Raw genomic sequence first — 144,179 nt, forward strand, 5'->3', positions numbered from 1 at the left:
TTAATTTAAAACATCTTTAATTTTTATCGGGCATCTTATAACCTGCTTTATATACGGTTAATGCATTTTGTTTTGTAAAAGATGCACTTCATTAGAGTTTCGTTTACGTTTCATTACACTGCATGCCAATACTTCTAATGAAACAAATATCTTCCAAACCGTACATCTTGCAGAAACTCGCAGTTTTATTAATTGTATAGAATATTAAGAACATGAACATCACCAGATTACAGCAGTGCAGAACAGATAAAATGAATTGATAATACTGTCGATAATTATTATCCTTCACTAATTATATTTAATTCTATCTACAGATAACATGAACATTAACATAATTAATGTGTTTAAAGAACTTTATGATTATGCATTAGTGAACATCACACCACAACGATTTATTAAAATGCTTGCAGCTGCCCTCACTCTTATCCTATTTGTCAAGTTCTGATCCCCCACGTCTTTTTAATCATGATTGCTCTTCTTGTAAATCTGCAATAAAACAATGACTGCCTTCTGTGGAAGTTTAAAGGTTTCGGATTTATTAAGTCAAATATACTATAAATTGTTTCAATCATTCTGTGTAGTCAACATAATTACAAAAATGGCTTTGATTAAAACAAAAACAAAAAAATCCAACCCAAAAAACAGGTATATATCTAGTTCGCTGGTCGTACCTAACAATGGCAGGTTCATTCAACTTTTTCGATGCGGTAAGCCACTTGAGGAACTCTGCTGAAAAATAAATTTTCTGCTGATAGGTAAACCAATACGCATTCTAACATTCTAAGTAAATTATTTGAATATTTTGACATACCAAAATTGTAAACAACCTAAAGAATCATTTGTCTTATTTCTTTCCATATGTATTTGTTACGCCACAGTCTTCCTCATCTCCTCCGGTAAGGGTAATAAAGTACAGCAATAAAACTACCGTATTTTATTGCCTAAAATTTCTAGAATTTATTAAGTGTTTATTAAACACTATTTTCTAATAATTTCACTTGCACGGGTTAAGACAGGAAAGTGTGCTTTTTGCCATTTCAAGCTTGATTTTGTGTAGACAATATAGAATGTAATTTGATATTGGGTATGATACATTAATGTAAATATTCGTGTGAAGATAATTTCCATTTGTATGCAAAATCATACGCATTTTATTAGAAATAAAGTAACCAGATCTGGCATTTTTGTATAATTTATAACCACGCATCCGCGGTTGCCTAATATATGACATGCCCTAATCGTTGAAAGATGAAAACATTTATTACCTCACATTTGTAATAGGCTGATTTTCAGATCACTCTTTCAGAAAACTGAATCAGCCAGTATTTATAGGGTATTTATAAATCCACAATGTCACAGTGAATGGGTCTCTCTCAACACTCATACATATACCAGTTTTTTGTTAATACAAGATAAATAATTGGATCAATTGAAAACCTGAAGGGTTAACTGTTCATGTCTTCCCTACGTTAAACTTTGTTATAGACGTGTAATACTTTTTTGGCACTATATAGATTGAATTTTTAAAACTGACTCAAAAACTGTGGACCTGATTGCCGTCTTGGGTACCCCATGGAGGACAGCGCTGAAACCTTTACCGTAATAGCGTTTCTAATAAACATATGTATGCAGCTATGTATGTAAGCAAAGAAACACCACTCAGACATCATATGTTCCACATTTAACACATTTATTGCCAGTTAGAAATGGGCATTATTGACTTTAATGTCCCACATGTTCCTTTTAATATTTTTCTGTTTGTCTTTTTAACCATATAAGTGGACTTCACAGAAATAACACTTAAAACGAAAAAATCCTGTAAAACATGGAATAAGAGAGGCTTGTTTCCACTTATCACAGCTCACGTTCTGCTTATGTATAAGCCAATATTATATTTCATAAAGTGGGTAAACATTTAATAAGCACCTTTTTTCTTGAACAAAAGGATACAAAAGACAAATGCGCACACACTTGCAACATTCATTATGCCACCAATAGTTTTAAGTTATCTTTATTACAATAAAGCCATGGATGTGTCAGGAAAGATTTTGGCAACATTTCAATGATACAAGTTTCTACAGCCCCAGTACCATATACACACAGCAGTACCTGTTTACTCCTCTCATTGTAAGCGACAAAGAAATGTCATGCCAGCCACAAAACAGCCTCTCGTGTGCTCTTCTATAAGATGGGCCACAGATCTTGCTGGATCAGAACTCTACAATGCTTCGGTGGCCGGTACTAACACCCTAATGCAGCTGAACGCATACTGTTTATTGGCAAGTATCATTTATCCATAAGATATAATACATTTGCACACTTATTTAAAGAGGGGCATGTTTTATGTATAAAATATTTGCATAATTTGCATGTAATTAACAGTTATATATGTAGGTTATGCTACATGGGCATCCCCATTTTTAAGTACCAATGTACAATTAAATAAGTTACGATAACAACCTAGGAAACAAATGAGTTCTGAAACATTTTAGTTGCATAATAGCATGTTCGTTTGCTTGCAAGCAAACTAAACAAATAACTAAGAAGTTACAGATGAGGAATAACTTGGCAAACTGAATTGAAGGAAAAAACAAGAAAGTAACACACAAGCATGGACAAGTTACAATAAGCCCAAAATATGCAAAATAAAATTAATATGATTTAATCTGCAACATAAAATAAAAAAAAATAAAATAAATGTAAAACACAAGAGATTTAAAACAAAAATCAACTTAGATCCCATTGTTTGCAAACACAAGAAACACAATGGAAAGACACCAAATACTCTATGTGTAGAATTGCTAAATCAGAAAACAAAAAATTCCTTAAGTTATTTTGTAAGGTGCATATCTGAGAAGAACCTGAAAGTAAACCTTTAGTTGAATCGCATCCGGACACCTCTATCAACTGTATCACTTATTTAATATTGGTCATCAATTAAACTAATCAGATTTTTTTTTTCCCTGGAACATATAACATTTCTTGGTCTTTCAGTGGGCATATCCCAGTCTCCCTCAGGAATGATTCACTTTGCTCACAATCACAAGTCTGTGTCTGAGGAATAGCTGACCTGGAACGAAATCCTTCAGTCTCCAACATCTCCATCTCTGTCACCAATTAGCCAAAGAATGTGGAAGCTGATGGCCAGTAAGGCCGTTCCTAAAAGATCTCCCAATGCAGTAAGATAGGGAATGGAAAAACTGTCTGGGTCTTTTCCTTTCCTCCAAATGTGATGCACCATCCAGTCTGCAATCCACAGAAGAGCAAATACCTGCAGTGTTTAAAAAAAATAAAAAATAAATATATGGAACACCAGGTTGTCAATGGCTTGACTATTTTGCTTGTACTACAGAGACAGTGTTCAGAAACAAGGAGCCCGCTGCACAGGCTTACCCTGTGGAAACATCCTGGATTATGTGGGGACAAACGCAGCTCTGTTTGGCAGGGAAAAGGTGAAGGCTCACATGTATGGTAGGATTTGGGCAAGAAGCTGACTGACTTACATTGTGTTAAGAATAACCTTTTTAACTAGTAATAACATACCTTCATACCTTTCAATTTCAGTAAGTAATACATTTCAATCTATATAATCATTCACACTTAGAGAATGCAAGAGAATTCTTTGAAAATATCTATAATTATAAGAAAATACATACACACGCAACATGGAAAAATATATTTTTATATAAATATAAAAAACTATAATATATAATAATAATATTATTATAATATAAAAAACTACAATTTTACAAATTTTTCCGGATCAAAAGATATGCAAATTCTTATGATTTACAGAAAACACCCACATGCATTTCATGTTCATCCCTTAATATAGTGATTTTTCCATAACTGCATTATACACTCAGCTCAGTAATTAATTTATCTACGTCGATTCCCAGTTCATTAATTTGGTACTATTTTTAGGTTTTTTTTTCCCGGCTGACAAAAGCTAGTCTCTTGCAGCTGAGCAAATTCTAATAACTATAACATATTCGTTCTCACATTGAGGGGATTAGAAATTTCTCGACAGAGCTCATGTCCTTTTTTTTATGCCATTTCACAAAATAATTACAGAATATTACAAAAAAAAAAAAAGCACAATGTTCTTCTTATTTAAAAGTCAAACATTTTCCACTAAAGGTGCTATAAACATTCCATGCCTTTAAATAATAGACTGGATAAGTATACTGATTAACATGTACAGTGTGACCAGCTGACAATATTTGGGAGCAATGCATCTTAGTATTTTAAGATGAAAGATTATGAAAGCCTCCTTATTATACTGATGTCAAAAATGAGTGCATTTCCTCAAAACTCACAACATCTGGCAAATCAGGAAAATACCCCATGGGCTTCTTATCGCTAATGCTGCTCATTTAGCAGACCCAATTCTTAAATGTGAGGGTCACATATTTCCATAACAGATAACACTATATATACATATATATATACATATATACACATATATCTACCGTATTTATCGGCGTATAACACGCACTGGTGTATAACACGCACCCCCATTTTTGAACAAAAAAACTGAACAAAAAAAACTTCATCAGAATCACTGCTATCTGGGAAACCACACACACACAGTAAGACACACACACAGTAAGACACACTCACACTCAGACACACACACACACACTAAGACACACACACACACTAAGACATACACACACTAAGACATACACACACACTAAGACACAGACACAGACTCAGAGACACACACAAACAGACTCAGAGACACACACAAACAGACTCAGACACACACACTCAGACACACACACCCTAACCCCCCTTCTCAGGATCTCCCCTCTCTCTCCCTAACCCCACCCCGGTCACTTACCTTCAACTCCTGTGTTGGAAGCGTGAGGCGTTTGTCTCGGGTGCCGGCGCTTCACTGCTGAGCGCCGGCACCCGAGACAAACGCCTCACGCTTCCAACACAGGAGTTGAAGCGCTGAGGCAGGCAGCGGCGGCTGAGGCAGGCGGCAGGCGGCGGCTGAGGCTGCGGCAGGCGGCTGGCGGCGGAGGCTGAGGCAGGCGGCTGAGGCAGGCGGCAGGCGGCTGAGGCTGAGGCAGGCGGCGGCCGCCAGCAGAGGAGTCCTGGATTTCTGTCAGTCAGGGGGGCCCGAGAGTTGCCGAGCGGTCGTCTTCAGCAACCGCTCGGCACCCCTTGGGCCCCCCCTGACTGGCAGAACTCCAGGGCCCGGTCGCAGTTGCGACCCCGGTAGTTCCGCCACTGGCTCTAGGATTTATCGGCGTATAACACGCAGGTAGGGTTTCAGCTTCATATTTTAGTTAAAAAAAGTGCGTGTTATACGCCGATAAATACGGTATATATCATTCGCAAGGGTGAAGATCACTACAATAGGGGGTTAGGTCTATCCCAGATTACCAGATAAAAAGAGTTAATTTTTTCATACAACTCTTATTCCAGAGAAACTAGGCATGGATGACCCTTAAGAAGAATGTCTAATCAGGAGGATTGTGTTTTCTGCTTTCCACTGAATGTATGACTTGCACATACTGTGTTCTCCAGTTATGCAGAATAAAATACAGATATGACATATTGGGATATATTCTAGTTTCTTCTGTATAAGTAACCCAAAAGTTCCATTCTGTTTTTCTTAAATTGACAAATATTTTAGCTGTTTACATGGAAAATAAATATGAGCTACGCAGACACACAAGGTCCCTTCAACAGTTTACCTCAGCTAATTATATAGTTAGGTGTGCTGACTTTGCTCCAAAGACATATTTAAGAGTATGTTTTCTTTGGAAGACCTTTCCCTGGTGGCTGACTCAAGTCTTTATTCTCTTGTGACAAATGAAAGCCTGTGTAGGGGTGTGCTTCATATACCGGCATAAAATAATTTAGGGTCACTGTCTAATGCAGCTGTAACATCACTTTAAAAAGGTGCTTTTCCACCTTCTCTGCTGTATTTAAGACTTTTTAACTAAATGCACCATTAGAAACATCTTCACTAGTACTGCTGAATGTCCAAATCCTTCCCAGAAAGAATTCTCAAGTAAAATTGACCTCATTCACAATCATGTGACACAGAAAGTCACTGATCGGTTGCTGCTATAGAAAGTTGTATTTTTTTATGTGATTAAATCTTCACAGGGAATGGATAAAATCTGTAAACAGCCTAATGTCAATTACGCACTCATATAAAGTGTACATTACATTTACATAGCGCCAGCAGATTCCATAGTGCTTTTATAATCAAAGTTGCTAGGATAAATTTAAAATCACAAACAATAACAAACTGGTACAAAAGGAGAGGAGGGGGCCCTGCTCTTGCGATCTTACAATCTAGTCGGTGGTTGAGGGGGAAGTGAAACAGCAGGAGAGGACTGCTTGGATGGGGATGAGTTGGTTGAGAACTGAGCCCTGAGGAACACCAACAGATAGTGGTAGGAGAAAGGAACAAGCTCCAGTGAAGGAGACACTAAAAGCACGGTCAGAGAGGTAGGATTTGAACCAGGAAGGAGCTATGGCATGGATGCCATACATTTTATGAATCTTTAATACAATTCTAAACTCCAAAAACCTAAAAACCACCATAATCATATATGTAAGTTAATTCACTAGAGCTTGTTGCAGAAGAAGCTCACTGGCGTTGGACCTTTATAATACACAGCGTGGTCAGTGAGTGGACATTGCAACTCTCATCCAAACTCCCACTTCTTTGAATAAATGTATTTATTCAAAATACATTTGACCCAAACTCAGTACAGAACCCAGATTATGAAGTTTAGATTATACAGCAAATATGTACACCGATATGCCCACTGATCAAGTAATTTATGGTGACTGTGCAGGTCTAGTCCAGTCTATGCTTCAGCCACTTTCATTTCTGACAGATTGTGTGCATAGTACAGATTTTTTGCTAAAGCAATGCTTTTGAAAACTTTAATAAGCCTTTTTTCTTATTTTTAAGTATAAACGATTTCTAAACCTTTTTCTGTGCTTAAAATGTTTACTTTTTCAAGGTGAAAGCCCTGCATTAACTTTGAATTAAACCTTCTCTCACCTATAGGAGGACTTCCAGTTGGGATGAAAATAGCCCTTGGGCAAAGGAATTGATGTGGATCAAGTGCATTGTGGGAATGAAGTGCTTAAATCAATCATTTTAAGAATATAAACAAGCTTTGGGCCAACAAACGGAAATCAATATTATCAATCTGAAGCACTAGGTACCTTTGATAATTTGTGAAGGAGATTAGAATGCATTTCAAACCTGTCTCTATGCTTTATCGATACAGTAGATATTTAGAATGCACTACTGATTGATGTGGTACAGCAAATTCTAGTAAATATTACATATAGTGTTAGAAAGTAACAGAATCATGCTTTTATAAACTGTTTTCACAAGGGTTTATATTTAGGTTAAACTATACCTGGAACATTAAGGAATGTGGTTATTGTAATAATTACTTTTTAAGGAAAAACAATAAACCCCTGCATATTACTAGAGGTCTTAAATTCCTGGTCATCTACAGGAGGAGGAGAACAGTCACTTCTCTCCCTCTTAACCAGGCAATCATTTTTGTGTTCTTTGGAGAGGAAAGGGTTTGCCTTTTGATCCTGTAAGCGCAGCGACCCAAATCAATAAACTAAGGACTGCTGTTGTGTTCGGTAAGATTTAATGATTAGCATGCTACACTGCTATACATTTGCTTTCATTCAATAGCACACGCTTTACTGGTAAGTGTTCTGTTGATTAATGTAAGTGTAAAATATGACATAGAAGGGCACCATAAAGATTCTTTTTTAGTGCAGCTCATTCAGTCACCTTATATATATGCTAAAATATGATGGCACAGAATATATCCACATAACATGGCTCCATCATGGCTGAAATATTCTTCTATTTAACATACACACTTGCCTAGATACCCGAACTTGCTCCTGTAGGAAAAAGCTCTAAATTTTCCACGTGTTACCATATGGATACTATGCCTTGATATCTCTTTAAGACATGTAGAGACAACAGGTAGAATTAACATGCCTTAATGCCTCTACCACTAGGCTTTGGTCTTTAATTCCTACTTACATGATTGAGTGATGTCCATGTATCACTTTTTGTCTGCAAAGCAATTCTTTGCTAAGTAAAATGCCAAGTTGCTATTTCTTACTACTAATATGAAAGTAATAAAATAGTTCAGCTGCTAAATACACTGTTACTCCATGCTATTTGCCTGAAGTTTCTTGACACGGGTTCATATTTCACAGTTAATTCTCCAAGAGAACCAACTATATATCTAGGTAGAGCTATCCAAGCACTCCATCTATAAGTGACATGTAACATGAACTGAAGGCATCTATACATGGTTTTCACTAGGCCTGGGATGGATGTCAGCCTTAATTTAATTGTCTTCCTAGTCTTTCAACAGAACAAAGGTATCTTCCTCCATAAACTTCTGCAATTGCCTGCAAAGAAGAGTGTAAGACAATGTGTTTGGATATAGTGATCTCTGTATATGAAAAGTATCATTTTGCTGCTATAGCAGAAAAGCAATATAAGAAATCTCTTAAGGGATAACACTAAGTTTATGTATAAAGGACAAAACTGGTGGGAAATAGAAGCAATCATGTTTCATTTATTGCAATGGCAATTCCATCACTTTGATGACTTTCCACCAGAATGCCACATCTCTAGCTAGTTGTGTGAGATTCTGTTTGGATTTACTCACCCAACTAGTAGTCCAGGGCCCTTAGTATCGCAGATGGTATCAATCAAACCAGCAGAGCCTTTAACTGCCCAGCGTTGAGTTTACATTGTCCATACCTCACCAACATTGTACACACTGCACAAGCCCACAACCTTTCCAGATGGACATCTAATTGCATGGTCCATGCAGGGCCACAGTGCTGCCATAAGGCAAGCAGAGCAACAATCGCGACATGATATCCAGTATTCTAATTTGTTCAAGAAAGCAACCCAATGAATGGCATCAATGATCATTATTAATGTCTGTCCACAAGCTTTCAATGTCACAAGCCATTTGGTAAGTATCTTGCAGATTTATAAAAACATGTTTATTTTAATGCATATTTATAAGGGAATGCGTGGTATAAAGTGCCCCAGTCTTCGTATTTGGCTGCTAGCACAAGTTCTGAGTATCTGTATAAAGAGGTTATTTTAGGTGCTTATTAAAGAGGATGTATAGACCAAAATCCTACAACACTAAATAGATATCAATACCAAATTCTGTGACATTCCGTCAGCCTGGCTGGGTCAGAATTTGCATTTTTACTGTACGGCAGTTATATAGTCATCAAAAGCAGTGCTAAAATGCAGTCAATTTAAGAATAGAGTAAACCCAGTATTTAGCTTTCAAGTCTTATGTCGATCGGCAATTTATAACGCAGCCGAAAGACTGCAGCAAAGTAAACTATTTCCTTCAAACTACCTTCACACAGCTGTGCAACAAGTTTGCTTCTAACCTTTTTGTCAGGTATTTCCCCTTTTATTAACATGTCTACAGTTCATATGGCCTGTAATTGCACAAATGTAATGCTTTTTACACTGGAAAAAAATAAAATAAGCTGAATAAATCGGCTTATTCAGGTTCCCTGCCACAATACAGTGATTGACACCTTTATAATATACAACAGAAATCAGAGTTTTTAAACCACACAATAATTTTGGAGCCTAAAGGTTTTCGTACCAATTCCATTAAGGGGGTATTTCAGCAGTTTTCTGCCAAACACATAATCATGCTCCATTCTTGAAAAGTGAATTTCGACGACGTGCTTAGGAAAACCAACAAACTATGGGAAAGCAGGTACTAGAAGTTGTTTCTTTTCACTGCCTGAGGACTGTTGGGTTCATTTATCACACTGTTAACCTACTTCCACAATGTGAAAAATATATAAATCACGTGTTTTCATTATATTGTTACTATGAGGGGTTTTCTGTCATTTATGCTATCCTTGCTATAACATTTTTGGTCCCTTGCAAAAGTATTCCCTAAACAATTCTTTCATATTAAGTGTTTAGAACATAGTGTCAAATTGAATGAAATTTCAATGTATTGTTGGTAATTCACTAGTACGAGAAAACTGCTAAGGGGGTCTGAATGATTTTGCAAGGTCCTGTATTATTTTACTGCTACATATGCAAAAGCGGATTAAATTATGCTATAGCAAATGGAATATATGGGATCTTGTTATTTTGCTGGGCAAGCATCTTTCTTTTTTATATATGCAATTTTATTACAATATTTTCAAGGTCACTTTGGGATAAAAGTAAACAAATAACACATGTGCTTTTTGTAAAACCACGAGAACAGCACAACTGTTGCCTCAGCAAATACACAGAAGATGAATTCACCTCCTCTACATATAAAATGGAAAGTTACAGTAAGTCAGGGACATCTCTGCTGTAAACTAATGAGTAAGAGGTTATGTAATGGATCAATTCACACAGTGAATGATACATTTCATTCATACATTTTATACAGTCTAATACATCTGATCCAGTTTCATGAATTCTCAATACCACTAAGTCAGAACACCTGATAAGCTACCAGAACACAACTTTAGGTTTTTAAAGGAGTAGAAACCTCCTCTTTTCCACTCCACATATGTTTTTGGAAGATTATGTCCTCGACACTCACAGGATGGCAATTGTCCCCCATGCGGTCCAAAATTGTTCAAGGGCTGGTCCAGGTCAGACTGAGAATGTATGTATAAGTGTTTTTGCGCTAGTGTGGATGTGCACGTGTAAGTGTTTGAATGTTAGCATGATGTCTATGTTTGTTTGTGCGTTATCATGGATATGTATGTGTAAGTGGGGTAAGAGGGAATGTGTTAGTATGAGTATGAGTTAGTGTATGTTAGTGTAGGTCTGTGTAAGCATGTGTGTATGTGTGTAAGCATGAGTTGTGTACATGTGTGCGCCAGTGCTTATGTTGGGGGGGGGCAATGGGCTGATGGGGCCACTTGGCTTTACTTGCCCACCAAGCCAGAAGGTGCTAGCCCTTCCCTGTCCCTGTCCCAGCAGAGAATTGATGTAATGGTCCAGTAAGACATTACGGAGTAGTGATCTAAAGTGTTTATTTGACTCTTGTGTTTTTCCCTCCATTTTGTTTTTAGAATAATATTAATTCTATTATGGAAGGTACCATTACTGAAATTAAGAGTTAACTTACTACTTGGCGCACCATTATTGGATACAGTAATATTGTATTTAGTTATAAAAGTATGATATTCAGATTAGAAGTCCATTTTTAATGAGCAGTGTAGTCACTCATTAACATATCTATGATATTAAAAGTCATCACAACTGTTTTAAGTGGGCATTTTCAACTGTGATTTCTCAACAACAAAAAAAAGTGTCAAAATAAATTAAAGGAAAAGGGTTCCAAACTGGTGTCCCCCAACACCCATTAATGGTGTTATGTATTGAATATGATCTGAAATTGTGATGTTGTATTTGATAAGAAATCTCTATATGACATTTAGAATTCCAACAGACCTTTGGTTTCTTTTTATGGTATGCAGCTCTATATTGTTTACATATATTAAATGTAAAATTATTATGTTTCCCTTCCTACCTGAGGACATATATTGCCGTTGTTGATAGCTGCCCCAAACATGTTTTTGTTTTTGTAATGAACAGCCATTGGGCCACTCTCATCCATACTAATTAGCAATCCAACATATAAGTTCCACATTATTCCTTTTTACAATGGCATTAATTGGACATAATTTTACACTGTGACCAGTCTTGCCAATTATGCAAATAGTGCTTATCATCTTGGCAGAAGTCAGCATTTAGTGAACAGATCCCATGGAGCCAATATAAATATGTCGTATTACACTATATGGAGAACATGAAACAAAATCAGCTTGGGCATTTAAAATCACCAGCAGCATTGTGCAACACAGCAGGTACATTTAAATCCCACGCACCTGTCAACAACACAAAAAAAAGGATAATGTTGAAAGTAAGCAAACAAGAGAGAGCATGTGCACAATAGGGCTCACATTCAGACACCGCTCTGAGCATCCTCAGGGACACCAGAAAAATAGGTGCTATGTGAAATTGCTATTGGGCTTTAAAGATCTTTTCCTATGACATCCAGGTCCTGCTGGGTTTACTGCACATGAAGTCAGTTCAGCTGTAAAACAGGAGTGCCGTTGAAAACAATCCGCTCTCAGCCTATTATTTTGGCCTGCACAGAATCTGCCAAAGTGACGTTCACACCTGCTATTAAACCTGCAGTCATGCTCACAGTATTTCAGTCTCTGTCTGTAAGGTATCCCAACAGAGCCTCGGTGAGAAACTCTGTTCACTTACTTAGCTGGCAGCTCTTACCTGTCAATGGCTCTGGGGCTCTGTGTAAGTGCTTTTTCCACTGCAGCTGAGTTCAGCATATAAAACAGAGATGACATGCATTGCAAGTGGCAGAGCAGCCTGCTAGACAGGCTTGGGTACCAGAAGCAGCAAAGTGGAATGTCTTAGCGTGGGATCCATGTGTATAAAAAAGTGAACATATGAAGGCATACACCGATCATCCATAACATCATGACTACCTGCCTAATATTGCGTAAGTCCCCCTTTTGCTGCCAAAACAGCGCTGACCCGCCGAGGCATGGACTCTACTAGATCTCTGAAGGTATGCAGTGGTATCAAGTTGCGAGGTGGTGCCTGCATGGATCGGACTTGTTTTTCAACACCTTGGAGTCGTTGTTGTGTTCCTCAAACCATTCCTGAACCATTTTTGCTTTGTGGCAGGGCGCATTTTCCTGCGGAAAGAGGCCGATGCCATGTCCATGAAAGGGTTACATGGTCTGCAACAATGCTTAGGTAGATGGTATGTGTCAAAGTAACATTCACGAATGGCAGGACCTGAGGTCTCCCCAGCAGAACATTGCCCAAAGCATCACATTGCCCCTGCCGGCTTGCCTTCTCCCCATAGTGCATCCTGGTGCCATGTGTTCTTCAGGTAACCACGCACACACTACCGGCCATCTGACTTATCAGACCAGGCCATCGTCTGCCATCGCTCTGTGGTCCAGTTCTTATGCTCATGTGCCCATTATAGTGCAGTGGACAGTGGTCAGCATGGCCACCCTGACTGGTCTGCGGCTGTGTGTTCTGAGACCATACTATCAGCAACTTTTTCAGCAATTTGAGCTACAGCAGCTCATCTGTTGGATTTGACAGCACAGGCCAGCCTTTGTCCCCAACCTGCATAGTGAGCCTTGGCTGCCTATAAGCCTTTCGCCGGTTCACAGCTTTTCCTCCACTTTTGGGCCACTTTTTTACTGACCACTGCAGACACAAGAGCTGCAGTTCTGGGGATGATCTCACACAGTCTTCTAGTCATCACAATTTGGCCCTTGTCAAAGTCACTCAGATCCTTACGCTTGTCCATTTTTCCTGCTTCTAACACATCAACTTTGATGATGAAATGTTCACTCGCTGCCTAATATATCCCACCCACTGACAGGTGCCATGATAACAAGAATATCACTGTTATTCACTTCAACTGTCAGTGGTCATAACGTTATGGCTGGTCAGTGTATAGTTGTTCTAATAGTGAGCTCATTAAAGGTATCTGGTAGGGGGTGTTGGACCAGATATCTAAGACTAAAAACCTAAGACATGTTATGTATCATCCTCAACCTGTCTAAATATTTTTACAGATATAGCCATAAACAATACATTAACTACGCTTCTCGCATGCTCACCAACTAAACCATGTCAGCTATGCCATTTTTCTTCCTCACATACCCTTTAAAGGGAGACTTTTTTCCTTTATGGACATAATGTGTTGACCTTTCAATGTAGCATATAAAATTTCTCTAGAGAAATTCAACTAATTTTAGAAAAGCCAAAAAAAGCCGCTGGGCCTGCAATTAAACTAATTAACACTCCAGTGTTCTAATGCACTGTATGATGTCCAGGTTTAATTACACCCTGAAAGAGACACTGTGCTGCTGATATCATTACATTGAAGAAGACAGGGATGTTATGGTGTTACAGTGATTCAGCTGGTAAGTCTTACCTGCAGCAAAGCTGCCAATAAATAAACTGCTATGAAGATAGGAGTCAGGGAAGTGTGTCCGCTCTTCATTAAATAGATGGTGTATAAAAAAATTAAATGTCCCGGAATCACCAGGGAGAGGAGAACTTGAGCCGATTTATGGTTTACGCCTGCAAAAGAAAATATATTTCCAATTAAAGGGCGAGTGTAATGAAATTGTGTTCACTAACTTTTCTCAGCTCTTCAATATCCTATATATGTCACCATCCACTGGTTTGGAATCCACTGACATGCTTTACACACAGCATGAAACAAGGATCCTGAGTCTACATACTAATGGAAACATTCTCAAAAGGCTGCAAACATCAGAAAATAAATGTGAATAAGGAGCATTTTTGCAAAATGAAACTTAAAATTTAAGGTAAAATAGTATGTTGAAAAGAAATGCAGTAAAGTAAAGTAGCAGGCAAGATGCACAGGTTATCAAATGTATCTAGATTGTAACCTTTAAGCCCTCTTTTACTTGTGTGTTGGTAGGGTCCCTACTATGAGATAGGCTATATATTCTGGAATGGAAACTATAGAAAAGCACAATGTACCTGTTCCACAAAAGGTCCTGCATGGATGGTAACATCCTTTGGCATCTTCTGGCAGTTCCCCAGGTATACTGTGTAAATGGAGATAAGTAGAAATCCTGCTTGCCTGAATGGCGACCAAGTTGCCGCCAATCCCTAAAAAAATTAAATGAAAGAATGCGATTACATCCTCCATATTTTAGAGCATTATTACAAACACGTATCTTTAAAAATCAGTATGCAGCTTTATTATTTTTGCCAACGGGGAATGAATTGTAATTTTACAATTAAGCCACAATACAATAGACACAACAAGGGCTTAGAGACGGCAGAAACACACATAAATTAATCTGCTAGATGATCGCTTTTCTACTGGAAAAGCATGATGCAGATAAGGGAGAATAATGGCTATATCTCATACAGCCAGCGTCGATGAAGACAGTCTAAAGTCACAGAACCAATGACACCAATACCACTGCTGCATTGTTAAAACAAACACCAACTAAATGCATTATCATCTTTGATTTATATAGCGCCGACAATTTACGCAGCGCTTCTTACAATACATATATTCAAGGGGACGACACTAGAAGAGATGGACTAAGTCAAACGATACATTAGGTAGAGAGGGCCCTGCTCTCAAGCTTACAATCTAGAGGGAGTTTTAACAGAAGATGGGCACACATTATAAAGGAGAAGAAATTAGCGGATCCTCATATAAAATGGGTGGTTCAGAGACTTATGTGTAATGCAACAAATGCATTTTTCACCGAGAGATGGGTGGAGAAGTTGAATTGTCTCCCAGAAGAAGTCGGAGATTACAAGAAATGGCGAAGGGAATAAGATTGATCATGCAGGGTTGAGATATCATGTACGTGTGGACTGACAGACTTCATATCGAAGGCATATGTAAACACTTAAGAATAAGGTATGCTTAACAAGGCATCCATAAATGATGTAAAAGGCTACCATTAGCCTTTTAAAAATTGACAATTGTTGCAGAAGGGAAAACTGTCTTCCATCAAATCTCTACTAGCGGCTAAGCAGGCCTGTATTGTTTCAACTTTGATAGCATGTTAAATTTAATGTTGTGACATATTCAAGGGTTTTGTTTTATTAAATGCTTTGACAAACTGCTGAGTGATTTTTTTATCTTCAAAATATAAAGTTCCACCAAAAAGGTCCCTGTAGTTTTTTCTCCACACTTCAGAACCTTGGGCTTTGAAGACAAGAAAGCATATGACTGCCTTCCATTCTGGTCAACGAGAATTAGTGTACAGCTGTTTCTTTGCTCATTACGTTCTATATATTGTGTGCTTTCATTTGAAGCACCACTGGTATATTATGAAAGGAGTCAGTAGGCTTCAAGCGTCATCTGAAACGTCTTTCCTTTAATCCACGGCGCAAGGCAGCTTGTTATGTATGTACAGATGATAGCATGTGCCCTCTTTTTGATGCTAAAAGCATCCCTTCTCCCGGTCGTTGTCATTCTAAGCCTTTTATCCGTTTTCATATAGGTCATCTGCTAGTGCTGGGTTTGGATCGCAAGTAGCCAGAATAAATGGCCTGGCAGCCTGCCACGGACCTCGATCGACAGTACTGCCTTTACATGAATCAAGTGGAAAGAAAACAATCATTCAAAAAGCCTAAGACTAGGGGCTACAGACATTGAAATTATTTGTGCTATCGCCGGTATTTCAGGCCATTTTTGCATCAACTGCAATTTCTGAGATAATTTTTTAATCCCTTGCACTAATTAGTTTTGTCTCAGATTTACAAATTAGGGTACCGAAAATCAGTGGGCCAGAAAACCTTATCAACAAATAGTAAATGAAGTGCATGGCTGTGCAGGAACAAAGAGCGGCATAACCAACAGCAGGTGGATTTTAGCTCAGTAAAGACAATTCTGTGAGCAAAAATGTTTGGATGACACATATGTTTCATTTAACAAAATCCATAACCTCAGGAAAACAATAATACAACCATAATGCACCCCACATTTTTTACATTTTATTTATTTATACAATCTGACGTCACCGACATCACCGCATGCTGCTTGGAAGGGTTTTAGGGAAACAAGCCTCTACTCCCATCCGAAAATAAACTCAACGGACTTCAGTTTGCCAGACACTACTGGAACTTCAAATGGGATCAGGTTCTATGGTCAGAAACCAGAAGCGAGTTGGATACCAGAGGCGGGTTTGGTGCAAAGAGAGGTAGCCATATGGCTACTCACAGAGTAGATGTAAACATACGCAAGTGGTAACATATGCTAATTTCCTAATAATGAAAAATACAAACTACTGAACCCGGTCAATGCTACATTGCACACTGTGGTAACATAAGCAGAATTGTTTTATATTAACGTTAAAAAAATGTGATTTGGGTTTTTAATTGGATGCAACGTATTTGCAATGTTGCAATGTTAGTTGAGAGCCGAGGACATGCAGATAGACTGACGTCCAAGGCAGCTAATGGTAACATGTTCTAGTTGGTGGTCCTATGTGTTAAGATATTTATGAAAGTACATTATTAGCAGGTAGAGAAAATAAGCAAGTAATTCATAAAACTACAAACCGAGAAAATGAATCACCGGGCCACATAATCTTTGCTGACCACAGAAATGTTAAAAATGTGATTCTTTTACTCAGCATGTCCAATACCATTTTTCCTTAATTTTTCTTAAATTTCTTAATTTACATCTTTTTACATTATACAAAAGGGTATGGTTACCACGTTAACACACGTTTCAGAAGTAGGTGGCTCTGCTCTCATGAGCCTACATCTTTCAAAATAGATATTTATGCTTACCCACAAAATACAATCTGATGGACGCAGAATAGCATGATTTAGCCAACACCTGTCTAATGGGCCGGTTTCAGCTTCTGCTCTATAAACACTGAAATTTTAAATTTGGCACAGAGAAACCTCCAAACTAAACCAACCTCAATTTCCATGTACAACACATTTATATATTTATAAAATAAATACATTTTGGGATTTCATCATACTGATAATTGTCTATCTTTAGATCAAGCCTGGTTTGTGAATCATGAACATAAGCGTTAAGACCCCCTCCATAAAAATGTATTCCTGTATTACACAGACCTGTGCACCTTTTGACCTTCAAAATTGCTACTCCATAAGTGCCCTCAAAAAAGTATACCTCTTTATTTTCAATACTTCTTTCAGTACATACTTTACGCCAGGGCTTGACAAATTTGTTGTGAATCTAGGCGCCAGCTAAAAAAGTTAGGAGCCAGGATTTTTTTTAAACTAACAGTTGGTTAGGAGTGATCTGATCATCATCAGACCACTTACTAAACTCACAGCATTTAACCTGGAAGCACCCTGGACTTTCAGGTCAGTGCTAGGTTTTTTTTTTTCAATTATTTTTATATATATATATATATATATATATATATATATATATATTTAACTCTTGCAATGCTGATGTTCCATTGGAGCACAGCATTGACTGATATTTAGTCCCCACAAGCTTGTGGGGACAAATGTTAACCCCTGCAATGCTACGAATGTGTCATATACATGTCTTTTAGCAAAATACATACCTAAAATGCAATTCAGCCAACAAAAGAGAAAAGAAAAGCATTCCCGGATGTTACCATCTCATGCCTGGTAGGCAGGAAGGGAAAGCTACAAGAAACTTAATGACTTAACTAAAGCTTTATAAGAGTTACTAAGAAGTCGGGGTCCGGAGACTATTTAATATTCTATTTAGGATCCAGAATGATTTAGAGGTATGTGGAGACTCAATGGCAACTCCAAACACATCTTAAATTAGAATAAAAAGTGAGTAGTGCGCAATAGAATTATATAAATAATATAAGATGCAAATATACAAGCAAAAAAAATGTAATAAATAAATAAATGTGAATGTGCTGCTGGTACACCTCAGAACAAATCCCCACTTTGTTAAAGAAAAACTACAAAAACATATATAGGTGACCGCGCCCCTCACACCAAGTGAGTATAAATAATGCAAATGATACCAATTCAATGTAGCTTCAAGGAAATCCGAGCAGTATGTAAAATTCAATCATAAAACAAAGAGAAAAGAAAAAAACATCATAGTGTAATTCATCAAAATAGTTGTGTGTATATATCTAACAGGCAAAATGGACCCTTACGTTTGGTGGGGCTTATTCAAGCCCATAAACCGCGTAGGGGGGTGAGCGGGAGGGATTGTTCGTCTCCCGAATAAATTTCAGTCTCCACCGTAGAATTATTCAAAACTTCGTGATCTCGGAAGAAGAGCGAGAAATCGAGGTAACTACTCCCAAATTCTTCAAAGCACAGATCCGGAGGCGAGGGTGAGATAAAGATGAATACTTTAATATATAAAATAAATAAATAATCGGACTAGCGGCGGTTTTCAAAATCACGGCGTCCCGCGTTCATCCACTGCTGCACAGCCGAATGTATATCCGCAAATAAAAGTCACGTCCTCCTTCTCCTCTGTCACAACGTGCAACGTACGACGCGTTTCGTGCTATACTTCCTCAGGTACGTTGGTGGATCCCTTTCTGTGCTCCTTTATAGCCGTCTTTAATTGATTAGATCAATGGTAAATTGTCCACATAGATTTGTCAATTGTCCATAATTGGGTTCTTCATTATAGTTAAAGTATATGCATTTAATAAATTAATTAAACAGGATCACAATATAGAATCATATTAAAATAGTCCTTAGATATATTCAAAACAATCCTTAATTATATTTGAAACAGTTCTTAATTGTATTTTAAAATGTAGGTCTTTATCATTAATACTATAAGGGAATAAATTAGTTAGTATACATTATCATAAGTAGTAAATCTATAAGATAACAACTATATAATAGATCATATGTAAATATACAGGATAAGAATATAAATGAATAAATATTTGCGTAATTCCCATGTGTGGTATAAAATTATTATCACCATCCACATTAATTGACCATGTAGTTAGGGGGCTATTTAAACTTCTTGCCTTAAAAATACATTGTCTCCCGAAATGGATTTATAAAAATATAGTAAGAATTCGATAAAGAACGTACTAATATACCGATAAAAAAACGATAAGAAAAAGGCCTCAAAATCATTTATACACTAGATAAAACAATTTTTATAAAATACATTATAAAATATATATATATATATATAAAACCAAAGTATTGATATATATATCATAATAAATAATTAAAAAATAATAATTTAGAGAAAATGACAAAGTTCAAAGTCATTATTCAATCCATTCGGTATAAGAGTTTTTAAATTATAAATCCATTTCATTTCAGCCTTACCTAACTGGCTATTTATTCTTGCAATCCCTAAAAATTCGAGACATTTTGCATCTTTATTATGATGTGTTAAAAAATGTAAGGGTACACTATGGTTTAATGCTCCTTTTTTAATGTTTCTCATATGTTCTTCTATTCGGATGTGTAATTGTCTCGTAGTGCGTCCTACATACTGTAGTCCGCAAGGACATGTTAGCATGTAGATCACATTTTTTGAATGGCAAGTTAATTGTTGTTTGATGCAGTACTGCTTCTTTGTTACAAATGAAGAGAAAACCTTAACTTTGTTTCTACTGCTTTCTTTAATGGTTCTACATGCTAGACAGAGACCGCATTTCTGAAAGGCATTGTCTCCCTCCTGTATTTTTTGGTTTGAGATTTTTAAATAACTTCTAACCAGCTGATTTTTAAGTTTTGGTGCACCTCTAAATACTATTTTTGGATGTTGTCCCAAAAGTTCTTCCAGGTATGGGTCTGTTTTTAGTAAATGCCAGTGCCGATTAATTACCCTTTTTATTTCCATCCCTGCTCCATTATAATTAAGGATTAGAGGGATGTTGGTTGGTGTCTGATTTGTTAGTTTTTTAGTTGCATTTGTCTGTGTGTATATCATATTTAACCGTTCCTTTTCTGCTACTTCTTGTATAGTTTTTTCTAGACTTTCAGGACTGTAACGTTTTTCTTCAAATAAGTTTTTAAGTTGTTTGGCTTGTCTCTCAAATTGTTTTTTTTTCTGTGCAGTTCTTTCTCATCCTTAAAAACTGGCCCTTAGGAATATTTTCCAACCAAGGTAAATAATGACAACTATCTTTTAAAATATAACTATTTACATCCACTGATTTAAAATAAGTTTTCGTTTTTAAGACAGAGTCTTCTATATATATTGTCAAATCCAAAAAATCTTAAATTAATCGTATTATAGGAAATTCTGACGTTATTATAAAGCAGGTTATTGATTGACGTGTTTGTCCAACGTACTGGAAGCCATACGATGTATGTAATTTAGTTCCCTTCAGCCACTTCTTGCTCTATACCGAGCAACCCGTTACCACCACACTCACTTCAGCAGCTACATGTAACTTTATCAGATAGATGTTTCCCTTGCAGAACTGAAAATAAAATACCTCCCAAGGGTCCCTCTTTTGGACCTAAATTGACCCAATACTGCCTGTTCATCTTTCTTTAGCGCTGAGAATGTTTGGTGGGGATGAATATAGCCCAAAAGATGCCTGTCTTTATGAGAAATTGTGCACTTATATATATGTATAGTAAGGAATTCAATAGAAATGTTCACTTGGGTTTTAAACAATTTAATTGGTATACAATACAATCAGGAACTAGTAGAACTCCAAGTAACAAAATAGCACAAGAACCATGTGCTGATCAGTATGTATAGATGTTATAACATATCAATGAATTATTTGTCCATTCTGGCCCTCTTGCTAGGCAGCTGATGGTCACTGTTGTCATTTGGGGTGGCAGTTGGTGAACCGAAACTCCTCTTCTTCCCTTTTTGAATGTTGTTTTCAGGCCCATTCACTTTAACAAAAGTCCCCCCACAGGTAAGCTGATGGTGTGACCACCAACGTTCCCGAGCAGAGGGTGCCCGATTTATTGCCCGCATTATGAAGCCAAACTTTGGCCCCCAAGCTCTGCAGGGACCATTACAGAGCCACCAGTGTTTTCTGCATTCAGCAATCTCTGCATAGAAATTGTGGTGGATGGAAATGTTGGCGCCAGTGATGTTATTTAAGCGCTCCATGTGTTTGCAGAACTCCGGTCCGTGGGCTCCATCTTCTTTGTATTGGCGTGTTACAAACAGGAAAGCGTGAATCATTTCATGGAGAAGGACCTCAACAAGATCTCTCCTTGATCTCAAGCTCAATAGTGGCTTGCTGATATAAATAGTGCACACGTCTTCATTTTCCTTGTAGTAACAAATCCCGGTTTTTAGTATCATCCTGCGGCTCCATTTTACTTCCACCCCCTTCAACTGTCCCTGGAAAAACATGCCATTAAACGACATGAACAATTCCTGGAGATTGGGGTTTGGGTCCAGCACCTCCCAAGCAGGATCGATAACTGATAAGCACTCAGGATCTATATAATCCATCGCACTTGAGAAAGGCTTCCACAGCTAATCAAGTTTATCACCGCAGCAGCTCCCTCTCACAACAATCAAGTAGCAAATGCAATGACAGCAGAAGCTTATGACACTATGATGTCATGGTGAGTTACAGAATGTTTACACCCAGCACTAAGCTACGTACACAAACTGGAGAGATATAAGCCATCATTTAATATGAATATTTAAAAAAAGATAAAATAATTATGAATAAAAATAAATGTTCAATCATACATACCTAATATCAACCCTCTTCTTTTCGAGGATCCAGTGGCATCACTAGAATTACACACGGGGCAGCATAAGCTACCCTGTTCCTGTCCATCTTGTGGTAAGGGTACAGCCTCACACCTATATATACGTACTGTACATATATACATGTACTATACGCTGCCTTTACGCATGCCTGCCCATACATACACACATATACTTCCCTTACACACGCTTGCTCGCACACATACACACACACTGCCCTTACACTTGCCTGCCCATATATATATATATATATATATATATATATATATATATATATATATACACACACACACACACACACACACACACACGTAAACTGCCCTTACATTTGCCTGTTGCTCTCATGGAGCGATCGGGCAGCAGGGGAGGGTTGGGGCTGGTTTCCACACTCATGTGGAGACCGAAGAACCTTCTCCCCTGTCCCTGAGGCTGCCTCTGGCAGCTGGGACGCAATTGCTGGTCTACACCAGCCATTGCAGGGGGGAGTCTCTGATGACTGCTGTAGGCTTCCAAGACTACAGGAGTCATCAAAGGGCTTGTGGGGGCTCGTTTTTGCTGCAGAGCCCCGTACAAAACGGGAATTAACCCCTAAAATGATCGCCGCATTTTAGGGGTTAACGCAGCACTGTTGCTCTCATGGAGCGATCAGGCAGCAGGGGGTGTTGTTTCAATCAATCAACACTCAACCCCCTTCCCTGAAGCTGCCTGTGGCAGCTGAAAACACGATTGCTGGTTTTCCTGCAACCGCGTTTTCAGCCTACAGGATCACTCCGTGGGAGTGATCACAGGCTCGGAGTGGCTGTGCTGGTCTGCCCAGACATCCAATTTTTTGTGGATGTAAGAGGCTGACAAACACCTAGGCGCCAGGACAAAATTCTCTGTCGCCATGGCGACCTGGGATTTGTCGAGCCCTGCTTTACGCTACCTCTCATCAACCCGCATGTCCTACATGAACCTCTGGGAAGAAATATAGCCCCCACTGTCACAAACGGACAGAAAAATAACACCCAATAGTAGAACTCCCATCTAGACTTATGGCGCCAGTTTATGAATAAATTCCCCCTACTGCTCAGGACATCTACAGAAGCTCTCATATAGCTGCACGTTCTCACTTATAAGAGCATCTTTTTATTATCATATATATGACAAAATTCATGGGCAGTTAGAAAGTAAGGGAAGAGAATGTTGGGTTTAATGACAAAATAACCACTTCACCATTGAAAAGAGTTGATTGTTCCTAAAATTGCATTTCCAGCTGTGACATAAACATTATGTTTTTGTCTGAGGGTGTCTCACTCAGAAAGCTGGTGCTTTGGGAAACACACACTGCATTATAGGTACTTTAACAAGCATATAAGTGGCAAGCAGGGAGCACTTTATACGCTTACATGGGATTCATGCATACTTAATCCCCCACACCAGCATCCATTATTGTACACATGAAAGAGGCATCATGATCTGAGATTTACAAGCAAGAAATAATGTGTATGCTTACCATTAATAACTGGAGTATAGACAACAATCCCAACCAGATTCGGATCTGACACTGTTGTGTCTAGTATAAGGCCACCAATGCTGAAGAAAAAAAAACATATTTTATTCACTACATTCAAGAGAATTCACTGGGAACTTCATGATTTATTTAAAATCTTGATTTAAAATGCTACAAGTTCAAATGCTATACTACATCCATTGGGATTCTTACAGCTCCTGTCACTTGCAATGCACTACGATATGAAACTTCCTTTGTTGTATGTCTCCGCAAAGCACTCACTTAGCTCCAGGCATCTGGTTAATTAGCAGCTGAGCAAAGCCAACCGTAAGGGGGAAAAAGTCTAAGCTAGAGAAGTTACAACATAAAAAGTTGCCAAGAAATAAGTGTTCTTCATTGATTTATCAGGTGGTACTAGTGTGAAAAATATCACATCTTTATATTTCCACAGTATATACAAAACCACTGACCCTATGTATTGTATTAACAAATAATTGGACTGCTTGTGTTAGAGATGGTCCATCTATACTTTTTCCCTTATTACTGCAAAAACATTAAGATGCCAAGGTGGCGAGTATGTTGACTGACAGATGTTAGACTTGGTTAGAAGTCACAGAATGTGACCATTGGTGATTATCACAGCCTATATTAGGTTCTTTCATCCACAGATTTGATGAATATATAAAATTCGATAAATAGCAGCTTGTTAGAAAAGTAACAATTTTACCATCCATTATAATTGCCATCCTCAAATCCACTTTGTTTTCCTAACATTGAATATACAGTTTCTACCTTTTTATTTTTTCTTTCAAACCAGAACTTCAAGAGTCCTTAAGAACTAGAGCCAAGAGAGCCAGGCATGACTTTTATTTATAGGTAGTACATGTATTGCAATAATGTCCCCATGTCTCAAAACAGTTTATGAATGTCTCTGGAGTGCCACTACATATTCATCAAGCTGACAGGGTAAACCGAATAGTAATAATAATATACCACACAACCTAAGCAAGTTTAAAAGTATCAGGAAGCTGGTTTTGTAAAACACACTACAGGCATTGGAAGAATTATTATATACATATATTATACATAACAGGTAAACATTATTCCCATAGTTTCCAATGTGTAGCAGGCATTTAAGGAAATAGAGGTTCACTGATGTTGGTGAAAAACTTAATTATGAAGCAGAGTGAACCTGCATCCTGGCATTATGAGTACATTGCATTGGCTGTTGGGTTGAGCAGCACTGGGCAGAGGTCATACCTAGACATTAGTCTTCCCCTAAACAGCCACAGATCCTCAGAGTATGAGCCCTTGAGTTGGTGTGGCCGACGGCACTTTGTTGTGTACTGATTTGTGAAGAGTATCGGGAAGATACAATAAAATATGTTGGAATGAGACAAGGGTCGAGTGAGGATGCATTAAGTCAGCCATGGTCACAGGCAAATGTCAGGGCAGGTAGAGGTTGCACGTGATCAAGCCAATAGCTGGAATAGGTAATACACACTTTATCCCTTAAATGACCCAAGTTCAGAGAGTTCAGCGAATGAGAGGATCATATACAATGGTAAATGGTGTGCAAATGCACACTAGGTGCAGCAACCACATACACAACCATGCCACGAGAATACAACTAGAGCGAACGCTATACTAAGTGATAAGAAAACAGTGCCAACAGTGACCACACCAATGGGTGGATGTGAATGACAAACACTAATGAACTCATTTACACATTGCCATACACATTGCACCAAGGATACCAAAGCAATGTAAAATGCAAAAGCATAAAGCTATTATAGGAAGTAATACCCCTGAAGCTCTACCTCTGTCTGCATCCTTGTTATTTAATTCACCAGAACCCTGGTAACCATCTACTATTTATAGAAATTGCTATTACTTCTAGACACTTCCTGCATATTTTATTCACTTTGTTCTTTGTATATATATTTAATATATATATTTAAAGTAATACATTTTTTTTCCTTTGTCTGCCTGTGCAATGAAATGCATATTATTAAACTATATTCTGTGCTTGTATCGAGTGGCGATTATCAGTGACGAAAAAAAGGATAATTCTAATTTAAATTTAATTTGCAAAATGTCAGCTAATGACGTAAAATCAATTATTTAGTAGTCTGTATTGTAACTATTAGTCACATCTACCTGCATATTGTTAAAATATACACAAAAGTGATGTTCATTATATTTAGACACGAGTATGATTATTTAAGCATCTGTATTGTAGAATGTTTACGTTGTTCTTACAGGACTGGCAGAGAACAAACATCTACTATTGGAAAACATTTATCCATTTAACTGGTAAAGCTTGTTTAAATAATTCTGCCACTTCATTTGTATGTACATTCGCTGTTTGATGATGCAAACTATGATCAGCTGGTCCTGAACTGGAAATGAATGGACACCTCTTATGTGGGCTAGTTACAAGTGAAATGTATGATCTCCCCAACCAACATATTCCTGTTATGGAGGCTGTGCGAGCCCTGCACACCCTTCATAGACTGCATTAAAAGGCTCTGCAGGCTTTTAAGGTACCACTCGCCAGTATATGACATCATATCCTGGCTCTCCGTTTCTTAAAGGCACACGTCACCTTTTTGTGTACCAGAGAGCCGACCATAGAGGTGGAAACAAATGGTTGCCCCTAGGGCGGCTTCAAAGGAAATATACCACTGAGCACACAGTATCAGGAGACACTGGAAGTTTATATGACTTGTTATAAAGCCATGATAATGGTGACCCCCCCCCCCAAGCAACTTCTATATGGATACTGGGAATAGGATGTCTTCCTCTGCTGGGAAGATTGTAATTGTAAAGAGGGGGTGGCAGATTAAACTTTTAAGTACCAAAGTACTTTTCAGTACAATAAATGATAAATACCTTGCTACAAATGGTTACACAGGGAACATGATAAAACAGTCCAAAGGGCTGTTAGTAGCCATTAACCGTCACTAGTTATTAGTACTACTCAATACACGCCTTTGTGAGTAAATATATAAAGTGAAACATAGTAACTTTTATTCCACTCCCAACATCCAGAGCACCTACACCTATACAATATATGTATGAACTAAATGAAAACTAGAAAATACCTGTGAAAATATTAACTGGTTAGCAGTGTTTCCCTAATAACAGTAGAAACGAAACCCGCTCATTCTCATTAAACAGCGCATGGGTGGCACAATACGCAAGCTACAAGAAGTGTACTAACCTGCTAATAAGCATTGCAGTAATTACTGGCTCCCAGCCTGAGTGAAGAACGGTCCTCGTGGCTGGGTGTTTAGATGCGATGACGATCCATATTGGCGTTAGAGCCAAGAAGAAGCAACCAAACAGCGGAGATACAAAGGAGTATGTATCTAGAAAACATTGTTAACACATTTACAGTCAGATTCCACGGTTGATGTATAGAAACAAGCGCCAGCGCCTTATTCTCTACATTCATCCTGTAAATATTAAATAATGCAAACCTTTCCCTAAGTACTAAATTATGGGGAGGGAAATGGATGTCAAATTAGTTTTAATTATACATTTCTTTTTGAGAACCTGTAGGAGAGATATTGAGATATATTCCGTATGTGAAACACTCTGCAGAGAACCTAAACTGTGGCTCTTTCAGCGTTCTGGGAGAATAGGTAAACTAAACAAGTGGTGCTGCTTAGTGATAGACTGCCGCTTTACTGCTCAGGCAGGGTTCATGGCATGCTTTACTGATACAGGAGGAAAAAAGGGCATGATTGCATTAGTTCTAGAAATGGAGGTTGAAATGGAGCGCTGGTATGGCTATAGAAACCCAGACGTAAGAATTGGGCAACTTGCAGATCTTAACATCATTTTTTTGTTTTTTTACACTAAATCTCACATAACTCCCAAGCAGCTGCCCTAGCATTCAGCCTAAACTTGATTAAACCTGTAGCACAGACCTCGCCTGCCTTGAAAACAATATATTTTCAATATAATCACAGCTGCTCAAAAAGTGAGAATGGAGAACTACTGTCTCAAAGTAGTAAACTTCTTTCCCTGTAGAGATAAAAAGCTCATTTGATATGTGGAGCCTATTAAATTAAAGAAAGCCTGCAGAGGGATCCAACTCGTTAATCCATCCCTGAGTAAAGTTATTCTTTCTCTAAGTCATTAAAAGTTTAGTTAGAAATCAGAATCGATGGGAGAATTGTTAGAGGAGTATGTTTATCTCTCCTGCGTGGGTGGTAGGAGAGAGGATGGTTCACTAGTAATATGTTTTTCTATTGCAATATGAATCCGTAAGCTGCTCTGATCAATAATACATTTAATGCTGATTTGATTTTGCGTATTGTCAACTGGTTTTAACATCCAATCGTTGACTTTACATACCTGGCAGACATCTTTTACAGATTTTATGGAAAGTGTCGCAATGCTGGAAATGTTTACGATCCAACATTGTAAACGTTTACGATCCACACAAAACCACTCCTCACATGTTTACTCAAATTCGTAATGTCTCGAACCCTAGCTATTCTGAATCAAAATTGTGCCACCAAGCAATCAGGTTTGTCTTTTTACGGTTATTGAATGGTCCAGTTTATGAGATATTCTCGGCTCATTTACCCTATGGAGGCTGGTGCCTGGCTGGCACACCTTTACCGTGGGACCTTTACTTATCCCACATTGGGCTTCTGAATCACATATGCTCACATATGCTCAAACGTAAAGCCGCTGTTCAAAAGTATCGGATGCTTCTAGAGGCACGCGAGTTCTAGGGGAAGCTGGCTTATTGGTCTTTGAGTTAAAGTTTCCCGCCAAAATAAAACATTTCTTTTCCTTGTTTTCTAAACCAGTTATAAAACATACTGCAAACATTTAAACAAATGATAAATGAGCAGCCGAGAAGGATAAAGATTCTTTAGCTGTTTAAAAAAAACACATGAAATATTTTTATTTTTTTTTACTATAAATATAAAAGAAAAACAGCCATAATGTTTGTTAAAATTTCGCTCAGCATCAGAGAACTGAGAAAGAGTGTAAGGTGTTTCTTGCAGATACCTGTAAAAAAATAACATATGGTACATAGTTCTCACAATGGCAGGGGCATATTTAAATAAACATAAGTAGAACAGTACTTTTAGCTCGGCAGTGTGGTCTGGTTATGCTGACCTCTTGGCGCTTCTACTCCTCTTGGGGTTAATCGATGAGCTTATGTACATCTATGCCCACCTCCTGCTTAGGCCCTCCACTTTCCGAGTCTCACATGGAGAGGGGAAAAGAGAGAGCACCGGGCCAGATAAATATATTTGGGCAGTTTTAATGCTCTAGTACATAATGTAAGGTCCTCATAGGTGGCAGCTCCTCATTAATTCGTGTGTGGTGCTCATGTCTCTGGATGATTGGTTAACATAATAAATTTGGTTGAAATCAATGATTAATGGTTCAATGATTAACAGTATCTCAATGACATCCTCGGGAAACAGACTGACGACTTCTTTGTATGCCACAAACACTATCTCTACAAGAGCTCAGAAAAACAATGTTCTGTCAAAAATTAGACCTTTAACACAAGTGATTTCATCTTGAATTGATATTTTCTTAGGGAACTCAACAAAAAGTCCAACAGACTTCAAAGCTGATTGATTTTATTAACATAAAAATGGAAATGTCCTCATGGCCATGCAATCAGTACCCACTTTCCCTGGAGTGGGCTTTCATTCCATATCGTGATTAAGGGCAACTTTATTTTTTTCCCTCTGATTAGCATTTAATTATCCTATTAATCTTGTTAAAAACGATCACTAAGACAACTTTATTAGGCATTCGTAGCACTGCAAATCTGTTCCGTTGACTCAAACGATTTAAGAAGGATCCTGAATTACTGCATTGCAGACCTCTCCTGCAGCAGCGAAAGGCAAATAAAAACAAAATGGATGAACGGATGAATTATGATCGCCACTCGAGTGACTGCCAACAGAATTTTTTTTCTGGCTATATGCATTAAATAAGAGTACAGGGTACCAAAGTGGCAGTGACCGTCAATTACACACATTCAAAAACACAAATGTACAAGCTATAGGAGGTTATGTTTAATTAGTCCAGCAATGCTAAAATCTGCAAGGATGACCACTTCCTTTTAAAACCTGTATTATAAATGTATTTGAGATCAAGGATTACATTTACAGTGTAAGTGCTAATTTTATACGTTAATACGTTTATCTGTTTGGAAGGTTACGTCTGCGACTGTGGTGGTGATGGCAGCCCCACTACCATTTCTATCCATTTAAATGGCTACAGCCAAGCGGATGGAGCATTACTGCTCCTTGTGTGTTTGGCTGAGAATAGCGAGTGTCACTGTTTTGTGATGCACACGTTCTCTCTGTAGACACGAACGCTGCAGATATTATCATTCACTATGACTTGACCAAGTGATATGTGTCACAGGTATCCAGGCACGTTATATGACCTGGCAGTAGTTGGATGGCAGCTCACACAGAAAGTGCAGCCCGCAGTGAAGACAGGGCTCTGTGCGAGGTAAGAGAAGAGATGGAGAGCTGTATGAGCTACATGGCTGATGTATGGTGTTGGACAGCGGGTGTGCGCATGTATGTGTTTGGTATAACAGTGTGTGTAAGTGTGGCGAAGTGTGTGTTACTGTATGGTGTGATCATATTTGAATGTATAGTATCCGCCAGCGTGTATGTTAGTGTATGGTAGCACAGTGTGCATGTGTTATTGTATGGTATTAGCATGTATGTTAATATATATTGTGTGCATGCTCTAACATTTATGAGAACACACACTGTGCGAGCAGCCTTGGTTTTAGTCTGGGCTCACTGAACATCACATTACAAGACCCTGCGGTAAAAGCAAGGCTGCACACACAGTGTGTGCGAGCAGCTAGAAAGAAGGCTCCGGGCGAGGTGAATGGGTAAGGAGAGTGTGAGAGAGTAAGGGAGTTAGGGAGTTATATATCTTAGCATGAGCGTGTTAGCATGAATGTGTAAGTGCATGTTAGAGAGAGTATGTGTATGTGTTAGCGTTAGTGTGCAAGAGTGTGTTAAAGGAAGAGTATGAGTACATATGTGTTTGTTAGCACAAATGTGTGTGTTAGTGTGAGAATGTGACTTAGTTAGATTAAGAATGCGTGCGTGTGTGTTGAGTATGTATGTGTGCGTGTTAGCGTGAGTGTGTTAGCGGTAAGTGTGCAAAGTATGAGTGTCGAAGTGTTTGTTAGTGTGAGAGTGAGTATGTGTAGATGTGTGTGTATTAGCGTCAGTGTGCATGCGTCTGTTTTGGGGAGGGCAAGGGGCAGATGGTGCCACTTGGCTTTACTTGTGCAAGCCCTCCCCTGGACAGAAGGGACCTTGGGGTAGGACTGATTTTTAATCCATAGTGCTGCCATCTGTTATTAAACGCTACAAAAGATTCAGATTGGCTTTTATAAAACGTCCTAAATTACATAATAAACTATGAGCAGAAGTGTTTGTTAATTTAGTTCACTCTATAAGGCTGAGTTTTGTTCCGCTTGTAAACTGCCTATGTTATTATAGGATGATGGATCCCCCTAGTGGTCAAAATGGAAAATGGCAACACTAATATTTCATTATATTGTGTTAGGTCTACATAATGATGCACCTATTTGGGGTGTATAAGCGATAGAAAGGATGCCAAGGGGGCCACATCAAGCAAATCTACTCCTACTGAGAAATACTCTCACTCCAAGAAGGCCCATATAAAAGTCTCCCCAGTAATAGTAATAGTGGTTCACTAGTCAGATTGGCCATTTGAGTTGGTATAGATAACAACTCACATGCCCTAGTTTTTAATGTTCCATGTTTGGTACATGACATATACCTTCCTCTCTTTGTAACAGCAACATACTGTATCTATCCTAATCGCTCTGTCATACCGTACATCTTCCAAGCAAAGCATAACGTATATTATCCAGTGACCACAGCATACTCCAACACTACTCAGTAGCCCCACAGTAGCCCCTCTCTAGTCTTAGGTAAGTATCTAACACACCCCTTCTACATCTTCCACATCATAGTATTTCTAAATGAAATCATTTGTCCTCATTTCCAAGTGCACTACCTCGTCTTCCCACGAGTGAACCCACATGCAAGTGAAGTGGTTAAACGGCAACCGCATGCACTGTCAAGTGGCAAGGCATAAGGGGATGGGCTGACAGCAGCCAAGAGAGTTCCTGGTCTTTCTGACAGCGAAGGTATTCTGGTGACAGCATGTGATTACTACAACATACGCTTTCCACCCACAAGCCTGGAAATACTGAGAAACAACACAGAGGCACTCAATTACTGTCCCCACTGCTCTGCGACAGGCAACTCATACACTTCCTCCAGCATATGAACTACGTTTAACCTGTACCTCTTCTGTCTGCATGGAATAATGGGTTAAATAATTAACATAACGACATCTGACTCACTGCGTGCACACGTCATATGCCCATGTGAAAGGATGCGTTACATGTTGCCATGATTTTTACCACTTCAATCAGTTATTTACAGAAGCAAAAATTACAAGAATAAAAATTGGAAAATCCACAGTTTTGCATTTAGTTCAGGATGATACAGGTGATCTGATGTTTTATACTTACCCTAGAGTTGATATGACACCATATATAATAAAGGTAACTCCTGCAGAAAGAGCTGCACTTGTTCTGAATAATGCAATTCCATATGCATGACCAGCCAAGCTCTTGAAATGAGTAAATTAGTTAAATTCTCTGTTAATATAACAAACCTTTTCTTAGTATTTCACGTTTTAATGCAGGATCTATATGGCACTGTTCTACTGATTGGTGGATAAGGCTATTGTGACTGTCAACTGTTTGATCTTTACCAATATATTAGTTAATCAAACTGAATCCACTCCCAAACATTAGGAATGGTGGATCCAGATAATTCTTTGGATAAAGGTAAAATGACGCTCTCCACTAGTATATCAATACCCCTTTCAACAGTGGCGAAACTACCGGGGTCGCGACTGCAACCGGGCCCTGGAGTTCTGCCAGTCAGGGGGGCCCAAGGGGTGCCGGGCGGTCGTTTTCAGCAACCGCCCTTCTGTCTCCTCTGCTCCCTGCCATGCGGCAGTGGTGGGAGCGTGAGGCGTCAGTCTTGAGTGCCGGGGCTTCACGCTGAGCGCCGGCATATGACGTCAGAGCAGCGACAAAAAGGCCTCGCGCCCCCACCACAGGACTGCACCTGTGACTGTGACCTACAAAGGGGGAGAGGGTAGATAGTGAGAAGGGGGGGTAGAGTAGTGAGAAGGGAGGGAGAGGGGTAGATAGCCTGAAAAGAGGGGGGAGGAGGTAGATAGTGTGAGAAGGGGGTATATAGTGTGAGAAGGGGGTAGATTGGGTTGGGGGTGGGAAGGCCCTTAACAGATTCTCGCACCGGGGTCCTGAGGCTTCTAGTTACGCCCCTGCCTTTTAATGAACGAGACCCTACTTCCCTTAGTAGTTTCTGCTGTGTATTGTTACAGAGATTACAGTCAAATGATAACCCCAGATGTTTCTCATTTGTTGACTCCCTCAATCTCATTTACAAAATGTGTTACTATTATTATTATTTTTATATATATATATATATATATATATATATATATATATATATAGTGCCATCAATTCTGCAGCGCTGTACAAAAGGGTAGAAACAAGAGGCGAGGAGGGCCCTGCTCAAATGACTTTACAATTTAGAGGGATTTAGGGTGTATTATACAAGAGGTAAGAGTGCACTTGTTGGGGATGGACCGGCCACACTAGTAAAAGTATGGCAGGAAAGGGACTAGGAAAGGTGACCTAAATGGTGTTAAGATGTAAGGTTGTTCAAATGCATGACTTTACATTTATCCATGTGGAATTTCATCTGCCAGTTATTTGACCGTTCCCTTAGCTTGATAAAATTATTCGGGAATGAACAAATTCTTTAGTGAAGTTACAACCCTAAGCAATTTGGCATCATCTCCTAAAAAAGTGTTACTCTCATTATCCATTTTTAAGGCCAATAATATATCAAAAAGTGTTTTATGTTTAAAAAAAAATCATAACTGCCAATGGTTTCTCACTCCTGGAAGATAGCAGCTTTCAAAGGGAATTTGGGGGGGAACAACAGGGCTTACATAATGTGAAATGACCCTTTTTTCTCCAAACTAGAGGAAAGTATACATATATAGCAGAAAATAAATGAAGGCAAACTGTGGTCACATGAAAGACTGATATGATTTAGATGTTTCTTTGCATTATGAAAGCATTCTTACTTTATAGCATTTTTCACCTAAAACCTTTGCACTTGTCCATAAGGGGTTGCACACTAGTTGCATAACATGAATATTGATAATTGTTACGTGATCTTACCAAGGCAGTAGTAAAGTCCCTGACTTATCCAGGCTAGTATGGCGAGTGTGATGAGATCCCCAAAACTGGCAGCGATAGGAGTGGCAACATTGTCTGGATTTATTCCAGTTTTCTTTGACCCAACAATAACACCAACCATGATTATACCTGAAATAAAGAGTGTAAGGGTTCTATAAATGTAATCAAGGATCCTATAGACAAATATGCATTAAGATCATGCAGTAAAACTTTTTTCCAGGCAAAGAGTTGAATATTAATTTAATAACAATGACCTAAGGGTTACCCTTAAGTCTAATAACCTCACATCATAAAATGCTCTTCTTATATGCATGTAGACAATCAACTTGTTGACGTACAATTTCTACAAGCAAAATAGGTCTGTTTAGTTTCCATTTTATTACACTTTCCATATTTTTATACGTTTACATGTTAGCACATGTAATTATTAGCAATAAAACCACAGAACTATAAGAAAACTAGATTGTGCCGCTACTTTGACCTCCGATTTTATTAAATGTAACATTCCCCCAGCTGTACAGACAGTGTTTCTCTTTGGTAACTTGCTTGATACACTTAAATCAAGATCTAATGGCTTTCTGAAAGAAAACAAAACCTTGGCAAACGCTGCCTGAGATTGGCCCTTGGCTTTACTGGTCCATGGTGTATTGATTGTTGCTGACAGTAAATCATACCTTGCAAAAGAGAGGCAATGAAGGCTGTAGCCACGCTGCTGGAGCATAGCAGTATGGCGTGATCGAGGCGATATTTTCCTTCTGGAATCCAGCCCAATATAACAGCTGCTACAGCTGCCAGAAAACCAACCACGGTTGCCTGCACCTGGAAAGACACGGGCGTAAATCACTGCAGAGTAAAAGCATGGGGTAAATGCAAGTAGACACCCTTGACAAATGAACCCCTCAGTAAGAAAGGCACGGTAGTCAGGGTACAACATAATACATTATTTAATATTATATAATACATTAAGCAGATTAAACTGCTGCTTAGGGCCCTTATTGTTGTAAGGTGAAAGAGAGAGATCAGATTTATCATATATTAGTACAATGCAAAAACACATCATTCACCTAATGTATGTCATGTGATCCTGCCGGGCGCATCATGGCCCCCACTTTACTGCGGCAATGGAAGCCCTGGCCAATTTTTACCCCCTGGAAAACCCTGGGTGCCAGGAAGTGGTTTCTAGTCGCCATGTTGACCTTGCTTTGTCCCTGTATACAACTACAGCTCAGCACGTTAACTCTAACGAGAATCAATATAATTTGCTGCAACACAAACCTGCTTTAAGGCCAGATTGCCAATGATTAGATTCCACTTCTCAATTGGAGAGTCCATCTTTCCGACATTAACCTAAAAGAAACATATGTGCGTTTATATGGCACACAGGGTATTCACCATGTACTTGTTACATGCAAAGTATGACACCCATGGATTGAAATGTAAGCAAACATACATATTCTTTAACTCATAAATAACTGGAAAAGCACAAAACTATATCGAAGATTACTTTACACCACGCACAGTCTTATTAGAAATAACTGCAAAATTGTGTCTAAGCAATTACTTTATTTTAAGTTGAACGAAATATAGCTCAATTATTATCATATTTTGAGGTGATCTGTCTCACTGATCCTTAAAGGGAAAATGTCCTCATCATATCTTTTAGAATGACTTACCGTATATTCCGGCGTATAAGACGACTTTTTAACCCCAAAAAATCTTCTTAAAAGTGGGGGGTCGTCTTATACGCCGGGTACTTACCAAGCCGGAGGTTCCCACGAAGCCACCAATCTCTCTAATCACTACGCGCCGGCTATTGATGTCGAGCGCAGGGATGCCGTCATGTCCCGGCGCCCGGCATCAATTGCCGGCGCATAGTGATGAGGGAGCAGGGAAGCCCGAGGTCTGGCACTTGAGACCTCGGCTTCCCTGCTCTCTAATCACTAGGCGCCGGCTATTGATGCCGAGCGCAGGGATGACGTCATGTCCCGGCGCCCGGCATCAATAGCCGGCGCGTAGTGATTAGAGAGCAGGGAAGCCGAGGTCTGAAGTGCCAGACATCGGGCTCCCACAACTGGATGGAAGAAAGAAGACAGAAGATAAGGTAAGAGATGGGGACAAAGGGGGGAGAAATATATATATATATATATATATATATATACACACACACTCTGGTGTGTATATATATATATATATATATATATATATATATATATATATATATACATATACACATATACATATACATGTGTGTGTAAAGGCAGGGGTGTGTGGTGAGGGCAGTGTATAAATGTGTATGTATGGACAGGCATATGTGTGTGTGTGTGTAAGGGCAGTGCATGTATGTATATGTCAGCAAATCAACCAGCAAATCACCGGTAAGGTACATCGCTTGCCGTGATTGGCTGGTTGTTGTATACTGGGTAGAGGGGTAGTCTTATACGGCGAGTATAGTCCAAACTCTATATTTGGACTGTAAAAGTTGGGGGTCGTCTTATACGCCCAGTCGTCTTATACGCCGGAATATACGGTAATTCATTTATCAAAGCTACCTATAACTTGCAGTCTGTGCAATTGTTCTGAAGGCATGTAGTTAAAGTTAACCACAAACCGTAGCTTTGCCACAATCAGCTCAGTGTGGCGAGTCGGCAAATAAAGGCTTATTGAAGCAGGAAATTAAATAAAACCGTGTCTTCTTCATAGGTAACCTACATTACTATATACAGAACTAGCATGCTCAAAGAAATGTTTTTCCATCAGTCGTTTACCACTTTAATGCAAATGATAGCTTTCAATTACTACTGTCCACACGGTGGCCTACAAACTGCATGTGGCCTTAAGAAGTTTGTGTATGGCACACGGCTTTGTTGTATTATGGTGAGGTTTGCAATGTTATATGAACCACCATTGGGGGAGAAAAAAATATTAAAGGGTCCTACTTTAAACCTTACTAATCTCAAGCAGGCTTCTGACGAGTCAAGGTAGCGCAACTATCGTTGATTTACCAAGGCCAGTACGGAAGCATAAAGTATTAGTACGCTGAAGTCAGATGCTGGAAATGCATCGAGTCTTTTTATGTCACAATCTTCTGCTATCACCTGGTTACGAAAGCATGGCTACAGGGAACAAACTTGTGACTTTTCACAAGACTTTATTAGACTGTGCTAGCACCAACTGGAAAAACATCAATATCACGTGTTACTCGAAAGCAATTACTTTAGCACAGACCTTCTAAGTTATGCATCTCCAATACAACCGGTCTTCTGAACAACCGGCTGGACTTTTTTTTCGTAGGCGACAGATTACAGATTAAATTGCTGTCCCCTCGGTTTCAAAGCACAATAGTTTTCTTGGGTCCAGTATATTATCTCTCTCACCATTTATTATTTCTACAGTGAGAAGCTCTTTAAAGAATGCAATGTTTGTGTTTGCTTGGAGCTCAACCATTTTAGCTCCATAACCGCCAAGTGGGCATAAAGCCTTTCAAACTCCAGGAATCAGTGGATCCTGGAGAAAGTTCCCACTAATGTAAAGGATCATTGTATGCAGCTGTCAGTGTTATAATTGATGAAAGTGTAACAATATGGAAATTTACAGATCATTATCACTGAACTAGGAGTTTTCAGGAACGCTGTACTTGGCCAAACAAGGACAATTGTTTTAGGATGTGTGGATAGGAGTTAGGGAAGGGACTTTTGTCAGGCGCATGTACATGCAATTGTTACCTAATCGTGATTAGTTATGTGTTTTTAAAATGAATAATACATTTTAAAATGTTTGTTTTTTTACACTATTTGATACATGAACACATTTTTGGGAGATTATTCCCCCCCCCCATCTAACCCATGCAAGGAAGCAGTGAATCTCAGTAAGATTTCTCGGAATGTTTACGTACGGCTGTTGACAGTCTGGAAGCTAACGTCATTTCTAAGTTTCCTTTAAGGCCAAGCAGCGCCGGAACCAAGATGAAAACTTCAGGGAGGTTTTTGAATACGTCCCAGTGCTGTTGAAAAATCATAAGTCAAGCGTTAAAAACTGAAATTAAACTGATTATACATTAAGCAACAGACGTCACTGAATGAGTTATATTGCTCTGTCTCCATCCCTCAGTTCACCATTTGTCCGATACGCTTACTGTAATATCTAGCTGAACTCCTACTGCATTCAGTATAAATCTGTCACACTCTGTCCCTACGCCCTGAGTAATATGAACCACAAAACACCTACAAACATGAACACTACCTTTAGATATCTCAACACTAAGTCACACTTCATTTAAGAACTAATTAACACGAATAACACATTGTGATGTAGGATTATTCAAAATCAGAGGTGCATATTCTATAAATAATAAATACATATATATATATATATATATATATATATATATATATATACATATATATCAATTGAACAGTGGTGAATCTCATCCTTTATTTAAAATCCGCACAAGTAAGCAAATTGTGGAAAAACATCAGTAGAATTTATAATCAAGCTATATTTTATTTGGTACCTATTATTAAATGTGGAGTTGCATAGAACATGATGCAGCCCTTTCTCGTAATCCTAGGGTTACAAGATACAAATGGCCTCTGCTCCCAAAGCTAGTCCATAAAACAGGGCTCGACAAATCCCAGGCGCCAGGTCGCCATGGCGACAGAGAATTTTGTCCTGGCGCCTAGGTTTTGTCAGCCTCTTACATCCAGAAAAAACTGTGGATGTAAGAGGCTGAGTCACCACACGGGGGCGCTGCTGCCGTCTGCCCAGAAGTCTGGGCAGACAGCACATCCACTCAGAGCCCGCCCCCGAGCCTGAGATCACTCCCACGGAGTGATCCTGTAGGCTGAAAACGCGGTTGCTGGAAAAGCAGCACTCGTGTTTTCAGCTGCCACAGGCAGCCTCAGGGAAGGGGTTTGTGTGTTGATTGGGCCCCCACACAAGTGTGGGGACCTGACCCAACACCCCCCTGCTGCCTGATCGCTCCATGAGAGCGACAGTGCAGCGTTAACCCCTTCAATGCCGCGATCGCGGCATTTAGGGGTTAATTCCCGTTTTGGGGGCTTTGCTGCTGGTGGTCTGCAGGCAGACCAGCAACAGCAAAAACGAGCCCCCACAAGCCCTTTGATGACTCCTGTAGGTATGGAAGCCTACAGCAGTCATCAAAGAGACTCCCTCTGCAATGGCTGGTCCATAGACCAGCAATTGAGTCCCAGCTTCAGGGACAGGGGAGAGGGTTCTTTGGTCTCGCCATGAGTGTGGAGAGCAGCCCCAACACCCCCTGCTGCTTGATCACTCCATGAGAGCGACAGTGCAGCGTTAACCCCTTCAATGCCACAATTGTGTATGACACATTCGTGGCATTGCAGGGGTTAACATTTGTCCCCACAAGCTTGTGGGGACTAAATATCTGTCAATGCTGTGCTCCAATGGAACATCAGCATCGAAAGATGAAAAAAAATTAATTTAAAAAAAAAACAAACAGCACTGACCTGAAAGTCCAGGGTGCTTCCAGGTCAAACGCTGTGAGTTTAGTAAGTGGGCTGATGATGATCGGATCCCTCCTGACCAACTGTTAGTTTAAAAAAATCCTGGCTCCTAACTTTTTTACCTGGCGCCTAGATTGACAACAAATTTGTCAAGCCCTGCCATAAAACATAAACAGCCTGATAGACGCTCACCTGTACAATGTCTAACACCATACCGGCTGACACAGTTCCAAATCCCGCTAGTAAAAATGGCACAAGTATCTGCAGGGCCATGAAAACACTAGATTCTTTCGGTGGCCTCTTGGCTCCCTCAACAAGTAAGTCTTTATCTCCATCTCCAGAGGTCCTGCTGTCTTGCAGCATGGCGTCAGTTTCAGATGCATCTCTACCATCACAGTAATCATAGCTGTCATAGTCATAATTCGAGCTGCAAATGTTCGAGCAGTGAGGACCGTTTCCGTGGTACGCTGGTTCAGAGAAGTGATGGTATTCCAAGTGCTGATCAGCTCGAATGTTAAAGCCATGACCAGTGGGAGTCAATCCATTAATCTTCTTCAGTCTTTCTTCTGGGTTTTTGTGGCACGCTATAGGAACCATACTCAACAAGAGAGACAGGAACCTGTCAGACTGCACAGCATTCAGGTGAATATTCCAGTTTATGGGACCATCGCAGGTACAAACGCTTGGAGTTTTTCCATGACTGCCAGTCATTGTGTCACAGCTGTGACCCCAAATGGCACATTGATATGGAGCTGGCCTCTGTGGAGTAGGTAACACAAAACAGGTAAGCATTGCAGCATATGGCATTTTGAAGTATATGACACATTTCATTGTTTTCTGTTTTGTGTTTTATAGCTAAGATTTATGGTAATTTGTTAAATTGTTATACTACACAAATGATCCTACAAAGGGAATAAAAAAGGAATATCACACATAGCTCTGTCTTTGTACAGCAGCCATAAGGTTAAACGCTAACATCGCTCCTGGGCTGATAAACGACTCTCAGTATGATGTCCAACTCAGCTCCTTGGGTTATGCAAAACCATCTCATCAATGCACATTTCATTGTTTTATTGAATATTAATTAGACGGATAATAAAGGTCTGGCAGGATTTCAGCCGACAATGTCTGGCTGAACAACGCTGCCTGGGAGGCATGCAGCTGTCTAGACTTTTCAGTTCGACAATCAATGTTCCCAATATTCCCTGTATGAACTGAACAATAAACTATACCAAGAGTTGCTGCTTATTCTATTAGCAGACTCCGAAGTAAATCAAATCAGATACAATAACAGAGGAAATCAAATAATTATCAGACGCATACAGGGTTTAGAGATCGCAGGGATCCAAACAAAGGTATGCAAGGATTAATGGATTTGTGTTGGTGTCTACTTCTGGTATAATCCACCAATCTTAAATCAAAACACCGAAGCTGTACATGTATGTTTAACTATTTCTGTAAAACCAAGATAGTGTAAAGGAGGATAATTCAGAAACAGACACCGGTATTTGTGGGGATGATTCTGTTGTGACAGCCAGAAAGTTATAAAATAATCCTAAATCCAAGAAAACAAATAGCAGATGAATCACCAATACGCATACATTTAGATGAAGTAAATCGTGTCATGGTGATTGCAACAGTCTTAATAACAGCCTACAGATACCAAAGCCGGAAAAAGGGAATGCGCGTCTAAAGAGTCAGGCCTAGGGCAACGTACGATCCATGACTACATCAATGGCCACTGGCTGAGAAACCACAATCTCAAAGATATCAATACATTCCCATTGTAAGGAATATTCCACAGGCAATGTTGGAATTTCTGCTAAATAAGGATTCTCCCCTCTCTCTCTCTCATGTCTGCTAATACAAGCAGCCAGCTGTAATAACATATTAGCTGAGAATGGTGGCAATCTCTGAAACTCCAACTGCCAGTCCTTCTTCTATAGGAAACCATTGCTACGTTCACTCATTTCACCTGCTAGCAAATCCACCCCAATTCTTCATTAGTACATATGGTGTTGCAACTGTTTAATCAATAGCCCATATTTGTATTTCTAGTCCATGTCTTGATATGTAAATACAGCCCTAAGTAAACAAAAGACTGACTTAATAGGCAAAAACCGGCTACAGAAATAGGCCACTACATCTCCAGGAGGATGAACAGGTATAAACAAGGATCCTAATAACAAAAATCTATATTCCGAGGGCTAACCAGAGGCAAGATAATCATCACGTACATCGACGTCCACGGAAGATATTATGCTATTAATACAACAGACCTGTGCAGTGGATGATCCAACAATATCCTATACCCATCATTACTTTTCAGTAGCTGCATTTCTATTAGCACAAGTTGTCTACATTGACATGGAGGTTAGAAAGTGCCAGATTAAGACCATCTGGGGTTGCGAGACACAAAATTACACACCTTACCTTAGAGACAACCGGATTATACATCAGGGGGTTCTAGGCGCATGTTAACAGATTATCCGGCTGTGCAGTTAGTGTTACTAACACTATTAAACTCATTCCTGCAAACATACAGTATAAGCAGAGTAACGTAATAGCCACATCAATACAGGAAACTCGTTCAGTTAAGGTTATGACATTACTGGTTAACTGAACAGAATCAGAATACCAGCTTTAAAGGCAATTTAGATATTGATGAAGAAGAGACCTGAGAACATCAGCGTATATTCTCTAAGCAGCCTGACAGATGAACATATGATTACAGGTGATAACAGCTGCTTCCCCTTGACCTTGCGATGCAGTAACTATTACAGTAGCTGCCGCCGCAGACTACTCTCTCCCCATCTGTAAACAGGAATACTTGTGTAAATGTTTTCATCTAGAATGTACAATTATAAAATATTCTCTACCTTTTTTAGGAGACAAAAGACAGAAGAGTTAAACAGAATCCTCACCTGCTGGTAAAGAACCAGGTCCTTCACTGATAAACATAGAGAAAAGCCAAAAAATCAAAACCAAGCCACTTTCCTAATACAGCTATTACCCAAGAACTAGGTAACCAAACACAAAGAAGACTCCTGAGCCACAACGCTGCAGATGCAATGACATGTGAAGAAGGAGCGGTGCGTCTACTCCTGTACTCGCATATCCAGGCCGAGCAGCTTGGAAATGACAGGCGAACAACCGGTGTTGTGTAATCGATCAAGATAGCTGATAAACTGGAAACCGTATGCCTGAATGACTGGTTATTCCTGCTGATGTAAGCATGGTCTGAGCATAGTATGAACACAGATTGTCTAAACTTGGATATTTATAGTAATATAAATGAGCTTGAAAAAAAAAAACACGTCCATCAACTTCATCCTTGCTGTTAATCCAAAATAAAGCAAAATAAACTCACAATAAAGTGATTTCCGACTGTGCCTCAAAAAGGGGGAACAAACAATGTGCTTTCTCACTGGATCAATAAGCTATAGCTAATCCTGTTCCTGCAACCAATTATATCGTTGTGTATTTGTCTTTGCTAAAAAAAAAAAAAAAAAAATAAATCTAGGCCATAAGGTACGTATTGAATTGGAACCACATAAAGAACCACTTTGGTGCGTTGGGTGAATATTCCTTTCTGCAAGTCTGAAAGGATGACCTGGTGTTCTTTGCATAGTCCTATTAATGGGGAGGCTACTAGAGAGCAGCTGGTATCGTCCCCATATTTGTATAATACTATCATATCCCCTCAAATAGTGCATTTTTTATGTAAACAAGTGTAACTTCTCTAGTTTTTCTTCATGAATAAGATGTTCCATTTCTTTAATTGACTTTGTAGCCACCTTTATACTTTTCAAGCTCCAATATAACCTTTTTAAGAACAGGGTGCCGAGACCTGCATATTCAAGGCCGGGTCTTACCACTGGCTTACACAGAGGCAAAGATATATATTTTTCTCCTGTCAACCAATACCTCTTCAAAAACCTTACTGGCCCTTGCAGAAGTTGCCTGGGAAATTGTGACTTATTTTTTGCCTACAATGACTCCCAATTCAATGTCTTTCCTAAAACAACTTCATTTAAGGTACATATTAAATTTACAGATGTATTTCTTGTTCCAAAATGCATAACTTTGCATTTGTCAACATGATCTCTCACCTGCCACTTGGTCACCCAGTCATTCAATTTGACCAAATCTCCTGCCAGGTAAAGTACTACTTCTGAATGCATTACACTGACACATGGCTTTCCACTGCAAGATCATTAATGCAGATATTAAACAACGGGCCCAGGACAGAACCCCAAGCAACTACACTTACCACTTAAGTCCAGCTGGAGAATTTTCCCTCTCTGAAGTGTCTCTTTAAATGGACACTCCAACCATCACCTGCACTTTAATGAGTGCTCCATCTTGCAAATACCTAGGGGATTCTGTAGAATCCTCCCATATACACGTGCCCCTTCCTCACCCCCAGCTAAATCAGGAGCAAGAAACTTTGGATCATGGTGGAAGAAACAGAGTTATTTCATATGCATGCCTCCACAGTACGGGCGTCAGGGATGTAAAACTGTGCCTTTAAGCCTGTTTTCAATCCCGGTGAAAAATTTTTTGCCTAAGCCCATCTCTATTTGTACAGTAACTTTTTTTATAACGAACTGTATTAAAGGCTTTAGCAAAATCCATAGGTATGGCCGGAAGATCCTGTGCGTTGCTTCTTTAAACCACACAAAATAAACTGAATACCACACGAGTACTATACTATAGTATTAAATATAGCTAGACTGGATCCCTCTGCCATACCCATGTAACGGTACATAGGTAGTATATTTTGGTCCAGGGGTTTAGTCTCCCTATTAGAACTATTGACATCATGGGTTTTTTAGTAGCTTTAATAAATGTTATTTTATTCTTCAGAGAGATAGGGTTTTTGTTTAGTCATACTTGCTAGTGGAGGAAAAAAAAAGAGCTTTAATTCCCCTACAACTGGAGTTATTCACTCCATAAAGACATTTTATAGTACAAAATTGAGGTTAAATGTTAAAACTGAAAAATGCTGAAAAAATTATTATTATTTTTTTTTTTAAGCGACAACACTTGTGTCACATGTGCATATTAAATATTTACAATACATAACGCCTGGTGTAAGTTTACAAATCACACGTGCACATTCGTTAAAACACTGAAATATTGTTGGGATCACACAGCGTGTTGCCGAGCATATCAAGGATAAGGTAACTTTTTTCCATCTGCAATAATAAAAAGTGTATGTTAGAGGTTCTGGATGCTAGCACAGCGCATTAAATATATTTCATTCCGAAAACGTGTGCTTGTTAAAACTGGTTTGTTGTTTTTCCCTCCGCTAAATGGAATGCGCACTGTGAACGACTGACGCGTTATTTACAATACAAAAGAATCTTCGGTCAGGGCTCAACAAACCCCGGCCATGGCGCCATCATGAATTCAGCACCCTATGCTTTCCTGTGGGGGTGTTGTGTAGCGGGGGCCATGAGGCTCCCAGAGGGGTCGCATAATGCAGGAAAGCATAGCGTGCCAGATTCACAAGCACAGAAGATAGGAACGGCGTGGCTGATCTCCAAGAGGTGGGGGGGGGAGTAGTGTATGGGAGCGTATATACTATAGTGCCATAGTCAGTGTGTTTGGGTGCATTTGCATAGTGTAGAAGTCAGTGTGTATATGTATAGTGCTGGAGTCAGTGTATGTGTATATACTGCAGTGTCCGAGTTTGTATGTCTGTGAGTGTGTATACTGAAGTATCAGTGTGTAAATGTATAGTGTCAGAGTCAGTATGTCTACTGTATTGTAGTGCCAGTGTGTATGTGCCCATAGTGTTTATTTTTATATATGTATAGTGTTAGCCAGTGTGTGTGTGTGTATAAGAGTGTGGTGCTAGCGTGTACGGTGTTGCTTATGTTACAGAGCGTGTTCGTCAGCATATGGTGTTAGCGCGTGTGTGTTACTGTAAGGTGTTAGTGTTTGTGAGGATAAGATGGTAGGGTGTGTAAATGTATTAGTGTATGGCAAGGCTCAACAAATCCCAAGTGCCAGGATAAAAAAAAACATGAAGAACAAAAAACTGGCTCCCAACTTTTTTGGTTGGCTTCTAAATCAAAAGAAAATTTGTCGACCCGTCTCAGGTGCAAAATATACCTTAAATTTGATTACATCAATGACTAAACGCTTAACACAGACAGAGGGACAAAATAAAACAAAGTATGTGGTGCTCCGTTACGGATTCTACAGCACGAACCAGTCTTGAACCAAATGTTTTTTATTGTTCAGTGCTATTCCCACTGAAGAGGTATATTATGGGTTTCTGGTTCTGACTGTATATGTTGCATAAGAAAAGAGTGTTACCTTTTTAAAACATATCAAAAGGACAGGGTGAGGGAGTTAGTTGGGGGAGCTACTGAAAAGCTAAAAGCTTATATACCCTCCCAAGTGTCCCCATTTAGGACAATCCCTCTTTGAAATGCAAATCTCTCCTCTCCTTTTCTATGAGCTCAAAATGTTTCCCGGGTGACTATATCACAGTGTTTTACAGCCCTAAGTCATAGAAGCGTGTATATAAACAGCAGAAAATGTGGACCGCTTGAACCGACAAAGAACCAATTCAACGCTCCCAATGAAAGAATCTCAGGAGACGGCCATTTAAATCCTACCCTCGCTACATACTGTTACAGAATAACTGTGGCAAGCTCTCTCAGGATGCAGTAAATACAACAGAAGTAATTATATCAGTGAACTATACAACTAAGCGATACGAAAGTACCGACAGAAACGCACCTAGACGCACATCATTGTTATACAGGATATGTGAATGAAAGAGAAGCCCATATGGACTCAATATGTGGCTGTTTCCCATTATTGACAATCATATACAGTGCTCTCTGATTCCAGTGGGAAAGACATCTAGGCTTGAAGAAGTGAATACTCACGTCATTGTCTTTCATCACTTATAATAAATAAAGCTTTGGGATTGGGATGTCATTTTATCATTACCTCTCATTTTGACATTATTATTTTGTTTGACTTATTTCCAGCAGGCAAAGCCATCTCTATAGGCCCAGGTCGCGACCCAGGATGAGGATTTGGGAAATGATTCTATCGCAATAAGATCGATGGTAAGTAGATGGGTAGCGATTAAAACAAAAGCAGTCAGACAAATATAAGTGACCAAGAAAGAAAGTTAAAGAAATGTACATTTTTAAGTACTAAAAAAAACGCCAATTACTTTCTTTTTTACATAAGTAGCAAAATTATGAGTTTATACAGTGTCAGGCAGACTGTGATCAAAACAAACCCGCAGTAGGAATGGGGGCACAGACCATTTAGCTTTACAGGCTAAATGTATATACTAAATTTATATAACCCTAGTATAAGAGGGGAATATAAATCTGACATGTTAGCGCTGTGCGCCTGCAGCAGGGACGCTTGCCCCAGGCATACTCCCAGCGGTGGCTTCTTGCCCCTGAGGTGACAGCTCTTCCCCCCCCCCCCGGAGGTAAAAGATGCTGTAACAAATCTTCTCTATACATTCCACTAACGGCAATGACTTAATCACCCGAGAGGCTTCAAATGCACATTACCCAAAACGCGGGAGCCTGCCCATTGCTGGCGTATTTGACAGTTAGTAACCGTCCCCTCAGGTGTGCGGACAGGTGAGAACACCTCACTCGATAGTGACAGACATGACAGAATGCAGCTCTGGGTATAACGGACGCCTGTGTACATGACTCTTACCTGTCTGACCCCGCTTGACCCCAAGCCATTGTGCCCCTTGCCCTTGTGTCCCCTCTTCTTTCCGATGTCACCCGGTTTCTAAGCAGCGAAACACTCGGGAGCCCGTAGCGCAAGCGTACAGGTTACTGTCAGTGCGTGGGCGTGGTTAGTTTGGCGACGTGGCTCTGACGCACTTGGAATGCGCCGACACGTTTCTGTCAGGCGACGGTGAATTGTAAACATTGTAGGCGAGGTGCTGTGAGACGGATTAGGCCAGGAATACAGTTAATGCTAATGGAATGTAGCGCTGATGGGTGATGTAAGGTAGTCAAAGTATGTAGTTAGCTGCTGGCTGGGTACAAGTAGGCTGGTGCTAAGGTTTAAAAACACCAGAGCATTCCTCATCCCACGCAGTCACTGAGCGGGTGTCATGGTCATGGATCGGCGGCCACTGCAGTTACCGTGAACTGAAACGTCCAAAGAAAGCTGGCTGGGCGGGATGAGCCTCTACGTTAACTCCTTATTGATTGCTTGCTTCCTTTACGTATCAATACTTAACTTTTATTAAACAGGGCAACGAAGCAAACCGAGTACCAGCAGATTTAGATATAAACAGTGCAGGGGTTGATTTCATTTTAAAAAAGGGGCCATCATTTTAATTCCATGACTATTCATTTAAATGAAGGCAATGGAATGTTTGACCATTATTGTCTCGTAATAGTCCCCGGCGCTGCTTTACTAATATCGTTTCCCTTATTCTAAAGAACCAGATTCTGACTACAGTCTTAAATGTGTTAATTCAGCTATAAGGCTAAAGGTAAACACACGTGTTTGAATTCCATTGCATTTCTTTACAGTAATCACCAATACGATTAGAGGGGTCAGAAGTAAAAAAAAAAAGATGGGCCTTTGGGCGCCCCACTCGTGAAATGCTGAGCTGTCCCGGTCACAGTTCTCGCATTATGCGATTGGGACTGTGCCGTTCAGCGACATTCAAAACAAATGAACTTTTTAGAATAAATTCCTGTTTGTTTTAAGAACGGGAAACTAGGTTACGGTTTCCGCCTGATCGTCATTTCCGCCCTGACTAAGGCGGGGTTTACCCTCGTCTTACCGCGTTAACGTAATCAGTGCGCTGCCATCTTCCTAGCCAGCAAAGTTAGCACGCTGTGCTTAACGCCGGTTGATATGGAAGGGGATGAGGGAGTCACGTCTCCGGAGAGCAGGTCACGGGAGCTGCTCGGTGTTGGCAGTGGCTCGGGAGGTAATGACGCCGCTGTATGTTAATAGCTGAGGCGGTGACCGCATGGCGATTAAGCCATGTAACGAGGAATGTTGATTCGTGGCTCTTGCCCGTGATGCCAGTAGTACTGGAGTTTTAAATGTAAGAATGGACTGTCTCACCCTGTATAATGTATGCTTTAATCAACGCGATGTCTTAATAGCCTTACATATTGAATCAGCAAGTACACGAGGTCAACCCAGAATTCAGTGGCTTGCAAGTGTTGGCCCTTCATAATGATTAGTGAACTCAGTGGGCCACAACTCTCCTTGCACCTTAACCGGTTAAGTGAGTTACTTCCCGAAAAAAAAAAATATATATATATTTTTTTTTTAAATCTAGGACTGAGTGTGCAGGCCCCAACTGGCCATCTGGCACTCAGGGGCAAATGCAGACAGTGCCCCATATTCGGTACCCGATCTGCTGGCCCAGCGGCACATTGGGTTGCTACAACCTGGCCCTCTGAGTGTGTATAATACAAACTACTCAACACAACCTTGTAACACACTTGATTCTGGCCAACAAGCCTGAAAATGGCAGGTTCTTTTAATGCACTGAAACCCCATTTAACCAAAATATTCATTAAAAAATGTTTTTAAATTACTGTTTTCCTTTAGGGATATATAGCAAGCTGCTGATCAACGCAAAACATGGCGACAAAAACGGTGCTGCGCCAGCAATTGTCAGAATGCCTCGGAGCAGCAGTAAGTTGAAATTCTCTCGTTAACTCTTATCTCACTGAAGAGATCCTATTGTTTTTCTGTGTTACTGCCCTTAAATGAAACCTTAATATGCTAGACTTTTAGTATCAAAAGTTTATTTTCAAATAAACTGAGTTTTTCGAGTCCTCTAAAGTGTTTTTGGCTTTGCAGTCTTGAACAGAATTCAAAACTTCCTACCTCAGATGGCAGAGGCCAATGAAAGTCTAAGCAAGCAAATGGAGACGATGCCAGCGGGAGCATTTGACATTGAAAACACTGACGAGGAAGAAAAGATCATTGAAATGGTAAGAACTTAGTGGTTACAATGAGCAGTGTAGTTGGCATATACTACAGTTACTGTAGCTAACCTTTGTTAGCCATTGGTGCATTTAGTCACATGGATATGATGCTAGTGTTTTGTTTTGTGCTAACATGAAATAGTAATTCTGATAATGTCCCCACAGAATGTGGCAGTGGTGGAATTGAGTGACACTGACTCCAGTGAAGCAGAGAGCAGCTCAGATGGAAGCTCTGACAGTGACCTCGAAGGAGAGGTGACAGAAGACAACATCAAACTGAGGAAAGAAACCAAGAAAGGAAAAATAGAAGTTCTAGAACAGTGATTTCACTTTTTTGCCAGGCTGTTCTAACGGTTTAAGAGCACATTCTCTCCTCCCTAACTGGGCTCTACAGCTCGCTGTGTTGGTTTGATGTGAGTTGTTTATTATGGGAGAATGCTTAGGTTATTAACCACACACAGAGAACTGTACAATCCCCCCCAACACAGAGTATTTTACGCTGGAATTGACTCTGCCCTCTGGGGATCGCTGTCACTGATTGTACTAGAAATATGTTTTTTGAGGTTTTACCATTTCAGGATAGAAATGTCTGTGTGCTTTTCATAAAAGTATATTTCATACACCTACACTATATATCGACATGGTTAAATGTCGAGCAATGCCTTAAATACAAATCGGGGGAGGGTAACAGCAGGGTCGCCCCTAGGCAGAAGCAAGCAGGGCTTGGGCCCAGGACCGCTATGGTGCAGCTGCTTCCCACTTTCCCTCACGCTTGGGATCATTCCAGGTCTGAGTAACGTGGAGTGCTGAGATGTCATGTCTCAGACACAAGGCCATATTAGAGCAACATCGCTTTTAATAGCTGCATCATATTTCACTTTACAAGAGAAGTAAATACAGCGATGCATTAAAAGTGATCTAGATATTTTCCTATTACATCCTATTTACAATAGGACAACAAAGTTTATTCCTTAATTAGAAATGGTACACTGAATCTACCAAAGAAGTGTAGCAAAATGTTTGCTGTTCCATATTGTATGATTGTATCTGTTTGGAGCTGGAGGCATTTGAAGTGTGAATTTTTTTTTATGGTTAATGTTTGTTTTCCATATCCCAGACTGAGAGACGTACGCCCACTTTCCTACATCTAACATTTTTGCGTCTAAAGTCACCTTTAGAAACATCTTTCCTGGCACTGTTGATTGCTCAAACCCTTCTCAGAAAAAGTCTTTACACATGTAGAATTTTGCCTCTTTTATAGTTTTCGGTGGGAACACTTGTCATGTCCCATAAAAGCAGACACTGATAGTGTTTTATCTCACTAAATCTTCAAGGGAAAGAACAAATGCCCCATCTGTGTGCAATTAATGTCTTCTCTGTGCAACTGCAATGCTAACTCAGGTGCATTAATAAAAGATACAGATTTTCTTCTGACTGGCCTATGTTCATTCTCTGTTTCTGATCCATGTCGAGCTATATGTTTATCATGACGTTTTTGACAGGAAATTAATGAGTCATTGACTCGCCCCTCGTCGGTAAACAATTATGTCTTTTTGTGGATTTGGAAGCGTAGACTTAAAAGCCTATCTGCAAACTATTTGCTGCCATGGTACTGCGGCTTCAAATGAATCTGTCGTTCAGACTTGGTTCAGGATTAGATGTGCAAAGTTTAGATAAGGATCTATCCAAGGTGTTGGCGGAGTTCCTGGCAAAACACGCAAAGAACAACGATCGGTTTGTGGTTTGAAAAAAATCTCCTGTCTTGGCTGACCTCTTACACAAATAAATTGGAGGCTGGCTTTTTTTAATGTATGCTTGCATGTCATTTATGTCTGAATAAGGCTAGATTTCCACTTGGTTTTTTTTTTGCTAAAAACGCCAATAGCGCCACCTGGCGTTTTTTTAGTGAAAAACGGCTGCAGCCAGATGTTAGCTGTTCTTCAATAGGAAATCGCAAAATGCCATATGCACTTGGCGTTTTTCTGTTTGGCGTTTTTTCAGTCCTCTTTGGCGTTTTTCTGCTTTTTTGGGCTCTGTGGCAGTTTTTCAAAATCGCAGCATGTTGACACTCTGGCGTTTTTTGCAAGAAATCTTGGCGTTTTTTCTCCAATAGAAGTCTATGGGAGAGAAAAAACGCCATGAAAAAGCCATGTGGGTTTATTGCCTTGGCGTTTTTTATGGCGTTTTTTCCACAGTTACAATGCAGAGGATGGACCCAGTATCTGTGTGTCCTACGAGAAATAGGCTGAAAACAAACAGTTTCACACAAAACAAAGTCCTGGACTGGTTCATATTGAATTTTACACCATTTGGAACAAACATGCCATTACAAACAAACATACGCGACTGGATCCTGTGTGCCAAAAGCAACAGCAAACAATTTGCACCATCATTTGGGGCCAATCTTCCCAGAGGAGCAGACATTCGGAATAAAGCATGCCTTACAAACCACAGAAAAGAGACAAAAGGGCCTACCAAGTAAATGACATCAGGAGAGGGCAGATACTTGCCATTTATCCTAATCCCTTTTAGCTGGGTGAAACTTCTAACTTGTAAAGGCTGGAAAAACTACCTAAGGTCAAAAAAAGCAATTTCCACAGAAAGGCTAAAACGCCAGAAAAAACTCCAGAAAAAACGCCAAAACGCAGGTAAATGCAGTGGCAGTTTTCTTGGCGTTTTTCATCAAGAAAAAAACGCCGGACAAAAACCCAAGTGGAAACCTAGCCTAAATGTCTATTTAACCCTTTAAGGACAATGGGCGGTCCCTAAACCCATTGAAAACAATGCATTTTGAGCCCGTACATGTACGGGCTTTGTCATTAAGGGAGTAAAGGCTGCGTTTGGCAGCTGATGGTCTCATTCTATATTTTGAACTTGTTCAATAATCTTATGTGAAAACATAAATCCTATTGATGAAATTGTTGCAAAACACAAGAAGAAAGCAGTTTTAATTGTTTATTTTGAAATGAGTTCATAAGAAAACCTGAATAAAATTGCATGAATGACCGTGTGCAATCATTTCCTACGCCCGGTCACAGTAGAGAGAAATTGTTGCAATATTGCTTGTTAATTCATGAAAATTCCCTTTCAACACATAGAGGTTCCTGATGGATTGACAAGAGTCAAATTCTAGGCACAAATGCAGATGTATTAAGATTAAAACAAAATTAGCTGAAAAAGCACATTGATTTATATATTTTGCTGTGGAGGGGGGTGTAGTTGCAATCTTTGTAACTAGGCTCCATTGACCAACATGCCTAAAAGTTATAGATCATTTTGTGCAAATAAAAACCAGGCGGTTACTCGATTTGGGATTTCTCAGTCGATTGATCTGTTATATCTGATGCACTTGGCACAGGCTAAGTATGGTGTTGTGGTTCTTTTGCACCTCAAAGAAGAACTGGATTATGACGTGACTTTTTACAAGCTGCCCGGTTTTCAGTTAAGAGATTAGGTTAATGGTTGGTAGAAAATATAAAAAAGTCTTTGCGCTGTTCTGACTTAACCCAGTTGCTGTGTGTGTGTCCTGGCTTCTTTAGATATGGTATGTGCCACTTTAATTTATTTACCTGCATAAAAATGTTAAAATAATGGGTTGTCTAGTTCTTGTAGACATATTCACATACTAGAAATCTGTGAAGCCACCAGACCTAGCTGGCTTTCCACTGAAGAATCTCCCTGAAGGGACTCTCGGTCTAGCTAAATTTGTGATTTGCTGAAATTAAAATGTTGCACTTTTTAAGGATCCATTGCTCCTGTAGTGTAACTTTGCATAAGAATGTAAATACATTTTGTTTGTGGTTGATAAAACAGGTCATGTAATATTTCCGTTGAAAAGCCTGGGATCAGTATTCGACTGTAACAGCCTTTGTTCTCAGGTATTCGTGGAGAGCCTCTTCACCTAATGTAAAAAAACAAAAGAAGGATAAGCAAAAGGCAGGTACATGGGCGTCAAGTTACTATATGAGGAGGTGCTCATCAGTTGGTTGCATTTTGAATATTTCATGGTATTATGTACATTTTTTTTATATTAGTGGGCACAGTTATTTACATTATACATAATATGTGTGTGTGATGAAATTTATTTAGTAAAGGGGGAGTTATCAGGACATGTGTCAACCTTTTTACTTCATTATGAAGGGCAAGAACTGTCAGGTTTGCTCCATTGCGCAATGCATAATTCAATATGTGAGAAGGAATCTCACTGAGTTAACTATTCATTATACAGGGCCAGCCAGCACCTCCTTCAGTAGAAGATCACTGGAGTATTTATTTATATATATTATATAATATATACTGCAAACTCTCCCTATAGTGAATAGACCAAAGGGTTTACACTATTAAGTGATAGACCTCATTTGTGTCGGGATTGTGTTGAAATAAGGTAATGCAAGTTGGTTGGTCAATGTTTTGTCACAAATTCACTTTTCTGACTTTCATAATCATATTTAGATACTGCATGTACTCTTTTAGATGCAAGGGTATATCACTTTTGCTGTTACAATCAATAATAAGGTCAGCACAGTGCTGCAATCACAGTGGCTCCATCTGTAAGCCCTGTAGATGGAGATCTATTGGAAGTATAGGATGCTCTGCACCCGCACCACCTTGCATGTTAATGGAGACTCAGCTTACCACGTTATGAAGTCATAAACATGCCTCAAGTCTTCATTTGTATAGATGAGGAGAGAGAACAGTATATCTGTCTAATGTACTAAGCATCCAGACTGATAACGCAGACGACAAATTCTGCTATTGAATGCACTAAATGACAAATGGTGGCTGGAGCTTCCCATCAACAGCAGTAAATTATATTAAAATAAAAAGTATATTTACCCAAGTCTTTGCCAAACCCAGATTGTTTGAAGCCTCCAAATGGTGCTGCTACGTCAGTTTTGTTGTAGGTGTTAATAAAAACGGTCCCAGCATCTAGCTTTTCGGTGACGTACATGGCCTTGCTTATGTCTCGTGTAAACACGCCTGATGCAAGACCGTACTCTGTTTTATTGGCTCGCTCCAACACTCCATCAACGTCACTGTTTAAACAAAAACACAGTGCGATTTACACAAAAACATTGCAGATTTTACATTCAGATGATAAATCAACCAGGGACACTTTTTAAGCGCGTGTTCAACATTTCTGCATTTAAGTGTATTCTACAAAGGTAATGAATAATATATAAAAGAAGCAGCCATTTTATAAAGGTCCATCAATGGATCAGCTGTTTTAAAAAAATTACAAGATAAAGTTCCATTAATATTATTTTAAACCCTAGACCAGGCTTGGGCATACTACGTGTTGCCTGGTGCAAATTCCAAAATGCACCCCTTGTTTTGGTTGAGCATCTTGGGAGTCCAATTGACTTGCAGTGCCAAATCTTGCCTTCACTGTCTCAGACAGAGTTATAGTATGAGCTAAAACTTTTTCTTGTAAAATATATTTTCCATAAGTACCCTCCAACTACCGTATTTGCTCGATTATAAGACGACCCTGATTATAAGACGACCCCCCAAAATCTGAATATTAACTTAGGAAAAAAAGAAAAAGCCTGAATATAAGACGACCCTAAAGGAAAAAAGTTTTACCAGTAAATGTTAATTCATGTAAACTATTTTTTTTAATAAAAGCTATGATTGAGAAAAATATTTTTTTTTGTTTTTATTTCTTGTATTTTCCAACCTGTCCCCCAGTTACGCACATCTGCCCCCAGGCTTGCCACACCAATATGGCACTGTGGCCCATGATATGCCTTTTAACCCTCTATATGCCACTGTGCCCCATGGTATGCCTTTTGACCCCCTATGTGCCACTCTGCCTCCAGAAATGCCTTATACCCCTATATCCCATTCTGGCATTTAGGGGGTTAAAATGCATATTATGGGGCAGAGTGGCATATAGGGAGGTATAAGGCATTCCATGAGGCAGAGTGGCATTAAGGGAGTTAAAAGGCATTATATAGAGCACTCTGCCTCCAGAAATGCCTTATACCCCTATATGCCACTCTGGCATTTAGGGGGTTAAAAGGCATATTATGGGGCAGAGTGGCATATAGGGAGGTATAAGGCATTTCAGGAGGCAGAGTGCACTATTAAATGCCCCCTTAACGCCACTCTGCCTCCTGAAATGCCTTATACCTCCCTATATGCCACTCTGCCCCATAATATGCCTTTTAACCCCCTAAGTGCCAGAGTGGCATATAGGGGTGTAAGGCATTCCAGAAATGCCCTACACACACACACACACACACACACACACACACACACACTTACTTACTTACTTACCGGTGCTTCCAATTTCCTGCTGTATTGCCGGGGCAGCGGGTTGACGTCTCATTCCGCGGCAGCCGGAAGGAGGTAGAGTTGGCAGCGGGGGTTTGTATGCGTCCGTCGCAAATACCTTCCCCGGCTCTCAGAGATCAGGAACTCTTGAACTCTGATCTCTGACAGTCGGGGAAGGTATTTGCGACGGACGCATACAAACCCCCGCTGCCAACTTCACCTCCGGAAGCACTGGTAAGTGTGTGTGTGTGGGGGGGGGGGGGCGACGACAGGAGGATCCAGGTCCCCTGCAGCGGTGCGGGGATCTGGATCTTAGTCTCCTAATCAGACCTCTATTTGAGGTCTGATTAGAAGACGACCCCGATTATAAGACGAGGGGTATTTTTCAGAGCATTTGCTCTGAAAAAAACCTCGTCTTATAATCGAGCAAATACGGTAATAGAACCAACAAGTCACCCCAACGTCATTTTAATTAAAGTAATAGCTTTTTAAGTTCTATGTATTTAATTTGGCTACTGTGACAAAAACAACTTCAGAGGGGAAAAAGGTGCGAACAAACAAATTTGGATGATTTTTTTTGTGCTAAGATTTTTGTTACTGGAGTAGTTTCCAAAAATACATACCCATCCTTAAACTTGGAAATGACCATTATAGGCCCAAATGATTCTTCTTGCGCAAGGTACATGTGGTCTTCAACATTTGTAAATACAGTGGGTTCCATAAAGAATCCTGAGAAGTTTAATTGAACAGTACATGACGGCATTATTATTGGAGACAGTACAAGATAAATATGCCTGCTGCTCGCTGGCTGAACGCGTAACATGTGCATTGATCCCTTCATCCGGGCTGGGCATCATAAATAAACTAGGCAGTATACTATTCTGCAATGATTTTCATGTTTGCTGTGATACATATACACATACATTATAACGTATTACATTATAGCATGTAACTGTTTCTCAGGATCTGCATAATAAACCTCCCAATTATTTATCTATGTACAGCTGTTTCTAAGGATGGCCCTTCATTGTCTATACTGAAGTTGGTGAATTGAAACCATAACTCACCTGCAAACTCTTCTGCCAGCTATCACTTTAATGAACAAACATGACACAGCTCTAAGCTTCCATGATATTTACATATTTACAATATTTACAAGTCAATGTCTTCAAAATTATTACATTGACAAATCAAAAGGCACTTGAATGAGGGAATTCACATACAGGTAACACGCATGTCCTCCTACCTGGCCGAGGCACATGTTTGGCTCCATACACCAGTGTGGCTCCTTCTTTCACTCCAGTTTCACAGTATTCCAATAATTTCTCCAGGTGGGCACGATGATTCTGTGGGCCATGGTCTGTAGACCGATCTAAGGGATCCCCAATCTTCATCTTTTTAATTTCTTCCACCTAGATGAATGGAAGGGTTTAAATGAAAAAAAGACAGCAAAATGAATTCTCGAGGTTTAACAACCTCAGTGCTATTCACTCTGTTTTAGGCATACCTTTCCCTACTACTGATCAAAGCAAGGGCTTTAAAGGTTAATACAACAATCCTGCGTCATGTAATATACCTAAAAAAGCAAAAGCAATTGCTTCTTATATTGGCTCTTTAAATAGTTCACCAGGAAGCTACTGTACGTAGCTATAGACCTTTGATGGTCCGGAGGGCGAGCTGATGATTATTGATATAAATTGTTATTAAGCATTTAAGCCTATAGTTATTATGCTATTTAGCTATAGCCAATCTGAATACACACTGAATTCCCAACTCAAAGAGCAAGCTAGATACAACCTTATACTCACCACATTGTGGATGAACCAGTCTACCATTAAGATAGTGTTTCCTAGAGGGACTGAACAGCCAAACCTTTACTGGCAAGTTATCTCAGTATTTACAATGTGTAAGTATTTACATGGATGCTTCATGGGTTTCTCCTTACTGCGAGTCCATGATCCACAGACAAACTCTATATGTGACCCAAAGCCCATACAAACTTTATAAATAACTGTAGAGGACTTACCACTCGTCTCACAAATTCATCATGAATGGATTCCTCAACAAACAGTCTACCAGCCGCAATGCAGTTCTCTCCTTTGTTAAAAAACACAGCTCCCATTCCCTGGAGGTAGGCAAACAGTTGTAGTTGACTGCAGAAGAGACACTCAGCCCATCTCGTCTGCTCATTTTTGTCTAGGATAGCCCTATGTATGTCAAAATTCCTGCACTGTTGTTATCAAATATGTGTAATCATTTACATTTACCACAAAGTAAACTGCTCCCATCTACACACATCTCGTCTACAGTCCCTCCATTTATACACTCCTAGTATGATCCTGATGACCAGCTGGAAATGCCCATTAGACCATAGTCTGAGGGTCACTTCTCTACAGAGCGGGTAGAACTGTTGGTCATTTTCAGTGGAACGTCACCTAAGCACTGGAAGGTTTCTCATGTGCTGCTGGTTGTTCTAAATGTGCCACAAGGTTTCATACAATACAATGTATGCTGGTGGCGTGAAAACCACTAGAAATAGTTAATGTGACAAGTCCTTCTTATTTTCTATTACCTAGTGTTCCTCTTTCTCCTCTCGTTTATGTTATCTTGTTATATCTCCTGTTTCTGCATCTCAGTGTTTGTATCTCTGTCATTTTCTGTATCTCCACCTGTCACGTTAAATGTCACAAGCAGCGTTATGCAGGAAGCATGTAATGCTCACCAGGCTTGGAGATTTATAATTCTGTCTAGTACGATCAAATTTGTTAAGGGGGATATCACAGTGGTTCTTACCATTCTCACTGCTTTGTCTAGATCACAGTCATTGAAGATGATAAGCGGGGATTTTCCACCCAATTCCAGAGAAACTTTTTTTAGATTACTGACTGCACAGCTTTAGAAAATCAAAAACAACAACAAATGTGTTATAAATGCATTAATAATAGCATTAATTTCTATGTAGGTAATAGCTCAATTAGACAGCTACGCCGACTGCGGCAAAAGCAGGGGAGGACCCATTGTGAACATGGAAGGTGAGTGACGCATGGTTGTGTGTAATGTGTGCTTGTGAAGTTTAACCCTTAGGTTGGTGAGAGATAAGGATGAGATACATTTGGGTTAATAACCCTCTACCACAGTTAAACAAGGAAGTAAAGTATATTACCAGTGTATATCTATGGAACCTCATGCTTTTCAGGCCAAGGGGAAATTGCATTACATCAGTATTCTTACACGTATTCACATACATGGCAGTTCCCCTTTAATTAAACGTGACTACCAATTCACTGACTGCCATTAAATGGTGGTGAGTTCTGACAATTAGCCCTGGCCTAGGCTAGTCTGAATGTAAAGCTTTTAAGTAATTACTAATAGAAGTACCTTTTCATGATCTGTTTGCCAATAGGTGTGGAGCCAGTGAAACCGAGCTTGCGAATATCCGGATGTTCAGACAAGCGCTGTCCGACAAGGCCGCCTACAGGAACAGAGCAATTTAAAAAAATACTTAGCACCAACCTTGGAACCTTCATTCAAAAGTCTTCCCCGGATGTCAGGCATCACCGTTTGCATTAAGGAACATCAATAATTTGACTATACATTACCTGACCCTGGCAGGATGTTGATAACACCCTTGGGCACACCTGCTTTTACAGTAAGTTCTGCAAATTTCAAGGCTGTCAGTGGAGTGACCTAAGGATGCAAACAGGCATTACATTTCCTATATTAAAAAAAGGAGCCACATTTATTTAAAGCATTTTTACCTATTCATAATTGCATGCTTGTGATACCCCGTTCTGTCAGACTGCCCAAAAACTCTCTAGAATCCCACCTTTCCCAAGAAGCATACAACCTTTCCTCCTAGCACTCTCAGCCAGCATCCTCTACATATTATCCTTGCTTCAATCAACTCGTACTTATCCAATCAGTCATCTCCTACTGTCACACATCCCCCCTCAACCACAACTACATTGTAAGCTCAGAAAAGAGCAGGACCCTCTCCCCTCTATGTGTTAATATGGGTTATGTCATATTAAATGATTTATTTTAACTGCCTCTTTAAATCGTGCTATGGAATCTGCTGACACTATATAAATTTAATGTAATATCATAACAATATACTTCACTATGTCCATGAATGCATACAATAGACAGTATCAAGTGACACTGGACATGGACAAGCCCTCTTGTATGCCACCTCACAGCAGGGAAGAACGTAACAATACTTCTGCTCTTAGCTGGTTTGAAATTGAGTTGAAATTTGAAAAGTTTGGGCCCTTTTTTGTTTCAGCAACTGCACTTTTTTTTAGTAATCTTCAAATAAATGGTAAAGAAAACGTAATGTACCTGTGCCGGCTTTAGAACCAATGTGTTTCCTGCAGCCAAACATGCTGCGCTCTTCCATGCCAGCATCATTAAGGGATAGTTCCAAGGGATGACAATGGCACAGACTCTGGAAACACAAGTGTATTTGTACAGGTTAAGCCACATTGCCACAACACACACACATGCATAACATGTACTTACCAACAACCAATTGCTTACCCGATGGGTTCCTTTTTCGTAAATGTCAGATTGCGGTTCGGACGAGCCTGGTTTATTGGGATTGTAGAACCCTAAAAAACAAATAAAAAGAATACAATGCAGTCATTCTGCAACCACAATTATGTTAAAATTAATAGATCTAGGCCTATAACATCACAGCAGTATCCATAACTGTATTTCAATTCTTTTTTGTTGTTAAAAGACAAACAAGTAAACCTGGTCTAATAAATGTATTAACATATAGAGATTAACTGTAATTCATGAAATCTGATACGCAGAACCACACAGTAAATTGAAATATAGCATATGGCCTGCTTATCTTTCATTACTCGAACATTGTCCAGGTAAACATTTAAAACTGTTACAGTACCAAATATAGTGCAAGTACCATAACATTTGTAAGAACAGATATGTTTAGAATTATTCTAACAGTTGTGTGCAAATGTATGTGTTATACACAACTGGTAAAGACTCCAAGAAAGAGTTTAACGGTCAATGATTGACAATAAATTGATTGTGTATACTTTTAATGCAATTATTATCAGAATGTATACCATGCTGCACATATAAAATGGACATAAATACTTAAATGAATAAATATAAAGTGATAAGACAAAGTGACAAGGGTATGTTTGAATGATAAGGGGATCACTAAGCTGTTTGAAATATAAAAGTAAATATAATCATACCTGGATTTTGTCGCACCACCCTGCAAAGTACCTAAAGGTTTGCACAGACATTCCAACATGAGTCTTCAGTGCCAAGGTATACACGGCTCCTGAATCAATGGCCTCGATGGTTGCCAGTTCTTCCTGATGTTCTTCCATGAGATCTGCAAGTCTGGTATGGAATCAAAAAAAATTTACTCTTAAATTACATTTTTTGCAATAGATCAGTTAGGAAGCTGCAACAGTATTTTATCATAATCTATCAGTTCTTTAACTGTGAAATCTTGGGGATGTATAGCGAGATCTTCATTACCGTCAGTCAGCTCCAGCAGTAGAACTGTTGTTTGCAATACTGTGTAATACAGAACACATACCTGTACAAGATTCTCCCTCTGTCTCTTGCGTTCATTTTTCCCCACTCCCCATTTTCAAAAGCTTCTTTGGCAGCAGCAACTGCTTTGTCAACATCGGCTACGGAGCAATACGAGACTTTGCATATTGCCTGGAACCAAGAAAAAGAGGTTTACTGTATGCGGTGACTCTAGTGATTACCAAAACCAAAGTTTACCAAAAACACAATAATAATAATAATAATAATTACGGATCCATCTGTCGGGTTAATGGTTTCATATGTTTTCCCATCCTCAGCATCCAAAAACTGTCCATTGATGAAACACTGGTAAGGCATCTTCACAGTCATATTGTTAACATTTTGTGTAGCCTACATAAAAGAGAAAAACAATCCAAATTTCAGTTTTCTTAATTAATTGAATCAGTCTATTTACCGCACTTGATTATGCTAAGTGAGAAGAATGGAGTTGAGTGGTGTGAATAGGAGAATGTTTCATATTTGTGAAGGTGTCAGTGACCTAACATGCTCAGCACTAAAAATAACCTCTGATTCCAAGTATTGCTTATATTCTGCGGCTCAGAGAAGTACCATCATGCCTGTTCTGCCTGGAAGGACTTCCATCAATAAAACTTAAACCTGTGTTAGAGACTAAACCAGAACTCACAGGCTCGCATTTTATGGATACTAAAATAATCAGGTATCCAAACACGATAACCAATGGGGTTGGATCGAAAGACCAGTCAGAACAGATGCCAGGAGAGAACGGCCAAAGTAAATGACATTGCCAGGAGAGGTGTAAGCAATAGCAATCTTTAAAATATATGTCTATGGAGTTGGAAGGGTCAACAGATGAAAGAGAGTTGAATTAAGCAGAACATTAGCATAGGCAGCCAGGTTTAATGTTTAATTAAGCAGCTCATTTCTTCCCATCCTCCTCCCATGGGCAACACTGTTCTGTTCTACGTTCTTTTATCTACCTTACAGCCAGTCCAGGTATCAGGGAATAATTACCCTTGGGCTGCCCTAATTTAAACAAACATTTTGTGCCACTAACCAAAGCTTTTTGTATTTGTGTTTTACTTGTAGTCCCACAAATAGCCACCAGAGGGTGTCTACAGTGACAAGGACAGGCAGCATTTGTGACTTGAACCTTTGCGTTCTTCTTTATGGGCTTTCTATTTCTCTTCTAAATATTTTTTGTACCTATAATCATACCTTACTTCTTCAGTATCAAAGTGATTTTTGCTTGTAGTATTAATTCATGTGAAATATATGTCAATATATATATATATATCTCAAGATCATGTGGGGCCCTGGGGAAACACTGTTAAAGGACCCCTTACAGAATATATATAAAACCCTGTTAGCTGATGGTCTCTATGGCAATTCAGGAGCAGATATCCTCAAAACAAAATCACAAATTAAAAACCTTACTCCTAATCAGAACCCTCTCTACGATCCAGGTAGGTAATACCACATTTCGGTTGCATTACAACCTAGAGTTAAAATGGATTTTCATTTGGATTTCAGATTTCATGTAATGGACATGCACAAAATAGTCCAAATTGGTGAAGTGAAATGAAAAAAAAAACTTAAAAAAAAAAAATTCTAAAAAATAAAAAACACAAACGTGGTGCGTGCATATGTATTCACTCCCTTTGCTATGAAGCCCCTAAATAATTACCTTTAGAAGTCAAATAATTTGTTAAATAATGTCTACCTGTGTGCAATCTAAGTCACATGATCTTATTATATATACACCTGTTCTAAAAGGCCCCAGAGTATGCAACACCACCAAGCAAGTGGCACCACGAAGACCAAGGAGCTCTCCAAACAGGTCAGGGTGAAAGTTCTGGAGAAGTACAGATCAGGGTTGGGTTATAAAAAAATATCTGAAACTTTGAACATCCCACAGAGCACCATTAAATCCATTAAGAAATGGAAAGAATATGGCACTACAGACACCTGCCAAGAGAGGGCTGCCCACCAAAACTCACGGACCAGGCAAGGAGGGCATTAATCCGAGAGGCAACAAAAAGACCAAAGATAACTGTGAAGGAGCGGAAATGATATTGGAGTATCTGTCCATAGGACCACTTTAAGCCATACACTACACAGAGCTGGATTTACGGTGGCCAGAAAAAAGACATTGCTTAAAGAAAAAAAATAACCAAACACATATGCTGTTCGCCAAAAGGCATGTGGGAGACTCCCTAAACATATGGAAGAAGGTACTCTGGTCAGACGAGACTAAAATGTAGCTTTTTGGCCATCAAGGAATACACTATGTCTGATGCAAACCCAACACCTCCCATCACCCTGAGAACACAGTGAAGCATGGCGGTGGCAGCATCGCGCTGGGAGATGTTTTTTATCGGCAGGGACTGGGAAACTGGTCAGAATTGAAGAAATGACCGATGGCTCTAAATACAGGGAAATTTTAGAGGGAAACCTTTTTCTACACCTTCAAATGATACAAACCTCCAGCAAATCCATTTTAATTCCAGCCAAGGGAGTGAATACTTTTGCAAATATATATATATATATATATATGTATATATATATAGTGTGAATTAGCAAGCTGTTGAATGCTCAGGAGGATTACAACAGTTCTGGATTTAGTTTTATTCAGCAGTAAATTGAATCCCCAGGAATCATATCTAAGGGGACGAGGAAACCGTACACAAAGCCAGGGGACCATCATGCAAAGCTTGTTTTTGTTCCCACAAAACTGCATGAAAGGTATATAAACTAACTGAGTGTCCACATGTAACAAGGTACCCATCCATCTAGACAGTCTAAAAATAAATCAGTAGAAAGCAGTAAACAGCTAAGTAGTAATGCAGTAGAAACTGCATCCAACTCCCGATATCAACTTACGTAGTCTATTATTAGTTCTTCTTTATCCTCGCCTCTTGATTTCCTCACAACCATCTGTATAAAGTCACCAAATGTGGTTGCCATGTAAACATCTTCATTTTGAATCTCCAGACCACCAAATTTCTGTTTAATCTCCTCAACCAACCTTTAAATTATGATACAATATAACATTAAAGAGGGTATATCAATGCTCACAGTTAAATGTAAAAGCAGAGTTCTCCATGTGCACATTATTATTATTATTTATTGTTTTATATAGTGCCATCAATTCCACAGCGCTACACAAAGGGTAGACAGGAGATAACAATTAGGATATAACATAGCAAGATGACATCCAGAAACAACAGGTGAGGAGGGCGCAGATCAAACGAGCTTACAATCTAGAGGGATACATACAAGTTAATGCTGCTCAATTGTATTTATGTATAATTTAGATAACATGCAGCTAAAAATGGACACTAGTATACATGTTAATATGATCGGTTGCCTTATTCTTGGGATTAAGTGCATTTTTTTTTCATCCAATACCAGAAGCTACAACCGACAACACTGAACTGGACATCTCCGCTGTAGAGAATGCACGGACCCTTGGTCTAAAATAACATATTTACATAATAATAACATAATCATTTGTTTCTGCATTCTATGCATTCATAATACAAAGAAGAGCATGAGGGCCCGGAAGCAAAAAAATATCAAGGTGCTTATCTCGTCACCATACTCACCTGACAACATCCATAGATGCTGCTCCAGATTTGAAAAAGTCTGTATTATCATCAATCGCAGCAACGTTGCTTAAAATCCCCTTCCAAATATTCTGGACGTGTAGAAAGAACACAAATATTTGATCGTGAGATTTAACGTAAAGGAAATTCCACTTAGAATCATAATTATATGAAGAAGAAAAGCAGTGTTAACTCGTCTGTTCGATGTGTGAGGGAAATAAAGACTAATCGTATGACTTTATCATCACCAACAGTTCCTCAAATGTAGCTTGTAAAAACACAATGGCTGCTTCCATCAACAAGGCTGGTAGCAGGTGATAGACATATCTTACATATAATTATGGATAATATAGAAAGAAAGACTTTGACGGCATAAAAGAACCCTTCATCCCATCTATCTTTTCTCCTTCCCTCCAAAATTATCAGCCTTCAATTTATTTACAGTAGTATTCCCCTTCAGTTTTCTTTCAGGTTGACAGGAAATTATTGCCCATGTTTGCTGGCAGGGAAATTGGGGGTTATGTATAAAAAAGCGATTCTGATGTAAAGGTATAAATGTTGTCTTAGTACCATAGCAACCAGTGGGATTTTCTATTCTATTCAAGGACATGACTTTTTACACATAACCTCCATTGTATCAGACACACCGCTGCAGTGGGGCAAATTAGTTTCGGGCCTCAGGTAATCTTACCCTAATCTCTGTCTCCATGGCCTTTTCTTCCTCTGTTAGTTCCAGAGCCGCTGCATCATCAGTGGAAAAGTATTTTGAAGCTGGGATCATTTTTCCACCCTCAAACTGTAGGTTTTTCACCATTAACTGCAAAGAATGTGTACCGTAAATAGCCACATAGAAATATGAACATCAATATATTACACCCTGACTCCTATGTTAATATAGGAGGAAGTGTACGGTATTCCCAACCTCGACAAACTTGGGTCGGGAAGGGCAGCAATGTGTTTCTACAGGATTAAAGCCATTTACAGTGTAAACATACACAAAGACAAAATAATTGGCAATTACCCTACTGCTAAAAACAGAAATAAGTTATAAAATACTAGCAGAGGATTCTGAGGGTTTCCATACCCTGGCATACAACATACACATATTAAAAAGTGTAAATTCTAAAAAGGCTAGTTATAGTAAATTAAACTATTTTTGTGGACGAAGCGTAGAATGCACAAGAATTGTTTTGCATTACGTTAAGAAAATGATCATGCAAGCTTAACTTGTGTTAAAGGGACCGTTTAATATCTCACCATTAATAACTCACCATTTTTCCATCATTTCCAAAAAGAACAAGTCCATTTTTTGTCACAAGACCAGGTTTCGAGCATCCATCAATTGGCAAAGGCTCACCAGTTGGCACAGAACCTTGCAGCAAAGAAGATCCATATAATGTGACTATCTAGTAAAAAAGATGGCAGTTATTTGTTTGTATCATTTCTGAATACAAATTTGAGTCAAAGGACCACTTCATGTGACATACCTGACCATTAATCTCTGTCCAGGCTCCTGGCACTTTATCATGCCCTCGGATCCAGTTGTGGATTACATCTGCGGAGTTGTCCCAACATATCTAGGGATGTAGAATATTTAAAGGGGATATACGCTTTGTATTGATCCGGAGAGTATGCATTTTTGGCTTCATAGTATATAAAATCAGACTGTTATGCAAGGTGTGCAGGTAGAGCGGTCCAAAGCAAACAAAACAGTTCAGGGCCAGAGGCAGGGAATCAAAGTCAGGGTAAGCTGAGGTCGGGGAAGGCAGAACGTGATCCAAGTCGTATAACAGTATCCAAAGGTCAGTACACAGAAGTCAGGAATCAGGTAATACACAAGCACACAGGAACCCAGAGCACAAAGGCAACGTGACTCTTTGAACGGGCAACACACAATGGAACAAGCAGGTTTAAATAGGACATGGGGCGGGAACATGGCAAAACAGCCCAATGAGGGTCCTGTGACATCACACGCACGTGAATAGTGTCGTGGCGATGTACTAAACTAATATATACAGTGTCAGCATGTGCTACACCCGTGGGCGTCACGGGTGTGCCACGCTGGCACGTACAGACGAATATGAGTGCCTCTGGCGTGCCACGGCGGGTTGCACGGGTTCGTGCGACCGCCGTGGACGAGGCTCACATGTCACTCCGCAGACGTGTCCTGCGCATGTCATCATGCAGAGTAGGCGTGTGGCACCACGCGAGCAACGGCCACCAGCGGCAGACCAGCGTGGGACCGTGACGGACAAGGTAGGCGTAACACAGACAATATGATCAGTGTCTAAGTCCTTAGCACTGCACTTAACACAAAGTCTTGTGATCCTTACCTTTGCATTCTCCTTCTTCTGTATTCCTTCATAAGTGGCACAATCTTCTGGCTGGCCTATACGAGGAGCTTTTCCATCTGCGATTAACTGAACAGCTTCCACCTTAAAATATAAAGAAATTGAAATGACTCTATTTTTGTTTGGTTTGCTGGCATCAATGAATGGAATCTTTATTGGTCTTTTTGGCTCATATTGAAATGTTTTAATAAATGTATTGTTAGAAAATCTTGTTGTTCAGATGTATTGGTTCCAGTCCAATACAAACCATATCAAGCATTAATACATGTTGAATTGCTAAAATGCAATCTAAGGTGCATGTGAATCATATCAGCTTAATAAATGCTCTTTAAGCGGCCTCTCGGTAAAACACTCTGGAGATCAGATTTATTAAAACAGACAGTGATGCTTCACTATGAACAAACCTCGAAAAGCATTATTTTAAATGCTCTATGTACTCAAAACAATATTTGCATTTCCAAATCCTCCTAAATGTGATGTTCAGACCTACCATGGCTTTGATGCCCTCTGGGAATAGAAAGCGATTGTAAATCGTATCCACTGTATCATTTGGTTCTACATCACATTCCCTCTGGAGTAAAATCGGTCCCGTGTCGAGGCCATCATCAGCCCAGAAGATGGAAAAACCAGCCTTCTTATCACCATGAATTAAGGTCCTAGAAATGAATTGTTACATGAAGTAAGTTCTGGCAAGTATTATTTCAGTAGCCCCCATGTCTTTGTGTCTCTCTCTTGGGGCCACTGACTCTGCCTTTGTGCATATAAACTACAAGCGTATCATTAATAGACAGGCACGTTAGATTATCCAACAATATTGGAATTATCTAATTAACTGGGTCTATTGCGTTGCCTATCTTCAGCCAACTCGGCAGATCACTGGAGAGTCTTAGTGTGCGGCTAGTCATCTAGTGTCCCCTACATGCAAAGTTCATATAGAACACTTTGTTGGTTATACCACACACGCACATGTACCCCATGTCCCAAGCACAAATTGCTTCTAGTTCCCACATTTTAGATGGAGTTCTTGATTCCAATTAACAAAATACAGCCTTCTGTAATATGATAGTAAGCACCGTAATATATCATGATCATCATATTCCTGCACTCTGATTTGCTGTGTACCTAGCTGATGCCTGGAAACAATCCATTATGGGTCCCGTAAGAGCAAGAGACGGGAAGTACACATTAGAAAACAGGTGCTTTAAAAATATTTCAATCACTATTTTTATGTTATACACTACTTGTTATGTCCTGCTTACCCATTGTACAGCAATACGGAATATGACGGAGCTACCGGTATATTAAACTAATTCTCATCTAGGGATATTTGTACCAGATCTCAATGGATAGGATTATTAGTTGTTGCTGCCTAAAATCATATTTATAGCTGATTTATTATCTGGGTACTGCTATTCACTAGGAGATTCCAAATCTCCACCCCAGGGCTCTCTCCATCAAACTGCTCGGTCTTTTTGCTACAATATAAGGCTCTTTCATTTTGACTCCATATTAAACTGAACTCATCTCCTGTGATTGTGTAACTTTTAATGAAATGAAGACTCTGCTGCAATACATTTTATAACCTCTATGAAAAAGTATACAGGTGGTTATAGGAAATTGTCTCAGTATTCATTTTTAATGATAATGTTATTAAGTTAATATTCAGACACTGCTAATCTGATCAGAATCTAATGCGCGTAATGCCATTGACATTGTAAATTGTGTAGCAAGAATTAATCGCGTTACTGATGCGGCATGTGAGCCAAGAGATAATCGTGCTTTCCACACCATTGATCCCATCTGGAGGAAGCATATCTCATCACTAAAAAACAAATGGAGCAGACACGGAACAAAATAAGCAAACCACGTGAAAAATCCATATGGTGCTATCCACAATATAAAAAAACACATCAGTACGATTTTTCTACAGACGTATACAGCCCACCTTTCAGTATTTCTCTCTGTATTAGCATAGGTCTTGATCTTATTCGACATGATAAATGAATAAACCGTTCTTGGTCATTATCTGGCAAATTCTGGATAATTTCTAATGCCAATTAGAAATATCTAATAATAAACAAAGTAGCAGTGACTGATGGTTATAATTTCAAGTGACTGTTGTGAAATTAGAATGTAATTGGAGAATTGCAAATCTAAATGTATTAATCAATCGGGTATTGGAATCGGATCTGTAGTCATAAACGGTCTATCTTATCCCAGAGTTTTTGTCTTGACCTATATATAGACTTTGTGTCTACAATTGGTCCTTAAGTTGATTCCATATATATTAATGGATTAACCTCTTAGCGAGTGACATTGATTAAACAAAATTATTCTGTTTTATTGCTGCTACTGCCAGTAAGATAAATGCCAATAAGTAATATGGTTGTTGCAAAGAAATAACGCTTCTGATAGTGACATTTTAGCTAAGCAGGGTAAAATAACTATTAGTCCAGAAGACACAAATGACCACCTTTATGCAATTGTTCAAAGTGCTCAGAATGACCATGAGTCTTCCAAAGCAAAAGGCAAAGCTCACCAGTTGATAGCAGATGCTCCTCTGTGCCGAGGAAGGATGGAAGGATGATAGATGATGGAGCCGTGTTTAGGATGGTCAATTACATCCATAGGAATAAACTGTGAGCAGAAAGGTAGAACATTGAGCTCGGCTCCTACTGATTTATATGCATCTACTACCTCTGGCATTGATTTTCCTTTCACTCGCCACCGGGGAAATTTAAACACTGGTGTGCCATCCTTCTCAGCAGCCACCGCTGAAAGAGAGGCAGAAACAATACAAAATCAAATTACACTGCATTAAAAACAATAGTTATTCTGCACTAAAATGAACAGTGATCAAAATAAGTACTGGTTGGTGTACATTTCAAGTCTGGGCTACCCTTGCAGGACAGGTCTGATGTGCAGATTCAGATGGTTTCTTTGTAATTGGAAGTGAAGCTAAATAGGTCTGAGATGCTACCAAGTCAGGACTGACCACAAGTCATTGTAGTTCTGCAGTGGGGTCCCCAGAGCTCAGGGGCCTGTATGCACATGTCTAGTATGTGTAATGGATAATCCCCCTGCTGCCAACAGGCTCAAAAAATAAGGGGCTGATTATGCATAGGGTTTTATATAAAGCCCCTAGAACCTCTGAGTACATGGGATATGTTGTATGATCCCTGCTCCAGTAGTGGCAGCTGATTTCGCAGACACACATGCAGTAGGTGACATTAAGGGGCAGCAATAACCCTTATTACTCCTTCTATGATGTATGAGGGCAGATATGCTCTTGGTCAGCAATACACAAGAGACAGCTCCTTTATATCCTATTATGGCATTCACGTGCTTGTGGAAGCACCAATCTTAAAAATTTCAGGAGTCACCATGTTTTTAGTAGAAAATAATCTAGATGAATATAGGATACACCCAACTTTGTTGGGTATACCTTAACAGCCCAGTCTTGCCCAGCTGTTCACCACCTTATAGACAATATGTTACGTTTTAGAAATGCTCTTCCCTCAAAAGTAGGCAACTCCTGTAGTAATGCCACCATCAACATCCAAGTCTTCATCTTAAGTGTATTAAGGGAAAACGTACCTTACTGTGTGAACGCAACGCATCCCACGTTCCACTTATATATAGGTCAAGCCTGAATATCAGTGTTACTAAACTAGAACATGGTCAAGCATTGGTGTGAATAGAGTCAGCTTGCACAGGACTATGTTTGATGCCCAAACTTTAGCATGACTGGCAGCTAGTATTTCATTAAAATGATCAGGAATTACAGAGAGTATTATCAAAACACAACAACACTACTAAAAAGAATACCCTTTAAAAGCAAGAGAGGGGATTTGTAGAATAGTTAAGATGTATGATGCATGCCTAGATGTAACGGTTCGAAAGGTTAACACACAACTGGTTTTGCAAAAATCAGCAGGGTACAATTTACACTCCAGGAGCGTCTAGGCAAAAGACCATCGGTTACCGCCATGACGAAGAAAAAATGTCAATACCTTTGTAGGAGAGGCAAATTCAATAATTGAGGTAAGCAGGAGCAGAAATAGGGCAACGGGAGGACTTTGGCCAAAACAAGCAGTGCTGGGGAAGCAATGAGCATAGCAGCCTTTAGCCACATCCCTTTTACATTCCCCAACCACCCCCTAAAAACGTGGCTTTCTAGTCACATGCATACTGGAAATGGAGTAAGACTGAAGAAAAAAAAAAATGAAGCCGGAATAATAAAAATGTGAAACAACTGAAAACAACTGCAAAGGTGCAACAGAAAAGAAACCACAACCATCTGAGTTTAATATATTCAAGATGCTGTTTCGTTTAACATCTCAGTGCCACAAGCATCAAACTTTGTGAGTATTCTGAAGAAAATAATAGGCTGTTTACGGTTGCTGACAAACGATACAAGTTGGAAATTTGGATTGCATTTTTTAATCTAATATCGCATAAATATATCAGCCCTGTCTGGCCATGAAACTACCAGATCAATATTCTAATACAGAATACAGAATACAGTGCATACCAGGCACATAGATCCCAGAAAGAAAGACACGTCTACTTTCAGCAGAAGGCTTTTTACCCAGAAATACCAACTGATTCACTAGCACCCTGGGTGAACTATTTCGCAGGCATCCCGCTCCACCGTGCGAACTTGGTGGTGGCGCCCCCCACAGGCACGACACTCTATGCAGCCCCTGGGTTGTGTGTATGGTGGGGTTAGCAAAGCTGATCCTTGAGCGGTTATGTCTGATGGCCGTGGAAGCCATCCTGTACATAATATGCCAGTTTTTTTTTTTATGTAACATGATCAAAATCAGTGAAGGGCATGGCTTCACAGACCAGCAATATATCAGTTTATAGCCAATCTGTATAAATACATCTCTGATTATACCACTTACCCAAGGGATCTGCTTTCCCATCTTTGTCTGGAACTGTGAACACCCCAACGACTTTATGCCCTTCTTTACGTAAGTTATTGTATACTTCTTGCCCGAAAAGACTCTGGCCAATAAGGGCAAGCCTTAATTTGTTCTGGTAGTAGACCTGTAAAGGATAATGAAAAAAATATTTTTGCATATTCTATGTATACACAAGTAATTTTATTACATGGACATTTACACTCGTATATAGCTACAACAATCTATAAACTTTAAAAAGCCAAAAAAAAATAACCATGCTAACAGTAAACATTTAAAGTTAAGCACGTCATTCTGTATGTGAACTGACACATGTCTTATGTTATTACAATTGGTTATGACCCCAGCACTATATACATTGGAGACTTTTACAACATAAAAGAGGAACTAAAGTATCCTCTATAAACTTGACCTTTGCAATGTAGTGAAACTTTTCAGACTAGAACATATGGCAGTGAGCAATAAGCCCAGAAATCAGATACAGGTAAGTCTGTGACATCATATACTACTCATCGCTGTTGGGTCTGATGGGAATGGATGAAAATACAGCATTATCAGGTAGAAAACAATACAGGAGAACATGACGGGACAATGAGGAGGAAAGAAGAATGTTAATCATAAAGAGGAGAGAAGCAGCATGAAGGTGGAGGAGAAGAGAAATAAAAAACATAACATAAAGGAAAATAAAGATAATATAGTGTAGTATTTTCGGTAGTAGACAACTTGTAGTTCTTCATGTACTGAACTACAGCTTCTAGGATCATAGGTACTGTAATTCATCACCAGCTGAGAGTGGCTCTTTACCCCGATTATAGAGAAAGATACCCTCTTATTATCTTACTAATCAAACGGAAAGACTTAAGCCGTAAACAAGTTACATTGATAAGAAAACATATCTTAACACGGAACACAGTAGTACCTATCAAGGACTCTCTGTCCTTACTAAAACATCCACGTGTTTCATAACAAAAAACCTGTCGTATTGCTTTTCATGGGATTTAAATCTGGAGCGTTTTTTGTTTATTTTAATTTTGTAAAACCTATCCAAAGCAACTAGGGGGTCTTTAATGCTATGATATCAGACGATATGTCCCTTTCTCCCCGAGACATATCTGTAGCAATCAGACGATTGGTGCGGCGCTCAAACCACTTTTCAATATTTGTACCAGAATGCCCTTTTATAAGTAACCTTATCATAAAATGTAATAAACATTTTCTAAAGCTATTAGAACCAGAAGAACATGTACCAACTAATACTGAATGATCCCTCACCCAGAACTACATAAAACAACAAGCGCGATTGGCAGCCCCACAGCATTATATACGGTAATTGTTCTGATTGTATAATTAGTCGTAATATGAACTAATACTGGCACGGAGCCAAAGGCAAGTAACACAGTGATAAATTGTGCCTTAACCCTTTGAGTGCAACACAGATGACGATGCATTGCGTTAAAGCATGCTTTCCCAAATGCACTTAGCGCACCTGATATACACAGTAATAATAGTTTGTACCAAGATTGTGCTTCATAACTACTGTTTGTTTTCTTTCTTTCATATAATAATAATTTATAATGTAAGCTCACGACCCTCTCCATCTAATGTATCGGTTTGTCTTAGTCTGTCAATTCTAGTCTTGTCATACCCCTTGAATAAATGTATCGTATGAAGTGCTGAGTAAATTGTTGGCGCTATATAAATAGAGGATAATAACAATGATAATGTACATTCGTTCTCCAGATCTCGTTCTTTGTTTCTACCTTTCCCTCTCTCCGGCCTTTATCTTACAGCCTTGTGCTCTCCTGTCTTCTCCTCTTCCTGCTTACCCATCTGACCTTATGATGTCAAATACCTCTTACACACCAGGGCACCTTAAACCTACAGCAGACCCACAATATAGGATATTTTAAGGTTAGGCTGGGGAACACCACCATCTTATCAAGAGCATGCAGCCTGATCTCAACCCATCACACACCCTTATCCCAGCATTCAGCATGAGCGAAGCAGGGTACTTAAAATACATTTCCACTGGCCCTCTGCCTGGCATATCAAATATAAACTGGATCTAGCTGGCACCTTGTGTCTGTTACTGCCCTCCTCTGTTTCTACACAAGCCGTAATCTACGGAAAACTGGCCAGTGCTCAGAACAATAAGTGGGACCCAGGAGCGCTTAGCGATCAACGCACATGCAACGTGTCCCCTGATCACCCCCCATGCCTGCTGCTGATACAGCTCCAAGGGGAATCGCTCTTGTTTTGTCTCTATTTGGCTTCTAGCAGTAGCTATGGTTACACCAAGAAACTAAGCTATGGAATAAATAAATACCACAGATCGCTATTCCAAGCACCACAGGCAAAAGGTGATCTTGTTATTAACGGCTGCAAAAATAACCTAAAATGCACAGGGACTTATACATAAGTATTCGTAATCACAGAAAAATAAATGCTGTACACGAGATATACAGAAGATCAAAGCATTACAGTACGAATATTAACCACTTCATCGCGCCCCTATAGCTACAATCTGCAGCCTTTCCACCGATGACCCCTTAGCACAATCTTTCTATGCCTTTGACAGATGGTGGTGAGTTGGCTGTCAGCGTGTGAGGAGTGACAGCTCGCTACTTACCGAGGCGGTGGAGAACTTCCTGATGAACTGATTGGCTGCCCACAGCATTCTGGCAATGCCCAGCAGATGCTCGCACTGACATATAAATGTCCCCGCAGAGACGGTGGGTGCGGTGACCGAACGGGACCGATTCACTGCAGCGCTCTACAACCGAGCAGTCGGGGAACGTTCCATGCAGGACACGCCCCTATCCCTCGAGCGAATGCCTTTCAGGACACGCCCATTAAAAAAGGTCACACCCCCTTCACCTTGCGGGCCGCCTGGATAGCGGTTCCTAGGACGGGCTCTCACGCTTTGCAGAACCCGCCCACATGTAGACACAAACCACGCCCTCCCGGTTCTGACTGATGCAACAGCTTTGGCTGTAATGCTCTGGGCTGGCGGGAGGCTTCATGTCCTCCCTCAGACTATAGTAGGTTGATATGGCGTCTCTGCGGATAATATAAACACATAGCACTTTTAAGCTGCAACCAGACCCTTAGGGTCCCAGGGAGCCCCCTAATTATACAATGCAGTGTTCACATTACGTGAGGCAGACTCTCCAGCACTGCAGCTGCTCTTCTGCTCTGAGCTCCAGCGATTCTTGCTGCTGATTGAAGCAGCAATCAGTTGCAGAAAAGCTTTCTGTTGGGACCTAAGCACCATCACTCATTGGTGTGTAATCTTTAACAAAAGTATTAAAAAAGGAAAATTCATGTAAATTAAAGCACACAACATTTACAGTAACAATTTTTTTTTAAAGAATACACAGCGCTGAAATATCGTGGCCTCTACCCCATTCTGGAAGGGGGCATAGACTAGCTTTTTATCCATGTGCCTGTCTCAGTGATGTTACATGTGGAGAAAAAATGTACCATAAAAAAATGTATGTAACCTTATGACATTAAAACACATTACACCTGGGGAGGGCTGGCACTTTCTGGTCTGGGAAAGAAAAAGTGATGAAAACCAGTGTGGAATGGGTATACAGAGAAAAAATAAAGAATACTTCCCTTTATGATGTATGATTCCCGGATACTCGGCTGCAACCCGTACGAAAACACTCTCCAGGTGTTTCAAAATAAGGACAAAAGAACGCTATGGGGCGCTCGTGTATACCGGTTTTAAGATGAAAGAAAAAACAAGAGAAAATATAATTGTATAATATTCAACACAAGTGCTGTCGCTGTAAGTCTATATAATGCACTTACAGTGTTCACTTGTATTCAGGTTTCAATAGACCATCCTGTCTTCCGGATGTATATGCAGTGAATATATGTAAAAGAGCAGAGAGACAAAAATAGGGACCCCAATGGTGTATTATCATGCACTGTTTGTAACACGCAAATACCAAAATGCACTTACACTTTTGAGGGAGTTTTTTAACCCTTACACGTCAGATGTCTTTTCCTCTGTTCCTCTTGTGGTGCCTTCCAATGTTCTGTGTACATGGGACCAAGTCCCAAAAGCTGAATCAGGCTAGAACCACTCTCTGGTATAGTGTAAAAGCTATTTATTCAAGGCTAACATGCCAAAACAATAAAAAGTATTCACATACATCCACCAAGGGATGCTTTAAAAGTATATAAAAAGTCTGGGTAAAAGAATAAGTAGAGCTCTGTAAAAATCCTCGACGCGTTTCGCCAGTTCCGTGGCTTCATCAGGAGTAATCTTCGTTGTGGATGCGAGGTCCTTTTAAACTATGCGCGGCGCCATCTTTTTTTGCCGGCGTCTGACGTCAGTGCGTTCCTCGTCATCATCTCGTCCGTCGTGTTATCTTCCCATCTGTCTTCTACTCTTCTGATGCTCCGTGGGATCCAGAAATAATCGGTAGGTAAGTAAAAACATATGTTAATAATTCCGTTTGTGAACGATCGGATAAACCGATCGAAGTACTCATTCAGTGGACATCTGATATGCATAGTGGGTGCCTATAGATGCCGCCCATACTGTGCATTTGGTGATCAAGAACGGGCATAATGTGGAGAGAAAGGAGCAGAGAGGGAAGGTGACTAATAAGGTATAGCCTTCAGTTTCATACATTATATTTAAAAACATAATATATAAAAAATATAATATATAAAAAAATATATGAAAAAAAACGCCCTATATAATAGCGATATAGACAGGTAAAAAAGAGAAGGAAACCTATATGAACCAACTGTATGTGGTATGTATTACTGTTATGGTCTATTCTTTTTCAGGGGCAATGGACATGAAAATGTGGAGAATCGGGGACAGTATGCTGAATACAATACTTTCTGGTCTGGGGCAGGGGGATAAGTAAAGCCAAGTTCCCCCATTGGCCTCTTGCTCCCCGCAACATACACACCGGCACACATATGTACACACACCCAAACTTATACCCTCACATGCTTACACATATTTACACTCAAATACACCTACTCATGCTTACTAACCCATACTCATGCTGACACACACACACTCACACCACTCACACATACACATTCATGCTCACACACTTACACATTCATGCTAACACACAAACACTTGCACATACACATCTATGCTGACACACAGTTACTTAAACACATTCATGCTAATACACACAAATGGTTACACATTCAAGCTCAAATACACTTACACATTAATGTTAATAGACACTTATAAATACATTCTCATTCTAAAATGCATACTTACATTTATATAGTGCCTCCCTTGCCCTCCCGCTTCCTCCCTCTCGCACCACCTTACCCCACTGGCACCTCTGTCTCTGGCTACCCGCAAACTGCTGTTTTCAGTATCAAGGATACTGGGGATGGATGATAAATGACGATGTGTTCCGTGAACAGCCTGTTCTGGAAGAAAGCTGGTAGGTGGATAAACAGGAGAGTGGAAGTTACCTAAACCAAGGTTAGTACAGGAGATCTTATCTAGATCCTCTCTACGATCTGTGAGCCAAAACATCTATAGAAAACAAGGTGTATTTCAGTAGATATACTATTGTTTTCTGAAAAATGAGAGCTGAAAAATCTATCAAATCGTTCACAGAAGACATAGTTATTTTAAATGTTTACTAGCACTTTAAACTGTTTATTATTGAGCTTTAAATAAACATAGTTAACACCTGAAGTTGCCATTTTTTAGTCACTCCCTATTAGAGAGAAATCTGTACATTGAACGCACAAGTGCTTCAATAAGTTTTTGAGGGAACCAGTCAAAATGGGGAGCCGTCAGTGAAATTGTACTTGAAGACTGCAATAAGATCCTGCTGTTGGCTCATGCACAGGTTGGGCTTATATTTGACAGCGTATTTTGTATCCTGACATTTAGCGGGTCCTCTCAAATACAGCCAGGCGTACAATTAATCTAAGTATCACGTCATTATTTGGCTCTTGTTTAAGTTCTTCCAATTCTTTCAATTTCTACCCAACCAAGCTTAGTTCTTATAATCTGTTCTTTGTGGAACGAGAGGGGCGATTCCAAACTGTACCACCTGAGCGCTGATTAAAATTAGTCCTTCTAGGAAGATAGGAAAAAACAGGAGACAACAAGCTTTCTCCACTGGATGTTTCCAATGAAGCCCCATGCATCGCTGGACAGGAGGGTTTCCAGTAATATGTTCTGTGCACTAGGGTGACCGCATTTTATTTCTGCCATTCGAGGACACACTATGAAGGGCATGAGATTGCACACACAGGTATATATATATATCAGATCTGGGTAGTAAGCAACCCCCCCCCTCCTGCCACACTACATTGAATTCTATGTGTCGTTTTGCTCAGATATGCTTTAGACTTGAGAAAGGGAGAAGAGCTCCCGAAAGCTTGTCATTCTAAAATTCTGTTAGTCCAATAAAAAAGGTATTATCACAAGATACTTATTCCGTCTGTTATTTGATATATATATATATATATATATATATATATATATATATATTGTATATGTACCATTTTATAATTGGCCCTCCTACTTTGGTCCCTGCCCCCCCTCTAAATATGAAAGCTGGGGATGCCACTGCCACCATGTTGCGGTTGCATCATTACTTTTATATGGCTTCTTCCGTGTATGACAGTTAATCACTATCTCTTTGAATCTGCTGTAATATTATACTGATGAATGCATTCAAAATCCTATAAGTAGTTACAAAACAAACACCAAATTATATTATAAAACGTAAACAGTATATTTTGTGCATGTCTGCTAAGTTGCAAAGAGTACAGCTTTAACAGCAGTTGTTACCTCATAGCTCTGTGATGCATTAAAGCAAGCTGGATGTATGTGTGCAGGACACAGGCTCAGGCCACCACTTTGCTGGATTGATAGAAGAAGGAAGATGAAGCTGGTAGTTTTGTTCTTATTTCTGCTGGTTGCAGAAGTCTGTCCTGCTCCGCTGCCTGCTAATAGGCATGATGATTACGGCAAGTTGAAGACGGTACCAAGCACGCCTCCAAAGAACGTCCAAAATGAACTGGATGTGAAATGGATTGCTGTTTTAGCATCAGTGACACTTGTGTCATTTTGCCTTTGCTGCTCCCTGCTCGGATTCCTGATCTACAAATATATAAATTGGAATCCAAATAATAACGGCAGCCTGCATCAGACCCCCAGAAGAGACGGTCCAAAAGCATGCGCCTTCTTACAGTCAGTCTTCTTTTCATAATAAGGAGATTTCACCTGCAGTTTCAAAAGGTTGTTTTATTCTGGTGCGTATACTTTACATAATATAATGATATGATCATTATATAAGGAATATCATGGGAGAGAGAATGGATACAATGCATGTCATCGCTTTGTAGAAGCCCGATTGGCAGGCGAAACGTGTTGGTGATTACATTGATTATGTATCGAGGAAGAGGAGTAACAGCACAGCCTACAGAGGGTTACCAGCGGCTTTTGAGAAATCTGAAGGGACTACCATACTACTACTTTTTTCTGGCTGTGTTTGTGAGGCACTGAAAAGTATGCTCACCGCTCCACTTTGTGAGCATTGCATTTTATGTATTTGTTTGTTTTACAATAATAAATATGTATCCTTTAGTTCTTCACCTGTGAGTTTTTTTTACTATATGTTTAACCCTTGATGCTATATGCGCATGTGATGCTTCCTCCTCTGTGAGTAATATTCCTTGGGGGATTTTTTGTGTTTATTTATACAGGTCGGACAATGTTTTTTTGTGTTTTTCTTTTGATGATTGAAAAATATAACCGACTTTTTCGAACTATATGGAAGAATTTTGAAGATTTTAAAAAATATAAGTACTCCACTATTTTAGAAAATCAAAAAATTCATAAATCATTTCTAGACTAGTGCAAATGGGCCAAAAAACAAATTTTTCAGTTAGTCTTATGCCCATTTGTTTTCAGGCAGTGAATTTCGTTTCCTGCCCTTCCTTCCGTTTGGCTGAAAATTAGGGGACATTTTTAATCCGGGAACTAAATTTCTTGCCCGGTGTCCACGTTCACTTTCAATCACTTTCTCACACTGTCACTCACTCTTTCACGCTCATATTCACTCTCTCACACTCTCTGCCGAACCATTTCTGCTTCTGCTGACCACTTGCGCATCTTCTCTTCTCCCTTCACTTTTCTATCTTCTCTATTCTATCTTTAATCTTCATTCCTTAATCTTGTTTCTTTGTCCGCATCTCCGCGGGCATAACCCGGCAACTTCTGCCAAAATGGCGACGCTGCGGCGATGATCGCCCCAATTCTCTAAACAAGTGAGTGAGAGTGTGACAGAGGAATGTCGGCCAAAAACAAAAAGCTCTGAATTTTTGTCTTGGCCTAGTTTTCAGGGCTTCTAATGAATTGCCGAATTTACCAAACATGGGTAAATTTGCAAGGTACTATCATCGCCAACGTCCACAGGCCTGTACCAAAAGCACCATCATTAAAGTCTATCAAAGGTACAACAGACATTAAAGCATGTACCTGCTTCAAGTAGTGAAAGTACCACAGATTTAGATCTGCCGGCATGGTGGTTCTTTGTTATTATTTTCAGTGGCTAACTGTCCCATCTTTACTGTGAAGATTAAAAAAAGGGAATTTAACCCCTTCGCGACCTTTGCCGGTCAAAAAATTAAATAAGCTTAGAAAGTGATCAAGGATCACTTTCTTCGCTTAAACGGCCTTGCTGCAATGCCTCGATGTCGAGGCATTCAGCAAGGCCGAGATCGGCATCGGGGGCCATGTCTGGCCCCTCCCCGGGGCGTCAACAGCCGCCATACATTGTATGGCGGCGGACGCCCGTTTTAAAAGTGTTAAAAGTCTTAAATGGTGTTTGAATGGTTGAATGCCTCGATCAGGAGGCATCCAGCGACACCAAACACTTACCTCTGGGTGGGCTGTGACCGCTCCGGAGGGCCCGGGAAATAAAACAACAAAGACGAAAAAGTTCACTAGATGGTCTCCAGACCCTCTAGAGAACTGGCTCCACTTGCTGGTTGAATACAGGTACTGCATTCAACCATGCAAGTCAATGGAGCCCAGCTTTCTAATCACTATGTGATTAGTAAAATATTAAAAAAAAAAAAATATGGAAAAAAAAAATAAAAAAAAAATGTGCTAACATTTAAAAATAATTATGCAGTGATGTCACTAGATGAACCATCCAGTACCAGCAAAATGTGTAAAAAAAAATATAAAAAAAGTATTAAAAAAATAAAATAAAATTAAAAAATAAAGTTTATTATTTTGAGCAAGTGCTAAAATTTCTCAAAAATCTCAACAAAGAGTTAAAATAAAAGCACTTCAAATACCCAAGGGGTGTCTAATATATATAAAAAAAATGGCTGATGGGGTAAATTGGAGTGGCCTAGCTCAAAGATAGGGCATAGGTACAGACTGACCAAAATGGAGAAAAAAAGCGCACTTCCCAAATGTGGCATTTTAAATCTGAAACAACCCGACAAACCCATGCATGTCGGGTTTCACTGCACTCAGGAGATGTTCCTGAACACACATTGGGGTGTTGTTTGACAGTGGCATAAACCAGAACCTGTATATCTATAACTAAAGTACAATTTGTGTGAAAAAAAATAAAAAAAATTACTATTACAAAGTTTGACAAAGTGTAGTTCTATAATTGGTGCATGGAAAGGGTTAAAATAACAGCATTTGGAATACCCTGGGGTGTCTAGTTTTCAAAAATATATGGTTTGAATGGGTTAAATTGAGTTAACCAGCTTCAAAGATATTCCAAAGAGGAGATGGAGGCACAATGACCAAATGACCACCTGAATTACGCATGCCCCAAAAGTAGCCTACCAGCCAAACAATCTGACAAGCCCATGCATGTGGGGTATCGCTGTACTCAGGAGATGTTGCTGAACACATATTGGGGTGTTGTTTGACAGTGACATATACCAGGACCTGTATATCTATAACTAAATTACAATTTGTGTGGAAAAAAAAATTACTATTACAAAGTTTGACAAAGTGTAGTTGTATAATTGGTGCATGGAAAGGGTTAAAATAACAGCATTTGGAATACCCTGGGGTGTCTAGTTTTCAAAAATATATGGTTTGAATGGGTTAAATTGAGTTAACCGGCTTCAAAGATGTTCCAAAGAGGAGATGGAGGCAGACTGACCAGATTTGTTAAAAAAGATTTGGAAATCATAAAACGCTGCTTGTACTTATTGCCCTATAACTTACAAAAAACAGCAAGAAAACATAAAAACATTGGGTATTTCTAAACTCAGGACAAGTAGTAGAATCTATTTAGCTAGTTTTTTTACTTGCTTTTTTAGGTGAGTAAAAGGTTTTTCAAATAAAAGTCATAAAATGTGTTTTTTTTCAATTTTTTACCATGTTTTTTAAAAATTTTTTATAGTAAATAAGATGATACGATCAAAATAATGGTATCTGAAGAAAGCCCATCTGGTCCTGAAAAAAACAATATATAACTTATGTGGGTACACTAAATGGGTGAGGAGAAAATTACAGCTGAACACAAGCACCACAAAAGTGTCAAAACAGCCTCGGTCCCACAGGGTACAAAACGAAAAATGAGCCCGGTCCTTAAGGGGTTAAATAAGAAGATGTGAGCATTAAATGTAAATGCAGTAGACACCCTGCAGTGATGCTTCTTCCTCCAGAATGATTTGAAATGATTGATGATTTTAATTACTAAAACAACACATACATTACATTGTGAATAATTACAGGGAAGATTATTCAGACTGTGAAATTGAGAATATTTACTATCACACAATGTTTATTTACATTTGCAACACCATGCACCGAAAAAGAAAGAAACATAAATATTTTTGGACAGTTGGATACTTCCTATAGAATAACTAGTGGCGCCAAAAACGCAAACTTAAAGATTGGGTCTTAAGTGTTATGTATAGATCCAGTATACTAAATGTGTAAAGCTGCTATTGCATGGTTTGACTACAGGGTGAGGGGTGACAAACTCTTATAGGAAACTTAAATACTCTGTGACTGTATTTCTTAATGTGTATGTTCCTTATCCTTTTTCTCCTGGGAAGTTTTCTTTTGCTATGGTTATGTTTTATAATTTGAGGATTTACTGCATTTGTGTACTTAAGCCATTCTTGCAATCTTCAGCAGATCCATTTCAATTTGATCAACGATGACTGTTTCGCTACAAAGTTTTTGTCCCAATGCTCACATATATCAAAAACTATGATGTAACTCTCTGTAACTCTGTAACTGTTTTACTCTTAATTATTACCATTGTGTTCCCTTCATGTGGTTTATTTGACTATAGTGAACTTTCATACACAGAAAAACACCATACATTTTGGAAAAATCAACATTATAATATAGCAGTCTAATTAAGGCATACGCTTTAAAAAAAAAATAAAAAAAATGTTATCAATATGTTAGCAAACTAGTACTATATGGTTTCATGTGCTCATTAAATATATGAATATGGGATATTGTGGTAATTTTCAGTTGGTTCATCAGTTAGTACATTATTTTGATAATACTTAACCATCCACATTGTCGCTTTTGCACAGTACTTTGTATTTTCCAGCACGCAGTTGAATTCTATGTGTCGTTTTGCTCAGATATGCTTTAGACTTGAGAAAGGGAGAAGAGCTCCCGAAAGCTTGTCATTCCAAAATTCTGTTAGTCCAATAAAAAAGGTATTATCACAAGATACTTATTCCATCTGTTATTTGATATTGACACCACTGGACTAATACGGCTACAACCTCTACTCTACTATATATATATAGATATATATATATATATATATATATATATATGCTTTAGACATGCTTTCTTAACTACATAATATGTACTTATGTCTTTGAAGTAAAAACTGTGATTGAAATATGATTTCAAAATAACAGCTGAACTGGCAGTTATTTTTTATTCTTTAATATTAGCCCCTGCTGCCAATATATATACTCATATATGACCCTGCTGCCAATATATATATATATATATATATATATATATATATATATATATATATATATATATATATAAATATTAGACCCTGCTGCTGAAATATATTAATATATGACCCCGCTGTTGATATATATTAATATATGACCCTGCTGTTGATATATATTAATATATGACCCTGCTGACAATATATATATATAACTATTAGATCCTGCTGACAATATATATTAGACCCTCCTGCCAATACATTTTATATGTAAAAAAAATACCCTAGGTAAGCGTTTTCTTGGGCCTTGCTCCAAAAAAAATATTTGCCACACTGACTGCAGATTAGGGGAAGACTTCCCCCTTCTGACCCTACCTTGACATTGAGAGGTTCTCTCCCCTGTAATCACCCCCAGTCCCCTTGACCACTATAGATCAACTGAATAAGACATAGAAATCCCATATATGCAGGTATACGTAAATATTTTACTTACTGGAAGTAGAGATCTGTTGACATATCATACCGATTTGTTTTCTGCCCTGATGTTATTTTACCTTTTTTTTTGTCCTCGCGCTTGGAGAGGTAGCCAAAACAAATTGGTTTCCAGCAAATAGGAACAATAAGTACACAGAAAAATTTGAGGACAGATAAGAACTATTTGGTCCCTCTGGTCTGTCCATTTTGTTCCTGCTGTTAAAAAAATTAAAAAACATAATTGGTCCTTTGTCTTGTGATATATTCAGGATACCCTCACGCATATCCTATGCATGTTTATATTCTCTTACTGTATAGAAAGAAAACAGACACATGCTCATGCATTAAAACAAATTTATCTTGGGGAGGCAATTGCCCTGTTGCCCTCCCTGGATCTTCCAATGCTAGGAGCAGTTGGACACTTATCATGCAAACAGTTGATTACCAATCCCTGGCAAAGGGAGTCGGGGCGCTAATTTTCTTTGCTTTTTTCACAAAACTTTCCAAGTTTCTTAGGATTGTTTGCATAGATTACATGTAACCGCAGAGAAACCCACCCAAATATATTCAACTGTATCTCCAGATTACAGAAATACTCCATATTATTTTATTTTATTATTAGATATTTTTATCTACAGAACTAAGCCCACTATCTGACACCCTCATTTGACTGTGCAACAGCACACAGAATACGGACACAGAAAATAAAGGATTACATGAAAATATACTATACAAACATGGTTTAGATAAAAAGGAACATTTTCACAAATGTGCAGCCATATGATCTCACTATAGATCAGCTGGCAACCTGTTGGCACACTTTTTTGTAACTTTTATGTTTTTCCTTTTTTTATTACTAGTGTTTTTTTTTTTACTTTTCTGAGGCTCCTGAAGCCAAAATCGATGGGAATTTAAGTGTGTGGAGGGGATGTGTTGCTGCTGTGCTTTAGCAGTATCTTCACAAGCTGTAAGAGCTGCATATTAAACTACATAATAAGTAAGCACTCGTTTCGGTGAGGCTATTTGGGGCAGAAGACCGTCCCTACAATTCACAATTCAGTGAGCTTATAGTCTTATCCACCAGAGGGCAGCATCCCACGGTGTTGTTGTCTTTAATAGTGAGTACAGCACTGGCAATGATTGACAAAATCCAGTCTTACGTACGAAAATATTACACGGGTCGCCTCGCTGCCCACAGTAAAGATGGCTGCCTGCGCACATCACTCTTCAGACATGTCAAACTCGGTCGCCCCTTCAGTCTTGGTAGTGGGCGTGCATTGGCAGGAAGTCACGTGACCTCGAGTGTCACGGGGAAGGGAGGAGGGTTGGGTATAGTGTTCCCTCACTCGGTTGAACGGTGATGGCGACGACTACGGAGGCTCTCTCCCCGGAATGGGAATTTGATCGTTTTGATGACGGCTCCCAGAGTAAGTAAGGGCATGTTCTGAGAGCTCTTAGAATGAAGCAGGGCGTGTGACTGGGACAGAAGGCTCCTCTGCGTTATACTGTCTGTTACATATGTGTATAATGCCCCAAAATGCAGGGGGGCACCTTCCTTGTCATTTGCATGAATTCCAAGTAGCAACATCATATATTGACTCTTAGCCCAGTGGCATTCCCATGATCTGGCTGTGAGTGTTGGTAATGACATCACAGCAATACCCCAATTATATCAAATCAACCTACCATTAAAGATGTAAGAAACATAAAAGCGGGCATTGTCATGCGTGATCTCAATGTTGAGTTCTTGTTAATACCTCCTAAGACTGTTACATCTCATTTACTAATGAATTCCAGTGATTGTTATACTGTGGGGATTTGCTTGTTAAGTCACTACGTCAGTGTCCCCTTACGTCACCCAAATCGTTATATGTGACCTCGCAACATTTTAAAAGGGGCACTCCAGTCATTGTATGCACTTTAGTGCAAATGATCGCTTAGAGGTCCCTTTAAATTTAAACGGTGCCCCCCTTGCAGAATCCCCCATATGCATTTCTCCCTTTCCCTAATCCCAGTTCAGTCAAACACATCTCCTTTATGTGATCTTCTTCCCACCAGTCATCTCAGATACCCCAGTAACTATGTAGTCAACGGTGTATTGAGATCCTTGTGTGCATTGCACAGAAAGTAATTCAGTTGATTTCTGTGGGAGCTCTTTCTTGCCACTGATTGGCTGCTTCAAGAAACCAATCAATAGCACAGGATGTTGGAACAGCGGATTGGGTGGGAAGATGCAGCACTGCAGCTTCTCCCTCAGGCAAAGCTCCTTTTCCCCCAATTTGAACAATACATATGAAAGTACATACAAAGTATTATCACATGCGTTGTTTAGGGGCTTCCTGGGACACTGGACTGGCCTTTTAAAGGCTATATAGCGTCAACAGTTTACGCAGCACTTCTTACAGTACATACAGTCAAAGGCTATGACAAGACTAGAACAGACAGACTAACCGATACGTTAGATAAAGAGCTTACAATCTAGAGGGAGGATTACAGTGTATGTGTAGATGGTAAGGAAGTAGAACTTGGGTCTGGACTTTTCTTCTATGATGGATTTTTTTTATTGGTGACGATGGCTCGTGTAGGTTTTTTTTTTTTTTATTTTTTTTTTATTTTTATATATAAAGTTTTCATGAAGAAAGCCAATGTCCCTTATCGCAGCACTCATACTTGACAACAAATTTAGATGGAAGATGCATAAGTTAATACTACTTGTTAAACACCCAAAAGTGCAAAGAGCATTACATTTCTTACAAAACCGAAACTTTTTTCCTGCATGGCAGCTGCTGTTCTGTGAATAGAAGTCATGCTGAATACATTTAGATTTGCCCATGCCTTTTAAATGAACTTGAATTGAATTAGCGAATCGCTATGGCAGCAATCGGCCGCCTATCAAAGAAACTGTGTTGAAGGGCAGTGTATTCTTTGTATACAGCTATATCCTCTGTCTCCACTGAGGAACACACAAATTAACATTTTGTCTATTACATTCTAAAGATATATAATATATATATATATATATATATATATATATATAATTTGTAGTATACTGACAATTTTCCATTTTGTTAGTTTACTGTATCTTCATTGGATGACAGATGTGTGCTACAGGTAATGATAATGTTAACATTTAAATGGTAAGTTACATTTTTATGTTGTAAGTGCACAGAAATGTTAGTATTGTACACAATAATAGTTAATACCCTCGATAACCTAGTTTTGCGTAATGGTTGTCTGCTTCAGTATCCAAGGTAACAGGTGAGACTGAATCCTGTATATGCAAAAACCAATTCTTCTTCTTCAGCTTCTAATATAGCAAATACATAAGTATGTATTACCTGTTACAAGGCCTTTGCTGTTTGATCTTGGGCTTGGGTCTGTCTCAGTCCATCATAATAACCCCACGTTCCTGCCAGAGATTTCACCAATTTGTTATAAAACTAGCATTTAGATTTACTGAACAGCATAGGCTCTTCATGGTCTAGAGTCGAATCAGCATCACCCTTAGGTTATGATTATAGATCGTATGGATTGCTATCCTAGCAAATGCTATGTAAAAACACCTATCTGAGGCATAACTATTGGAGATTCGGTCACACTATATGGCCATATATTGCTTAGCCCCCCACTACGTCAAAGTATCCCAAGTTTGGCGAGTCCTGTTTAATTTTTCATGGCTATATTGTTTCCCCAGGTCATTTGACAGTTCTTTTCTGCTCCCCAGTATCTGGCCTGCTCAGTGCACCCACGTGAGAGCTAACAAACTCATTGACTGTTTATATAGACACCCTTTGCAATTTAAAAAGCCACAGATGTGGGAAATTAACCTTTAATTGCCATTTTAACCTGTGTGTGTCACCTTGTGTCTGTAACACAGCCAAACATTCAAGGGTATGTAAACTTTTGATCAGGCCCATTTGGGTTGTATCTCTTATCATTATGTTGTAAAAAGGAGCCAAACTACTGTGTGATAATACATAGCTTGATTACCGTATTTTTCGCTCCATAAGACGCAGTTTTTTTCCTCCCAAAGTAGGATGAAAAATCAGCCGCGTCTTATGGAGCGAAGATGCAGGCAGGGAGGGGGGGCGAAGATGCAGGCAGGGAGGGGGGGGGCGAAGATGCAGGCAGGGAGGGGGGGGGCGAAGATGCAGGCAGGGAGGGGGGGGGCAACGATATACCGTATTTATCGGCGTATAACACGCACTTTTTTAACTAAAATCCGGAGCTTAAACCCTACCTGCGTGTTATACGCCGATAAATCCGGGGTCGCAACTGAGGCAGGCGGCGGCGGCGGCCGCCAGCAGAGGAGTCCTGGATTTCTGCCAGTCAGGGGGGCCCAAGGGGTGCCGAGCGGTTGCTGAAGACAACCGCTCGGCAACTCTCGGGCCCCCCTGCCTGACAGATATACAGGAATCCTTTGCTGGCGGCAGCGGCCACCGCCGCCACCGCCGCCTGCCTCAGCCCTTCAACTCCTGTGTTGGAAGCGTTTGTCTCGGGTGCCGGCGCTTTACGCTGGGCGCCGGCATATGACGTCAGACGCCGGCGCTCAGCAGTGAAGCGCCGGCACCCGAGACAAACGCTTCACGCTTCCAACACAGGAGTTTAAGGTAAGTGACCGGGGGGGGGGAGATCCTGAGAAGGAGGGGTTAGGGAGTTAGAGGGGAGATCCTGAGAAGGGGGGGTTAGGGAGTTAGAGGGGAGATCCTGAGAAGGGGGGGTTAGGGAGTTAGAGGGGAGATACTGAGAAGGGGGGTTAGGGAGGGAGGTCTTACTGTGTGTGTGTGTGTCTTACTGTGTTTGTGTGTGTGTGTCTTACTGTGTGTGTGTGTGTCTTACTGTGTGTGTGTGTCTTACTGTGTGTGTGTGTATCTTACTGTGTCTGTGTGTGTCTCACTGTGTCTGTGTGTGTCTTACTGTGTTCATAGCTTATTCAGTTATTGTAATAAATATTTTAGCCCATTTTTTAGCTCAAAATATTTTTTCCTTTTTTTTCTCCTCTAAAATCTAGGTGCGTCTTATCAGCAGGTGCGTCTTATAGAGCGAAAAATACGGTAATCATATTTTTAAAATCAATGCCAACATTTCATAATTTCTGCCAGGGTACGCAACCTTATGAGCACAACTGTAAGTTGTCCATAAAGTACCTGGGAAATATTATGTGATTTTACTGATGATTTTATTGGCTTTAAGTCTGTTGGCGATTGGGCAGCTAGTGTTCTCTGAATGGTATTCTAGTGCCTGTAGAAAATAGAACGTGCGCTGCTGTCATTGCTAATAAGTGACTGTCACATCTGTGCATTGTTTGATAGAGATGCTAACGTACTGATTCAGATCTTGTAAGACATATAATCCTCCAACTATGAAATACTACTTTACGCTTCAGTATTATTTCCATTGAAATGCTTTATACCATATACATAGTTCAGTCTAAGCGACATTAAACATTTTTGACTTATAAAAATAAAACGGCTTTGCTGGTGACTTCCGCCTGCTGGTTTATCCCTGGTCAAAATACTTGGCTCATCATTCGTTAAGTAAACTGGACTTTTTTTTTTTTTTTTCTAAACTCGTAAAGGAGGCAATGACCCTGCATTACATCTCTCAGTTACCATGAAGGGGTGTCTGAAGTGTTTGTGTTGCTGAAAGCAACGTTGCTATTCTGGATCTGTAGGTTCTTTTGAGTTGTTGAAAAATGCTGTCTTGTAGCATGAAAACTGAATCAGCTTCCTCGTATTTCATCATATTGCTCTCTAGTTACAATGTACTGTTGTTGCAAAGTACTTTAATACAGAGTCTTTGTCTTGGAGGCTACTTGGGCCGACTATTGCAGAACACATTCAAATGACTGCCAATCCCCCACACTAGCACCAGTGAAGCCAACGGTTATTTGCTTTACTGACGCCTTTCTCGTAGGAAAATGAGCATCGTGTTACTTGGAAACGCACCATGCTTCCTGGGAACATTTTCTGATAGAAGCGTAGCATAGCTTCCCGGGTATATGAAGCCTTGCATGTGTGTTCAGAGACTGGGGCTCACGTTCCCATTTGCTCAGTGGATTCTTCTATAGAGGACAGGATCTGGGTTAAAGGGAAACAAAGGCCATTGTTATCACAATGAAACAAATTTGTCAATAAAACAGAGCTGTCTTTATCACCGCTAGAATCCAGCTATGGGTGACAGGTCCTCCTTACTAAATCGTAAGAGGCCCAAAAGTCACAATGTTTCTATTTAAACTTTCCGTTGGAAAGTTGCTTGGATGTATTTCCCAACCTTGCACAACATCTCAAACGGATACAAATCAGTTGATTACTAAATCGGTGTGTGGGTAGGACATATTACGAACATGAAATAATGGAACTGAGCCAATAAAGGAACACTCTTCCAATCTTACATCGTACATTAACCTTTTATGCTCCACTGGTGCCATCTGAGTACATATGTAGCATCCTACTCATTTATCTAACTGGTTATTACTGTTGCCTTTCCTTTGACTTTATAATGGGGTGGGTTCTTTAAGGTGTAGATTTTGAAGCAGGCATGGAATGATGAATTTGGGATTAGGAGCAACGGGCTTTGCAAACATGAGACCTCAGATACAAGAAATGATCCAGTATTCCATTGTTGTAATAGTGCTTTATTATACCCTCATTGAAATAGTTACATTTCAGCTATACGTGGCAGATCCTATATAAACAGACAGGCGTCATTGTTATGTGGGTGTATGGCATATTCAGATTGACTCAGCCAAACCAATAAATAAGGTAAAGAAAGCCTTGCTTACAAACTGTTTAATTGGATATAGTCTTAGAAGTTAAAGCTTTGAAATTGGCAGTTTTGACACGTGAATGCAAAAATGGTTTCAGAACGTCCTAAGAATGCTGTTCCACGTATGCACAACATTAGCTACACTCTCTAGTATTTTAAGCAAATAACCCTTAGCAGAACTGTATTTTCTTTAATTGTTTAATCAATTAAAAAATGCAGAATCTTTTAAGATGCTCTTTCAGTGTCTATGGCAACAACCTATTAGCGCTTGCTTTTGTGTAACATGGTGATTAAATGTTCCAGAGAAACCTATAAATGACACAATTGTACATTTAAGCGTTATCTTCAAGTGTCTAATGCTGCATTTAATTTAAAAAAATATATTCACCATCATAGGTGGGACAACACCATTAAAATGTACATGGGAAATACGAGGATCCAAGAGTATATCGACTCTTCTACTTGCTGCAGCTTTCTATAACCAGACTGTTTTATTATTCCAGAAATCCATGCTGAGGTCCAGCTGAAAAACTATGGCAAGTTTCTTGAAGAGTACAGCTCCCAGCTTCGGAGAATTGAAGATGCTTTGGATGATTCTATCGGGGATGTTTGGGATTTCAGTCTGGATCCAATTGCCTTAAAGGTTTGTGTTCCTTATAATTACACAAAACTGATTTGCGTCCAATAAATAACACCCCATTTAGAACTGTCATTACTACACTGCAAAACCTGTTGGGGGGGTGCAACTCCTTGTTAGTCTTGGAGGATTTCTACATGTATAAATATATTTATGTATTAAAAAAAAATGAACCTCATGGCTTGGTGACTTTGTATAAAAAAAAAAAGTTAAAGCTTTAAATGTTTATTAGGTGAAAGTCAGTTCAGTTTATATTGCAGGTATCTAGAAATACTTATTTTTATAGTCGGGAGTTAGAACACATATAGGTGTAGTTGTATTTTCTTAATTGTACACAATAAGATAGACATCATGCAACAATGTTGATGTTTGTATTAGAGCTGAAACAACGAATCGATAAAATCGATAATAATCGATAACGGAAATCATCGATAACGATTTCCGTTATCGATTAATCGAGTGATCAATTCGTTGTTGGAGCACTCGGCTCCTTTTACTTACCTCCGCGAGCGTTCCCCGCTTCTGCTACACGCTCTGCAGTCTCCGCCTTCTAGCTACGTGACGGATGTGACGCGTTCCGGAGGTAAGTATTCTTCATGTCTATGTGCACGGATCGCACAGAGCCACTCGCACAGAGCGAATCGCTCTGTGCGAGTGGAGCCACTCGCACAGAGCGGTTCGCTCTGTGCGAGTGGCTCCACTCGCACAGAGCGGTTCGCTCTGTGCGAGTGGCTCCACTCGCACAGAGCGGTTCGCTCTGTGCGAGTGGCTCCATTCGCACAGAGCGAACCGCTCTGTGCGAGTGGCTCCATTCGCACAGAGCGAACCGCTCTGTGCGAGTGGCTCCATTCGCACAGAGCGAACCGCTCTGTGCGAGTGGCTCCATTCGCACAGAGCGAACCGCTCTGTGCGAGTGGCTCCATTCGCACAGAGCGAACCGCTCTGTGCGAGTGGCTCCATTCGCACAGAGCGAACCGCTCTGTGCGAGTGGCTCCATTCGCACAGAGCGGTTCGTGAGTGTGGGTGCAGGGCAGAGTGGGGGTGGGGGTGCAGGGCAGAGTGGGGGTGGGGGTGCAGGGCAGAGTGGGGGTGGGGGGTGCAGGGCAGGAGACTGGGTGCAGGGCAGAGTGGGGGTGGGGATGCAGGGTGTGAGTGTGGGTGCAGAGCAGAGTGGGAGACTGGGTGCAGGGCAGAGTGGGGGTGGGGATGCAGGGCAGGGTGTGAGTGTGGGTGCAGGGCAGAGTGGGTGCAGGGCAGAGTGTGAGTGTGGGGGCAGGGCAGAATGTGGGGGCAGGGCTGGGTGCAGGGCAGAGTTAGAGACTGGGTGCAGGGGCACAGTGCAAAGTGCTGGGTGCAAAGTGCCAGTGCTGGGTGCAAAGTGCCAGGGCTGGGTGCAAAGTGCCAGGGCTGGGTGCAAAGTGCTGGTGCAAAGTGCTGAATGCTGGGTGCAAAGTGCTGGATGCAAAGTGCCAGGGCTGGGGCAAAGTGCTGGGTGCAAAGTGCTGGGTGCAAAGTGCCAGGGCTGGGTGCAAAGTGCTGGGTGCAAAGTGCAAAGTGCTGGGGCAAAGTTTCTTGAACAGTAATAGTCCACCTCTTTTCAGAATGTTTGGGGTTATTTTGTTTCATAAATATTGTGTTTGGGTTCTTGTACTTTGAAAATATTGTTTTTTATTACATCATAACAAAATAAGAATGTTAATGTAAATTTTAAGTTGTTTTTTAACATCCAGTTCATTAAATTCTTTTAAATAAACGAAAAATTTGCATATTGTTTTTTTTTATCCGATTAATCGATTAATCGAAAAAATAATCGGCCGATTAATCGATTATTAAAATAATCGTTAGTTGCAGCCCTAGTTTGTATATTAATAAGCATCTGCTCCATCATCTTTAGTAAGGCGTGAATGGTGCCTGATTTAATAAACTGTTGTCTCCCTTCCTCTGACCCAACCTAGGGCTATAAAGAGAATGGCGTGGCCAATCTTACTTTGAGATTACACTAGACAGGGGCATGACTTCCATGAAATTTCAGTTGTGAGCTGTTATGGTAGGATCTAGAGAGAGGTCATCGGGAGAGAAGGACTAGAACCTTTTTACCACTTATCTAAAATAAAAATAGTGTTGTTTTTTTTTAAACAAAGTGTCCAAGTGAACGCCAATAATTCCACACTATTGATTTTTGTTTTTCTGCAATTATCTATGAAGGCAACAGTGCTTCCTTACTATTTCATGTTTTAGCTCTCTAAAACAGCTAGAGGTAAAGCCTCTGGTAGACACCATAGACTATGGAATGTATTATCCGTTAATGACAATTTATGTTAAACTCTTTTTTACGATTTATAAATGGCTTTATAACTCATAAACTGACCGCGTGACTGTAGAATTATTACATGTGCCAGCCTGTTATCAAGTTCCATTTGGTCCCATTTCCCGAGTCAGTCTCTGCACGCTTACTTGGACCTTCAGAAAACATGTTTTTCATAATAACCTCTGTCATCTGACGCCTGACATCTATAACTTTTGTTAAGTCAGCATCCTCTGCTGTATATCCTGTGTCAGTGGGAACATGCTTTGTCAGAAGCAGGGCATTCCCGTGATGACCACTTGAATGTTCGTGAACTTTTCTTCCTCTCTGCAAACCATAGAACAATAACGATCACCATATTCTTTAAAATATATTTGATGCGGCCTTTCTGATCAATGCCAAGCCTCTAGTCACATGTGTATATAAATACTTTGGATGATCGCAGTATATTTAAATAGACTTTACTCCAAAGTTTCTGTGTAGTATTGTTGTTCAGTGTCCATATTCTGCCCTTTTTATTTAACCAATTGATATCTGGATGTGTCTTCAGTTGGGCTTCGGCTCGTTTTCATTTTTTGAGGGTTTTTTTGGAATGCCATTTCCTGGTTTTATCCCATCTTAGAAATGATTTGACAATTAAATCTCCTGGCAGTTATAAAACTTCTAAGCTCATGCAGCACCAATCAAACTAAATATCTCTGAAAAAATGTACACGTCAGAGGGGCTCTGTTACCTCTTTGTCAAAGACTAGATGCAGTAAGACTATGCCTTCCAAGTATCTTGACATTCAACAAATAATCCCACACTTGACCCATGTGACTTGTCTTCTGATATGCGGTTGGCACCATGTGATGTATCTCAGGCTCATTGTTGTCTTTCCTAACTTGAAGGTTCTGGAGCTCGGGTCACGGTTGGAATGATCATACTCCCTTTTCTGATCTGACTTGTACAATTCAGCTCGGCTAGTTGAGCTCGCAGTAACTCATCTCTGATGTCTGATTGTTACAAGTGTAGTTGAAAGGGAAAACCTAAACTTATTTTAAATGGACTCTCTGGTGTCCCAGGCAGCCCTGTGAATAATAACCGCATAGGAAAGTACGTTGTTAGTACTTTTATATGCCTTCATTTAACCACCAAAGGAAAACGGCTTAGGGAAAAGCTTTTGTCGCAAAACTCTCTTTTGTTAGACCCCCTACCATGAGTTTTCGCCAAACCAAAAATTTAAAGGGACCACTTAGCTATCATATGCATTAAACTTCCTATTCGTGATGTGTTTTTATACTGTAGCAGTTGCCGTTAGGCATTTTACTTTATGCTACATAACATTTAATTGTCAAAGAAAAATACTTTGGACATTTCCCCCTTCTAGATTGTAGGGTCGGCTGAGCAGGACCCTCTTTACCTCTTGTTTCTGTAAAACCAAATTGTTATGCTCTACTAGTCATGTCGTGTTTACCCTTTGTACATCGCTGCAGAATATGATGGCGCTAAATAAAATGATTATCTTATGGAAATAAACATGTCTTCTTATCCATGTTTTAGCTTGTCCCGTACGAACAGTCTACTCTTTTGGAGCTCATCCGGACAGAGAACAAGGTACTTTCGCAAACATTCTTAAGCCTTTGCTGTTCTTCTGCGATGACGTGCTCATAGCTCCACCAGGTATAAAGTTGTATTAGAAAGACAATAGAGCGTGTTATTCTTGCGCTGGGCTGCTTCAAACATTTGTACATACAAACTTCTTGAGGCTTATTGGTTATGGACTACATTTTAATGCCATGCTTTAAGAATTCAAGTAGGTTATTTACAGCCCCCCCCTTTTTAAAATACATTGAGCAGTAATTTTGTAATGTTAGCAACTATCCTTGTGACTGTTTGTTGTCTTTTTTTTGTTTGTTTGTTTCTTTTTTTTTAACTTCATTGGCTTACCATCTCAAAACCACTTTCTTTCCTTCCCCCAGTAACATGCTTAGTCTGCTTACCGCACTTTAATTTTTTTCAGCGATTCTATGCCCCCAATGGTGTTAGTAATACCTAGCACCTTAAATGTTTTGTGTTCATTTGATACAGTAACACATTTGTTATTCATGTATCTGATCCAAATTAATTCTATAAACAAAAATATCATGTTTCTAAATCGCTTTCAATGACATTTTGTGGATAGATAAATATTATGAAAAATACAATATTTTATGTAAAATTATTTCCATGTAAAAGTAGTTTCACAGCATGTAAGATGTAGATGTAAGTAAATACTGCTAATGGATTTTTCAAACATTTACATATTAACTAAGCAATGCTCCAGTAAACATTTTGAAATGAGGAGAAAGTATATTTTTCTTCACTAAATGCTTTCTATATTCCATTTTTTTTGTTCTGCTTTCTGTAGGAGTTTTTCCACAAATACATTCAGTGTTGTCATACTTCTGGATTACTGTTAACGCTGCTCTTTTTTCCCCTACAGGTTTTAAATAAAGTCATAACAGTGTACGCAGCCTTGTGTTGTGAAATTAAGAAGCTTAAGTATGAGGTGAGATTTTCAGTTTGTCCTAGAGTTTAGTTTCCTTCCTTCCTTTTTTTTTTTTTTTAAGCAAAAGTGAGTGTGTGTGTGTGTGTATATATATATATATATATATATATATATATATATATATATATATATATATATACACACACACACACACACAATATTCACACAATCCCCCTTTGAATTCTATAGTTTTACATATCAGGACATAACAATCATCTGTTCCTTGGCAGGTCTAAAAATTTGGTAAATACAACTTAAGATGAACAACATATGACATGTTACAGCGTGTCATGATTTATTCTACAAAAATAAAGCCAAAATGGAGAGGCCGTGTTTGAAAAACTGAGTACACCTTACTGCTTCCATAGGAATTAAGATGCTAAGTAGCAGACGGGTGCTGCTAATCAAATACCCTTGATCATCAGCAAGTGTAACCACCTCTATAAAAGCCGAAGTTTTAGCACTTTACTGGTCTTGAGCATTCAGGTGACAAGGAGGAAAGACATCAGCAATCTTAGAGAAGAAATTGTTGCTGCCTTTCTGGAAAGGGTTATAAGGCCATTTCCAAATGTTTCCATCATTCTATAGTGAGAAAGATGCCAGTCTTCCCAGGAGTGAACTCCTGTGTGTGTGTAATGTATATGAATTCGTTTACTGCATTTCATAATGTTTATTTTCCTGTCTTGTTCCAGGCGGAATCCAAGTTTTATAATGGCCTTTTATTTTATGGAGAAGGTGGTAAGTTGTCGTTCATAAACTCTTTTATAGTTTCTACAGGCCTTTATTAATAACTCAGATGGGTTTTGGGGAGTAGAAGAATGTATCACATACGTCAATACACATTATATAGGACCATCCCTGGCAAGAGATGGCACTAAAACTTAGGGGCCCATTTCACACTCGGGAAAAAAGTAGTTCTAATGCAAGCTATTTTCTTTCCAAAGCTGCCGATTCCAGTGTTCCGGAGGGTGATTCCCAGATACAAATGGGAAGGTTTGTTTCATTCTTACAGGTAAACCTCCCTTCACGTATAATCCATTTCATTCCCATTTGTAATGTAAATTCAGATGGATGTTTGTTTCTGGCTTTCCTCACCAAAATTACTTTTTGATGAAAAAATATATCTTTAAAACGTCTAGTTGATTCTTAGTCTTGTGATAATATTGTGTTTTCTTTTGGGTAATTAAATGGTGAGAGTCAGCAATAATAATGTTTAGGGCTGCAACTAACGATTATTTTAATAATCGATTAGTTGGCCGATTATTTTTTCGATTAATCGATTAATCGGATAAAAAAAATGAATGTAAATTTTTCATTTATTTAAAATAATTTACTAAACAAATGATGTTAAATACAAACAGCAGAATAAAAAAACTTTGATAATACATTTCTTGTCTTTATTTCCCAACCAGCCCCCCAATATATGCACATTTGAGCCCAGGCTTGCTACGCTGCCTCCCAGACATGCCATGCTGCCCCCCCACATATGCCACGCTGCCTACCACATATACCACACCACGCTGCCTCCCACATCTGCCACTCCACGCTGCCTCCCACATATGCCACGCCACGCTGCCTCCCACATCTGCCACTCCACTCTACCCCCCACATGCCACTGTGTCTGATACGCCTTATACCCCCTGAAACACCACTCCATCCTCCCCAGACATGCCACCCTGCCCTCCCCACATATGCCACGCCATGCTGCCTCCCACATCTGCCACTCCACAATGCCTCCCACATATGCCACGCTGCCTCCCACATCTGCCACTGTGCCTGATACGCCTTATATCCCGATACCCCACTCCATCCTCCCCAGACATGCCACCCTGCCTCCCAGACATGCCACGCTGCCTCCCAGACATGCCACTTCTCTACCCCCAGATATGCCACTCTACCCCCAGATATGCCTTATACACCCTGATACACCACTCCGTCCTCCCCAGACATGCCACACTGCCCTCCCCACATATGCCTTATATACTGTATATGCCTTATACCCCCAGATATGTCACTTCACTGCCCCCAGGATTTAGATTCCCCTAAATTAACCCTAAACTCCCCATTAACCATAACTGCCCCTAAATTAACCCTTAACACCCCCTCAACCACAGCATCCCCTAAATTAACCCTAAAGACCCCATCAACCACAGCATCCCCTAAATTAACCCTAAACACACCATTAACCACAACTGCCTCAAATTAACCCCAAACACCCCATTAACCACAGCTGCTCCTAAATTAACCCTAAACACCCTATTAACATAACTGCCCCTAAATTAACCCTAAACACCCAATTAACCATAACTGCCCCTAAATTAACCCTAAACACCCCACTAACCATAACTGCCCCTAAATTAACCCCCAGCTCCCCTAACTTTCAGTAGCCCAAATAAATATATATATATATATATATATATATATATATATATACACACATACACATATATATATACACACACATACACATATATATACACACACATACACATTATATATATATATATATATATATATATATATATATATATATATATATATATATATATATATATATATACTTACAGTTAGATGAGTGTCACAGCCATGTGGTTCTGACCTGGAGAAGGAAGGGGCGGGGCCAGTTGTCACAGTGATTACAGGGAGGGGGAGTAAGTAGGAGCTGCTGCTGTGAGACGGTGAGTCAGACTAAACGGATTATATAATGAGGGGGATTTTTCAGAGCGTTTGCTCTGAAAAAACCCTCATTTTATAATCGATAATAATCGATTCAACTAATCGATAATGAAATTCGTTGCCAACGAATTTCATTATCGATTATTATCGATTTTATCGATTAGTTGTTGCAGCCCTAATAATGTTTAAACTGCAAGCAACGGTCAACGTCGTATCTGCAATTAAACCTCTTGTTTATATGCCCCTCTTTTAAAGGACTGGTAAAGTCTGAATCCCATTTTTGTAGCTATAGGCTTATCTTTGAAACCATCTACTAAATATATTATGTGTTTGGCCATGTATTTTCAAACGGGCCACAAAAACAAATGGACCTTTCGTCTATCGTATGCATAAAGTCCATATGGTGGCTGGAGTTTTCATTTAAGGACAGATTGTAACATATTGCATGAAAAAATATCAATACATTTGAGTCTCACAGGCATCCTCAGCAAACATTACCATCTATTTATGTGGCATAGGGACATAAATATGACAGCATTTCATACTTATTGGGGCAACTGTGCTGGATGTGTTTTGTGTTGTCATGATCCGCTGTACGTGTCATGCTTTTATAGTCCACACCAATTGATATTTGTAGGTATTTCTCCTATGAGTTTCTGTGATGTTCCTTAATTTTGTTTGATAGCTGCAGCCCCAATATTGGGAGTGGGAAAAAATAATTCCCGTTCTGAAGTCACCTTGGCGTCATAACAACAAATAGAATGGTCTAGTTATCGTTCATTGCGCATCCAAAAGGAAGCCTTTTATGATGGGAGCATAAAAAATGGATGGCATTGATACTGGTAGACGGTGTTGGTTTTATCGACTGGTTGTGTGTGAACACAGCTGACACAGCTAGGAAACGGGACAGGATTTTAACTTGTCTTAAGGTTTAAAAGTAATCCGCTTTACCAATGCAAATTATGCGCAAGCAATTAATGTGAAGAAATGTATCTTCATCTTGCAGGCCGGCCTGTGTTAAGTCCAATGTTGAGCACAAAGACACGCTCACGTTTCTAGGAAGGGCCTTTGGAGCAGCTTTCAGCTTGGGAATAACAGATGAGACATCTAGGATATCTTCTCAAAACATATAAGTAGATACGGGCACAGGCCTCTCAAAGCTACAGCCAAATCTTACCTGTAGTTTTGGCCTGATGCTGTAGTTTAACAGGATATTATTATATAACAAGGGCTGCCCACGTTATCACTCCTGGTTACTTGATAATCTCCAAGCCTAATCTTATTTGATTAAAACGATCAGTATCTGGAATGGACACTTATGTCGGGTTTGCTAGCCACAGAACTAATGATATAGCCATGAGCTAAATCTGTTTGTTCTGCAGGGAGCAGGGGAGTCGAGGTTGGTCATATTTTCTCACCCCTTGTCTGTAATCTGTTGATTTCTTACAGGAACTCTCGTGTTTCGTTACCCGGTGTTATGAAGTAGTTACGAATGTTGTCCATCAGCTAGCAGCCTTGTACACAAGCAGCAGGTAATGCCTAGCTTTATAGACTAGTATAAACTTACCACCTAATAAGAAATGGGGATGATTGGAGCCCTACTGGGTGCATCTTATATAGAGGCCACTAGTTAAATGAGATGTGGAACCAGGGAATCTCCAAAGCCAGCAGGGAGTTGGATTAAGGGCACCAGGTGCTAGTTGTTCTCATCCTGGTAGTAGCTAGTAATTTATGCTATCTCCACCAGCACGTACCTTTTTGGTAGAGGATAGCTGTCTGTCTCCCTCCCTTTCAGACCATATCAGTTGAACTGGGGGGCATTAGGATATTGTATGTTAGGATGGGAGCATTGATTTTTATAGCATCAAACAGTGTAGTATAACTGTGCTTTGTGTATATCAGCTGGTCTCTGACTACCGCACTTATCCCAAGCTTCTTCATCTGGGGTCTGCTTGAAAAGGTTGCTTTGTCACCTTAGTTACCAATTTGCCTTAACATACATCGTAATATACCAGAAACTATCAGCTTCGGTAGCAGTAAATGTAATTATTTCCAACATGTGTTTGAAGGAATACTTCAAGGCTTCTGGGTGACATGCGGACATTAAGTAAACTTGCGTGTATCCCACTTTATTGCAATGGATGCATGCTAATTATCTGCAATTTTACTTTTACAGAACTGAACCCAAAATTATAGAAACCACAGGAGTTCATTTTCTGGTAAGAACACCTCATTTTCACATGGACAGCGTACTTTAACTACTATAGGGAAAGTCTATATACAAAACAATAACCCTTTTAGTTATTTAATTTTTGGATTACAAAAAACAGTTGTGTTCCTTACTTTACTTAGTGGGTGAAAATATAAACATGGGATAGGCATAAAGCTCTCCTGGATATGACAAGACCAAGGAGTGATTTAAGGTTTGACTCTTACAGCAGGAGAAACAGGCAGACTAGTTGGCTGAATGGTTCTTAGCCATTGTCACATTATGTGCTTCTTTTTATTGTATTAATATTGATTAAAACCCCTTGGTCTGTTTCATTAACCTACATGTGGAAAATCCATCACTGTGTTAAGCCGGCATCTCATGGTTTTGCGATAGTTTTCTACTTCTAAAATGAACCATACACAATTTATTCAGACAATGTATGAGCACCTCGGAGAGCTGCTGACCGTTCTGTTGACTCTGGATGAGATCATTGAAAACCACTCTGTGCTGAAGGATCACTGGACCATGTATAAAAGGTTAGACCGCATTCTATAATAGGTCTTTTATTACGACAAGCTGGATGTAGTCATGGTAATTGGAAGCCAATGCACTTGAGCTTGATGTTGTATATTGGAAATTACAATTTAATTGCAACATCGTAAGGGTTAGGGTTGACAATATCATCATGGTTTCCATTTTACACCAGTTACTAGTTAGCTGATTTGCTGATTAAAAGCTCTTGAGCAATGCCCCTATTATAATATGAAAGTACATACCGCATTTCCTGTTTTTTCTAATTTTTTTTTTTAAATCAAATATATTTTGTAATGTAGTAAATGACCACATTTTTAAATATTTAATAAAGAGACCACGGGGCTGACTGAACCCTCCTCACGGATTGTAAGCTGCCAAGCCTAGACTACCCATCATTGAATTGCTTAACATGCGTAGGAGTGCTTGCCAAAATGTCTACTAGCCAGCAGCAAAAACTAGCTAGTCCACTAACTGTTGGGTTTATTGGAAATCAGTCTTTCTGTTTGTCATCTGTCCTTACTTATTAGACCCAAGTAGACTGCTATAGATTTTCCAATCATACACAGATGCCCGATAGAGTTAAGATAACAGGGCCACTTTAGGGCCATGACAGAATGCCATTATTTGGTCTATTCGAGCCCTATACTTTTAGTACATCAGTGAATGCTTTTTCTTGTTTAAGCTTATAGTAGAAGTTCTATCCACTGACATAGGAATAAATGGCTTCTGCTAGGTAGATAAACGTTATAACTTTTGTTTATTCCTTTTCATAGTTCTGCTTTATCTTTATTTACAGGTTGTTAAAATCTGTTCATCATAACCCTGTAAAGTTTGGGATCCAAGAAGATAAACTAAAACCTTTCGAGAAGCTGATGATGAAGTTGGAGAGCCAGTTGCTTGATGGCACACTGTTTCAGGTAATTTTGAAGCAATAGTTCATTGCTGAGCGGAGAGCCAAAATAGAGCTGTGATAAATTTCCCTAGTTAGAGGCTGGATTCTGCGCACTATGCAATCATTGTTAAAGGTCCCATTACATTGAAGCATCCTATCAGTCCCTGGTGCTGCCATTGAAATCAACATGGGGGATCTGGTTATACCCTACCCAGGAGCATTCACCAAGCTTGTACTTTAGCTGACCAGCAGTAACTATAGCACTTATCAGGAGATAAGTTTACTTCTGCATGGCAGGTGATTGTATTGGTGCAACAGCACCTTGTTACAGTCCCCCTGTGTGCTGGAAACTAAACTTGGTTAAAATGATGGCACATTTTTTAAAGGAATACTGAATTCTCAGTAAACATGACAGCCTATTGCTTGTACTGTAGTGATATCCTGATAGATCAGTGCTGCACCTTGGTCAAATTATTTGAATGAAGCTCTCCTTGAAGATGGTTCTACATGGTGAAGCAGCGCACACTAGAATGAATGTGCAGAAAAAAACAATAGACTTAAATGTTTGTGTGATTTGTTGTGTGTGTGTTTTTTTTTTTTCTTTTAAATTTGGTTGTCTTATAACACAGGGCTGTGTTGAGCAGCAGTTTGACTCCTCCAATGGTGGTCCATCCGTATCCAAGAATGGGGCGTTCGCAGAAGAGTTTGCACACAATATCCGAACGATATTTTCAAATGTAGAAGTTAAACTTGGTAAGGCCATTTTCTCCACAAGCAATTAAACAGATTTATTGTTCGTTAATATGATGTGGTACACTGATGCCTCTCACTCCCAAAATAAAGGTGAAGCTTCTGAGATAGACCAGCGGGAGCGATATGTGGCACTGTGTGGACTGTTCGTCCTTTACTTCCAGATCTTTCGCACCGTGGACAAGAAATTGTACAGATCTCTCTTGGATGTCTGTAAAAAGGTACTGTAGATAAAACATTTTCACAATTAGGTATAAACCAATAGAGCAAAGTAAAATGGGAATGAGGTTATAAAGGGTTTTGACTTCTTCTTTGGAAAATACAATGTGCATTGTTTCATATGTGCCCTTTAACTTCTAAAATTGATTGAAATCCTAGGTGTAAATCAAGTAAATTAGAAAATTTTTAATTTGCATTAGCCATATGCAGTATATAACAAAATCGCACAAAACTAAAATTTATATATTTATTGGTATGGTTTTGAAAGAAATGCTTACTTTTTCTTTAAAAAAAAAAAGCTATATATAATTTGTGAGTACACTAAATGAGAGAGAGGGAATTTAGGACTGAACGAAGACAACAAAAATGATTTTGTCTTTAAGTGGAAAAATCTTTTGGCCTTAAAGGTTTAATAATACCAGTTTACTTGGCTGTAGGTGCCGGCGATCACTTTAATAGCCAACGTCATATGGTACGCTGACAATTTCCTCATCCAGAAAGTCCCAGCTGCTGCCAAACTTATGGACCGGAAGAGTTTACATTCCATTAAAGCACAAAGGGAAGGCTACCTACAGACTCGGGCTCAGTCCTTAACCAAGTGAGTTCCTGCCAGATTGTGTGCTCCCATTATGTGTATAGTTGACGGCTCAAAAGAACGTGTTTTGACTGGATTTTAGTACGTTATTTATGTTTTAGTGTGCGGTTGTAAAAAAAAGTGAGGTACCTGTGGCAAGACTGGATAATACAATAAATATAGAAATACAATATATATATATATATATATATATATATATATATATATATATATATATATATTCCATCTAGTATTAAAAATGTTATGTCCTTTTTCACTAATTTCCTGTTGTGGGATTTCTCCAAGAGATGTCCAGTCATACTACGTGTTTGTCAGCTCCTGGATGATGAAAATGGAATCTATTTTGGCAAAGGAGCCAAAAATGGACAAATTTGCTGAGGACTTGACCAACCGATGTAATATATTTGTACAGGTAATAACTTCACAGTCTAAAATCAAAGTGTCAATTGATTTTCACTTTTTATATGTGAGATCAATTGTTTTAAAGAGAAAAAAGTTGACAAAAATGAATTAAAATGAATTGTGTTCAGAAATGCATCTTGTGAGTGAATGTTGGTTCTGCTGGTTTTGTGCCAAAGTTGTTGACATGTGTTTATTTTCTTTTTTCTAGGGCTTTCTGTATGCATGCGGCCTTAGCAACATCATCAAAACAACGATGAACTTGTATATGTCTATGCAGAAACCTATGACCAAAACGTCCGTGAAAGCACTATGTAGACTTGTGGAACTTCTCAAGGTAACTGGCACAGAGCACGTGTAGCGATATAAGCGGATACTCCTGTGATTTCTTTGTGTTATAATTTTTGCTTGCGGGTGCACTTACAGGCAATCGAGCACACTTTCCACAGAAGAAGTATGGCTGTCGCAGACTCTGTGTCCCATATCACTCAACACCTACAGCATCAAGCTCTTAATGCCATCGCTGTGGGCAAGGTATGAACCTGTTCTATGTGCGTTAAGCTTCTAACCATTAAATGACATATGTTGGATAGAACATGCAGTCCTCCTGCTTTTGTAGAAGTACTCTTAGCTGCCTTTAGGTTAACTATACACAGCCAATATTTTTGTTCATGATCTTTGTAAACCTATATACGATCAAGTGAGTACACATTTATTCCTAGCCGTAACAGAAGAGAATGCCTAGTTTTTAAGAGGATTGCTTTTTTTCACGTAAATTGATTTCTGAGCAAAAGCTTCCCAAGGGTTATTCTTTAAATAGATCACATTTGCAAAGTCGATCTTTCCTTTCCTTTATTGTGGTTTAATAAATGATCTATGTAGGAATGACTATTAAGCATACCCTTAAACACAGACACACATGTTTTAACATTGTAGATATAGTTTGATGTCTAGTCAGTTCCCTTGCATTGTTAACTTTCACATGTGTCGTGTCCCAGCACAACAATTATCCTAGTGTTTTTGGATGAAAAAACTTATAAACAGTGCTAAAATGTGGGAATGCTGTAGAAAATCAGGCGAGGGGGAGTAAACTGCTCTTCTACCTTGTACAAATGCAGAAACGAGTAATATCAGACAAGAAGTACAGCGAGCAGCGGTTGGATGTCCTGTCAGCCCTTGTCTTGGCGGAGAATACCCTTAATGGACCAAGCACTAGACAACGGAGACTAATTGTAGCTCTGGCATTAAGTGTGGGGACACAAATGGTAAGTCTCTTCACCACGGTAGAGGACGTTTAAGATACTGAGACCTGCTCTCCTAAAACCATACCTTTAATAGTCAAAAGGGAGAACATGCCAAATAAGATCTTTGTCTGCTTATACAAAGAAATGTCTTTTGATGTGCAGAAAACCTTTAAGGACGAAGAACTTCTCCCTCTGCTTCTTGTTTTGAAGAAACTGGACTTGATAAGTGAATTAAGGGAAAGGTAAAGTTCCAGATCTTTATTTTGTATGTGCTTAGATCTTTCATACCGCTCCTTAAAACACCTTGCTTTTGATTCTAGAGTGAGGACGCAGTGTGACTGCTGCTTCCTGTATTGGCATCGAGCGGTATTCCCCATTTATCTGGACGATGTGTACGAAAATGCTGTGGATGCATCTAGATTACATGTAAGATAGAGCTGTATTACATATTAATGAGACTTATTTACACTATTGCCAGTGGGAACATTTATACACCATATATTTTAATGGTTTTGTGTACTAAACAACGACCTCACAAACCCAGAAAACCATAAATATAAATGTACCTTTCATCTTTTAATTCTTGCAAAGCCACAACAGGTGCAATAGTGGCGTCCACGTGGCAGGTTTCATCAAAAAATACTTCATTGTAGGATTTGCATAGATTAAGGCTGTGTCTGTTTGTAAAGATGGGATGGAAGGTACATTTTTAGATTTGTGGTTTTTCTCCTGCTTCATAGGGGGCTCTAGAACTGTTGGACCTTTTCTGCCTGTATGACAGCCTTTGTTTTTTAAACCAAGTCTGGTGTGCTTACTTGCCTGCCATTGACATATACTGTATTGTGTATACTGCAGCATGTGTGCTCCCCGGTTCGTATGATTGACTGGGTTCATTATTCCCAGATCCTGTTATTCTGAGTGTGTCTGGGAAGTAAGATTATGGATGGATATTTTTTTAATAAGCCTTCTCCTTTTGCTTGCATTCAGTACATGTTCAGTGCATTGTGGAGCTGTGTCCCTGCTATGAAGTACGCCAGGCACCTGGAGTCCTGCGAGCTCTTACTGCAGTGCTACAACAAGGAAATTATGGACATTTTGACAGAGGTAAGCTTGTAAAGATGGGTTTGTGTATGTGTGTCTCTCTCGCGCTCTCTCGCACTCACTCTCTCTCTCATATCTCTCTCTCTCATATCTCTCTGCAAAATCAGCTGCTAGAGTCCAAGCAACTTTTATTAACTTGTGAAAAGTTCCTTTTTCTGGGTATATTAATAGAAATAACAGAAAACATATTATTGCTTTTCCACATCTACATTTTGTTTAGATGTCAAATGTCTAGTTGCATAATGCAGCAAAACGAAAAGCTTGAGTGACAACCCTGGTTCGTTTTTAATTTGGGAAACCACAACTGTTAATACAGACTGACAGAGCACACCAAATGCATTTATATTACCTTATTATACATCAATATGAATTGTTTGCCAGCACCTGTTGGACAAGTTATGTAAGGAGATCGAGAAGGACCTCCGCCTCTCAGTCCACACTCACCTGCAGCTTGATGAAAGGAATCCATTCAAAGTGGGCATGAAGGACTTGGCTCATTTCTTCTCTCTGAGACCAATTCGCTTCTTTGATAGGTTTATTGACATCAAAGGTAAGATCCTCCAGCTGCCGTGTAAACAATATGAAATGGAGATATAGCATTACAATTGTATTCAAGTCTTATTTGCATGAGCACCTAAATGAGCTAGTATTAAAACAGTGGTGTACTAAATAACCAAACGTTTTGAAAGTTCCTGGTTTTCGTGGCTCAGATAATAAGCCACAAATTGATGTTAAAGAATGAAAAAATGAACAATACAGCCGTTTTTCATATAAAAAGCTAGTCTCCATAGGAAGGTACTCCACCTTAGTAAGGTTTGTCTGTCAGCCAGGACCGTATTCTACTTATATCCTGATTGTGTCTGTAGACTGCTCTACTTATTATATGGCAGCATGAAGGACATATGTTAGCATATACATTAAAAATATTAATGCAACCATACATATACAGGCTGTATAGAGCCACCGATGCCAATTATCTTTGACTGCAGTTTACAGCAACAACCAGACAGGACAGTGCAATATACCATGTAGAAAAGTGTACTAATTAAAATCTATTTGGATGGTCCCAATGATTGTTTGTGACCTTCATGATGTTTGGTCATGTTTTAGTTGAGATAATAAATGTCTCTGTGCTTTTGTTTTATAGCCTATGTGACCCATTATCTGGATAAAACCTTTTACAATCTGACAACAGTGGCTCTCCATGATTGGGCCACCTACAGCGAGATGCGAAACCTGGCAACTCAGCGCTATGGCTTAACGATGACTGAACCTCATCTACCGAGTCAGACCTTGGAACAGGTACTCTCGCTGTTACAGAGAGATCATACCATCCAGCACATGTGTGCCCAATGTTTGATTTGATGCTAGCTTCTTTCATTTCATCCATTCTTTGGTCTTGTCTTAAACTCCTATCCCATGTATCTGTAAATTCCCTTTCTGTATTTGCCCCTTCTGCTGGGAGGCTGTTCCACTTATCTGCCACCTTTGTCATATTGTTGACCTGCACTTCTAAAATTCTTAAATTCCAAACCACTTTGATGCTGTATGCTGTAATCATATGCTTGTTGTTTCAGGGTTTAGATGTTCTGGAAATTATGAGGAATATCCATGTATTTGTGTCCCGTTACCTATACAATCTCAATAACCAGGTAAGTCCCTTTTTTAGAAAATTGACAGTGCTCCAGATGTCCTTCTGGAAGGCTCAATTTGACGCTGCCTTATTTCTTTCTCTACAGATATTCGTCGAAAGGACAAGCAATAACAAGCACTTGAACACTATCAACATCAGACACATTGCCAATTCCATCCGAACACATGGCACGGGAATCATGAGTACCACTGTAATTAGCATTCCTTGTTTCTTTGCTAAATTAGACTTTGCATTTCTGCAATCAGGATCCTTTTAATACTCTAAAAAATCTATTCTGATTGAAAGGCTGAAAAAACATGCTACAACCATACACAATAAACTGCATTTACTGATTAACAACAAAAAAAGTATAAATAAAAATGAATCAAAATCAAAGATTCTGAAATCAGGAATTTTTGTTATAGTAACTTTTTCTACCCATCAGTACTCGCTGTGCATAGTCTCGGTTCTGCCACCAGTTTTAATTCTAAGGAGATTGATTATAAATGTAAAAATATTGTACTGGTCCTTGTATGTTACTGACCAATGTGTTTGCATTACTTTTGTCCCCTCCCCAGGTGAATTTCACATACCAGTTTCTAAGGAAGAAGTTTTATATTTTTAGCCAATTCATGTATGATGAGCATATCAAATCCAGGTTGATCAAGGATATTCGCTACTTCAGAGAAGTTAAGGACCAAAATGATCAAAAGGTAAATGGATGGTAGCCTCTTGAACATTATTGTTCACTTTCCAGTTCTGCTGTTGCTAGGGCCTACTTTTGTTCCTTATTGAAAGTGTTCCTAGAAATGACTTCCCAGAGTTATCTAGTTCAGGGGCACATAGCGAATTCATTCCTGTTCCACACAAGCACTCTAATTGGGCCGTTTCACGTGCCTTGATGAATTAGAAACTTATGTAAACAAAATGCAGCATTAGAAACACCATTCCCAATATAACCAGAAATAGTTATTATTATTATTATTATTATTAAATGTCATTTAATTTATTGTTTTTATATGACTGATGTCTTTAAATCAAATAATAAAATGTCAGATCTGCAGGAGAAGGTATGTATGTGGGCATTAATGTGGATGTAAGCAAGAATGTGAAAGTGTTTGTATGTACAAGCATGAATTGTTATTGGTTTATTTAGGGCCATATTCCATAGCACATTACAAGACAAGACATAACTAGTATATAGCATAATAATTTGACTTACAAAAATCTAGAATGTGTAAATGTTTGAGAGGGTGTGTGTGTGTTTAGAATAAGTATGTTAGTGAGTATGAGTAAGGTGTAAGTGTGTTTACATACAGTACGTGTGCCAGAGTGCATGTTGTAGCAGGGGGGAGGACGACAAGAAAGGCACCAGCTGTTTGGGGGCAGTGATGGCACAAGCAGGCTGTATGAGGTTAGGATGACACTGATAAGCTGCTTGGGGCAAAGGTGGCACTGTGGGACATGTGGTTTTTAGTTATGTCTCTGGAAATGAAGGTATATGCTATGAAGTCAAACTTTCTGTTTTTGACTAAAAAGAAAATCGGCCAGCATCACACTCCAAATTAAACCGCATGTTATGGTCAAACTCATTATTTCCCTGATGCCATCTGCTTCAATATATTCCTTTTTGATAAAAAGTACAAATTATAAAAAAAAAAATCCGGCCATCTTAAATATAATGTTTCCTATTAAACAGTACTGTATCTTGTTACAAGCTCCCTAGTTTTATTATCACCTAATCAGACTAAAGCTTTGTGTGTTGTATTTTTTTCCCCCAGTATCCTTTTGAAAGAGCAGAAAAATTCAACCGTGGAATTCGCAAGCTGGGCCTCACTCCTGATGGTCAGAGTTACCTTGATCAGTTCCGGCAGCTAATTAGTCAGATAGGCAAGTAATTAGGCCAAGCCTTCTTTCAAGTTAATGAGATGATTGTGTTAACAGAAATTCCATTACATTGTTTCTAGATCTACAACCAAGATGCACAAATGCATGGTCTCCGAACCCTTAAAGAATACTTTTTTTTGTTGTTGTTGGGACGGGTTTAACTTAAATAGTGGAGCATGGTTGGGATGAGTGGATCATTGATGAAATGACTTAAGATGTGAAAGTGAGTGGAGTTATGATACATATGAAGAAATCCAAGTCCCGCACGCCAAGGTAAGTTGTTCAATGATAAATGTTATTATTTGTATAAAGGGCCAGTGGATCAGAAGGAAAGGTTTAATCGCTTAACGCATTTCACGCTTAACTAAGCTTAAAGCGTTATTCGATTAACCTTTTCTTCTGATTCACTGGCACTTTATACAAATAATATTTATAATTGAATAGCTTACCTTGGAGCGCGGGACTTGGATTTCTTCATATCTATCTTTTGGGCACTTGAAGGAGACGCTGTGAGTCTCGAACACCTGTCATTGATGTCATTGGTTTAATATTTGTAAATGTGCCAGTGTTTTCATAGCGCTATCATTTAAGTTGCTGTATTTGCTTCTCAGGAAATGCCATGGGCTATGTCAGGATGATCAGGTCTGGTGGACTACATTGTTGCAGCAACGCAATCAGGTACGCAAGACAAAAAAAGCATTATTTTTTTCTTAAGGGGACGGGTAAGAGTGCCAAAGGCTGCTAATTTATACAGCAGTTTACACTGCATTACTTGTCAGTGAAAACCAATCCACCCCCAACATACACAAGAATAAGCAACTTTCTGTGCTCCATCCCTCTTATTCATACAGTGTACGGTGTGGGTGAGTTGAAGTGCAGGAGGCTGATCGCTCACGCTGTGTGTGCATGGGTTGGGGGAGACCTGGGTTTGAGGATGTAAAATAGTCGTGTGTTTTGTGTGCTGTATGTATCGGCCCGCTGCACATGATATGTAGTGAGAGCCTCCTGCCCCTAAATGCCACGACACACAAGTGGCGGCCTTCTGCACTCTGATTGGACCTTCACCTTACGTGCTGGCCAGAGGGGCCAACAATTCCTACAGTGACCTAGTTATTATAGATATTAGATACTTTGATTTAATTCCATATTATTCATTTCTGTAACCGCATTAGCCTTTAGCAGAATTAGCAGCTATTCCAAAAATTTCTATCAATCGTGGGATCACCTCTGGTCTTGAATGTATTGAGTGTGGAATGCAGAAAGGTGTGACTGTGACAAGTTATAAGGCATGTGTGTGACAAGTCACCAGTCTGCCCCAAACCAGCAACCATTAACAAAATAACTGCGCATCCTAAGATAGCTGTTTGTGAAGTGAATTTGTAATATTAAAGACTGGTCCTATCTTCACTTTTACAGATTTGTTCCAGATCTGGAAGACATAGTGAATTTTGAAGAGCTGGTCAAAGAAGAGAATCTGTCTGAAGAAACACAAAAGGCTGCAAGGTGACATCTGTAACTGTATCAGACACCGTATTAGTTCAGGGTTACTCTATGGACTGTAATCAGTTACCACTTAAAGGCAGCCTATAACTTGCAAAAGGAAATGTATTGTATAATGTCTTTTTGAATATATATTGCAACTTCCATTTGACCGTATTCCATATCTGTATCCAGACAGCTGGATTTCGTTCTCAGTGACCTAACACGAAATTCTGCAGAAGGCACAGAATACTTCAAAATGCTGGTGGATGTGTTTGCCCCTGAGTTCCGCAGCGCAAAGAACATCCACCTTCGGAACTTCTACAGCATTGTCCCACCGTTGGTAAGTTTGTTCTGGCCTTTGCACACCCCTGTATTAGATGGGCCTCGGGATTAGTCTTCACAGCTCCTTTATAACGTTTCTAATCTTTCATTGGAGACAATGCCTTACGGTTTTCAGATAATGCTTAAGAAGTGATTGGTTGTGCATATTTTGTGACTTTTTTGTGTTGGGCAGGGCACGATTAAATGGGCTTTGCATTGTGCATTCAGATTCATACCAATTGCAAATTTTAACAAAATTTGCAGATTTCATCAATTCTTATGAATCTCTGAAAACGAGGCCAGAATAATGCAGATGGATTTGTAGAGAGAAAGAGGTGCAGGAACACATCTCCATCTCCCTGAATCTGTCCTAGCAGTGTCATGGACCCACCTGGCCGGCTCTGCGGTGCACACATTTTGATATAAAGAGGTTTTCAAGTAGTCTTAATTTGGGCTGATTCAGTAAAATAACCAGAGCGTACATTTGTGACTTCAAACACAATTTGCATAACACCGCACTATATATCTGCTATAATCTTAATTTTTTACTATTTTTTGAGAGATTGTCTTCATCCTAAAACTCTACTTGGTTTATTTTGTCTGTTTTAGACTCTGAACTTTGTTGAACACTCCATAAGTTGTAAGGAAAAGCTGAATAAGAAGAATAAGCTGGGGGCTGCATTTACTGATGATGGGTTCGCAATGGGTACGCTCTGTTCACACTTTATTATTCTTATTCTATAAAAGCTGTATTTTGTGCCCCCTCGTCTAATCATGGACACATCTGACTTTTACTATAGGTGTTGCATACATCTTAAAGCTTTTGGATCAGTACCAAGAGTTTGACTCTCTGCACTGGTTCCAGTCCGTAAGAGAAAAGTATTTAAAGGAGAAAAGAGTTGTTTCCAAGCAGCAAAGTGTCCAGTCTAGCAATCAGGATGAGAAGCTACTGCAGACGATGAACTTAACACAGAAAAGGCTGGAAATCTACCTTCAGGTATATTGTGGGTGTTTTTTGTTAGTAAGATCACAGATTGATGTTGAGCTGATACCGATATGGCAGGAAAGCCCTTCTGTTTTGGGAGTTCAGCTCTCAAGCGGTTCCTTGGTGCTTTCAACTTTTGCTGCTCCAGGGATAGGTGTAACAATGCCCCTATGTAGCAACGTATTCTAGCTCAACTAGCCCTAGAGTGGCGGGTCCAGGGGGTTTGACGTCCCATCAGTGTAAAACCTTTTAAAAGATTAGACCCTTGTGTCTCTCTTCTTAATCAAGTGGTAACAATGGGGATCTCTTTAACAATGTAGTACACAATACCCAGGTACTGCACTGTAAGATGCACAGTGAGGGCCTTGGTTGTGGAGGGGGCGGTTGCGGTCGGTTCTAGGGCAGTGTCCAATGTAAATACATCTCTGCCGCTATGTGTGGTTACCCCCACCTCCTCACAAAGCCACTTCTCCAGAATCGGGAGCGCTCCAGGTAGCGTGACAAGAAATATTAGGGACACAGTTTAACTGGTATGAGATTTCTTCTTGACTGCTGTATGTAGCGAACTTTAGTTCTGTTATGTGTGAAGTATGCTGCTGCTTTCGACAGTTCATGAGACCCAAAACTAATTGTTTTGTTTTCCCACACTTTTTAGGAGTTTGAATTCCTGTATTTCTCATTGAGCAGTGCAAGAATTTTCTTCAGAGCTGACAAGACAGCTGCAGAAGAAAACCTGGAAAAGAAAGAAAAAGGTTGGCTAAAGCTTTCATGAATAAAATTTGTAAGGTATGCTGAAAAAGTCTGGTTGCTCACTGGTAGACAAAACTTCCAAGGTCGAAAATCGTTCACTATGGTAATGGCTACACCAGGACTTGGCAGTATGCGGTACTCCAACTATTGCTGGCTTCCAAAAACATCTGAAACATTATTATTATATTTTATTTATATAGCGCCAACAATTTACGCAGTGCTTAATACAATACATATATTCAAGGGGTATGACAAGACGAGAATTGACAGACTAAGACAAACCGATAGATTAGGTGAAGAGAGCCCTGCTTGCAAGCTTACAATCTTGAGGGAATGGGGTGACAAACGTAAGGCACAGAGAAAGGGTGAGAGGTAGTGTGGTGGTTGTATCAATAACAAGGAAGTTCTAGCAGCTAAGATGGTGCGGCTTCTCTGAAGAAGTGGGTTCTTGAATGTTGGGAGGGAGGGTGAATGCTGAAGGTTCGTTGGAAGTAGATTTCCAAAGATATGGAGCAGCTTGAGTGAAATCTTGTAGACGAGAAAAGGAAGCTAAGTGAGGAGGAGAGCCTTAGCCCATGGGAAGAACTTAAGGATCCAGTAGGAGAGTATTTGCTTATGAGAGCAGAAATGTATGGAGGAGCAGTGTTATGGATGGCCCTATATGTTAGTACCAGGATTTTAAATTTAATTCTAAAGGTAATAGGGAGCCAGTGAAGGGTTTCACAGAGTGGGGAAGCAGAAGAGGAGTGGCATTGGAATGCCAACCAGAAGAGTGTTGCAGTAGTCAAGACGGGAAATAATGAATGAATCAGAGTTTTTGTGGATGAGGAATGGGCGGATGTGAAAGATGTTTTATAGGTGCAAGTGGCAGCATCTGGTGAGGGATGAAGGAGAGGTTAGAGTCAAGGATGACCCCAAGGCATCGGGCCTGGTTAGTAGGAGATATAGTCGTGTTGTTAATGGTGATAGAGAATTCGGGTAGTGGAGTGGAGATGGAAGGAGGGAAGATAATGAGTTCAGTTTTAGAAAGATTACGTTTCAGGTAGCGTTGTGACATCCATGAAGAAAAAGCAGACAAGCAATTGGTAATACAGGACATGAGAGATGGAGAGATATCAGGAAAAAACAGGTAGATTTGGGTATCACCTGCATATAGATGATACTGGAGGACAAATGAGTTCATTAGTTTGCCAAGAGATGAAGCATAAAGAGAGAACAGCAGAGGGCCAAGGACAGAGCCTTGTGGGACGCCAACTGAAAGTGGAAAGGGTGGTGATGTCTTGCCAGAGAAGGAACGGTTAGACAGATATGAGGGGATCCAGGAGAGAGCTGCATTTCGAATGCCTGTAGAAGCAAGCGAGTCAAGAAGAAGGTGGTGATCAACAGTATCAAAAGCGGAGAGATCCAATAGTATTAGAATAGAGTAGTGACCTTTTGCTTTGGCAGAGAGCAAGTCATTGGAGACTTTTGTTAGAGCTGTTTCAGTAGAGTGAAGGGTTTGAAACCAGACTGTAGGGGGTCAAGGAGGGCATTAGAGGAGAGGAAGTTAGTAAGGCGATTGTACACAATCTGTTCAAGCAACTTAGAGGTAAAAGGAAGCAGAGAGATAGGGCGGTAGTTAGTCAGACAGATGGGATCTGAGGAAAGATTTTTTAGAATGGGTGTGATTAGCGCATGCTTGAAGGCTGTTAGTACAGTTCCAGATGATACAGTTCCAGATGATAGCAAGATCTTGGGCTGTGAGAGAGGTTTGTGGTGTGGGTATGGAGGGACAGAGAAGGGAGTATGAAATTGAAAAAGAATAGTTGTTTGGCGAGAGAGAGTTGCATGTGCGAAGCATGAATTTATAGTGAGTAAAGTCTTCGCTGGATTGAAAAGGCATCGCAAAGTAGTGTTGGTAAATATTTTTGGACACGCAATAATATAGTAATATGGAACGAGGGTTTGTCATTTGGTGTACAACTGGAAGCGTGATATAGTAAAACTGAATGTGGATTCAGCTCTTCTGATGTTAAACAGCTAAAATGAAATAAACTAAGCACAAAATCTATCTTTTCCTTTCCATAGAAACATCAAAGCTAAGCAGTGGGAGTCTGCCTGGGAATCCTCCTGCCTCTGATTCCGGGATGAAATGAAGCTGTGTGACAGACCTCTTCGTCAGAGTCCATAAATCACCAAGCTCTAGAACATGCTCTCATCTCAGAGACTGCTGGGGAACTCTCAGCAAACTGGAACTAGACGATGCACTTCCCACTGAAATGAAGCACTGTGAGCCCAGGAATTCAAGTTATAAATGCGGAAGCTGCCATGCTTACAGTTCAATGTCAAATCGGTACATCTGGCTGCTTCAGATCACAAAAGGACAGCTGACATTACATCTGTACCTATATGAGAGAGAATATTAACACATTATATGATGTTATAACATAGTGATCATGTTAATGTGTCAAAACTGTGTTTGTGGTTTAGAAGTGGATTAAAACTGGAACTGAACCGGGGAAGTTAGAGCTGTATAGATGCATAGATTTTGTATATTAACAAAAAGGAACACATTTAATAACAGATTGTGGATCATATGAGCGTGTACAGATGTATAAATGCACAGCTTTTGTACATCATACGTATATTGTAAATGTCGTATCTACAAATGTAAAAATGTATAAAATATATACATTAATTCAACCTGTCAGGCGTGTGCTCTCAACCCTCATTTATGTATGTGTGTGTGATAGCATGGGTGTGTAAGATGGAGTCATCTCCATCTGCCCCTTCAACCTCCTAAATGCCCTCTTCAGCCACCTCACTGTCCAATCTGACCTCCCACCCCAACCACACCTTTCAGCTACCTCTGCCTCCCACTGCCACTTCAACCCTCATCTTTTTCCTCTCCCTCAACTGCTTTCATTAGCCACTTCAGACCCCAATCGTTCCTTCAATCTTAACTTTCCTCTTCTCCTGATATGTTCCCTCACACCAACAGCCCTCTACAGCCTCCCTTAGCACCAGTCATCTTCAGCCCATCATCTGTAGTCTGACCCTTCAAATGCCCCTTTGACTGCTTCAGACCCACATCTGCCCAATTCAACCACCCCCATTGACGCTAACCCTCCTTTGACCTGTGGCCCCTTACCCTCAGCTGCACCCTGACCCTCCAACTACCTTTTGAGCCACCTCTGTTGCCCACCTGCCCTCATCAACCACTTTAGTCCCCTACTGCCCCCACCTGCCTTCTAACCCCATTTATCCGCATCAGTATTGATCCTGACAATGTCATATTTTTTTCAGCTTGTAATCAAATGTGGATCCGTGAATACTGTCAACACTTCTCTCCGCTACAAATCCACTAAGACAAATAGTCATTAAATTGGTGTAGCTATCATCCTATCTCCCTCCGGCGGAACGTTCCAGTTAGTCAGTATGTCAGCGCAAAGGAGGAACTGCGCAGATTTCAAGAAAGCTGACCTACTTCGAACAAGATTCAGTGTTGGGCACCCTGTTGAATGCTTAAAGCATTCAACAGGGTGCCCAATACTGAAAGATCAGATTCAATTTCTAACATAAGACCAAAAAACCTGGCCTAATTAGATTTATTGGGCCTTTTGGGGTCTGATAGTATCTCATCATGCCTCCATCACCACAAGACATAATAAAATTTGAGGGACTACTTAGTACACGGTCATGGGAACCACATACAGTACTTCCTAATGTAAAGCTTGTAAATATATTATGTCCACGAAGAGTTTTTCTGGTATTGTTACTAAAGAGGTTTTCTGGATGAAACAGTTCCTGAATTGTAGCAACACATTTCTAATTTTATTACCTACACACGTAGCATTTAATATATCGGGGAGACTATTCGCCCATTCAGGAGGAGGATCCTTAAGCATATCAATTCAGTAAAAAGACTGAATAATGCAACTAAACCAGTTCTATACGCTACTTAGACTAGAGGGAAATAAATCCCAATACATACACCAACAACACTAAAATAAATGTAACATGTAACTTTTATTATGGTTTTTTTTCACAATAAATAGTAAAAACATATGCTGGGGATAAAAACTATATCATTAGTGTAACCCACTTAAACTAAAGAGTTAAAATGAAAGGGCAGTCTGTACCACCAGCACGAATCATATGTCTTCATGTTTTTGAGATCGGACCTCATGCTCTAATTTATAAATTACCCATGAACTATTAACGGAAAATATAAAACCATTAATCAATAACATAAATAAATCCATTTATATATAATGCAATTATAACACACCTAAATCATCAAATACGTTTACATTTTTATTAATTAATTGTATTAGAAAGATCAGACAAAAAAATTCTCCTAGAATTACATAATACATCAATTTTTATTTATGCCAACTCTAATAAGAATTCCTAAAAAATCTGCCATCAGATAATTACATTAATAATTGACAATAATTAAATGATTGCCCATTTATGCTCTCTTATTACATTACATTTTAACCATTTGTGTGATTAGCCCTTAACTCGAAACTGTTCTTTAATAACCTTAGCTTTTCGAAGAACAGTGGAGCTGCTGTATTCCTCCCCAAACGGAGGTATTGACCGAGGGGAGTAGGATGATATCTGTCTCCCTGATATTTTAATGACAACATTTTCTTAATTGATCATTTTTAAATTGAGAAACACAAGTTCCAGGTCATTGATCACTGATGTGAGCTTCAAATCGCTATTGTTGTTGTTATTGAAATAAACCATAACCTGATTAAATTCATTATGTGTCCCAACCCAAATCAAAATTACATCATCAATATAACAAACCCAATAAGATATATATTGGTTATATTTGGTTAAACTATGCCCAAAAGCCATTCCTTGTTTCCACCAGCCAAGACAGGGATTTGCATAACTAGAACACAGTATGACATCATAGAACTCCGAGGCTCTATAGCATCAGAATACATGACCCTAAAGCAGCAGAAATTGTCCAAAAGCTATTTATCTGCCATCAGATTCTATACGGATTTGACGAAGCAAGTCGCAAGATGAGACGTCCAAAACTACTGCTTGGATTATTTGCGTTCTTACTCCTAAACTTCATAGGTAGGTTCTCATCATTCTCATATTGTGAATAACTGTAGTGATCGGTTCCATAACGTGTTTAGGATTTTTGCACCGGATGATCATGTGAATGGGGAAGTGCTATCCTGAAATCAAATAAGTAACATTTAAACTCTGCCACCCCCGTTTTATCTCCAGGAACCGGACAGGCTCGGCCAGTGATGCCGCTTCCCTCTGGAAACCAGCAGGAGTCCAGAACAGCGTTCCCGTGGTACGCCATAGGTAAGTGAGCCTTTCCAGCCGTTCTCATCCAATACCGACCCCGGTGCTGCCAGAACACCAATAACCGGCCTGTGTGCGTTTCTTACAGTGATTGCTGCGGTCAGCCTGCCGATCCTCATTTTCCTGATTTACAAATGTTTCCACCCCAAAACCATCTTGAAGCAATGCATGTAAGTACCCCCCCCCCGCTGTATGTGTCCCCTACATTTGCATTAGGTATATTTCCATGGGATTCTTTTACCCTCATGCGTCCGCATCCATTTATTTGATAGATTAAGTGCATGTAAAAAAAGGACCCTAAGCCATCATTGAGGTTTATTATGGAGGTGCAAGCAAACATATCCCAGATCACATTCATTACTAAATTCCCACACTGTATTCATCTCTACCACTTCTGCAGTGAGGCTTCTCCACTTATCCACTACCCACTAAATTCTTGAAATTAATGAATTTGCACTCCATTACTGGATAAAATGTGCTGGGTTTTGGCATAGTTTTGTATACTAGACCCGATTTCCAGGTAAAAAAAAGAGGGGCATCTCTGTATGTAATAATAAGCCATTTACCACAAAAACCAGAGGGATTAAATGATCTTATTTGTTTTTTTTAACATGAAACTCATTCACTGGGACAAACCATGTGCACCTATCCTCGTGGGGTAATTTATGTGACTCTTTGCATATCATTTATTTTATTCTGCATAATGGCTTTTTGATTGCATACCTTGTGTGATATGACCCACAAAGTGCTAATCATCACTATTTCTCTTTCAGTAAATCGCAAGGTGGCGAAAGCGGTTAAGGTAAGCAGAAGGGGTGAGTGGTGGGGATCCATGGGATGGGGACAGAGAAAAAGAAGTATCATGTTCTGCTTGGCTGTGGTGGAGGCCGAGGGAGGATTGTGAGCATAGATTCAAGAGGGCCCTCAAGAAAATAAAAAAATCTTAAAGGTGAACGGTCACGTTCCTGATTATTACCCAATATTAATTATTCTAGCTAATAAGCTTGCAAGAGCAGGGTTCTCCTCTTCATCTGCACCAGCAGATCCCCCAAATAATACCTGTGGGAGAGTAAAAATGACCAACATTAAAACTGACAATTTAACAATAACACATGGTAAGACAGCCAAGCATTGAAGAAGGCCTTGCTCTTGTGAGCTTACAATCTATTAACGTGTGTTAATGTTATTGCCCAATCCGTTTCGTGTATATTGCCAATGTGTAACCGTACATTTTTTATTGAATGTTTTGCAGATGCAGAAGATGATTGGACTCGCAGGTACAGAAGAAATGATCGCACAATTATCTTGAAGACCATTGCAGATGACAACTACAGACATCTGGAAATCTGCTAATGAATTGTGTCTCTTTCTGTTTAACCTGCCTACCTGCCATTAGATAAGAAATAAAATGTAGAAAATACTGCCGATTAGTGTCATTTATTTTACAAACAAAACCATAATCACTTTGTCTGATGTGTCCGAGAGCCGTGAATGTTGTTCTAGAGTCCCTGAGATGTTCCAAAGAGTTTATTCACATTCTTCTACGGCTCCCATTCTGATGTCATATAAACACATTTAGAACATTAAAGAAAAAGTCCTCTGCTTGGAAGCTAATAACAAAATACAGATTTTATCCATAAGAACCCACTCCTTGAATTTTATGGTCCCCTTCCCTCAGTAGTCAGGTTTTTGCAGGCAAAATCATGGTCCCCTATGGTTCGAATTGGAGTTTGGGCTTGCAGTACCTGATTTAACCCTTGCTTTTGTAATGCACTCGCAAGCACAGTGTTATAGGAAGCCTTTCAAACGTTAACAGCCTCTGAATATAATTGTGAATACTCCATTCTTTTATCTGCTGCTTTGCTGCTTTTTATTGCCTTGCGCTGGATTCTGGATTGTGAGCCAACTGATTGCGGGGTGAAGGAGAAAGACAAAAATTATAATGCTTTAGAAACAGGAGATTCCCACCCAATTGTTGTTTCGGGGTTTGTAAATTGTAATACCTTGCTTGAGAAATTAGGAAATTCCTAAAAATGAAATTATAGCTGTTTATCGTCTACGCGTTTGAGGATCAGCGGCAGAGTTTGGAGTGGGCACAGGAGTTTTAGGAGAAAAGGCATTTTAATAAGGTGCACTTTACCTGAAAAGGACAGATGTAGAGACTTCCAAGTTCTTGAGATCTGCACTGATTTGCTTTATTACCCCTGGAATATATTTTTCAATAATATGTACATACATTGTATTACCCATAAATACCCATGGGCAATGTTTGTAATTTTATCTGATCAAACACGGAGCAATTATCTCATAGTAGCCTTAAATTTCTTGACCTGACGAAATATGGGAGGCGCTTATGTTTTGTATATCCTGTGAATAAATATAAAAGTACATTACAAGTAAATATTGATTTATTTAACATTAGACATGAATTTAAAAAAATCATTTTGGTTACTGTAGTGTGAGAAAACATAGGGATTAAGGTAAAATATTTACGATTAATTAAGATGGTTACTAAACAATTGTAAATAAACTAGTAATGTTTATATGGAAACACATTGAGTTCATAAAGAAAGTACTTGGAAAAAGGTGTTTTCAAAAATGTTCACGCTGTAAGTATTTGTTAAACCTTAAAAACCCTTCGGCCAGGGTTGTTTTAGTTTTCATTTGGTCTTCGTTGTTTTTTATTAACAAAGTACAGTGAAAGTCTTTAGAACTCAGGCGTCTGAAGCCATTCACAATGCAAACTTAGGTGCACAGGCCCAACTTTACAGCACTTAGGCACTTCGTGTTCCAGGAAGCTATAGGACAAGATGATCAGAAATGATTCTTTACTTTGCAAGGCAACCTTAAAATGTAGTGACCAGTCTGCCTGGTGGAAAGATTCTCCTTTGAACACACAATAATATAAGACAATTTTAGTTGGGTATGGTTTCCAAAGTGCAATCTAAAAAGAATGAGAAATTATTATCATACCAAACCTTCTATTCACTAATTTTTAGGCTAATAAGAGGGTCAACCCTTTCTCACGTTAGTCTCTGTGAAAACATATAATAGGAAATGTCAAAGTAATGCGGGAATGTTTTCGAAGAAAAACGAGTTGAGATGTAAAACAGCTGGGCTATGCTTCTGACTCAAGTCCTTCTTCATCATCCAAACTCCTGTTCTTTTCCTCAGGCTGGTCACTTAGGAGGACAAACTTCCCATCGTTTGATAACGGAACCGATGACATGAGCTGCGCCAGGGCTTCCGGATCCTATTATCAAGAGTGAAATTTCATATAGTCAGGCTCGTCTGCTATAGTTTATTCAAATAAATGCTAAGATCTAAAAGAACACAAACTGGTTAATTAACCATTTGTTTACTAAAAATGTCCACAGACCACATTCCACAAGGGCATTGAGTACTTGCCTTCTGAGCGGCAATGATTTCTTTCCCCAAGCTAATTGCATAGCAAATCTGTAAAAAAAAAAATGTAAAAAAAAAAAATGAAAAGCACATTAGAAATCATTGTAGCTTACTTTTAAACATGGTATTTCCTTTCCACAAAATACTCCAGCTACCACATACACTTTAATGTCTCATGCACTTTTCTGGGGTGTCCCGCTTGCATATGCATCTCGTGGCGTGTGGCACTGGCTAGGCAAAGTACTTTAATATGAATTTGTCTCTGGTGAGGCTGCCAGGGACACTAAACTGCCCATTTAAATACATAGCCAATTCACATGGATATGATTAAAATGTACTCGTGTTAGTGATGCATACACAAGCACTGATTTTTAGGTAGGTTTAGCTGTCTCACCAGGCAGATGCCCAGGATACCTTATTTTAGAGGTGACCTGTTAAAAGAAAAGGTACTTCAAATAGATGCATCTGCACACATCTTTCAGTACGCCTGCCCATTTTCTATCCATATCCCATCATGCTTCACCCTTATTTTACTTAGGCCCTTCTGCATAAAGTTAAGCGTCACCGTGGTCCTGCTACCTTGGGCACCTGAAGATTAAATGCAGCCCTTACTTAGACTGAAACCTACTGGATCACATAAACACAGACCGTTACAAAAGCAAATGTAAGCATTCATCTTATAACTAAATTATCATAGTAAAATAAATCGGACCTTTTCACCCTCTGTGTTGCTTTCCAGAATATATGAGCTCAGAGATTCTTCTCCAGAAGCTTCTGGAATTGAGACAACAAATCCAACCAGCCTTTTATTCTCTTGATGTGCCCCAAATTGGGTTATATTTTCAAGGTCAAACTGCAAAAAAAGTATATATAGATATATAACAAATTTACAGGCAATCAGTGCAACACATTTAAAACTACAAAAAAGCAGGATCAGGGGACATTTAAGAAACTATAGTAACATTATACGAGAATATAAATGAGAATATTGTAGTTTATAAACACAGCCCTCTTCTCCTCCCCCGCGTTTTAACATGTTGTCAACATTGTATAATTGTCAATCTTAACATTGTTGCTAATTGTGCTACAGAATGCGTTGGTCCGCTATAAAAACGTTACACATAGATGCAGCACGGAAATACTTTGCAAGGTCCCAAAAGATTGGAGAAGTCAATATTTTGATGAGAAAAATAATAATCATAGTGTCACGTATCAAAACACACATACTGACTACAGGTCTACTCACACTTATTCTTGTGACTTGTGTTTGTGGATCTATTAATCTGCAAAAGAAAGCATTTTTGTTAATATTTCAAGTAACATTAAAATTTAAAAATAAAAGGGCCCCTTTTTTCACAGGTTGCAGTTATTTTATAACATATAAAACAGGACATTTTGCTCTGGGTCATCATAGACAAACAAATTGTTCCACATGCTTCTAAAAGATGAAAAACATCAATCTACAAAAATATATTTATTATGTGACTGTCCATCTCATGCAGATGTTTTGATGAAAAAGACCAGGGCCACCCCTACAATATAGGCAAACTAGGGCCCTGAGCCGGTAAAGAGCATGGCAGTGAGGTACTTTTCTATTGGCAAACAAGCGCATGCAGGAGAAGTCTTTAGAGACATAGTTCGACTAGAACGCAAGAAACCTTAGGATGGACCCTGATGGACACTTAAAAAGGCAACATCCTTTCTTCGTTCTGCAGGCACAGAGCAAGAACAAGAGGTTTAATTTTAAAGACACCCAGAACAGTACAAGTGGGCTGGATTGTCTGAAGTTTAGATTAAGATACGCTATATGGACAAAGTTGGGAGCATAATATTGAGCAAAATGTCTTGGTATGTTTCCTTCAGCATTTCAAGACACTTTGGAGAATGCTAAGCTCCCAACTTTGTAGGAACAGTTTCGGGAAGGCCTTTTTCTATTCCAGCATTACTGTGTCCCAGTACACAAAGTAAGGGGCATAACCACATGGTTGGTTAAGTTTGGTGTGGAAGAACACAAAGCCTTGACCTCAACAACATCAACTGGAACAGAGATTACAAACCAGGCCTTCTTGTGCAACAACAGTGCCTGATCTCACAAATGCTCTACTGGATAAATGGGTAGAATTCCTCACAGAAACTCTCCAAAATCTTGCGGAAAGCCTTCCCAGAAGAGTGGAAACTATTATAGGGGGGGGCAACTATATATTAATGTCTATGTATTTAAAATGAGTTGTCATCAAAGTCCCTGCGGGTGTAATGGTCAGGTGTCCCAATACATTTGACCATATGGTGTAGTTTATATATACACAACCAAGAGAACTATCTAAAGTTAATGCTCTTCAGAAGAATACAACTTGTTTTAGCAGCTTCACATAAACATATCAATCATATGCAGAGTAGATTTTAAACATAAGAGAATCATTAAATTATAGGTAAATCACTGTACTTTTTCTTAATACATCAGTATAAGCATTGGGAGTAAGAAGCCTGAAAGTAACACACTTGATGCTTTTACTGGTCACCATCAAGTGGGATTCTGTCATCCGGAAAATATTATGAATGGCTCGTGCAGCCAAGACTTGTCTCATGGCTTCAAATATAACTTTGTTGGTATGGTCTGACTTTACCGCCATTGATCCTAAAAAGCGGACTACAAACATCTGCTGTAAAAGTGACCCTAAAAAAAAAAGAAAATGTAAAGCTGAAATTGTGAAATCGCAGCAGTGAAAAACTGAATAATAATTTATTATTTTTTAAAATACTTTTACTGAATTAAGTCACACTTTACTCTGCTTTTACACCACAGCAATATATTTAAAATAAAATGGAGGGGGTAATTCATTTCTCATTCATGCATAAAAAAAAAATAAAAAAAATATTGAAGGAACAGGTGTGTCATTAATAAAAATACACAGTAACATGACTCATAATGTACTGGATTTTTCTGCAGGAATTTACCTTCCTCAGGAGACTTTTCATTTTTATCTTCAGATTCTCCAAATGGATTTGTGCGCCTGAGAATTGGTAATAAAACACAGGCATTATATACCTACCTACACACGCCGAGACTGTGCCGAGTTATTATTATTATTTTATTTATATAGCGCCAACAATGTACGCAGCACTTCTTACAATACATATATTCAAGGGGTATGACAAGACGAGAATTGACAGACTAAGACAAACCGGTACATTAGGTGGAGAGGGTCCTGCTCGTAAGCTTACAATTACATACAATGTCACCCTCGCTGCAGTGGCTGAAAGTTTTCTTAGTGTAGTAATCCTAGTTCCCTGAATCCATAGGACACAGAATATACCAACGCTGTAACCAAGTGGTCCTCCAAAACACCCAGACACAATGAACATTTTCATCTACATGAATCAAATGCACTGGACGGACTGCTGACAGTCCCAGATTGACCATTGGGTATATACCAGGTAAATGCCTAAAGGACATTTGTCCAATGGTGCTTCCCATGTATCTTTATCGTAACTTGTGTGGCCGACCCACACTGTAAAAAAGTGTACCGGGCAACTGTGTGTTTCCCCCAGCGGGCCTGCATGTGTACCAGTAAAGTAGTGGTGAACTATACAGCAGTGGTCTTCAGAGAAATGGAAAAGGTGAAGAAATAATATATGCCCATAAAGCATTCGCTCCCGGGAAATACTTCTCACAACACTCATTTGCTGTATAACACCCAGACCTTACTTTACCTGCCGCTCCTGTTCTGGTCCTGGAATTCAGTGGCTGGCAGAACGATGTCAAATTGAATAGGCGTCCCTGGAGCTATTAACAGTTCTGGCTCAGAGTCTTGGAGACGCTCCTCTGCTGGCTGGCGTCGGCTCTCAGTATGTACTACTGTCTGCTTCACAGTCTCACTATACACATCAAGTACATAAAAAAAAAATCATACATGAGGTCTATTCACAAGGAGATGGTTTCCCTGCGCTGTGCTCATGCAGATTTTTATCAGGTGATGAGGTTGATTCCGTTTGCAGGTAGAGGTGCTGGTGCCAGACTGCATCGGCTATGCAAACATGTGTCCATTGAATAACCTTTGCAATGTGACCTGATTAACACTTTCCATAATCACACTATAATGGGTATAAAGCACAATCATGTATTTTAATATGAATGTATATGCACCAGGCCTACCAAATCTATAAAGGAAGATTCTGGGCTTTGTTCAATAAACCAGGAGATTGCAGATGAATTACAGTGAATACTTCAGCTCCCTGACTGAACTTTGTGTTTTTCAGGGACCATCAATAGTGAACATCTCTCTTACAAACGTCTGTTTAAGTTTAGCAAGCGAGAAGGCAAGCAGCTACCCATTATGCTGGGCCAACAATGACCCTCCCTGAAAAAGCAAGAAGTAGCATCTTGTAAGACGCAAAAAGTAACTTTCTTAGAAGTGAACATGCAGCTTCAATACTAATCTGTATTTTATTTTTGCTGTGCTACGTGTCATCAGCCACAAATGATCCTATGCAAACCCAAGAGTTTAGTGCATTTATCCAGAGATGCCTCTAATAAAATACATTTTGGTACATGATGCTGCGCACCTCTGGAATACTCTTGGGTAAATAAGGCTTATTCTTTCAGATACCCAGCACTGGGTACCTACCTGACATGTGGATTTTCAACTCTTTTATCAAAGCTAGTAATTGGAGTCACCGCCTGTATTGCCGTCTGGTTCAATTTGATAGCCACCGCCTATGACAAAACGGGGTCAAAATTAAGAAGTGGAACAAAAAACAGAAGCCAGAAGTTAATGATCCATGGATTTAAAAATATATATCAGACACAATACCTCAGGATTATCTGTTAAATAAATCTGTCTGGAAATATTGTTGATAGCAGAAATCCACTAGAAGTGAAAAAAATAGGTGAATGTGAATACAAGTGTCAAGTGGACAATGTTCCATTTTAGATCACATTATAATTAATTTTGTTGTGCTGAACGAAATGAATTAGTGATTATTTTACCTCTTCATACTCTCTTTTACCTTCAGCCTGAAGGATGAGACTCCTAATAGAAGATATAAAAAACAAACACGTATTACACATCCACAAAAAGGAACGCCCCATTCCTCGTAGAATATAATCATAAGTGTTGCCAGCACAGACCCTCTGGCACTGTTTGGTTAGTTAGGTACAGCCATCTAATGCTGCAAAGCAGAAAAAAGAGCTTCCGCAAACAAAAAAACTCCTTAAATGTCAACAACTGCACGCACTTAAAACATCAGCTAGGCTTGTCAAACACACGGCAAAACAAACATATAAAGCAAGTGTGTAGAGCCGAATGTTTCCACATGACGGGGAACCCAACACCTTCAGCTCTTACGATTTGCCGTTGGGAGCGGTGATCTGAAAGCAGTATCTTCTGTCCTCACAATCCACGGCCATGACTGAGCAATTGTCCAGGTCTTGAATCAAACCTCCAGCTACTTCTCCTCTATGCTGACACATTAAGTTGCCACCTTGAGTGAAGAAGTACAATCTTTCCCACGATGTAGTCACCAGTCCCGTTTTACTGAACGGAGCAAAAATATTAGCAACATTCAAATTTCTAGCCATTCCAAACAAATTTTATAGTAAGTTAGGCGGATAAAAATACAGAGCTTTTTCTTTTTTATTTAAGCTATTTAATTTCAATAAAACACAATCCTATTAAAGCATTTAAATAATTAAATGATGTGTAATTTAAGTATTGCTAATTATAAATATATATATGTGGCTATGAAAAGTATAGGCTTGCGTGCTACTTTTATGAAAATAACAGCAAGTGTCAAAATTCTAGAAATAATAACCAAGGCAGTTGATGGCATGGAAACAGTGCGTGTCCCACATTATTAACTGATCACGCCCGTGCTGTGCTATAGCACATTTACCCTGCACATGGAATATGAATATGATGTTTACACAATCATACGTGTGACTGCACTGATCTGAAGCTGACCTTTGGTCCCCCTGTGAGAACAGGAGAGCATTAAAACGACACTGAACATTATATTAGGGTGAACAATCTGACATTATTCAATTATTAGCATGTTTTGCCCCAGCAGTGATGTGTCTAGCTCACCTCCTCATATTGAGATATCCAGCCTTCTGTATGAGGTTTCTGTTGATAACAGGACTGTTAACATCATAATCCGGAGTGTAAATTAAATCACTACCAGATAGCAGCTCTTGCTGAGTTATTCTCATGGTGTCTGCTTCTGTGTCCAGTTCTCCATGTACCCTACAAAACAAGTAACATACTACGTTATGGGACATTCTATCACTATGACTCATATAGTAATAAATCCATGATGTTGTTTTAAGCAACTTCATTCCACGGAAGCATGTGAATATGCAATGTAATGGCCGGTAATACAATTTGATACAACCACCAGAGGAGGAGCCCCCATTGTTGTAGCCCAGTAATATCCCGAGGCTATTCACAGATTGCAAATATCAAAATAAGAAGATAAACTTGTGTGGTGTTAGAGACAAAGCAGAGAAAAATAAACAGGTAAACTATCTTAAAATAATACAATGACCCTTGATAAACAAGCAGAAGCTAGTAACTACACGTCGGAAATCCACAGCATAGCCAATTTATTGATACACTGCTCAAAAACGGCACAAGCAGACCCATCTCACTGTCAGCCAAGGGCATATTGGTGGGATCTGTCATTGTAAGCAGAGTGTTTCCAAAGAATAATGTCTTAATGTCTCACTGTGCTTTATGCTGGCCCTTCATTCTTTGCTAGCATTATGCATCTATAAACAGATACTTACACAGAATAATAATAATAATCTACCTAATTCAGTGGCCACTCATTTCTCAAATCCAACTGCAGGACATGGGAGGGCTCCAGACAGACAAACTGAACACTGGCCAATCTGAAGCAACTATAGGATGCAGTCCTAATTAGCCCTTATGTAGCATGTATAAAAGTATAGTGTAAATACCATGTACTGTCAGTGCTATCATCCAAAACCTTCAGGCTCAGTAAAAACTAAGGGTTAGTGTTCTTAGCTGTCAGACACCATTACAGTAATCCTTAAAGTGCTCTCCATGTTAAAAAGCTCACCATTTTTTCTCCCAGGGCCACCATGCTGAGGACATACATCTCATATGTTAAAAGTTCCTCCCTTAAAAATAATGCATAGGTATAGGGATGTGGGGGAGCGCACCACTGTGGCTGGTCCGCATACATCTGTACTAGCTGTAACCCTCTAATGCTGCCCCTGTATACTATATACACACACGCACCAGATTATTATATTTTTTGCATACTGTACCGTTGAATCATACTTGATACTGAAGAAAGAAACCCATCCATTTTCCTGGAAAACATTTCTGAGCCTTTCTTTAAAAATGAAATCTGTGGAGAAATGACAATAGACAGACATTCATATCAGAAATCCATATTTTTGTTCCAATTATCAAAACTCTCTGATGAGTAAATCAGGTGGTTATGATTTCACTTATAGGCATAATGATGGTATTGTATCTTGTGCCTAAAGTACTGATTGTTTGGATGTTTAATCAACTGTTTAAAGCACCTACCTTTTGTTATCAACTTGACACATTTACATGTAACGCCAAGAGTTCAGCTGCTAGTGGGCATGTTCATTACACACAATGAAGCTCATCGCCGTGCTAAGTATTGATTGATAACAAGTGAAATTGCTTGAATTTGCTCTACGACTGATCAAGTTTGATCAAATCATTGAGTTTGGCCAAACTGAGATGCAAATTATCTGAGTTCTCACTGCCTGTGTCCCTACTGAAATTAGAGTGAAATTTAATTCACAATGTAGATGTCGGAATAGGAGGCTAAGTCTCCAACAAACCCACCAGCAATATGTTGCAATACAGCAGCAGCTAAGCGTACCTATGGTCTTTGATGCATCAAAAATATTTAGTTGTAAGCAAGCATTTAAGTGTGTGGCATAAATAATAGAGGAACTCTTGAGAGAGGAAGGCCTACCTGCCCTTGTGTATATCCAAGGATGGGATCCAGCATGGCTGTCCTCTTCCTGTACTGAAGAGCATTTAAGGCACAGTAGTACTGCAGGGATGACAGGTGCTGCTTTCTTCTTGCATTGGCCACTTCTTTTGCAACTTCAGCCTTTAGCTGGAACAGAAACATCATACCAATGGATAACTGATATGCAATTCAGAAAAAAAAATGAAATATTTGAAGAAATACATAAAAACACTGTAGTAGAAGAAGGTTTCATTAACTATCTGGCGTTGCTCCTGACAATCAGACTTTGGCAGCTCATTGACAGACTTTTGGAGTAATTATTTCTCACCTACCAGGAATTGGTAAGGCAGACATCAAGAGAACTTCCAACTGGGCAAAATGCTATTGCAAGAGCAGCTTACTATATAAGTTGACTCTACCTGCATCCATTATTCAATGAGGAAATAATAGATTTATATCAATTGCAACATAGGAATGTGTGAGTATTCTGCAACACTCATTGTTTCCAATAATGTTAGAAAACATAGCACTCATAATTCAACTAGAACAAAACTTGAACAGATGGAATCATGAAAATAACATGTCTGTCTTTTGTTTTCTGTTAACCCCTTAAGGACAATGGGCAGTCCCAAACCCCATTGGAAACAATGAATTTTGAGCCCATACATGCACAGGGTTTGTCATTAAGGGGTTAATGTATTAGTTCACAGAGTGCCTCCAAAAAGATTGCAATGGGCCAAATTAATGATGCAGCAATATCCATACCTTTTCATTCTCCCTCTTTTTTGGCAGCCTGCTGTATTTTGCCATGGACAAATCATGCTCTAAAAATAATGAAGAAATGTTGATTTTCAAAATTGTGTTAATGTTTTGACTGTGGATTACAGTACAGCAAAAATCACAGATGGGTTATTAAAAGAGGTTAAAGATGAATCAGTGAATTAATTGTGTATACAAAATAAAACATACCATTGCTAGCAAGAAGAAAAAGATCTTTTAATGTGCTTACTTCTGCAAAATAAACAAAAATGATAAATTAAGACAAAAAAAAATACACAGCCATCTCCAAAGAAACACACGTTGCAGAAGTTATACCGATCATCTATTTGTAACAAATAAAACATAAATGTGTGTCCTTATAAAGTAATCTAAGAGAGAAATTGTCACTGTTTTAGCATAACTAGATGTATTAACTGAATATATTTATTAACTGTATATTTTGCTTAGCCGCCAGTGCAGTCGTTTGACATGTTGTATAAATACCCCCCACCCCCAATTGACCAGAGCTCCTTTAGATTCTACACAATGTTTTCTTATTTTTGAAGTTTGGATTGTATATTAATAGTTGCAGGGGAGGGGCAGGCAGATGTTTGGGCACCTGTTTACATTTTTTAAATCTAAATTTTTTATTATTATTTAGTTTTTTTTACACTTTTTTGGACCGGGGATTCCTTTAAGGTCTTTAAAGACCTCAGAGATCTCTCTTGGAACTGGATGGGGTACCCATTATGATGTCATGGTGACATCACTGGAGACAATTATTTTTTTACATTTTATTTCATTTTGTTTAGTTATTTCTCAAATTTTTTTATTGTTTCAAATATTTTTGGACCTCTTTTCACTTTGATCGCCATTGCTGCTGATCACATGTTCATCAGAACTTTCAGGTGGATCGGAAAAGATCATCTGATAACCTTTTTACATTTAATATTGTTTCCAGCAGAGAATGCCAAGACTTCTGCTCGGACCTTCTCAGTTACATCAAACCCCAGGCTGATCGCATGTGTATTACTTAATAGTAAGCACTAAGGTCGTGAAGCGGTTGATCTCATGGAAAAAGAGATCTGTGTCTCAGGGGAAACACAACTCACCAGCTAATGCTTCAGTCAAATCCCTTTTACAATAGACGCTTGTTGCGGTTTAATAGTAATAAAAAAATGTTTTATAGAAGCATTGGCTTTACTTGGGCAAGAAACAGGAGAAAGTGGGCAGAACTTGGTCAATATAGGCAGATCAAATGTAACATAGAAACACAGAACCTGACAGCAAATAAGTCTGCTCCCTTAAAATAAACATTCCTCCGGTACTTTGTGAACTTTAGTTAAGATTTTAAATAATTTAATCATATCTCCCCTCTGAGTTGGTGAGGAAAGGTAGGAGTTGACGGGGCTATTAAAGCACTCACCTTTAACCTAAAACCCTTAAAAGCATGGAGTATGAAGCACATGCTGAGACGGCAGTAATATATATTCCAGTTCATGGCCATGTACTCTGATTCATAGCTAGCTATATGACTGAGTCATGTCACCAGCGTCTAAGCTATTTAAATATGACACAAAGGGTGTTTTTTTAAGATAGTAAAGCATTATATAGGTCACTTTACCAGTCAGGTCTTTTTCACGGAACTGTATTAAGGGCAGTACCATTGTATCAGCAAGCTGCTTTGCAAGTTCTGTATGGAGTATATTAAGCTGCAAAGAAAATGAAAAATACTTTTATGTTAACCTCTGACAACAGTGTTACATTTCCTAGTGTGAATGTGCAAAATAGAGCGGCACATCCATCGGAGAATAGACTGGCTAACGGCAATCTGTGATTAACATTGTTTGCATAATTTACCAATGAGAAGAATGGAGGCTGTCATAGCTCCATATTAATGCCCATGGTTTTGGAACAAGCTCTTATACGTGTGATGGTCAGGTGCCCATATATATATAAGAAATACATTTAAAAAGATTTATAGGTGGTCTTATCACCCTAGCAGCTAACGGTATGTTCAGCAGAAAATGTTCTTTGGTTACTATGGTGATAAGACCATTTTTAAAACTTTGCAGAATCCTTATAAATAATGCATGGATTCTACTCGCACACTGTACAATCACCATGGAGACAGTACAGTTGGTTCTGGTTATTAATGTTTTTTTTTTTTTTTTTTTTTTAAATGCATTGCAAATTGCTTTAACTCTAACCAGCTTGTTTCAAGTATTTTTGTAGCCTTTTTATTGAGTGCGTAAACTCAGATTTCTACTTCACGCAGAGGTGAGGGAAACAGTTATAGATAGGAAACGATTGGCGTTTACATAAAATAAAATCTCAGGAAACAAGGTGACCTGAAATTATACTAACGATTTCTTTCAGCAAAGCTACACAGCAAGCTACATAGTATTGAACGCAAATAGCGGCTATCTCAGGGATAGGCAAAGTGTCCGTACAAGGACACCAGTGTCCGTGGCAAGGGTTGTGAAGGTCGTAGTACATCATTAAATTGTCCACCACAGACTCCACTAAATGTCCACCATGACTAATGTTGGTGCCTACCCGTGGGCAATTTCCCATAGGCCTCTAGAAGTTGAACCTTCGTGTGGCTGCAGTGACCAAAGTGTTGGGATATGACATCATTTTGTTGCACCAATGTAACAATGTAAAGGGTCAGATTTTATAGGATGGTGTAGAGGCAGATGGGACAATATTCTGTTTTGCAATAGAAGCCAACTTTATGATCTCGGTTTGCTTGAATAATAAAGTTACTTAACCACTTATATTCCACAGTATCTAACATAAACATATATACAAAAATGGATACTGACACAAGAGATAAGAAATGTCATACTAAAACAATGGAAGATTTGTCAATGTACCAACCTCATCTATTACTTTAGCAAAATATTGTAGTGTAGAGATTACTTCTTCGTCTCCTTTCCCAAGAGCAAAATTCTAGAATTCAGAGTGTGGAAAGAAAAGAGTTACATCTTTTTGTTCATGAGATAAATACGATCAAAGAAAAACCTGTTAAACTAGTTAGCCTTAGTCTTAATACATAGTAGTTAACATGGATTTCTTTCCTTTTTGGTGTACTGTACTTCTAGACCACAGTCTGTGTAGCTTTACGTTTCTGTGCCCTGTGAAGATGACTTAACTATAAAAGTATCCACAATCATCATCAGAAATGTAAAATCTGATTAAAATTAATAAATACCGCCTACGTGTTTTCAATGTTTAACGGATGCAGAGTCTCGGCAACAGGTTTAGATCATTTTAAGTAGCTTATTAGTGATTTTATTTTGTTTGATTTTTATATTTCTGGATGGGTCTTAGCAGGAGTGAGTGATATATATATATATATATATATATATATATATATATATATATATGTTTCAAGTAATAAATAAATAATCCCTTTAGGCATCATACGTGAATTATGTTTGTGGAATGCGCAGGTACCTGTTTCTCATATGCAAGGAGTTGGCTGGAGAGCTGCTGAGTTGCCAAACACATCTCATTCTTTAGAAAGAGAAGCAAAGAAGAACGCAATGAAAGGTAAATTCTCATCTGTCAGGTAATATTGATTGCATTGCTAAACTGTAATGAAAGCACATGTAAAATCAGAACCCTAATTAAATATGTACACTCAGACTGCTGCTGCACCATACCATCAGATGCAGAAGAGTACAGAAAAAAAAACTGTATGAAGTATGTACAGAGAATTCTACAAAATGAAGAAGCCAGACAGAACATTTTAGGAGCCAGGAGGGATGGGTCCAAAAATTATCAAGCAGAATTAGAAAAATTATCAAAGAAACAAAGCGTACAAGAGCACATAGTCAAAAAGACGGAATAGAAAGGGTCATCTGCTTTCGCCTATCTCTGTGGAGATACTAGAACTCTGTAATAAAAGTCATAATTCCAGTAAAAAATATATATCAACAGGAGCAAGCAATGCAAAGATAGCTGTGAAAAGAAATGAGAACATCTGAATACAAGTATTGGGTGTGAGAAAAGGAACATGCATGGTGTGAAAGCGGAGAATGACATAACAGCTTACTGGCATAAAAGTGACAGACGAGCCATGTTAAAAAAATGCATTCCCAAAACTTTTAACAATAATCCTAACCCCAGATATAAATGGCATTGCTTACATTGATCTAACACACAGATAAACTAAAAAGGTGAATGCCAAGTAGAGTTTGCCCAGTAATCATTCTAACAATATTTGCATACATTCTATTGTCTGCTTGCATTTTACACATGGAAAACAACTAATAAAATAACTTTTTAAGTCTGAAAATCATACTTCGCACGGACACCGAAATAGAGGTCTAGTAACAAGATTGTGGAACCCCCTCCGGCCCTTTAACAACAGGTTTTAAATAGGATGTCAGTTTTGCTGCCTGCCCCTGTAGATAACCCATAAAGTTTCATGAATTCTTACTTGTGCTCCATAGACACGTTGCATTGTTTGAAGTAGCTGATTTGTATAGTCAGTCAGCGTTCCTGCATCCTCTTCAAAAACGCTCAAAAGGGATCGCGTCTTTAGGAAAAATAAAGAAGGGAAGCTAAGAATGAAACAATAAAAGCAACTTGTCCGCAGGGTAAAACTGTGTTTTATGAAGAAATGCATCATTATTTTCCCCGTTTTTAAAGTGACAGTTTACTGCCCATGACACTTCCACTAAAGACGAATGCATATTAACATGCATTCTTCCAAAACAAGGAAAGATTTCCACCAATTGGCTACTTAAAGCCAGCCTTCGTAAGGTGAATGAAAATAAGGTAAAGTGACATTTATGAGATAATGCTGGGTCTGCCACAGGCTGCCGCCAGTCTCGGGTTCCATGAATAAAGTAAATAACTCTTAACAATTCAAAGTTACGAATAAGTCAACTTTTCCTTAGTTGAACTCCACGAGTGGGCTGCCTTTGGTGTTGCTGAATGCATTTATGAATACAAAGCATCTCGCAATAAAAGCATTAACAGATAAATCCAAAATATATTTTTACATCTGGGTTTGGATCTGCAAAGGCACCACGTGATTCATGCCTCAAAACACAGATATTGCTGGCCGCGTGTCGGAAAGGAACAAAACCTTCCGGACGGAAGATAAAATGAATTTTTTATGAAGAAATCCAAAAGGTTTTATTTTTAAACTATGCAGATGTAGAATGAAACGTATCTGCTGTTTAAACTGGACATTCAGTTTAGATTACGTTTATTTGTTAAAGAATATGAAACAGAACCGCTCGCAGACTTGAATATTTTGGCAGGAATCATATAGAACATTTGCTGACCCATCACATGATTAAAAACCACTAGGAACATTACTCATCAAAACAAGATCATTTTCAACGGTAACCTTTTTTTTTTATAATAAAAAGTTCACTATGCAAATTATCCTTTTTGAGACAAAAAATACTGGAACAGCACCACGTTTCAAAAGGAAAGATGGCAAGAATAGTGAAATGTTGCAATAATGTGACAGGCAGACATGAGACTGCAACAACAAACATCAAGTATTGACTGGGAACAGCAGGAATCAAGTATGTCAAGAAGATTAAACCACAGAAAAAGTGAAGACAAAAAAAAAAAAAACAGAACAAAGCCAAAGTGCTACCCTCAATATATTTCATTTTGAACAAAAATAATCTAGACCAGAAAACAATAAAAAGTAGGTATCGGGAGTCATGACGATATCCAATTATTATGCCAAACATCATAGATTGATATTTCTAGTCACCATACCTGAGCATATATCCTCAATATCACATCTGACGCTCTGGTACTAACACATTTTAATTAATTGTTCAACCCGCCTGGTCCATCAGCGTACCTGGGAACTTCCCATGAGCTCTCCCTTGTCTGTGCGACATCAGCATCACCGCCATACCGATAAAACACAGACCTCATAAACACAACCCTTTGTCATTATCTCCACAAAACAGGAGTCCTTACTCTTCTCCGCTGACCTCCAATCCTTTACTCTGTCACTAAAAGTAATGCAAACTCCACACAGCTGTCACAGAGATGTTCAGATGAATGAATAAAGCAACAGATCTGCTATTTGCATAACACTCTGGAGTTTAATTAATGTTTTGTCTAGGTTGAATAGCACCTGGATTTTAAATCCGAGCTCCAGCAGGTGCCAAGCAAATAATGCATACTTATCATGCAAGTTATGGAAAGTTTGGGGTTGGCTCCACGGTAGGTAATTCTGCGTGCGGCTAGTGATGTGCTATAACTTGGCCATCTAGATTCAAAATCTGTCTCTAGAAGCAAGCTTTAAAATAATGTGCTACAATCTGCAGCTTACGTTAGATACAGATAGCCCCGGAAAAAGAACATATACGTTTCCTTAATTCAGATTTGAGCGGCGTCTCTATAGATAGAGTTATGGACCGATAACTTCATAAGTAACTTAAGCTCCAAAGTTTAAATATATTCATCTCAACAGCCTTCACAGTTCCTCTCCTCTCTCTCCTAAGGGAATACTATCTCGCTTAATTACAAAAGCCATCATGAGGTTATTTTATCTTGACTAATTATACAAAATTAATGAAGCTTTCTGTTTTCTTGACAGTGTTTGTCAACAGCGTTTCTATGTTTACCATACAGCGTACCTGTTTCAGCCGATTCTGAGAATGGGCCACACCAGACCAGTTTCAGTAGGAATTAGAAACACGTATTTCTGTCTTGCAGGAAGCTGGTTTAAAGCCGAATTACAGAGGATTACATCAACTCTACAGCTCAAAACATTACCTATTTCAAAATCGTTCTTACCAAACAAGACAACTGTCCAACGGGCTGCTCCAATTTGAACGTTCTGGGCCACTACCAGAACCCCCATATGTTCCTCCCCATAGGCTAGATAAAGTTAGTCATCTCGTCCTACCAGCAGCCATTTCTTAGACCCAAAACTATGTGTACCTTTCCTTCCCCAGATTCTACTTTGCCCTTGCACTAGGCCGTAGCAATTCTCAATATTGTGTGATAAGGCTTGAGGCATCATGGGGCGCTAATACATTTTAGATTTCTACAAAGTGATTTAAATCTCCTTTACTGATAATGTCAGGTAGCATAGCCAACTGAGGCACTGGTCTACGTAGACAGTCCCACTAGACAGGCACAGATAACAGTGGATCAGGGACAGTTTAATGACCCGGACACCTATACTATAGTGTATACCTACACTATAAAAGAATGGAAATCCTGTGAGTAATTTAATAAGTCTTTCAAAATGAGAAAAAAATTAAAGCATTGACCCGACACAAGTTGCAGCCCTGCTCCATCAGTTGCCCTCCTTCTCTGTGGTCTGACTATTGTTATCACCGATTGGTTGCTTGAAGCAGCCAATCAGTAACAGGAAAACACTCCCATTGCTCGCCGGCAGCATTCCCCAAGCCCGTGTTGGAGGCGAGTATATCAGGCGTAGGGAAATTTGTTCAGACGAATACATCTAGAAAAACAGACAATATGAAAATTTAAAGGGCCAACACTGCTGTTATATGCATATGCAAAGAGCATATGATAGCTATAGTACCCTCTTATAATATTAAAAGGCCCAACAAATTGGGAAAATGTTACCAATCTCACCCAACTTTTTCAACAATTTCTTTAAAACTTAATTTATTCTCTGGTTTCTACAACATAATCAAGTTGGTGGAATATGTTCTGCCCAGCTGTTTCAAGTTAAAAAGTCTGAAATCTAAATCATATATATGGAAACAATTAGCCTCTTGATGGAATAAGATTGCATTTCTGGTGTCTAGGCAAACTATGTCTCCGGCAACCCACTCCTGCATACAGAAAGAGGAGAGAGCCAAGTGTTGGCACCAGAGCCGGGCTGGTGAGTAACAAGGCGGGCCGGGCACTTTAAGGCCAGCAGCAGATGATGCACTGCTGGCGCACCAGATCGGGTATGTAACGACAGTGCCCAGCACCCCACTGGGTGTGCCAAATGGCCAGTCTGGGCCTAGTTGGCAACCGTACCAGCTCACCAAACAAAGCCCTCTAAATATCAGGGTCAGCCTCGTTGGGGCTTAAACATTTTTCCTAAACGGTATCTCCAGCAAGCATTACTCCCTCTTCCCTTCAGTCTCCTCCACTGTAATAAAAGTCCAGGGAGGCTCGCAAACAAATCTCTTTATTAATCGTCCATCACGCTGTACAATACTGATGCTAAACATAACAAAAACAATCAGCGTTTATATCAATCGCTGACACCAAAAACACATGGAAATGATAATCCGAATAGCAATAACAATCCAACAAGTCAGTCACAACACAGCAGCCTCCACCCACAACGATCCTGTGAGCACCACCAAGCTTCATGATAGAGAGGACTCCTACAGGCCGCACAGTACGCCTGTCACTTGGTGTCACGTTACATAGACATTCCATGCCAATGCATTATTAAGGGACCAGTCTGCCTCTACTGGGGCATCAAGTATTGTTGTACACAGCGAAGGAGACCACAAGTTTGGTAAATACAAAAAACAACCAACATCAGAAGAAAAACAAAGGGGTCTATTCACTAAACAGAGAGTTGACAGGAGAGTAGTGGTTTCCCTGACTTCTCTATACATTATGAAGGATCAATCCCAGTAAGCCTCTGCTACAGGAAGAGCTTGACTGGCCCTGTATAATGTATCTGTGAGAGTTCTTCAGTCTCCAGACTTGTTGAATTATGCGTTATACAGGGCCAGCTCAGCACTTCTTGCTGGAGAAACCTGCCAGTGCCAGCCCTTCACAACAAACAGTTAAGTTGAAGGGGTTAAAAACCACAGCTCTCCTGCATAATCTCCCTTTAGAGGATAAACCCAGTATTTTGTGTGTGTCCTCCTCCAGCCAACAACAACAACAACAACAACAACAACAATCCGGGCCAGCCTGAAATTAACCCACACAGTGCCGGGGAGCATACAGGCAGCCTCCGCCCCTGCTGACTGCTGTCACCCCCTCGCTGGCAGGGGCTGCTCCTCCCGAGCTCGGCAGCTGCCTGCGATACGCTGTGACCTCCTGCACAAGCAGAGTCAGGAGCAGCTTAGTGCATAGGAAATGGAAGTTCGTGAAGCAACTGAGCCTCCACCCTGCTGCAGCCTGTTCTACCGACACCTCACCGGCAAGGAGGGCTGTCATGGCAGTAGCTGATGTTACCTGAGGGCTGTCAAGCAAAGCTTCCTCTAACAGCAGTTTATCCACAGCAGGCATCTTGTCCTCTCCAGCGTCGGTACTGAATAATTAGGATTCAATCGACTCCCCCTCCTCCTTCTTCTTCTTCTTCAGCTCACGGACACGCACTGTAATGGGCGATTATGGTGCTGGGCGCTAGTGGGCAGCAGCGAGCACAGAACAGTATAGGACGCACTATTTACATAGTAATAAGGACGCCTGAAACGTAATCCGCTTTATCCTGGACTCAGATCACGCCATTAATAACTTTATTTAGTGGGCAAGGCTCAAAACTCGTGCCACAGACTGTTCTTGTCAGAGACTGGCGATCCTAACAAAAGAACGTTAATGTGATGTGAATGTTTAGAAAAGTGGCTTTAGTGCAAAGTTGGGAAATGCGATCTAATCACCATAGCAACCAATGTAATATTTGATTGGACCATTACATTGGTTGCTATGGTGATTGCACCACTTTTCAACAGTTGCACAGGATTACTTTTTTACACTTCATCCCAAGTATAACAATGCAAGCACCAGGGAAATTAGGTTTGGGGTTTTTGGGGTTTTTTTTTGCATAAAATTGACGCCTATACCTTTGTAAATATTTCATACTTAAGTTGTGCCCTCTTTTTACCGCCAGCTCAATGCCTCTGGGGGTTGCGTGGAGCAACAAAAAAGATCTTCAATGGACTACATGGATAAATGCTACTGAGTGTAATGTAATTGGAGATTGCTTTGTCACTCCCAAATAGCATTTTTTGTAAATACGGTGACCTAAACTATAATAACCATTTAAAGGAAAAATATATTTACATGTTTTATTTTGACACAAACTGACTTGTTTCAGTCTCTAAACGTTTAATGTTGGAATTGGATGAAAAAGGTAATGCTAGCAGAGAACTTTCCAAAAAACACCAAACCAGGTAAATGATAAAGCCTGCACCGTATAGGGCAGGGTGACATGAAGGTGTGGGGACTGAGGTAAAGTTTCATGAAATAATGAAAGGGTTAAAGCACGGTTATATATATAAAAAAAAAATGTGTTATATAACTTAAAAATGTTGTTGCGCCTGCGCTAGCGCTTGCCGCCTTTTTCAGGTGTCTCGTGCTGGCTCGTGAAGGTCTCGCGCTGCGCTTAGATAGGTTGCGCTTGCCTCGCGCTGCGCTAAGGGCGGGAAGTCTAGCTATATAAGGGGAGTCCCTGAGGTGTTTGTTTTACTTACCTGGCGTGACGCCTAGCCGATACTGCACTGTCCTTGAGACTGGTGAGCAGTGGCGAAGCGTTGAAAATGGACGAGCTGATGAAGATGCGGCGGTCCACCCTCCCCTTTTTTATTGTATTATGATATGTTATAAAAAAAAAAAAATATATATAATAAATTGTCGTGGTTTTTATTGGGGTATGATTGGCCTATAATTTATGGGGTGAATTGATAATTGTTAGTTTGACCAGCTGGCTTATAGGGCGGTTGGCAAGGTGATATGTTTAAGATGTGCTCTGGGGCTTATGCCAAGAGTTAAGTTTTTTGGGTTATCAGTTATAAAGTGCAAGTTATGAGTGAAGTATTTGTATGTCTTGTAAACTAAATAAAAGTCCACGGCCTGATTCATCCAAATTACTTGTTGCGTTTTTATTATTAGGATTTTAAAATACAAAGGTTATTGTTGGTTTTTATGCGTATGGTAACATGTCCCCTACAACTTCATGACTTTGTCTGGTTGGACCAAGTTTGACACCTTATTTCTTTTTGTTATTGCTCCTATGCCTTTTCAACTTCATCATCACACTCCAATGCTTTTTCTCATTAATACCGTCTACTTTACCAAATTTGCCACAGCACATTTTTAGTTAAACCATCGTTGCCATGTATGAGGTAGTATCAGTTTTCACCCTATTTAAAAGACATGTCGGACAGACAAATACAATATGTCTGAGCACACCCAATTGCCTGGGTCTCTATGTCTTTGTTCCTTCTTTCATATGCTTTCTACTGCAGGCAGTAAAACTTAGATCACAAGCCGTAACCCCTTTGATATTAAGAAACAAATATTCTCGTATAAGCAAGTTTTATTTAGTTTTGCTTGGAAATTTTAGGTGCTTTATACTTGTAAAGCCTTTCAGCTACCCCCCTCCAGCATCCTCGATGCATTAAATGGTGGGCAGCATCTTTAAGACATGGAGCACCTTTTAATCTATGGAGGCTGTTCCAATTGTGCAGTGGGACACCAGGTGGCTTGATGGCCCAAGGCGACGATCTGCCCCCCGATTTTGTAGCAGTGGGACTGCCGCCGCAGGCTAGGATACGTCACTGCACACACACACACATGCTAACACCATAAAACAACGCACACCCACCATGCTCTCACACATAAACTAACACAATAAACGTACACATGCCCACACTCACTAACACCATATATTTACACATAAATATACGCACACACTCACCACAGTTACCAAGTTACCACCATCCCATTTGCCCTATACAAAGGATGTTGAATGACTCTATAATTGTCTAATTTCAGAGATACTTTGTATGCAAAATGTTTGAATTGGACCCTAAGGAGACAGCGAGTTCATATCAATATAAGTCAATCATATATTTAATCTTATGGACCTTAGACAATCTGGTTTTTCAGAGGAGCCTATTACCACGTATTAATGATTATAATTATATAACTCGGCTAATGTGTATACCATGGGAGCAGCTATCTTAACTTCATGTTCTAAAGAACAATTATTGCTCCCAATTAACTTATCTCTCCCTCAGTGTTGATTGGATTAGGAACCTTTTGTAGGGTTCCAGTGAGCAAAAAGGGAGCCAAGAGAGATCAGATAATGTTGGCCAGACACTGAGACACAAAACT

The 144,179-nt window shown here is 39.4% G+C and overlaps 6 protein-coding genes across 8 annotated transcripts; 2 read left to right on the forward strand and 4 right to left on the reverse strand.

Moving 5' to 3' along the window:
• Window positions 1-2,907: 2,907 nt before the first annotated feature.
• On the reverse strand, window positions 2,908-47,475 carry SLC41A2 (solute carrier family 41 member 2). Of its 2 annotated transcripts, none has more exons than XM_053462584.1 (11): window positions 47,338-47,475; window positions 39,814-40,380; window positions 38,031-38,138; window positions 35,414-35,485; window positions 34,813-34,957; window positions 34,121-34,267; window positions 26,990-27,137; window positions 23,767-23,846; window positions 14,612-14,743; window positions 14,034-14,182; window positions 2,908-3,271 (listed from the first exon to the last, which is right to left on the reverse strand). In XM_053462584.1, exons 2-11 carry the CDS (start codon window positions 40,330-40,332, stop codon window positions 3,086-3,088), a joined length of 1,686 nt encoding a protein of 561 aa, XP_053318559.1. In that variant the 5' UTR covers window positions 40,333-40,380; window positions 47,338-47,475; the 3' UTR covers window positions 2,908-3,085. The 2 variants fall into 2 exon arrangements, with proteins under 2 accessions (XP_053318559.1, XP_053318560.1); XM_053462585.1 differs by lacking the exon at window positions 47,338-47,475 and adding an exon at window positions 42,546-42,680.
• On the reverse strand, window positions 21,309-22,004 carry LOC128490209 (DNA-dependent metalloprotease SPRTN-like). The gene has a single exon (XM_053461995.1). It carries the CDS (start codon window positions 22,002-22,004, stop codon window positions 21,309-21,311), a length of 696 nt encoding a protein of 231 aa, XP_053317970.1.
• A 972-nt stretch (window positions 47,476-48,447) lies between the features above and the next one.
• Window positions 48,448-51,032, forward strand: NOPCHAP1 (NOP protein chaperone 1). Its single transcript, XM_053462593.1, has 4 exons — window positions 48,448-48,580; window positions 49,216-49,302; window positions 49,471-49,604; window positions 49,764-51,032. Exons 1-4 carry the CDS (start codon window positions 48,505-48,507, stop codon window positions 49,920-49,922), a joined length of 456 nt encoding a protein of 151 aa, XP_053318568.1. The 5' UTR covers window positions 48,448-48,504; the 3' UTR covers window positions 49,923-51,032.
• A 1,507-nt stretch (window positions 51,033-52,539) lies between these two features.
• On the reverse strand, window positions 52,540-75,131 carry ALDH1L2 (aldehyde dehydrogenase 1 family member L2). The gene is made up of 23 exons (XM_053462648.1): window positions 74,950-75,131; window positions 72,303-72,447; window positions 69,932-70,166; window positions 67,883-68,048; window positions 67,375-67,476; window positions 66,529-66,618; window positions 66,313-66,447; window positions 65,733-65,858; window positions 65,042-65,133; window positions 64,317-64,461; window positions 61,686-61,805; window positions 61,459-61,586; window positions 61,106-61,256; window positions 60,417-60,487; window positions 60,219-60,324; window positions 59,477-59,564; window positions 59,256-59,349; window positions 58,671-58,770; window positions 57,904-58,002; window positions 57,124-57,289; window positions 56,501-56,606; window positions 54,435-54,634; window positions 52,540-53,499 (listed from the first exon to the last, which is right to left on the reverse strand). Exons 1-23 carry the CDS (start codon window positions 74,995-74,997, stop codon window positions 53,444-53,446), a joined length of 2,769 nt encoding a protein of 922 aa, XP_053318623.1. The 5' UTR covers window positions 74,998-75,131; the 3' UTR covers window positions 52,540-53,443.
• A 10,912-nt stretch (window positions 75,132-86,043) lies between these two features.
• Window positions 86,044-117,346, forward strand: WASHC4 (WASH complex subunit 4). 2 transcript variants are annotated; one of them, XM_053462562.1, is made up of 33 exons: window positions 86,044-86,166; window positions 92,011-92,150; window positions 95,992-96,045; window positions 96,914-96,979; window positions 97,672-97,717; window positions 97,924-97,991; window positions 101,105-101,187; window positions 101,832-101,874; window positions 102,300-102,403; window positions 103,198-103,318; window positions 103,923-104,046; window positions 104,137-104,264; window positions 104,700-104,860; window positions 105,143-105,269; window positions 105,468-105,593; window positions 105,683-105,790; window positions 106,375-106,521; window positions 106,663-106,742; window positions 106,821-106,926; window positions 107,488-107,604; window positions 107,983-108,151; window positions 108,749-108,903; window positions 109,179-109,253; window positions 109,341-109,445; window positions 109,813-109,947; window positions 111,016-111,124; window positions 111,733-111,799; window positions 112,538-112,624; window positions 112,796-112,943; window positions 113,534-113,630; window positions 113,725-113,921; window positions 114,565-114,661; window positions 116,727-117,346. In XM_053462562.1, exons 1-33 carry the CDS (start codon window positions 86,100-86,102, stop codon window positions 116,792-116,794), a joined length of 3,525 nt encoding a protein of 1,174 aa, XP_053318537.1. In that variant the 5' UTR covers window positions 86,044-86,099; the 3' UTR covers window positions 116,795-117,346. The 2 variants fall into 2 exon arrangements, with proteins under 2 accessions (XP_053318537.1, XP_053318536.1); XM_053462561.1 differs by having other exon boundaries at window positions 109,179-109,445.
• A 5,323-nt stretch (window positions 117,347-122,669) lies between these two features.
• Window positions 122,670-141,436, reverse strand: APPL2 (adaptor protein, phosphotyrosine interacting with PH domain and leucine zipper 2). Its single transcript, XM_053463517.1, has 21 exons — window positions 141,297-141,436; window positions 136,579-136,677; window positions 135,591-135,650; window positions 135,012-135,083; window positions 133,753-133,840; window positions 132,339-132,380; window positions 132,135-132,193; window positions 131,370-131,516; window positions 130,678-130,760; window positions 129,470-129,628; window positions 128,732-128,920; window positions 128,374-128,416; window positions 128,198-128,254; window positions 128,012-128,100; window positions 127,098-127,262; window positions 126,342-126,397; window positions 125,886-126,060; window positions 124,633-124,669; window positions 124,099-124,239; window positions 123,390-123,437; window positions 122,670-123,234 (listed from the first exon to the last, which is right to left on the reverse strand). The coding sequence occupies exons 1-21, from the start codon at window positions 141,348-141,350 to the stop codon at window positions 123,100-123,102; spliced, it is 1,998 nt and encodes a 665-aa protein (XP_053319492.1). The 5' UTR covers window positions 141,351-141,436; the 3' UTR covers window positions 122,670-123,099.
• Window positions 141,437-144,179: the final 2,743 nt, after the last annotated feature.

The sequence above is a fragment of the Spea bombifrons genome, chromosome 4 (assembly GCF_027358695.1).
Source record: "Spea bombifrons isolate aSpeBom1 chromosome 4, aSpeBom1.2.pri, whole genome shotgun sequence".
NCBI classification, from domain to species: domain Eukaryota; kingdom Metazoa; phylum Chordata; class Amphibia; order Anura; family Pelobatidae; genus Spea; species Spea bombifrons.

Bases quoted from the DNA above. Each gene is read 5' to 3' on its own strand.
- LOC128490209 (XM_053461995.1), bottom strand. From the start codon at position 22,004: ATGGATTATATAGATCCTGAGTGCTTATCAGTTATCGATCCTGCTTGG.
- SLC41A2 (XM_053462584.1), bottom strand. From the start codon at position 40,332: ATGACTGGCAGTCATGGAAAAACTCCAAGCGTTTGTACCTGCGATGGT. The intron at 35,486-38,030 runs GTACGTAAACAT...TGTTTCTTTTAG, and splicing joins CTTCCAGACTGTCAACAGCC to GTTAATGTCGGAAAGATGGA. The intron at 27,138-34,120 runs GTAAGATCACGT...AATGTTTTCTAG, and splicing joins GGGACTTTACTACTGCCTTG to ATACATACTCCTTTGTATCT.
- NOPCHAP1 (XM_053462593.1), top strand. From the start codon at position 48,505: ATGGAAGGGGATGAGGGAGTCACGTCTCCGGAGAGCAGGTCACGGGAG. The intron at 48,581-49,215 runs GTAATGACGCCG...GTTTTCCTTTAG, and splicing joins TGTTGGCAGTGGCTCGGGAG to GGATATATAGCAAGCTGCTG. The intron at 49,303-49,470 runs GTAAGTTGAAAT...TTGGCTTTGCAG, and splicing joins CAGAATGCCTCGGAGCAGCA to TCTTGAACAGAATTCAAAAC.
- ALDH1L2 (XM_053462648.1), bottom strand. From the start codon at position 74,997: ATGCTGTGGGCAGCCAATCAGTTCATCAGGAAGTTCTCCACCGCCTCG. The intron at 64,462-65,041 runs GTGAGTATGGTG...CATAATTTAAAG, and splicing joins GCATCTATGGATGTTGTCAG to GTTGGTTGAGGAGATTAAAC. The intron at 56,607-57,123 runs GTAGGAGGACAT...TAAACTTCTCAG, and splicing joins CAAACATGTGCCTCGGCCAG to GATTCTTTATGGAACCCACT.
- WASHC4 (XM_053462561.1), top strand. From the start codon at position 86,100: ATGGCGACGACTACGGAGGCTCTCTCCCCGGAATGGGAATTTGATCGT. The intron at 101,875-102,299 runs GTAAGAACACCT...CAATTTATTCAG, and splicing joins CCACAGGAGTTCATTTTCTG to ACAATGTATGAGCACCTCGG. The intron at 113,922-114,564 runs GTATATTGTGGG...CACACTTTTTAG, and splicing joins GGCTGGAAATCTACCTTCAG to GAGTTTGAATTCCTGTATTT.
- APPL2 (XM_053463517.1), bottom strand. From the start codon at position 141,350: ATGCCTGCTGTGGATAAACTGCTGTTAGAGGAAGCTTTGCTTGACAGC. The intron at 130,761-131,369 runs GTAGGCCTTCCT...ATTTCTCCACAG, and splicing joins TTGGATATACACAAGGGCAG to ATTTCATTTTTAAAGAAAGG. The intron at 128,101-128,197 runs GTATTGTGTCTG...GTTTTGTCATAG, and splicing joins ATTTAACAGATAATCCTGAG to GCGGTGGCTATCAAATTGAA.